The following is a 144,179-nucleotide window of genomic DNA, read 5'->3' on the forward strand; positions in this document are numbered from 1 at the left end:
GCAGAGGGGATAGGATTGATCCTTGTGGCACTCCAAATTGTAGAGGTGCAGGTTTGGACATTATAGGACCTAGGGATACTCTCTGTGTTCTGTCAGTCAGGAATGATCTGAACCACTGGAGGACTGATCCACTGATGCCACAGTACTCCTGCAGTCTGTTAAGCAGGATTTCATGGTCAACTGTATCAAAAGCCGCTGAGAGATCCAACAGGATTAGGATGGAGCATTCCCCTCTGTCCCTTGCCATGAGCAGGTCGTTGCAGACTTGGATGAGGGCTGTTTCACAGCTGTGGTGTTTCTTAAAGCCAGATTGTAGAGGGTCCAGGATGTTGTTTACTGACAGCCTGGTTTCAAGTTGCCGATAGACAGCCTTTTCAATAACTTTACCTAAGAAGGGGAGGTTGGAGACAGGTCTGTAGCTGCTCATAGCATCTGGATCCATGGAAGGTTTTTTAAGAAGGGGCTTGATGATTCCTTCTTTTAGAGAGGTAGGAAACCTCCCTGCTTGCAGAGAGCAATTTACTATTTTGTGAAATGCTGGACCAAGCAGGTCAGGGCATTTCAGCATATGTTTAGTTGGTCCAGGGTCCAGGTCGCAGGTTGTCTGGCGGAGGATGTCTGAGATCTCTTCCTCACTAATCCTTTTGAAGTCAGTCCAGGGTGTTAGGTTGTTTTTGCCACTATTTCCAGGAGTTGAATAAGTCTTAGGTGCTGTGGACTGAATGAGACACCGAATAGAGGATACTTTGTCAGCAAAGTAGCAAGCAAATTTTTCGCATAGCTCCTTTGAGGGAGTTATAGTAGGTTTTAGACAGGATGGGTTACATAGTCTATCAACTGTGCGAAATAGTTGGGCTGGCCTGTTGGCGGCCTTTGCGATCTCCTGTGATAGGTAGGAGGATTTTTTCTTGGTGATCGCATCTTGGTAGCTTTCCAGGTGAGAGACAAGGGTGTGTTTATCTTTTGAATTCTGAGTTTTTTGCCACTTCCTTTCTAGTCTGCACGCTTCTTTCTTTAGGTCCTTTAGTGAGCTGTCAAACCACCGTGCATGGTGAAGTGGTGTAGACCGTTTAATGCGAACTGGAGCAAGGGTGTCATAGGCAGATGACACTGCATGGTTGTACATCAGGACCATGGAGTCTGGGTCTGCGCAATGATTGGTTAATGCGTCGAAGTTGATTTAGATCTGGACTTTGACTGGTCCATCCTAACACATAGATATGTTTTGTTTCAAACCATTCCATTGTTGCCCTGGCTTTATGTTTAGGGTCATTGTCCTGCTGGAAGGTCAACATCCGCCCTAGTCTCAAGTCTTTTGCAGTCTCCAAAAGGTTTTCTTCCAAGTTTGCCCTGTATTTGGCTCCATCCATCTTCCCATCAACTCTGACCAGCTTCCCTGTCCCTGCTGAAGAGATGCACCCTCGAGCATGATGCTGCCACCACCATATTTGACAGTGGGGATGGTGTGTTCAGAGTGAAGTGCAGTGTTAGTTTTCCGCCACACATAGTGTTTTGCATTTTGGCTAAAAAGTTCCATTTTGGTCTCTTCTGACGAGAGCACCTTCTTCCACATGGTTGCTGTGTCCCCCACATGGCTTGTGGCAAACTGCAAACGGGACTTCTTATGCTTTCTGTTAACAATGCCTTTCTTCTTGCCACTCTTCCATAAAGGCCAACTTTGTACAGTGCATTACTAATAGTTGTCCTATGGACAGAGTCTCCCACCTGAGCTGTAGATCTTTGCAGCTCGTACAGAGTCACCATAGGACTCTTGACTGCATTTCTGATCAGCGCTCTCCTTGTTCGGCCTGTGAGTTTAGGTGGATGGTTTTGTCTTGGTAGCTTTACAGTTGTGCCATACTCCTTCCATTTCTGAATGATCGCTTGAACAGTGCTCCGTGGGATGTTGAAGGCTTTGGAAATCTTTTTGTAGCCTAAGCCTGCTTTAAATTTCTCAATAACTTGATCCCTGACCTGTCTGGTGTGTTCTTTGGACTTCACGGTGTTGTTGCTCCCAATATTCTCTTAGACAACCTCTGAGGCCCTCACAGAGCAGCTGTATTTGTACTGACATTAGATTACACACAGGTGCACTCTATTTAGTCATTAGCACTCATCAGGCAATGTCTATAGGCAACTCAGATCAAAGGGGGCCGAATAATTACGCACACACCACTTTGCAGTTATTTATTTGTAAACAAAATTTTGGAATCATGTATGATGTTCGTTCCACTTCTCACGTGTACATCACTTTGTGTTGGTCCTTCATGTGGAATTCCAATAAAATTGATTCATGTTTTTGGCAGTAATATGACAAAATGTGGAAAACTTCAAGGGGGCCGAATACTTTTGCAACCCACTGTAGGTCAGCCCACATTATCCAAAAAGGTATAGCAAGGGTGAGATACTTACCATTGTGTTCTCATGCACTATCCCCTTTACAAAGGAAAAGTGCATATGGATTACAATTTAATTTAATGTATTCTTAACAGCTGTGCAGCTGTGACCTTACCTGCGAAGTAGCATGGAGACACTAGTGCACGAATGCAGGTGTGGCCATATACGTGCAGTATGCCCGCACTTGTGCATGAAGAGGAGTGTGGCCTGGATCTTCAATCCAACAAGCTCTAATCGGATTCCTTTGGTGGGGGGGGGGGGGGGTCTGGAGGAGGCAATGGAGGTCTGAAGGATGGCGTGGGAAGCCTTTACAAGATCCAGAGGCTTCCATCTTCTTAGGTAAGTACTCTTTAACCTGTCTGATCACTTATTATTACTCCACAAAAGTCAGCTGGCAGTGTTTGTGGACCCCCCATTTATGTAGTATGATTGTCATCTCATATTCATGGGTACCTTGAGTTCTGTTTTAGCAGGAAACTCAGTCTGCCTGCTGACATCTTTATAAAGCAACGTGAGTGAATGGTTCGGCAGGGAATAGAAACTGGGCTGACCTAAAAGCCAAAGTGAAGAAACCTCTCCATATACAGTAAGAAGCTAATACAGAATCCAACATCTATCTAAAAATGAAATCTATTTATATGTCAATAGAACTAATGATAATAATAATGTTATTTTTACTTGAATCTCACATGAAAGAACAATGATGTCATATTTTTCAAATTGCCATCACGGATGCAATTTAAAAATTTATTGGCGCGTTACCCTTTTTTATGTGCAGCAAAGTCAAAAGGGGTAATTTCAGTAGCAGGTTTTCTTGTTATTTAAATATCCCTTAGACCTCAATAACAATGAAGCACAATTATCAAAAGCAGTAATGCTCAACAACCAACCACATATCAGTTTTTACTTGTAAGCCCAATTTAATATGCATGCAATGAATTGTGATTGGCTGTCATGTGTTACAAGCCATAGGATTTGCACAATGATGTAAATAAGCCTATAGGTGACTAAAACATAAAAATTATTGAAATAACCCTAGCATAAGTATATAACAATTGATTCTGAGTCTTTGTAGGGTCAAGGTTCAATAATGAATTTCATTACCCAGTGACATAGATATAGACAGTAATTTATATCAGACTGACAAAAATTAGTTTCTTTTTTATCAAGTGACATATATTTGTGCTGTATTCAAAGTTATACTACATAAAAAAAATAGCCAAAGTATACACTGTTATCTTGAAAAAATCATTAACAAAAACTTGGAAGATGAACAGCAAGTGATATATAATAATAATAATATGTCTACTCCTCATGGGAATGATTGAGAAGACTCTATTGCTCCCGTATAATTGTAAATCGCTCATAAGTTCATCTACAAGCTCTAAAGTATTGCAATAGCACATGTTTAGAAGCAGATCTTTGCAAGAATTAGACAGGTAAAATCCATTAGGCACTTGGAGACCTTCCTTGCATCTCTACATCTGTGAACTGTGGCATTTCTGAGCTCTCTGTATTGGGGGTAATAGGAGAGATGACATGCTTAATACGCAAGAGCATAGTAAACAATAGAACCAGGAGGACAGCAAGTAGACCTAGGAATAAGCCCACATACAAGTAGAGGTTGGAATATTTATCCGCTGTTGTAGCTGTTGTTTCTGTGGCCACTGTTGGAAGCTGCTGAACATAGATAGTTCTGTTTCCACGAAACTTGAAGTAGGCTTCAGTCATTGCTTGAGATACTAATGTGTAGCTTCAACTGATGTTGCTAAACCCGTCAGTGAAGGTATTTAAACAAACAAGAAGCATGGGCCTGCTGGCTGGTACAAGCCAATATGTGTTTGTTCCTCAAATGCAGAATACCTTCAGCCATAACTACTAACCCTGTGCCATTAGTTCAAAAATGTCTGCATTTCAAAGTGTAAACCACTGGCTATTAGCATTACATTACAGTAGAGTAGAGTGGGTTTGTAAAATGTATCAAATGGTTCATCACATTTTAGCAAAATAGAAAATTCAGTTCTAATTAATAAAGTTTAGCTGGGATTTGGAGAGCAAAGTTGACGTTTCGGTCTTTCAGGAGCCAATCCCAGAGACTTTTCTCTTCATCATCCGGTTCACTGGTGCAGTAGTTCTGTAATGAGAAAAAAATGTAGAGTATTAACATAAAAAGATGGTTGAGGTTCTGGATCCAACAGTAAAGTCATAGTAAAAAAAAATTGTCTAACCTTATGCCAATTTTTCCTGATTTTTTGCACAACGGACAATAGTTTCCATGTATTTGAAACATGGGTACATGTGAGTGATTAAACCAGCTTTTCTCAACCTTTTTACCCTGGAAGTAGCAGTAGGGTATTGTACCGTGTTAGCCATCAGTAAAAGCAAGAAGTTTTAAATCAGGATGATACCATTTATTTGCTAACTAAAAAGAATAAGAATAAGCAAGCTTTTGGCCATGCAGCCTTCGTCGGGCTTAAATCCTGTTTGTTTGCAGGCTGGTGGTACAGACAGGTTTGTACACGCAACATCAAAAGGGTAAACATAGATTTTATTTTTTTCAAGCATAAATACATGTCATTAAGATGCCTTAAGTGAAACAGAACATCTAAATGGGGTGGGAGGTTGTTAGCTGAGATAAGAATCCTTGATTATACCATGCTCACAGACCTGGGAGTTGGACAGACACAGAGGTATCATAAATTCTGAGTTCACAAGTTTAGCTATATAGGCTGAGAAAGAGTTTAAATATCATCAGCCTCATACCAATATAAAAAGTTTTTGTCCTTATTCAAGCCCTTGTCCACTGCTATGAACCAATTTATACATTTTGTTTCTGCTACTAATCGATCATTTGCCGTTTTGAAGCCACCCTTCAGGGCAGTGACACGAAGATCATACATGCTGTGTCCATTGGAACGAAAGTGTGTAGCAACTGGGAGTCCAGATTTGGTATCGTTAATAGTGTTCCTGTGTCTATTTATACATATGCGCAGAGTTTTTCCAGTTTCTCCCACGTACATAACATTGGAGCATTTAGCACACATGATCAGATATACCAGATTGGTGGAACCACGGGAAAATGTGCCTTGTACTCTGTACTCCTGTTGTGAACCTGGTATTGTTAACCTGCCAGTGGAGTAAATGTGTCTGCAGGTCCCACACCTTTTTTTGTCGGCAGGGTGATGTTCCGTTTTGTTGAGGCCTATTCAAAGCACTCCTGACAATCATCTGTTTTAGATTGTGTGGTTGCCGATATGACAAGAGGGGAGGTTTAGGGAATATCTTTCTCAGTCTGTGATCCTTGTGTAAAATGGGATGAAGTTCCTTAGCAATCCTCCTTAAGATTTCCAGGTGTGGGATGTAGGTGACAACCAAAGGGACACGCTCCTCTTTCTGGTTTTGCTTATACTTCAGAAGTTCAGTCCTGTGGATGATGTTGGCTTTCCTGATTTGGGCCTCAGCCATAGGAGGACTGTAACCTTGTTTAATGAAAGTGTTCTTAAGGTGATCCAGGTGCTTGTCTCTGTCCATCCTGTCAGAACAAATCCGGTTGTACCTTATAGCTTGGCTGTAAATTATAGAGTTCTTAATGTGCTTGGGATGAAAACTGTCATATCTTAGGTATGTGGGGTGGTCTGTAGGTTTGCGATACACAGAGGTTTGTAGGTTGTTACCCCTGATGTATATGGTGGTGTCCAGAAAGTGAATCTCTGTGTGAGAGTAGGTAAGTTTCAATTTGATTGTAGGATGGAAGGCATTGAAGTTCCTGTAGAATTGAAGATCATCCTCACTTGCGGACCAGATGATTAAAATATCATCAATGAAGCGGAAGTAGGCCATGGGTTTTATGCGACATGCATTGAGGTATTCCTCTTTGATTTTGGCCATGAAGAGATTTGCATACTGTGGTGCAAATCGTTAAACCATTGCCACGGCTATCTGCTGTAAATAGAGGTCCTGTCCAAAAGTGAAATAATTATGAGTGAGAATAAATTTGATCAGTCCAGCAATAGGCTTTAAGGTATGCCCTGACCATGAAGATATTTACCACGGGCCGCAATACCATCATCATGGGGGATGTTCGTGTACAGGGATTCCACGTCCATCATGGCCAGTATAGTTCCCTCAGGTACTGGGCCGATGGCTGTCAGTTTGTTGAGGAGGTGGGTGGTATCTTGTATGTAGCTGGGTATTTTACAGACAAGAGGTTTCAAGATGTTTTCCAGCCACCCTGAGATGTTCTCTGTAAGAGTTCCGCTCCCTGAGATTATGGGTCTGCCTGGGTTTCCCTCTTTGTGGATGTTGGGAAGCATGTAAAAGCAGACTGTTCTAGGCTCTTCAGGGATAAGGGTCCTTACATGTTGTCTGATGTTTGCAGGCAATCTGTTAACCATCCTATTGAGTGCTATCCTGTAGCCTTTTGGGGGTCCCCTTGTAATTTGGCATAGTGAGTGGTGTTGGATAATTGTCTTTGTGCCTCCTGGATGTAGTCACTGGTGTTCATTATGACTATGGCACCACCTTTATCCGCTGGTTTAATAATAATGTCCTTATTCTCCTTAAGGGATCTGATGGCCTGTCGCTCCTGTGGGGTTACGTTCTAGGCCAGTGTCTTTCTTTAATTCAGGATCCTGTCAGAGATTCTGCATCTGAATTTGTTGATGTATTTGTTCAGGGCCGGGTTTTTTCCTTCTTTGGGGGTCCGTCTTTTTTTCTTCTTTTTAGATCTGGTGCGTTTTGGCCCATTATCCATTGTATCACAGGCACCCTTATCATGGTAGTGTTCCTTGAGTTGCAGCTTTCTGAAAAATTCCTCCATATCTCCACAGAGTGCAATCCTGTCTATGGGTCTCGCAGTGCAGAATGACAGGCCTTTGGAGAGTACTGACATTTCAGATTCAGTAGCCTGATAAGAGGAAAGATTCATTACACCTGTGGGATGCTCTTTTTCTGCTGCTGCTTTTTCTGCTGCTTTTTCTGATATGGAGGATTTTTCAGAAAGCTACCATTATAAGGAGGCCTGTGATACTATGGATAATGGACCAAAACGCACCAGATCTAAAAAGAAGAAAAAAAGATGGACCCCCAAAGAAGGAAAAAACCTGGCCCTGGACAAATACATCAACAAATTCAGACGCAGAATCTCCGACAGAATCCAAATTACAGGGGGACCCCACAAAAGGCTACAGGATGGCACACAATAGGATGGTTAACAGATTGCCTGCAAACATCAGACAACATGTAAGGATTCTTATCCCTGAAGAGCCTAGAACAGCCTGCTTTTACATGCTTCCCAACATCCACAAAGAGAGAAACCCAGGCAGGCCCATAATCTCAGGGAGCGGAACTTTTACAGAGACCATCTCAGGGTGGCTGGAAAACACCTTGAAACCTCTTGTCTGTAATAGACCCAGCTACATACAGGATACCAGCCACCTCCTGAACAAACTGACAGCCATTGGCCCAGTACCTGAGGGAACCATACTGGCCACGATGGAAGTGGAGTCCCTGTACACGAACATCCCCCATGATGATGGTATTGCGGCCTGTCGTAAATATCTTCATGGTCAGGGCATACCGGTAAAGCCTATTGCTGGACTGATCAAATTCATTCTCACTCATAATTATTTCACTTTTGGATTTACAGCAGATAGCCGTGGCAATAGGTTCACGATTTGCACCACAGTATGCAAATCTCTTCATGGCCAAAATCAAAGAGGAATACCTCAATGCATGTCGCATAAAACCCATGGCCTACTTCCGCTTCATTTATGATATTTTAATCAACTGGTCTGCAAGTGAGGATGATCTTCTCCAGTTCCACAGGAACTTCAATGCCTTCCATCCTACAATCAAATTGAAACTTAGCTACTCTCACACAGAGATTCACTTTCTGGACACCACCATATACATCAGGGGTAACAACCTACAAACCTCTGTGTATCGCAAACCTACAGACCGTCCCACATACCTAAGATATGACAGTTTTCATTCTAAGCACATTAAGAACTCTATAATTTACAGCCAAGCTATAAGGTACAACCGGATTTGTTTTGACAGGATGGACAGAGACAAGCACCTGGATCACCTTAAAGAGGAGCTGTTAGGTATAAGGTCTCAGAGAAAATAAACACATATATCAGTAGCTAAAGATTGGCTGTACTTACATTACATATGCATTTCACTGTCCACGTTTGTACTTCACAGAATTTGTATATAGTATATGCAGAGATAGATGCTCCTGACAGCTCATGGCAGGCTCCATGTTTTTCTGTCAAATGTGTCGTCATGTCCTGCCTGCTTCCTGATCACAGATAAGCTCGTACTTGAACAACACAGTGTGCAGTGAATATTAATGAGCCATGTGGCTAGGAACAATAGCTGACTCCTGCAGTGTACTCTGCCCGAGATTTATCAGTGCTACGCGATTACAAGCTGCTGTAACATCTCATTAGCAGCCGAGGGGAGAGCCCCAGAATGCTTTGCAGTATGGTATGCGGCTTGCGTCTTCTTAAGAATAACAGACTTGCTGATAAGCACACATCAAAGGTAACTGAGATTTTTATCTTCACTAATTGCTTTTGGGCTTCCTTCTAAACTGTTTAACACAGGAGAATAGAGGTTTAAATTAGCTTCTGCAGCCTGACAGTTACTCTTTAAGAACACTTTCATTAAACAAGGTTACAGTCCTCCTATGGCTGAGGCCCAAATCAGGAAAGCCAACATCATCCACAGGACTGAACTCCTGAAATATAAGCAAAACCAGAAAGAGAAGCGTGTCCCTTTGGTTGTCACCTACATCCCACACCTGGAAATCTTAAGGAGGATTGCTAAGGAACTTCATCCCATTTTACACAAGGATCACAGACTGAGAAAGATATACCCCAAACCTCCCCTCGTGTCATATCAGCACCCACACAATCTAAAACAGATGATTGTCAGGAGTTTTTTGAATAGACCTCAACAAAACGGAACATCACCCTGCTGACAAAAAAAGGTGTGGGACCTGCAGACACATGTACTCCACTGACAGGTTAACGATACCAGGTTCACAACAGGAGTACAGAGTACAAGGCACATTTTCCCGTGGTTCCACCAATCTGATATATCTGATCATGTGTGCTAAATGCCCCAATGTTATGTACGTGGGAGAAATTGGACAAACTCTGCACAAACGTATGAATGGACACAGGCACACTATTAACGATACCAAATCTGGACTCCCAGTTGCTACACACTTTCGTTCCAATGGACACAGCATGTATGATCTTCATGTCACTGCCCTGAAGGGTGGCTTCAAAACGTCAAATGATCGATTAATAGCAGAAACAAAATGTATAAATTGGTTCAAAGCAGTGGACAAGGGCTTGAATAAGGACAATAACTTTTTATATTGGTATGAGGCTGATGATATTTAAACTCTTTCTCAGCCTATATAGCTAAACTTGTGAACTCAGAATTAACGATACCTCTGTGTCTGTCCAACTCCCAGGTCTGTGAGCATGGTGTAAACAAGTATTCTTATCTCAGCTAACAACCTCCCACCCCATTTAGATGTTCTGTTTCACTTAAAGAGAACCCGAGGTGGGTTTGAAGAATGTTATCTGCATACAGAGGCTGGATCTGCCTATACAGCCCAGCCTCTGTTGCTATCCCAAACCCCCCTAAGGTCCCCCTGCACTCTGCAGTTCCTCATAAATCACAGCCACGCTGCTGACAAACAGCTTGTCAGAGCTGGCTGTGTTTATCTCTATAGTGTCAGTCTGCTGCTCTCCCCGCCTCCTGCAGAACTCCAATCCCAGCCTGCATCCCTTCCCTCCCTGCTGATTGGAGGGAAGGGACGGGGGCAGGGACCGGAGCTATGCAGGAGGCGGGGGAGCAGCTGAGACTGACACTACAGATGTAAACACAGCCTCACAGCATGGCTGTGATTTATGAGGGATTGCAGAGTGCAGGGGGACCTTAGTGGGGTTTGGGATAGCAACAGAGGCTGGGCTGTATAGGCAGATCCAGCCTCTGTATGCAGATAACATTCTTTAAACACACCTCGGGTTCTCTTTAAGGCATCTTACTGACATGTATTTATGCTTGCAAAAAAAATCTATGTTTTCCCTTTTGATGTTGCATGCATAAACCTGTCTGTACCACCAGCCTGCAAACAAACAGGATTTAAGCCCGACGAAGGCTGCATGGCCAAAAGCTTGCTTATTCTTATTCTTTGTAGTTAGCCAATAAATGGTATTATCCTGATTTAAAACTTCTTGCTTTTTACCCTGGAGTAACCCTGCAAATAATTTTGGAATCTCAAGGAACCCCTGCAAATATTTTTTGGATCTCAAGGAACCCCTGAATTTATTTTGCAAGAGGAATGGACATTAAAACTAGGTGTGGCCGTTTATTTCACTACCCCCTCTTACAATGCCCCTTATTATACTGTTTCCTAATTCCAGTGTTTTTGTTTTTTTTATTAATGTGTTCATTATTATTCTAACCCCAATTTAGTGCTTCTTTATTCAGTATCCCTTAATTCTGTATGTGTTATCATACTTCCATGATGGGGAAAATGCCAAGGAACCCCTGCAGAGTACTCAAGGAACCCTGGTTGAGAAGGCCTGGATTAAACAAAAGATGTACACCGTGATTACAACCATCAAGGCTGAGTGCCATGATCGTCTGAACTCTCATTTGCACCCATGCCGTGTTCCCACAGTAGTAAGATGGATTGGGGGATACTTGTTCATCAGGTTGCGTTGCCGTGGGTTCCCAATCTATCTACTGTTAAGTATGTACCTAAAGTAATGGTAAAATTGCTGTGTTGCCTGTACGTGGCAAATTTATGGATATTTTGTGAATTTGTCCCAAAGTCAAGAAAGCAGCCATTACTAGGAGATCCCCTTCTCCATAAATTATTTTTATTTTTTATTGTAGAGAATGTAACCAAACCAACACAAAATAGGTGTGGACACCTCAAAATCTTGCAGTAGGAGTGACTTGTGCACGTGCGCACATCGCTCCTGGCAGCGGGCGCCAGTGCACACATTGAATTTTTACTGGCCAATCACTGACCAATTTTACCACCTCCATGTAGCATGATGGACAACCGATCCTGAATACTATGAACAGATTGTTTAGGTAAGTGCTCATACTACATGGAAGTGCTAAAATGTGCCATACATTGCCAATCAAAGTTGCATGTGTGTACAAGGCTTTACTGTGGCATCAGTCAATCAGACCACTGAGCTTCAGCCTGGCCTGTTATAGCTGTCCATCATTTAGTAGCAGGTGTGCTGAGTTATCCCTTCGCATAACTTTTGTTATGAGAATTAGATAAAGCCTATAAATCGCAGTGTGATTTAAAAAAAGAATCTGTACAATATCTACTTATTTTTATGCATATGAGGACTAGTTTTTATCAATTAACTAATCAAAATCTTAATTTGTTTGTATTATCAGTCCTTGTTTCCCTGAAAATAAGACACTGGCCTCAATTCACTAAGCTTATCTCCTGTCTTTAATAACATTTCTATAGGTATCACCATGGTGATGAGGCAGGAAGTATTCAGGAAACGTTACCTCAGGAAAACCTAAAGTTAACCTTTAGTGTATATAGCCAGATTCCCCCTCTGCTCCCTGCTAAATAAGCCCATGTGGCTGTCAGACTTGCGGATGCCCCATGCAGCAGACCTGCTCTCCCTCGCCCGCCTGCCCGCTTTACAACTTCCACTGCTTCCGGTCCTAGCCCCCTCCTGCAGAAAGTCTGAATCCCCCTAAAAGAAGCCTTAAGCGGCAGACCTGTTCTCCCCCACACACCCCTGGCCGTTTGCAGGCTCACTTTACCTCCCACTGCTACTGCTCCTGGCCCCTTTCTGCAGAAAATCCACATCCTCCTGTTTATCTGAAGCATAATTCACACCGCAGATTAGCGGTGACATGTTGTAAAGGCAGCTAATGTATCCAATAAGAGCTTTGCTCTATACAGGAAGTGATCTCGTTTACTTCCTGTATAGGGCAGCGCTCCTATTGGATACATTCACTACCTTTACCACATGTGACTGCTAATCTGCGGTATGTAAATTATGCCGGAAATAAACAGGAGGATGTGGATTTTCTGCAGGAAGGGGCCAGGAGCAGTAGCAGCTGGGAGGTAAAGTAAGCCTGCAAGCCGGCGGCCCCCTTGGGAAGGGGAGAACAGGTCTGACGCGTAGGGCTTCTTTTAGGGGGATCTGCAGGAGGGCCAGGTCTTATATTTCGAGCATACTCAAAATACAGTGTATTTTGGGGGGATTTCTTAGATTTGGGGAAACACTGTATTTATTCTATCCCTCCACTGTTTAGCACATAACCAACACACAACTCTGAGAAATAGAAAAGTATGAGGTAGATAAGAAGTTTAAGAAAAAATTGGCTTCATAACTGCTGCAATGTTCTAGAACTGGAGAACAAGTTGAGAAGGTTGTTTAAATCAATTGAAACATTCCTCAGTCACACTTACGAGGAAAGACCTGTAAGAGAGGATGCAATTAATGTGTATCCATGGCGCCACTGAGAAAACTTTACAGGCATCATGTTCGGTATTAGGTCTCGTGTAGAACACAAGGTCATGCTCTTTGGTTTGGAGATGAGTGACATTCTCCATGTCTGCTTGAAGGCCAGCAAAATGGAATAAGATATGTAACTAGCCGTGTTCCAATCCTATAGTCTAATTGGATGAAATTTTCCCGCATAGAAATCTCATGGGCATCATTATTAATCAATGTAATTGCAGTGCCCTGATCCCACTGTGGTGCTTCCTCATGATGCAATTTTAACTTCAATACAAGAGCACGCCATGCTGCACTTTGCCTGTGTTTGCATTTTGGTTCATGTCTAAGTGAATGCAAGAAAATTGCATAGCAATTGCAGTACTATTAATTATGATTTTCCTATGCTGCAGAAAGACCCTCCCCTTATCTTAGGAAAATTACAAGCACAATTACACCATGGATAAATGGCAAATTGTGATCAGATCTCAGCTTGTTTGCTATAGTGATCTCAATATACAGTAGAAAAGGCCCTTGAATGTACTGTAATGTTTCCTTAACATCTAATGGCAACACAGTGAATTGTGTGTGGTTATACTGTATTAGACACGTTGCTGAAATATCAAGTATTAAACACAACCAAATGTCTCTGTTTTCCACAGATGTAATAAATACTGTTTGGCACAGAGGTCATAGATACTCCTTTTTACCTTAAAAAAAAATTATGGTATAATGAATTGGTTGTGTAGTAGCAAAGAAAATATTCTCTTATTTTTATTTTCAGTTATATAGTTTTTTTTAATAACACTGCATCATTCTCTAATATTTGCAGTTTACGCGCTACTCAGCATTCTAAATGATTTTACAGAGCAGGCTATTGAACTTTTGAACTGTTCTCTGTAGGAAAAAAAACAATACAGTTAGAGGCACTCAAGATAATAAGCTTCAGAAGACAGAGCTCTCTGCAACTTTGAAAGTCGTGGAACTCAATGGCTGTTTTGCATAGATAACTGGAGTTTCTTAATTTTTCCTGTAGTGGAAAAAATATTAGACTTATGTCTCTGCTCCTAATATTTTATTTCTTAGCTGTACTACACAACCAATTCATTATATCATAATTTTTTTTTTCGCTTCAATTTCTCTTTAAAGTGAACCAGTATCCATCTTTTCATGAAGTGAGACTCTGACCCGAGTTATATATTTTACTCGCCACTCCCAAGTACTAAGCTGCTTTTATTGGTCAACTGTTACCATCTCTAGTCATAGGGTATTGGTGACACAAATGGTGGGCCCTAGTCAGGTGGCATATGACCAATGGTAGCAGCTTAGCAGGACTCTGAAGTCAGAGCAATTTTTTGGGTACCTGGAGTCAGAGTAAGTGGTTTCAGAATAGCTATATCTATAGCCCTGCAAGGGCTGTGGAATCGAGTTGGGGATTCGGAACAATTTTGGATAACTGGAGTTGGAGTCAGTGGTTTCATAAACTGAAGAGACTGAGTTGGAGTCAGATGATTTTTGTACCGACTCCACAGCCCTATGCGAATAACTTTAAGTGCTTCTTTCCAGCTTACCTAGCCCTTCAGTAAAACCGTACATCAAACCCATTCTATTGGTAAGATGTAAGAGACATGTCCTAGACATCATGTTGTGCATGAAGTTCTGAGACATGATAGGAGAGAAACCTAGATGGTTAGTAGTTTCTCTGCTATTTTGACACTTAAAGGACTACTACATGAAAATGTACCCCAAAGTCAAGCCAGATAATGGCAGCATTCCTAACTACAAATTGCAGAAAATAGAAGTTCCTTCCCCACTTGGTTTTCTTTAATTAAAAAGCATTAACTTCTCTGCAGTAACTGACAGGTCATACTATTTGCTGCTCTCATTTTGCCACATATCTTAATCCCACTCCTTTAGACCCACCTTTTACTTCACCTGATCATGCACTGGATCATGCACTGCAATCTGCACAGATAATTGTGTGGACAGGAGAACTGCTAGATCTTCTACTACCTGGGAGAGTTGGCATAACAATCACCTACTGTGGCTCTGGGAAGCAGTGTCTGGAAGAACAGGTGTGGCAGTTTGGTAAATATTAAGTATGACTGCCTACCATGAACTGTTAATCCTACACACATCATACACACATCATACATGTGACGGCTCAAACAACCATTTCTGATGGTTTCAACTAACAGTGTGATGTTTGTACAGATGTCCACCATCAACAGAACTTGCTATCGTACAACACAACAACAATCAACAACAGCAGAATTATTGAATGATTGCTTTGGCCTGGCATGCAGGGGGAATCTCCAACTTCTTATCTTCATCCTCTCTTCACAAGGGCTGTTCAAGGCGTAAGTATATGTACGCGGCCGCTGAGCTGGGTGTAGGGTGAGCTGAATGATGGGTCAACCCGCTGGCACTTAAATCCCCCTGTGGTGTAAAATACTATTCCTGGTCACCCTTGGTTGTCACAACTCAGAGGGAGTTCTAATTCAGGGTCCAGCAATCGCCAGAAGACCGAATTACCCTGAAGCATATGTGCAGTATAACATTACTGCTATGGGGCACCTAGTTTCTGCGCTCAACACCAAAACCACCTGCTTTGAGTGCAAGCCGCTCGGCTAAACCAAGCATGCTTGAACAGTCACAGACTACATGCAGGCTGTCAGCCAAAATTATCATTAGTGATCATTTGCAAAGAGTTTGTATGTTCTCTCCGTGTCTGCACGGGTTTCCTCCCTCATTCCAAAAACATACAGATAAGTCAGTTGGCTCCCCCTAAAATTGGCCCTAGACTACAGTACTTACAATACATAATATAGACATATGGCAATGGTAGGGATTAGATTGTGAGCTCCTTTGAGCGACAGTTAGTGACAAGATATATATATATATATATATATATATATATATATATATATATACACTGTACAGCGCTGCGTAATATGTCGGCGCTATATAAATACTAAATAATAATAATAATAATAATTTTTGCTGCATATGATCTATTGTCTGCACAGGGGTTTAGTCTTTCTTTCCATCAGACTACAGGTTTAGAATGTGGTTATGCATGCAACTTATGCAAGCACCTTAGCTATCGGTTTGGAGTTGAGTTGGCCTTTCCCCAGCGTATAGGTACTATGAACGCAGTCAACTGAAAAAACAGCGACGGTATCACAGTGAAGGTCAGCCTGAGGCTGATGAATGCTACCGAGTCAAACGCTGCTGTGAGACATAAGCAATCCTTTTATGCTGGAGGATGCATGGCCTTGCTACGCCTTGTTTGTAATATAGAATTCTGCATACAATAAATGTGAAAGTCACACTTTAATAACGTTATCCATTAGTCTACGTCTTGAGAAGAAAATCAAAATGCCTGATTCTGTTTTACAGCCGGCGGTGCGCTCCTCCAAGTGCTTAATCGGTTCCTGGTTTCCGTATCGCTCCCGGTGTTCTTGGTTTTAGAAAAGCGGTGTTTGTTCCATGCTCTCATTTAATATTCTTCACAGAATAACTTTGAGTCACTGGGGTATTGTGAGCAAATCAATGACTCTGAGCACGTTGGCGCTCGGATTCAGGGCTGGAAGTGTGTGATTAGAGGGCAGAGTTTACAGGCAATACACAGAGAATCTCATCAAATGCTAAGAGCTCTTTGAAGCTTTGTTTCTCAGCTATTGAGTCCTTATGAAGTTAGAACTCCGAAGATGAGCAACAAACACAAAAAAGAATAAAAAAATTATGTGTATATATATATATATATATATATATATATATATATATATATATATATATATATAAACAGACCCACACACAACGCAGTAAGAAAAAATGCATGTTCAAAGTATACCAGAACAGAATATAACAATAGACATAAGCTGTCAATGTGTTTAGATATAGTAAAACAGGGTTCCATATGCTAGGTTTGAAATCGGGAAGATGAAGTGTGGGAGTGCCTTAAAATATGTATTTATCTCATTCAGTCACGGTGATAGAAGCAGTATTTATAAAGAATGCCTGTTGTATGGTGATAATGTCACATCAGTTCTCATTCCAGTGATAATAATTCAAGACACGACTTGGTTTTGAGGCAACCAGGATTGATGTCATGAGTCCCTCCATTTTTCTGGAGCAATAACATTAAAATAAATCAGATTTTACGGCGACACAGTTTGTCCTCACGTAACCTGAAATCTTTTCTATTCATGCTTGTCTTTTCAGGAAGCATGCAATAGAGTGAGAAACCTAGCACAATAATAATAATTAGATTAAAAGTTATAATACAATAAAAAAAGAAAGATTAAAAAAGGTAAAATAAGTTTTACATATGTAAATGGAAAAACAGTTTCCTCAATGTTCTAATTTAAAGAAATAGCAATAACATTAGTTGTAGCGCTTCACATATAGCTAAGGCTGCAAGAAAAAATATGAGGTTGCTCCACCCCCACCGATAAAACAAATTAGATTAGTATTTCTCTGCGCCTGTTTCTAAGTGATTAAATTACACTGTTGAAAATTGATATTTTTATTAAAATAAATGAAAATCAATAAAAACCAATAAAAAATCAGTATAAAAATAGATATACACTATTCTCTTGATGATCTTCAATCTCTGCATCCACAGTGCACTTTGTGACAATCATGCATCAAACATTCATACACCTACAATCAAATCTAACACCTGACAAAAGCCAGCACCATAGTTAAGGGCTCTGCCTTTGACATGGGAGACCAGGGTTCAAATCCTGGCTAGGTCAAGTACCTATTCAGTAAGGAGTTCAAGGCAAGACACCCTAACACTGCAGGGTGGCCTCTTGAGTGCGTCCCAGTGGCTGCAGCTCTTGAGCGCTTTGAGTCCGACAGGAGAAAAGCGCTATACAAATTTTCGGATTATTATCTAGAGCTGCTCGTATATGTCCAAATGTCAGTTCATCAAGGGTGCATTTATGCATCAAGCTCAATGTCCATCAATACAGCGCTGCGGTGACAGAAATACTGTGACTAATACAGTCCATACTGTATATCGGTCAAAAAATAGCTCAATATCTGGTTCAAAAATAGATATGTTGATAAACATCTATTGCGGGGACTTACTACTCAAGAGCAGTGTATCTATCCATATTCGGGTTCTGCATGCATTCATATAAATGTATAATCCGCGGTAAGTTTGTCCATTTGTACTATTTGTGTTAACTCCGCGGTGGGTACATCTGTTGCACTCATGTGTCCCGCCAAGACAGGGAGAATAAGGGGTTTCCAGGTAAGATGTTAGCTGCGGCTTACAAACAGACTCCTAGGTCCCGGCCGTTAACGCTTGAGAGTCTGGAGCCGCTGCGAGTCCAGGATCGCCGTTCTGGAAGGCGGAAGTCCTTCGGTGACGTTACCACATTTACAGGACCAATCAGAGCCGACTAGTTTCGACAGGCACGCCTGTCTTCTTCAGGGCATCTCCCGATTGGTCCCTGGACTCATTCATTTATCTCTGTAGCTCCACCCCCCTTCTCCGTCTTGATCCACGCATACAGATGACTGTGCTGTGCATTTCGCCGGGAGAGAATGTTTAGAATTTCTCCCATTCTTCAATAGATGTAATTCTTATCCCTTCTTAGAAGGCAAATAGCTCAACTTAATTGTTTAGCCCTTTCGGTGCTAAACTGTTTAAAAGGTAGTTGTCCATAGGACAACTATTAGACGTGCGCTGTAAAAAGCCAAAGAAAACGCCAGCTGAAATAAGAACACTTCAAAGGGTGAATCACACACCTCAGGCAGGGTGCGGAAAAGACCCCCCAAAATTTCCTACGTTATTGGTCGGGAACCCGCTTGCCCTTCCTCCAACCCCGCAATGCCTGCCGTACCAGGAATAATATCGTGAAGTCCCCCCAACCCATCAGTTTACACAGAAAAGCTAATGCGGCCAGCCGTTTATCAATGACAGCAGGGGACACCCCCTAATCAAACCACCAACACAACAGAGCTAACATCGCTTCCCTGTGCACCGCAGCCAAATCTGACACACCCAGCTTACCTTGCCAGTCAGACCAATGACTCCATACATTGCTGTAAGCCTGCCAAGTGGAATCAGCTAACGACCTCTTTATCCAGGGCCAAAGTATGTCTAGATGATGTCCCATACGTAATCCAGGCACTCCTCCCCTTTCGCCATGGCTCCCGGCACCAGCTCCCTGAACCAATCCCACTGAAAGCGAGATAACGCGTCAGCGATGTCATTGCTTTTACCTGGGATATGTGCCGCTCTGAAATTAATATTCAGCTTAAGGCAGTCTAGCACAAAGCGGCGTAGCAGTCTAATGACCGGAAGGGAAGCTGAGTTAATGGCGGTAACTGCAGCCATGTTATCCGACCTAAACAAGACTGTCTTATTCCGAAAAGATTCACCCCATAGGACCACTGCCACCCAAATTGGAAACAATTCTAAAAAACTAAGATTGCGTATGATATCTGACTCGAACCATGCATTAGGTCACGCAGCCGCCCACCAACGGCCTGCGAAGTATGCCCCAAAACCGACCGACCCCGCCGCGTCAGTGAATAATTCAAGGGAGTCGTTAGATTGCATCGGTGCTAGCCAGTAAGCTAGTCCATTAAATTGCTGCAAAAATTCTGCCCAAACCGCAAGCTCATCCTTGTGCTCACGTGTGATGCAGACGTAATGATGCGACTCCTTGATACAGCACATCGCCAACGAAAGACGATGTGAGAAAATTCTGCCCGTTGGGAGAACTTTGCAAGCAAAATTCAGCTTGCCTAGCAATGATTGCAATTGCAAAAGCTGAACTTTCCTGGCTTTTTTGAATTTCTTAACCGATGACAAAAGCTCAAGCAGTTTGTCATCAGGTTGCCGGCACACCTGCCTGACAGAATCTATTTCAATCCCCAAGAATTTCATCACTGACCGTGGGCCTTCGTTTTTTTACGCTGCCACAGGAACCCCAAATTCTGCAAAGACTTGCACCATTGTTTTCAATGTGAGCTCACAAATCCTAGAACCCGCCGGACCAACACAGAAGAAGTCATCCAAATAGTGGGTAATGGACTCCACTCCTGAGCGTGTTCTCACCACCCACTCCAAGAAGGAACTGAACTTCTCAAAGTACGCACACAAAATTGAACAACCCATTAGGAGACACCTGTCTCAGTAATAATTCCCCTCAAAGTAGCACCCTAACAGATGCATACTGTCAGCGTGGGCTGGTAGTAGACGGAACGCCGATTCAATATCGGTCTTGGCCATCAACGCACCAGCCCCCGCCTTCAGAACCATGTCCAGAGCCGAGTCAAATGATGCGTAATGGACCGAAGCCAGGTCCCTCCCAATACCGTCATTTACTGAGCCCCCTTTCGGATAAGACAGATGGTGAATCAGCCGAAACTTATCCACCTCCTTCTTTGGAACCACCCCGAGTGGCGAAACAATCAAACCGCTAATATGTGGCTCCCGAAAGGGGCCCGCCATCCTGCCCAATGCCATTTCTTTGTTTAACTTCTCCCGTACTACACCGACGTGCTCACGAACCGACTTTAAATTTTTCACACTTAGTGTCCTAAAAACAGCAGAGGAGGGTATCGAAAAACCGTCTGTAAAACCCACCCTCAAAAACTCGGCTACGTCCCGCTTCCTATATCGGTTGAGCCATGGGCCCATCACCTCTCCCCTCACTGGCGTCATCCCTCTTTCCAAAGTTATCTCCCGCCCTTTTAAACGTGGGACCTCCTTTTCCCCGCTTGAAGCATTTGGATGCCGGATGAGGGCCGGAACAACCGGAGCACTCGTGACGAAATTTGCAGTTGCTCCCCCACTTACACTGGGACTCATTAAAGGCCCAACACAGACCCTTCCTCCCACCGCTCGGGGCCACCGCAGTTGCGAAGGCGACGCCACCAGGAAACGACGAGTGTCCCGTTGGATTGGAGTAGACACCTCCCTTTGTGTTCATGACTCTGAGCCATATGCCAATATCCCTATGGCTCCAGTCGAGATCCGGTTGGACCGACATCCGCTGACGAAATTGCTCATCGTAATGGAGCCAAGCCAAGCCGCCGTAAGTCCTATGGGCCTCCCAAATAGAGTCCAAATAGCAAAACAAAGCTGAGCATTTGTCTGGAAACTTCATTCCAATGATGCTCCCCAAAATCGTAAAGGCTTGCAGCCAATTCCCAAACGTGCATGGTATTAACCGAAATTGCCTCCTATCCTCATCCTCCTCCTTCCGGTGCTCTTTACCCCTGATCCACCTCTCAATGTTACAACGCTCCAATGGGAGTAACGTGAAAATATCCATGTACTCCTTATGCCAGATCTTCTCCCTCACCTCCTGCTTCAAATGCGCCCCTAAAGGACCCTCATAACAAATGTACGAATGGCCCTTAGCTAGCAAAATCAGAGATTGGGACAGGTTTATCTGCCCCTTTTTCCTTTTCCCCCCGACGCCGGGCTCGCCACTTCCATAGCCGACTTAGCAGCAACTGAAACTGCCATGGTCGACCTATCCCCGCCGTCCAGCTGTAAGCCCTCGCCTCCCGCCGCCCGTGCATCGTGGGCACTGGGCAGACCAAGCACGTTCCAGCCCACTCCCGCCAGATTGTTGCCCTAAACTGTCAATCAACGACCGAACCCCATCCACAAAACCCTGCAAAGACCCCCATCCCTTTGAGTGTTGAAATGTGAAGGGTGCACTGCAGCAAGTGTCTGAATCTCACCTGAAGGATGCGCAGTCGTATCAGTTCTGCCATCCGGATCTGAAGTCCCGAAATCTCCGCTTGTGCCCGGCAGCGTCGATCCATGCTGCCCGGGACCCGACATCAGCACAGAGGGGGTGTCCGACCTCCTGGCTGGCGGTCCCGAAGCCGGCGTCTGTGGAGGCACAACATGATGGGGAGAGGGATAACCCCACCACATTTGCCCGTCCCGAACAGACCCGGGAATGCTCCCCGGCCCGTCCATCGGCCAGCTGCCTGCACCCCTGCTCACTGGGGGAAAACCAAAACCTGGGTAACCCAACCACCCCGGGAAGCCTAGCGGCATGGGCCCAGGCCACCAACCCCCACCCGCAGGCATGCTCTGCCAACCCTGGAATGCCCCTGCTGCCTGCCAAGGACCACCGGGATCGCTGCTCTGGTTCCCGCTAGCTGCACTAACTTGCGGCAGGTTCGAATGGGGGGTGCCATCCCCACCCAACCAGGCCCTGTCTCCCCCGTCATCATCCAAGTTCCTGCCGGCCCAGTCCCCTGGGAATATTCCCTGCACTGATCCACCAGCTGTGTGATCCTGCCCAGCTGCTCAAAAACCTGCTGGCTCTGACCCTCCGGTGGCCTGAACCTCCTGAGGTCTCTGCCCATCCACCCTCCCGGGTTGTGGAAGCGCAACATGGCCGCCAGAGCCGCTAGCCCCGCCCCTCCCCCACCTGGGGTGCTGCAGACACACTTGCCTGCTTCTTACCTCCACTGGCCCCCTTCCCCTTGGACGCTGCCTTTTTTGGTTGAGAGGCAGGCGGTGGGGACAGCCGCGTGGTCGCACGCCGCGTGCGTTGCGGCCGTGAACTCACCGTGGCGTCCGCCGAAGTGCCCGCCTGCGGAGTGGCTGCCATGACATCCTGCAGCCACCCGTCGCTTCTCCGACCTGCTTCCTCCCGGATGCGGCGAATCATCGCTGTCAGCTCCGCGTCCTCCATTCTGCATCCCTAGCCTCCCGCTCAGCTGGGTCTATGGGGCGAGCAGCCGACAGTGAACGGACGTTCCCTCTGGCTGCCAAGAGGTAACTGCTGCTACCTCACAGGATGGGGAAGGGAGGAAGAAGAGGGGTCCCCACCACTACTATCCGCCCACCAATCCAGGCCCTCTCTACATATTTTTAAAGGGGTAAACCACCGCCCCCTGATGACAAATTCTTTAACCCCTTCCTGCAGCAAGTTCGTAGAACTCGCACAGGGGTCATGGTGCTGAGGTGATGAGGACGCCACGCACTGCTTACCCTAAAAAACTGGCAGCTGTAATTGCAGCAAAAGGTGGTTCTACATAGTATTGACTCAGGGGCCTGAATAATTACGCGCACCTCACTTTGCAGTTATTGATTTGTAAAAAATGTTTGGAATAATGTATGATTTTCGTTCCACTTCTCACGTGTACACTACTTTGTATTGGTCTTTCACGTGGCATTCCAATAAAATTGATTCATGTTTGTGGCAGTAATGTGACAAAATGTGGAAAACTTCAAGGGGGCTGAATACTTTTGCAAGCCACTGTAAGTCAGCAGATATTGGGAAGAAGAAGCAATATTGAGATTTTCTCATGAGGGTTGCCTCTAAGTAAAAGTATTGTCAGCTTACATTAATATACACTCCAGCCAACAGTCCTTCAGCAAGGATTAAAATCTCATTCTAAGGATAAATTTGAGTGTGCCTAGAAGGAACTATTCTGAAGAGCATTGAGAAAATGTATCATAAGAGCACTGAGAACATGTATCCAGGAGATGCTTCAGTTAAATTCCATTATTAATTTGAAGGTTTCATACAGCAACAGTGGAAACGTTTAAAGTGAGAAGTAAAGAGATATTAATTGGAGAATGCTCACCTTATAAATTTGTGGATTCAAGCAGAGCCTGACTGTAAATGTTAAGTAATTCCACTGACTTTTACTATAAAGTATTACATTGGAAAGAAGCCTCATTCTCGACTTTGCGAAAAACAGTCTCATATTATGTTCTCATTAGTTTATACGTAAGGTCTGGAATGAAGGTTATTGTTTAGGGTAGACGATCAGGGAGGAATTTACATTTAAAGTGAAACTGAAGTGAAAATAAACTTATGAGGTGATGAAGTGTATGTGTAGTACGGATGATAAATAGAACATTATTAGTTTAGAAAAGAGCCTCATATTTTTATTTTCAGTTTTATAACTTTATTTTTAAGATTGGCTGTCACTACTGTCACTGCTGCTATTTACAGTAGAATCTACACCCTGCTTTGTTTGAAAAGGATACAGAACTATTGACCCTTTGAACCTTCCTGTAGTAAAATTTCATGAGAATACTTGGGCCATATGCAGTTCACTTTTTCTGTCTGTCAAAATTATTTTGAGTATTTGTTTGTTTGTTGGTGGTGTAAAAGGTATTTTATGTACAAGTTGTGAAAATATCATCTAGGAGAAAACTTAGGAAAAAGGGAATTGAATAAGGGTCCTTGCATTGGTCCTTATGCAATTCATTTTTTCTCCTGACTTTTCACCTAGGTGATAATTTCACACATTTGTCATAAAATGCATATTAACTACTTCAGCCTTCAGTCGTTTTCACTTTATGCTTCCGAATAATGTTCACCTCCCATTCATTAGCCTATAACTTTATCACTACTTATCACAATGAACTGATCTATGTCTCGTTTTTTCCGCCACCAATTGGGCTTTCTTTGGGGGGGTACATTTTGCTAAGAGCCACTTTACTGTAAATGCATTTTAACAGGAAGAATAAGGAAAAAACTGAAAAAAATCATTATTTCTCAGTTTTCGGCCATTATAGTTTTAAAATAATACATGCCTCCACAATTAAAACTCACGTATTGTATGTGCCCATTTCTCCCGGTTATTACACCATTTAAATTATATCCCTATCACAATGTATGGCGACAATATTTTACTTGGAAATAAAAGTGCATTTTTTCCGTTTTGCATCCATCACTATTTACAAGCTCATAATTAAAAAAATATATAAATATTTCATGTTTACATAGATATTTAAAAAGTTTAGATCCTTAGGTAAATATTTCTGTGTTTTTGTTTTTTTTAATTGTAATGATTTTTTTTTTATTACTAAACATTTTATGTGGGTATTTTGGGGAGGGTGGGATGCAAATCAATTTTTTTAGGACATATTGGTCTATTTTTTAATTTTATTTTTTTTTTGCATTTTCCTGCAGTTAGCTTTTTGGCCACAAGATGGCAGCCATGCGTTTGTTTACAATGACGTCACTCTAAGCATAACACGGACGCTTAGAGTGACGTCAGGGGAAATAGGAACAGAAAAACCTCAGCTTCCGTGCGAAGCTGACGGTTTTTCTCGGGGGGAGAGCAATCAGTGATCAGGCTCCATAGCCCGCTTCACTGATTGCCTGGCTAGCGAACCGCGGGCCGGAAGCGCACGTGCACGTGCAAACGGCCGCGGGGGTGCGCAGCAGCGCACATGGCCTCCTGGGCGTAGCTAGTACGTCCAGGAGGCCAAAGTAGTTAAACCACCAGCAAGAAAGAAAGTAGGACAACTGAAGCAAGAGTTATATGGAGGCTGCCATAATTATTTCCTTTTAAGTAATACCAGTTCCCTGGCTGTCCTGCTGATCCTCTGCCTCTAATACTTTTAGCCATAGACCCTGAACAAGCATATGCAGATCACTTGTTTCTGACATTATTAGCTAAGATTAGCTGCATGCTGGTTTCAGGTCTTATTCAGACACTACTACAACCAGGTGGACCAGTAGTGCTGCCAGGAAACTGGTATTGTTTAAAAGGAAATAAATATGGCAGCATCCATATCCCTCTTACTTCAGTTGCCCATTAACCACTTCCCGACCGCCGTATATACAATTGGCGGCCGGGAAGTGGACGCCGCAAGGACCGAAGTATTGACAATTGGCGGCGGTCCTTGTATGGGCATGGGCGGAGCGATCGCGTCATCCGTGACGCGATCCTCCGCCTCCGCCTGGCGCCGTTCACCCGCCACAACATCCCGCCGGCCATACGGAAGCGCCGGCGGGATGTTAACCCGACGATCGCCGCATACAAAGTGTATAATACACTTTGTAATGTTTACAAAGTGTATTATACAGGCTGCCTCCTGCCCTGGTGGTCCCAATGTCCGAGGGACCACCAGGGCAGGCTGCAGCCACCCTAGTCTGCACCAAGCACACTGATTTTCCCCCCCCCCTGCCCCAGATCGCCCACAGCACCCATCAGACCCCCCCCTGCCCACCCCCCAGACCCCTGTTTGCACCCAATCACCCCCCTACTCACCCATCAATCACTCCCTGTCACTATCTGTCAACGCTATTTTTTTTTATCCCCCCCCCTGCCCCCCGCTCCCTCCTGATCACCCCCCCACCCCTCAGATTCTCCCCAGACCCCCCCCCCCCAGACCCCCCCCCCCATGTACTGTATGCATCTATCCCCCCTGATCACCTGTCAATCACCTGTCCATCACCTGTCAATCACCCGTCAATCACCCGTCAATCACCCCCTGTCACTGCCACCCATCAATCAGCCCCTAACCTGCCCCTTGCGGGCAATCTGATCACCCCCCCCACACCAATAGATCGCCCGCAGATCCGACATCAGATCACCTCCCAAATCCATTGTTTACATCTATTCTCTCCTCTAAACACCCACTAATTACCCATCAATTACCCATCAATCACCCCCTATCACCACCTGTCACTTTTACCTATCAGATCAGACCCTAATCTGCCCCTTGCGGGCACCCAATCACCCGCCCACACGCTCAGATTGCCCTCTGACCCCCCCTTATCAATTCACCAGTGCATTAATTACATCTGTTCTTCCCTGTAATAACCCACTGATCACCTGTCAATCACCTGCCAATCACCTATCACCCATCAATCACCCCCTGTCACTGCCACCCAACAATCAGCCCCTAACCTGCCCCTTGCGGGCAAACTGATCACCCACCCACGCCAATAGATCGCCCGCAGATCCGACATCAGATCACCACCCAAGCGCAGTGTTTCCATCTATTCTCTCCTCTAAACACCCACTAATTACCCATCAATCACCCATCAATCACCCCCTATCACCACCTGTCACTGTTACCCATCAGATCAGACCCTAATCTGCCCCTTGCGGGCACCCAATCGCCCGCCTACACGCTCAGATTGCCCTCAGACCCCCCTTATCAATTCGCCAGTGCAATATTTACATCTGTTCTCCCCTGTAATAACCCACTGATTACCTGTCAATCACCTATCAATCACCCATCAATCACCCCCTGTCACTGCCACCCATCAATCACCCCCTGTCACTGCCGCCCATCAATCACCCGCTGTCACTGCCACCCATCAATCAGCCCCTAACCTGCCTCTTGCGGGCAATCTGATCACCCACCCACACCAATAGATCGCCCGCAGATCCGACGTCCGATCACCTTCCAAGTGCAGTGTTTACATCTGTTCTCTACCCTAAACACCCACTAATTACCCATCAATCACCCCCTGTCACTGCTACCTATCAGATTAGACCCCTATCTGCCCCTAGGGCACTCAATCACCCGCCCACACCCTCAGAATGCCCTCAGACCCCAGCCCTGATCACCTCGCCAGTGCATTGCTTGCATCTATTCCCCCCTCTAATCACACCTTGAGACACCCATCAATCACCTCCTGTCACCCCCTAGCACACCTACCCATCAGATCAGGCCCCAATTTGCCCCGTGTGGGCTCCTGATCACTCGGCCAAACCCTCAGATCCCCCTCAGACCCCCTTCCGATCACCTCCCCACTGCATTGATTGCATCTATTTTCCCCTCTAACCACCCCCTGAGACACCCATCAATCACCTCCTGTCACCCCCCTAGCACTCCTATCCATCAGATCAGGCCCAATACAACCTATCATCTAAAAGGCCACCCTGCTTATGACCGGTTCCACAAAATTTGCCTCCTCATAGACCACCTGTCATCAAAATTTGCAGATGCTTATACCCCTGAACAGTCATTTTGAGACATTTGGTTTCCAGACTACTCACGGTTTTGGGCCTGTAAAATGCCAGGGCGGTATAGGAACCCCACAAGTGACCCCATTTTAGAAAAAAAGACACCCCAAGGTATTCTGTTAGGTGTATGACGAGTTCATAGAAGATTTTATTTTTTGTCAAAAGTTAGCGGAAATTGATTTTTATTGGTTTTTTTTCACAAAGTGTCATTTTTCACTAACTTGTGACAAAAAATAAAATCTTCTATGAACTTGCCATACACCTAACGGAATACCTTGGGGTGTCTTCTTTCTAAAATGGGGTCACTTGTGGGGTTCCTATACTGCCCTTGCATTTTAGGGGCCCTAAACCGCGAGGAGTAGTCTCGAAAACAAATGCCTCAAAATGACCTGTGAATAGGACGTTGGGCCCCTTAGCGCACCTAGGCTGCAAAAAAGTGTCACACATGTGGTACCGCCGTACTCAGGAAAAGTAGTATAATGTGTTTTGGGGTGTATTTTTACACATACCCATGCTGGGTGGGAGAAATTTCTATGTAAATGGACAATTGTGTGTAAAAAAATCAAACAATTGTCATTTACAGAGATATTTCTCCCACTTAGCATGGGTATGTGTAAAAATACACCCCAAAACGCATTATACTACTTCTCCTGAGTACGGCGGTACCACATGTGTGGCACTTTTTTTTACACCCTAAGTACGCTAAGGGGCCCAAAGTCCAATGAGTACCTTTAGGATTTCGCAGGTCATTTTGCGACATTTGGTTTCAAGACTACTCCTCACGGTTTAGGGCCCCTAAAATGCCAGGGCAGTATAGGAAGCCCACAAATGACCCCATTCTAGAAAGAAGACACCCAAAGGTATTCCGTATGGAGTATGGTGAGTTTATAGAAGATTAAATTTTTTGTCACAAGTTAGCGGAAAATGACACTTTGTGAAAAAAAACAATTAAAATCAATTTCCGCTAACTTGTGACAAAAAAATAAAAACTTCTATGAACTCACCATACTTCTAACGGAATACCTTGGGGTGTCTTCTTTCTAAAATGGGGTCATTAGTGGGGTTCCTATACTGCCCTGGCATTTTAGGGGCCCTAAACCGTGAGGAGTAGTCTTGAAACAAAAATGACTTGTGAAATCCTAAAGGTACTCATTGGACTTTGGGCCCCTTAGTGCAGTTAGGGTGCAAAAAAGTGCCACACATGTGGTATCGCCGTACTCGGGAGAAGTAGTATAATGTGTTTTGGGGTGTATTTTTACACATACCCATGCTGGGTGGGAGAAATACTGTAAATGACAATCTTTTGATTTTTTTACACACAATTGTCCATTTACAGAGGTATTTCTCCCCCCCAGCATGGGTATGTGTAAAAATACACCCCAAAACACATTGTACTACTTCTCCCGAGTATGGCGATACCACATGTGTGGCACTTTTTTGCACCCTAACTGCGCTAAAGGGCCCAAAGTCCAATGAGTACCTTTAGGATTTCACAGGTAATTTTGAGAAATTTCGTTTCAAGACTACTCCTCACGGTTTAGGGCCCCTAAAATGCCAGGGCAGTATAGGAACCCCACAAATGACCCCATTTTAGAAAGAAGACACCCCAAGGTATTCCGTTAGTAGTATGGCGAGTTCATAGAAGATTTTATTTTTTGTCACAAGTTAGCGGAAATTGATTTTAATTGTGTTTTTTCACAAAGTGTCATTTTCCGCTAACTTTTGACAAAGATAAAATCTTCTATGAACTCACCATACTCCTAACGGAATACCTTGGGGTGTCTTCTTTCTAAAATGGGGTCATTTGTAGGGTTCCTATACTGCCCTGGCATTTTAGGGGCCCTAAACCGTGAGAAGTAGTCTTGAAACGAAATTTCTCAAAATGACCTGTGAAATCCTAAAGGTACTCATTGGACTTTGGGCCCTTTAGCGCAGTTAGGGTGCAAAAAAGTGCCACACATGTGGTATCGCCGTACTCAGGAGAAGTAGTATAATGTGTTTTGTGGTGTATTTTTACACATACCCATGCTGAGTGGGAGAAAGATCTCTGTAAATGGACAATTGTGTGTAAAAAAATTAACAAATTGTCATTTACAGAGATATTTCTCCCACCCAGCATGGGTATGTGTAAAAATACACCCCAAAACACATTATACTACTTCTCCTGAGTACGGCAATACCACATGTGTGGCACTTTTTTGCAGCCTAACTGCGCTAAGGGGTCCAAAGTCCAATGAGCACCTTTAGGCTTTACAGGGGTGCTTACAATTTAGCACCCCCCAAAATGTCAGGACAGTAAACACACCCCACAAATGACCCCATTTTGGAAAGTAGACCCTTCAAGGTATTCAGAGAGGGGCATGGTGAGTCCGTGGCAGATTTCCTTTTTTTTTTGTTGCAAGTTAGAAGAAATGGAAACTTTTTTTTTTTTCTCACAAAGTGTCATTTTCCGCTTACTTGTGACAAAAAATAATATCTTCTATGAACTCACTATGCCTCTCAGTGAATACTTTGGGATGTCTTCTTTCCAAAATGGGGTCATTTGGGGGGTATTTATACTATCCTGGAATTCTAGCCCCTCATGAAACATGACAGGGGGTCAGAAAAGTCATAGATGCTTGAAAATGAGAAAATTCACTTTTTGCACCATAGTTTGTAAACGCTATAACTTTTACCCAAACCAATAAATATACACTGAATGGGTTTTTTTTTATCAAAAACATGTTTGTCCACATTTTTCGCGCTGCATGTATACAGAAATTTTACTTTATTTGAAAAATGTCAGCACAGAAAGTTAAAAAAATCATTGTTTTGCCAAAATTCATGTCTTTTTTGATGAATATAATAAAAAGTAAAAATCGCAGGAGCAATCAAATAGCACAAAAAGAAAGCTTTATTAGTGACAAGAAAAGGAGCCAAAATTCATTTAGGTGGTAGGTTGTATGAGCGAGCAATAAACCGTGAAAGCTGCAGTGGTCTGAATGGAAAAAAAGTGGCCGGTCCTTAAGGGGTAGAAAGCCCTAGGTCCTCAAGTGGTTAAAATAATTTTGACAGTGCTTTTTTCACTAACATTTGTGTATTTTTTTAATTGTAAAATGCTGAAAAGTTATTTTAAAGAGAAGATGAAAATTATACCAAAGGAGATAACTCAGTAGAGAGATATAATTGCATATTGGCCCCGATCTCATTGTTTCTCAGCTGTTTTGGCTTCTGTTCACTGTTCAAGAAACTGGACTGAATTCGACAAGCTGTTTTGCGGTTTTACTCTTGCTTTACTGGACTGGAGAACAAGAAGGGTCTTCTGATAATTTCTTAGTAGGGATAATACCATATGTTAATACCATATGTTCATACGTTTATCTCATAATGCCACATGTCACTTCAGGTACACTTTCAATCTAATACCCCGATATCTCTTTCTGAGATTGAACAAAATGTATTGTGATCATCTCTGTAAGTAACTCCGTTGTGCCTAGAGATGGCAATCAAGTGATGTGTCCCTCTGTTTTCCTCTAAAGGTGAGTACACTCGCACTACAAGAGGAAACGACTCGGTCTTTTAGCTGACAGTGGCACGTGTGTACGCGCTGTCGGCGGACTGATACGTTAGTTTGTGAACGATCTGCTCAGCGGATCATTCAGAAACAGCCTTATCAGCCCGCCGACAGTGTGTACACACGTTACTGTCGACTAAAAGACCGCCCAGCGGGAGGGGCCAGCGGACCCGTAGTTTCCTCTTGTAGTGCGTGTGTACGCACCTTAAGGGCCCTTTTACACTACGTCCATTGTGTTGTACAATAATTCTACATGCCAGCTCACTGCCCATATATTTTTATAAATTTTTCCATAATAACAACATAACATAGCTGTCCCTCAACATAAGGAACAATGACAATTAGGGTCCCCGAGACACAGCTGGGGTCAAATAAGAGAACATATAATCAAAAAGCAATATCCAACTGTGCACAATTTCAAAATAAAACAGCAGATAACCAATCAAAGACCTTTGAATAACTCTTCATAACCTCCCCTCTATCCCCATCCCCTCCCCTCCCCTCCATGTCATCTCTTGTCAACCCACATAGCTAGCCCCTAAAGGTGTGTACACACGCTCTACGGCCACCAACGACGGGTCCGTCAGACCCTCCCGCTGGGCCGACTTTCAGCAGACTGTAGTGCGTGTGTACGCACTGTCGGCAGACTGATAAGGCTCATGAACAGCCTTATCAGTCCGCTGACAGTGCGTACACACGCACTACAGTCTGCTGAAAGTCCGCCCAGCAGGAGGGTCTGACGGACCAGTCGTTGGCGGCCGTAGTGCGTGTGTACGCACCTTAAAGGGACACTTAAGTCAAACAAAAAAAATGAGTTTTACTCACCTGGGGCTTCCAATAGCCCCCTGCAGCTGTCCGGTACCCTCGCCGTCTCCCTCCGATCCTCCTGGCCCCGCCGGCAGCCACTTCCTGCTTCGGTGACAGGAGCTGACAGGCTGGGGACGCGAGTGATTCTTCGCGTTCCTGGCCACAATAGCACCATCTATGCTGCTATAGCATATATCATATACTATATAGCAGCATAGAGGGTGCTAATGTGTCTGATGGAAGCACAGCTGCAAGAAAATATCTGATAAGCTGCAGTCCGATATGTTCAGAGGGACCCTGCCCGGGAACGGTGGGGTGGAGGATGATCTGTGAAACCTCTGGATTATTCAGAGGCTTTCATCTACTGTGGTAAGGTTTTTTTTGTTTTTTTTTAATTACAGGTTCATTCTAACAAGCTCAGATTCTTTGGTGAATTATTATTTAAAATATCTAATGTCACTTTAAAAAAAAAAAAAAAGGCAACATTACCTCATGGCACAACATAAATCTTTAGGTTTTGACTCCTTGATCCCAGAGGTGGGCTCATCAGATCCTGATGACTGCACATCAGTGTAATGGCCCATACTCGCGGGCTAAAATTGTCGCCGCAACATGCGGCGCACGCGTGTTGCGGTGACAGGTCGCCCGTGAGTATGCGGTGTTGCACGGGCGCGCACCCCGAACTGTCGCCCGTCGCTGATGTCGCCAGGCGATTGGCGCGGTCAATCGCCTGGTGACAGCCGCCGCTGCAACTCCGCCGCAACTGTCGCTAGTCCGCGTGAGTACGCGGACTAGCGACAGCAACATAATTGCAAATAGACGGCGCTTCCGGCGGGGGGAGGGACAACAGCGACAGCTTCCGCCGCATCAGTTGCCAGGTCCCTCCGCCGTGTGTATGCGGAGGGACCTGGCGACGAACTGTCGCCGGCATGTCGCGCACACGCTCCCGTGTGCTAGCGACATGCCAAAAAGTTGCCCATGAGTATGGGCCATAAGAATGTAGCCAACCCAACAAGCTGCTCAGTAGAAGTGGCTGTGCGTCAGTGAAGGGCAGGCTGACTTCAGAAGTGGTAGAGTCTACATTGTGGCTTTTTGGCAGAAACAGACACAGGCAATAACACAGTATTAAAAAAATGTCATTAAAAAACTCATTTGGTTGTCTCACTCACATTACCCTTCTGTCAGCCCTGGTGTAATAGTATTAATACATACTGTATGTGTCTGTATAATCAGCACTTTCTGCTTCAGTCTTACTCCTGTCTGTGGTAGGAGCAATGTTTAAGGCCCATACACAAGACAAGACAAATAACATTTATATTTTGCTTTTCTCCTGATGGACTCAAAGCACCAGAGCTGCAGCCACTACGTGCATTCAGTAGCAGTGTTACAGCATCTAGCCAAATTTCTCCTTACTGAATACACTATCCAGCCACTGCTATAGCTACACATGCTCAATCAATGTCTGCCATTGATGGGGGTAGAGCAGCATGGGAGTGACATGGCGTGAAGGGCAGGGCAAGTGGGCGAGAACAATGCTATCAACCATTGCTCAGCCGAAGTGAAGTCGGGGGGGGGGGGGGGGGTTGGGAGCATCAGGGGCTGCCGTACACGTGCTGGATTCTAGTTATCGGCGGAGTTTCTTCTGACATTTGTACGGGGCTTTAGGCCCTGTTCACATCTAAAATAGCAAAACTCAAGCTTTTTTTTTCAGAGCGATCGCGGTCAGTGCTTTACAAGCAATGTACCGCGATCGCTCCAGAATCACCCCAAAAATGCTGCAGGTAACGTGTTTGCAATCGCAAAACGCCCGTGATTGGCACCAATAGCGGCAGTGGGAACACTGCCATAGGGTAGAATAGCACTAGCGCTCTTAAAAAGCACTAGCACTTTGGCGATTGGCGGGAATCGCCCGCTAATCGCCCTAGTGTGAATGGGCCAGAAAACCTGATATAAATAACACAGATCAGGGATCTGTAAATAATGCTAACACACATGCTAAGGGGCAATAGGAAGTGTATACTAATTAAATGAGACTTTGTAGAGGTCTTCTTTCAAGAGCTTGGGGTCTGATATATAAAAAAAAAAAATCAAAGGCAAAATCAATTAGATGGCACCATCTGACAATGAGTGGCCTGCTAATTCCACACCTCTCTGAGCACAGTTTGCTTGTTTATTAAGATAAAATCTACAATGGAATCTGTTAAGCTACTTGATTATTTTTCTTCCCACGTTAAAACCATGATAAAAACAATGCATAAAATGTGTGTATGCATGACTAGCATGCTTAAATGATGACTGCATAATAATATATATCAGAGGTTGTGTTTGTCATTTAGATAAAGCTAAGCATACAGTATTTAGAAGCGGTGCATAATTGATATCTAACTGATATTGAGGAATTACTGTCTTGCCACAATGTCCTGCTGGATATTAGATGAGCTCTCAGTACAATGCTATGTCCCCTCACTCTCCTGTCACTGTAGGAACAAAAGTAGCAGTTGCCCAGAGTAGCCAAGCGTCAGTTGCCCACGTCGCCTTTGTGGCCTTTCCAAAAATCCGGCCCTGGCTGTGAGGTAAAGCCAGGATATGGACTGGCAGCTCTTGACAAGTATTACCCCTTCTTGTTTTTATAAATAAAATGCATGTTTTTTCCTTATTATAACAATATAAATATTATAAATACTGTATATACTCGCGTATAAGCCTAATTTTTCACCATAAAAATGTGCTGAAAAGTTACCCTATCGGCTTATATGTGAGTCAGTGGAGCAAAACAAATGGTGGAGCAGGTTTTATTACTGGCAGAGGAGCGTAAGGATTGTGCACTGGTGATCCTGCTCTTTCCAGCTTGCGCCCAGCTATGTCCGTGCCCTCCATCTCCTGAAACACTGGCGTGAAGATTGTGCTGCTCAAGAGTATCTGTGTCCCCTGGCTTGAGGAGTGGAGCGTGCAAGCAACGTGTCAGCGGTGGAATGATCGTAGATTCTTCCTGTGGTAATCGCTGTCTCATATCTGACGCCATCTAGTGACTTCTTGAGACCCAGCTGTATGATCCTGGGGCACATCTGGCTTTTGGGGAGGGGAGCTGACTTGTACTGGGGGAACATCTGGCTACTGTGGTGTGTGCTATATTGGGGAGGGGGCTTATACATGAGTCAATCACTTTTTCCTGGTTTCTGAAGGAAAAGTGGGTACCTTGGCTTATACACGGGTCTGCTTATATGCGAGTATATACGGTATGCAAAGCTCATAGCAGGTGGTATCAAGCAGCCATTAATTATGTGCAACATCCCAGCCAAAACCACATCCAAACTCTATAACTAAAAAAAATAGTACAGTGGATAATAATGCAATAAGGTTCTGAGTAAAGTAATTTATACAGTTATAACACTATAACACTAAAAGTTTTTTTTTTAAATGTTGTAACTATAAAGATCACTTGGTGTCTAGTGGAGTAGAGTCTACTGAATGAGGAAATTAATCCCTGGTACCTTAAGAGAAATTATGATTTGCTTACAAAAAAGTCAAGTTCCTGATGAGGAGAGCCATATTCACATTGACTTCCATCTTACTTGTGTTGTAGGACACATCCACTTCATCAGAAACCGTGTTACCTGCGCCCTCTTCATCAGAAGCTAGCACTTTACACAGCACTTTCTTGGATTATTATCTGCCACACTATTCCCTGTTATAATATCAAGTGGGTGGATTTTTTTTAAAGGTGATGCTATACATACATTTTGGTTGCATAATATCATCTGCTATGCTTTATATGTTTTGAATGATTTTTAATTTTACAACATGATTGTGATTGTACTGTAATAAAAGTGACTGCATTGTATACAGAGCAGCTCGTGGTAGCTGTTTTGTCTCTCTTTTGGATTATAGTTAATGTTATGAGATTTTCTTCAGTAAGTTAAAGCGAAAATGTAGATAGAAAATAAACACATTGTTTCACTTACCTGGGGCTTCCCCAAGCCCCCAGCAGCCGTCCTGTCCCACGCCGCTTCTCGACGAGCCTCTGTTCTCCCGCCGCCAGCTACTTTCGGTTTCGCCGCCGGGCCCTTGCGCCTGCATGGCTCTGGCCACGCGTATCCTTTCTTCACGTTCCCCGCTATTGCAGAGGGGAACGCGAAGAAAGGATACGCTTGGCAGGGCTGTGCTGGCCTCAACTTACAAGTCTAGGTACGGGATGGAGCAGCAGTGGGAGAACGGAGGCTCGGGCAGGACCGGCGTGGGACAGGACAGCTGCTGGGGGCTTGGGGAAGCCCAAGGTAAGTGAAACAATGTGTTTATTTTCTATCTACAGTTCCGTTTAAGGAGTGGTGAGGTAAACAATCTGCATGTTAGATTGAACTATCCAAATGAAAAAAAAAAACAAATTTGGTGCCTATTTACCCAGATACAATGAAAAGACAAGTTTTTGTGGGGCGAGTCTCTCAGTGTTGTAAATTGGGAAATTGCATATATTTATTTCACGGTTTATAGTTAATTTTCCACACTTTTAAGTTAAACCTTTGTTTGAAAAGTGCATCTTTTCCCATTACACAAGATTTTTTTTGGGTGGTGTGATACATACAACATGGAGTTCCTCACATTTATTTAATTAAATATTTCGAAAAGTCAACAGTGTTTGATCACTTACAATTTTGACAGACCCTGCTTTGCAGCGTATTTTATACATACTCCTTAATATGAACCCTTGCACATGCATAGAAAAATACAGTGGTCAGCCAAAACACCAACACCACCTGGCTAATAGGTCATCCATTATAGTAGTGTAAAACCTCTGAGCTGATTCCTGAAGACTTCAGAAGATGCCATGTGCTATCTGGGAAGACTTTTGCGCCAGATGTTTTAAAAGGTTCTCAGCACCTATTCACTAAAATACCTCAAATGAGCCTCCTCCTAAAGGAGGTTTGTTAATGGTGTGAGGTGTGGGGGGGGGGGGGGAGGCTACAAGCATTGTATTACCTTTGGAAGGCTGCTTCTTAGCCTCCCATCTGTATGCGATTCTTCAACATGTCTGTCCCTGCCACACATCAGTGTGCCTGTGGTGATATTGTGCGGCCCCTGCAGACACAAAGCATGCCAGGAGATGTAATCCATTAGTGTATCCATATCTGCAGCCTGGGAGATCTACCAGCATGCATTGCGGTGGCTAGCGCCATGTGGTATCACAGTTGCCTGGCAACTGCAACAGGGACAGACAAGATGAAGGACCACAGTTATCAAATGTTGGCAATAAGTGTTTTGCCAATATATATATATTATAATTTATTTATTTTCTTGCACAGAGAGAGGCAAACAAAATGCATTTCATTTCAATTTATATAGAATACCTAAAATTCACAAAACCTTTTTAAAAATTCAGAAATATAAATAGAAAGCTTCTATATTTGACCACAATAGCCTTATAACAGGGTAACGTTTTAAGATTTGTATAATGGACCCAATATAATTTTTGCAACTCCGATAGAGTGATTCGTTCACTGTTAGGTATTATGTACCATCTGTTAACATTTTTCAGTTGCATGTTTTTATTATTATTACACATAGGGTTTCAAGAAGCCAGATGTTATCACATAACTTTGTCTATTTCTTTTTTGCAAATTTGTATATTACAATTTTAGTTGGGGCTTTTTTGAATATCTTTGAAAAACTTTTGGAAAGGAGTTTCGTTGGTCTTGTCTTTTGTATATAAATTTAACACATCCTATTTTATTGTACAGTTTATCCTTATTACTCTTATTACCAGATGGCTAGCGTACTGCATATTTATGGGATGGGCCTCTTCTCATTAATTAATTCATATATTCTTGTTTCAAGTTCGATATTGTTATGTTTGAACCAATTTTCTTAACTGTTCATGTGTGAAGTAAGACCCCGGTCACACTTACGATCGCAGCATTAGTGAATTGATTTTTTTTATTTTGTGTTCTAAGTTTTATATGCATGCCCAATTTAGTTAGATTTGGTTTATTCACAGAATGAGAGTAATCAGCTATTATTTTTTTATCTCACTTATATGCCAGGGAAAAGCTACATTTCTATTAAAGGATAAAGTTTTGACCTGGACTAATAGAAAGCTAATATAAAGTCACTGACATTTAAGTTCTTTCCCACTTGAATAGCATACCAATGCTATTCAAAGAAAGAGACAGATTCCAGCACTCCAAGACCTTAAAAACATTATTAAAGCGAGGTGGAGATATTACAATGGAGAAAAAAAATGCTGCTGCTGTCGACATCTGTTTTACGTGTTCCCCCACCTCCTGAGGAAAGCAAGGCACACCCCTTCCTGTTCTAACCCACCTATATACCTGGAGGGACAAACTTCTTATCGGCAGGTAATGACATCACACATTCTTAACCCCCATGGTGGGCAACTAACCACAACCCCCCCCCCTTCCCCCGGGTGGGCACCTAACCTTACCCTCCCTGGTACCTAACCCCCCCTCCCCAGTGGACAATTAGCCTAAACCTTGAGTGTCAGGTATAGACCCCATCACTTAAAGGATTCCAACACATTCAGTACAGTACATCCACTGTGTCCTGTAAAAGGAATTTCACAGATATCAAACAAGGTCTCAATTAGGATTTGTCTTTTTTTAATCAGGTCCCCCCTTAAGTTCTCATATGTTGAGAAGTCACCAGGCAGTCTATTAGTTTCAGCCACATATATTGTTTGCAGACACGGTCCACATGTAATTTAAGCCAAATTAGGGCGTGTCTTTCCTGTTCTGAAATATTGGGCTGATGTATGGGATAAAGACATGTTCTTATGCTATTCAAAACCTCCTTTTGTAAAATATCTATGGCACTCCCAGAGGCCACCGGAGGGGTGAAGGTAGATCTGCACAAGCGAGTGTGTCCGCCACCTACCCAGGCCTCCCACTCTTCCACGTCCACCCCATTTTCATGGAGAAAATTCCACAGGATAGCAGTGTCTCTTCATTCTGTGGATCTAGCCCTGAGTATGGGTTGAAGAGAAACCGTAACTAAGGATTGAACTTCATTCCAATCAATAACTGTGGGAGCCTTGTTGCATTGTGGGAAATAACAGCTGTTTCCAACTGCAAAAAAAAATATATAAAATAATCTCACTCCACAGACATCCCCTGCCATGCCATGTGATAAATGTCAGAATGTAAATCAGGGAGAGGAAAGATTTTACAATGGGCAACCACTGACTAATTCATGTATAAATAGTTACTGTAAAAATTAAGCACTTTTTATCATTATATTATTTTCACTTGAGTTCCTCTTTAAAACCCAATACACCCTCTTTACTTGTATTAAAGTTCATCTTTGAGGACCATCAATTTACTTTCAAGGAGTCCATATTATTTTTGATCGTGAGCTAGCACTATCGCCATTTTACATTTAGCACAGACATCCCCAACTTTTTCAGTCAAGGGCCGGGTCAACGTACTTCAGATTGCCGGGGGTCGGAACATACATAAAATGTTGAAAAACATTACATTGAATCTAGGTATTGATTCCCCCAATCATGCCTGCAAGAGCACTCCCAACAGCAGCCATTCAGTCATGCGGCGCCAAAAAGCGTCTTTGTGCACTAGAAGAAGCCTACCCCAGTGACAACCTGCCATCCATTTGGACAGCAGTGTCACCTGATGCAGAATTGGATTGGAAGCCAGCAAATTACTGCTTGCTGGCTTCTACAGTATGTGGATGGCTGGTGCCAACCGGCATTTAAAAGGTACAGTGGGCCGTATCTATAAGTTATAGATTTTGTGTTTGTGGGGCCAGTGCAAAAGCCTTGTCAGGCCGCATTTGGCCACCGGGCCTTAGTTTTAGGACCACTGGTTTAGCATATTCTTTTTTTTTTAAGTTTCTTTTTATTTCAGTTTTATAAACATACATTCATATTTAACAGTCCCCTACATGTTATCTGCTATACAAAAAATAGATTCAGCATCTATAAGAGAATCTCTGCGCCCTATTGTTGGTATGTAACTCAGTTTATTTACATATTGCTAATTATTGCTCAAAATTATGTTTCCAATAATGCAGCATTCCCCTCCCCCCACCCCCTCCTCCAAGTGCTAGTCAAGAGACACTATACCCATCAGGCTCATATTTGCCTTATATAATACATTTGGTTATTGGGAGCTATGCATAATATTTTGCGTTTTTCCACATATAGAGGATACCTGTTAGACCATGTCAGCCCTTAGATTGCTATTTCACTGTGAAGACAGTGTGTCATGACTCTTAATCCAAGCACCCCAGACCTTCTGGAATTTAGCGGCACATCCCCTGGCTATGTATGCCGCTTTATATAAATGTGAAGATGAGTTGATTAGATTTTTCCAGGATGAAATTGTTGGGGAATCTTGTTGTTTCCATTGTAATAGAATACATTTCCTATAATACAATAATAATAGACCTATTAATGCTCTCTGTGCTCGAGTTGGAGCTAGGACTGTCACCTCACCAAGGAGACAATATAATGGTTGGTTTAGCATGTTCAATATGTTAATCCTGCAAAATGTTCACAAAATCAGGTTCAACGCTATTGCACATGCTATTAATGTACTAATTAAGCATTGACCATTTTAGATTTGGCCTGTTTTGATTGTTACAGCTCTTCTGTATGTCCAGGTCAATATTTGCTTGTAAAAACCCAGGCTACACATAAACAGTATAGTGTTTTAATAAAGTGGCTACACAACCCTCATAACAATAATATGAATGGATTGTTATGTAGGTTCATCACCATTAACATACCTGTGTCATATCTGTGTTATTGTGCAGTTTACATTGGACAGTCAGAAATGTTGCTGAACTTTAAGTTTCTACCATTGTTGTCTTTGACATCCTAGCAATCATAGCTGATTTCAGCATAGCCAACCATCTGAGGATAGATTATACTGCAGTTATTAGGCTTTTATTATTGCTTAAGCTTCTGGGAGATTACTATGACTCACTGATGTTGGATAGTGCTTTGTGTCTCTCTAATTGCCAACTTTATTAATTAAGGCTTTTTTTTTATCCCATGCCATGAATAGAAATGCATCCGCTTGGTGGATCACTCAAATCCGGTTTTATCAGCTGAACAACAGACTGTACACACGCCCGATTTGAAATCCAAACAACGGGTCGTTTGCGCAAATCCGACGTGTGTATGCACCTTTATGCTCATCTGCTTTGTCAGTCACTCTGTTGGCTGCCTATCACACAATGGATAGAGTTCAAGATCCTAAACCTGACCTGCAAAGCACTTTACAATCCAGCATCTTCTTACTTAACTACTGTTATCTACAGATACTATCCTACATCAAACCTCCATTTTTCTACCTTATTCTCCTGTCCTCCTCTCTTGTATTATTGGTCACAAGTATAATTGATCTAGTATAATTCGTCACAAAGTGGTTCAGTCCCCAAACACACACATTCAGCACCATTTCAGCACTGAACAGCAGGACGGAGTGGGGTTTCATTTACCTCCAGTACTGTACTTCCTCCTTCTAGCTTGAAAACACAACCAGTCCTGCTGTTCTGTGCTTAAAGTGTTTTAAAACACATACAAATAAGAAGTATGCTTCTTCCTGAGTAAAATGAGCCATAAATTACGTCTCTCCTATGTAACTGGCACTTACAGTAAGTAATAGAAATCTGCAATTACTGACAGGTTTTGGGCTAGTCCATTTCTCCATAGGGGATTCTCAGCATGTCCTTTATTCTTTATAAAGACACTCCCTGAAAAAGATTTATACAAAGATGCTGACCAGCCTCCCTGCTCACCGTACACTTTTTTGGCAGTTGGACGGAGCAACTGCCATTCACTAAGTGCATTTTGAAAATAAAGAAATCCCGGTGAACTCCCTATGAAGAGATGGGCTAGTCCAAAACCTGTCGGTTCTGTCAGATTTCTACTACCTACTGTGCGTGACAGCAACATAGGAGAAAAGTAATTTATGGCTCATTTTAATCTGGAAGAAATGTACTTCTTAATTGTATATGTTTACATAATTTTTAAATTTTAAGATTTTCATGACAGAGGTCCTTTATATGGTGCTCAGTGTACCTGCTCAGGTCCCGAACCATGTGGTGCTAAATTCGAACACCAACAATACTTTCTATTCACTTCTTCTCATAGTCACATAAAATACTTATTTTAAATGTCTTCCCTTCTCTAGAACTTCCTTCCACAATTTGTTCATCATTCTCCCACATTTATCATCTTTAGACACAACCTGAAAACTCACCACTACAGGCAAAGCATACAATATCACCTAGGCCACTCTCAGTGGTCATCACCCGCCATACTACCACCTAGTACATAGCTTCTCCTTGCCAATTGTTCTACCCCTCAACCCCTTAGACTGTAAGGTTAAATAGGCAGGGGTATCTTTTCCTTTATGTGTTATTACTGTTATGTAACAAGGGTACATATTTTTTACCTCCATGTCCAATGCATTAGCTGACCTGTTCAATTTTGTATTTTATCAGTATCCTATTGTTTTGTAATTGTCTTTAGTTTGTTTTATCTGCTGTACTGTGCCACAGAAGATGCTGGTGCTGTATAAATCTAAAATAATAATGATACTATAAAGCATGTTTATATTGCATATGTAATACATCAACCACATACTATATTGCAATTAGGGATGCTCATTCGGATTTCACGGAATTGAACTTTCCGCAAATTTCAAAAAGGAAATCAGGATTCCGCAAAATTCCGATTTACCGAAACGCTGTAATTTTTGCCCCATTACAGAACTTGGAATTGGACCAATCAGAGAACACAGAATTTTTCTGCTAAATTTTAATTCAAGACCAATCACAAGACTGATACTAAATTTTTCTGATTTCCGTTTTTCCAATTTCCATTTTTTCCCCCAATTTGTTTGCATTCTCTGATGCAAAACAATGACTAATAAAATACCACTCGAAAATCAGAAAATTGGAAATCGGAAAATTGGAAATCGGAAATAAGCATTTCCAACCATCCCTAATTGCAATAGTGCTATAGCAGCATATATCACTGTAGTTATACTCTGTATCTTTGAAACATGTGAACTAAACGATGCTTACAATGAACTATAAAAAGACAACTCAATCTTTTTCTTATGGAGCTATTTGCCCACTTTGCTGCTACGTGCTGCAGTTCCTTTGCCCTGTATAAAAATCTCAAGAGGAAGCAAGACAGTTGGCAGCCACAGGAAACACTGGAGCAGCAGACCTCATTTTGTCATGTGACCTTGATGAGAAGTCTCCGTCACACTCTAGTCCTAGATTATGTATCTGGGGACAGGGGCTCAGCTGACACATTTAAAGTCAAGATAGCAAAATGAATATAAAAAATAAGTGAACAAACACCACTTGGGATGAAACTTGGAAAGGGTAATTAACAACTGGCAGATACTTCTTAGCAGGGTTAGGTGAGCAATTTACTTATTGCAGATAAAAACACACTTGACAGTTTTCCTACGCGTTTTCTGCACAGAAAATCTGAGAACTCGTGTTAATCAATGGGCTAGTACACACTGAATGTGTTTTCCGCGTGCAGAAAAAAAAATGACATTCTGCATCATGAGTCTGTACATTTTGTCAGTTTTCTATATCAATTACATTAGCTGCTGTGAAAAAACGTGCACGTTTTCCTGCTCATGACTCAAACTTCATGACAACAATTCTAAATAACTCCTCACTCCTCTGTGTAGCTGACTCCTGTCACATGTTCGGAAGCCGCAAGATTATAGGCTGCACGGGGGCTACACAGAGGAGTGAGGAGGAGCTGTTAGCTGCCTAGACAAGGTAAAGAATGTATCTCCGCTGTGGCTGTTTTGCAAGAGCTGGGGTGGGTAAAGAGAGTAAGGGCAGCACACCATGTTTTTTTAAATTTGCCCACACAGGTTCGGTGGGGGTAGGGGGGGGCCGGCCTGTTAAACCTCACTGTGGGGCCCAGCCTATTTAAGTTATGCCCCTGCCTAGGAACGCAACATCATCAATTCAATGTATTAAAACATCCCTACATACTTTAAAGAGTCCCTGAAGAGAGAAAATTGCCCAATTTGGGTACTTACCTCGAAAGGGAAGCCTCTGGATCCTGACTATAGATAACTGCAATGACTCAATCTTGCTTTCACATCCTAATTAGCACCTGTACAAAGCGGGAGTGATGTCACAGCCAATACACATGAAGCACAACCAACCAAGTGCATCACCTTATAGGTACTGTGTATCAAAAGGCCTTCTTTATTCAATAAATAGGTTTGTACACCAAACAGACATAAAACCAATTCAAATCCCCCGTAAGCAGATGGAGCTCAGCCACACTGTGCAGGTGCAGATGGCTCCCACCTGCAAACTAATATGGAGCCAAACGGGCTCGGCTTTTTCTGCCAAGCTCGAGTGGCGGCGCCGTACTACCATGCAGTCCTGAGCCATTTTTCGCCTGCACAGTACGGGAGCATGGCAGTGAACTTTGGGGATTCAGAGGCTTCCCTCTCCTGAGGTAAGTATCTACATTTCTGGCCTAAAGACCTAAATCAATGGTACTCCCCAAGATTCTGTTTGTTCTACAAAGCCTGCCGATAAAGCTTCCATCAGACTGGTTCCAGTCTTGGGTAAAGATGTTTCAGGACTTTTGATGGAAGGGCAAAAAGGCTAGAGCCTTGTATAGTAGACTAACTGTCCCTAAAGAGGGGGGGGGGTTGATTACCTGACATCTACAGATATTATCAATGCATTTATTTAGTTAGAATTCTCAACTACAGGGCTCCGAGGTCAACCAGAGACTGGGTCAAAATGGAGCTTGTAAGCCTCGATACAACCTAAGTGCTATCTGGGCCCTGCGACTATGCAATCTATAGCAAATCAAAATGAACATCCACTTATTAAACCTACACTGCAAGTCTTATCCTCCCTATACAAAAAATGTGCCCCAAGTAATGGCCCTGCACCGCTAGTGTCAATCAAAAATATACAGAACTTTCCCCCAACAAAGGTTGGTTCATCCAAAAGTACTCATTTATCACAAAACTTAAGTTATGTTCCTGGCACAGTGTATGATGATGACATGTGATTTTAAAATAAAAGTGTGTTTTTGCTACACTACGCACCTTTTCACCTTGAACTGTAAATATAATTAAAAAAATGAATTGTAAATAGGAGAGGAAAAGGTTAATAGGGGAATAACTGGTCATTAACGTATTTTTCAGAATGTAAGACACACTTTTTCTCCCCCAAAACTGTCTTATAGTAAATATACGACGTACACGTACACGTGCTCATCTTCTCGTGTTCTATACAGCTGTCACTATAGAGCTCTGGGTCCTCAGTTCCTTGTGGCTTCCGTACTTCCTGATGAGTGGTTCCCTGGCACTTGCGCTGCAGTTATGCATAACCCAGCACACATATGCCACTGGGGTCACACAGTAACATGGAACCACTCATCAGGAAGTATGGAAGCCACGAGGAACAGAGGACCCAGTGCTATATAGCGGTGGCAGCAGGCAGCTGCAGTGTATATCAGCATCTGCAGAAGAGGAGAAGAGGATCCATGTACAGCGACTGGAGAGAGGAGAGGAAAGCACCAGCAAGATCAGGTGAGAAGTGGTAGTTCAGTGTAGTGTGGTGAAGCTTTAGCTGGTTGGACTGCAGGGATCAGTGTAGTGTAGTGTAGTGCCGTATAGTGTAATGTAACTGGTGGGGGCAGCAGGGATTAGTGTAAGTAATCTTAGATAGCTTAGATAGAGTAGGTGAGGTCACACCTGCCTCTGCATTTCTTCCTGCTGCTACTCTCTCTGGAGGGGGGAGGGGAGATTAGCGTCTAATCCTAATAGGGCTTCCCTGGTTAGTGCATTTAGAGATGGGGTTGTGGTAATAAGCACAGGTGCGTGTTAAAGTTAGTTCTGTGCTCATCAGTGTAGTGTGCATATAGCTGCATCCTCATGGCAAAACTGGTGGAGGTAGCTAAACTGTAGTGCAGGCACAAGGGGTCTAAATGTAGCTGTAACTCCTCTCTTTGGCATATTATCCCCACAGTGTGGCTGACATTGAGTGGCTTTGGCTATTGGCTGCTTTTCCACAGCAGAGAATTGAAAGAGTCAATTGGTTATCATGGGTGATTTCAACAACCCCGCAGTGTAAAACAGCATCCTACTTTTTAATTAGAAAAGTACCAATATCCATATAAGCTAGCCTAACTGATCTTCTGAAAATCTTCATTGCACTGTCTTTCTTCTTTTTAGCTGTGGGCATTGAATTGTGCAAGATATAATGATGGTATACTGTATATTTTCAAGATAAATGCACTTCTGCTCTTAAAACTAAAATTACATCTTATATTTCTCTTTGTTCTTCTGAGCAGTAATGGCTGTCTGTGTCCTTATCACCAAATTACTCTTCTTATTGCTTTGCTATCTGAGTTCTGCACTCAGCACCCTATCATTTGCTAGGTTAAGTTCTGAAGCATTATTCCCTTAGATCAGAGTTGGTTTACCTATTCGGGATAAAATTCTACATCTTTAACCCCATGTTTCCCATTTCATGGCATCTGACTACAGGACATCAATTGAAGCAAAGATCCTACTAGATTTTCTCAAGTGATATAGAATAGATGATACTCTGTCAATGCCAATATGTACAGAACAAGCTGTTACTTTATGCTCATGTAGTAAATAAGCTACAATACGAGCCTTGAAGAAAGTGCCTCTAAAATGCTTCCCACGTCTATGCAGCGCCGGATCATCCCTAAGGAAGCTTAGACAGTTGCCTGGTGTCTGGAGAGACATTAGGGACCTAGTTGATGCTAGTCTCCCTTTAAACCCTACCAAAAAATCAAGGGTGGGCCCAACGTTGTTACTTTCCTGGGGCCCCATTTTACCTTAACCTGTATCTGCTGCTATATGAGTGCTATGTATTGTGTGGGGGGAGAGACCTAGAGGGGGGCTTTGCCTCACAGCAAATAGACTATTCATTCTAATGTAATCCTACTTAGAATTAGCCTGTGTTCCACTTATTTTCTCACAGTAAAGGTTAAAAATCCAGGGCTCTGCATGGCAGTTTTTCTGAAAATAGTAGCATAACTCTGACTGATAACTAATTGATGGTTATAAAACCCTGTGTGACTGAGAAAAACACATCTGAGTGCAGAGGACAGATAACAAGTTCAATAGTTCAAGATTTACCTGTATGATGAGAGCTAAATAACATAAAAAATTATCCGCATACACGTGACACAGTCAGATTATCAGTATTTCATATCTTGTATCACGGTTTCAGGAATAAAAATGAATGGAATGTTATTGTAAAGTGTATTGGAGGGCTTCCACGTGCTTTGATGTTGACAATATTGAACGTAAAGAATGTCCCAGAATAATGATGAGTAATTTGCAGCGCAGCACATGATGTATGAATATCACATCTCTGTGCATCATCTTTAGGATTACTGAAGATGTTTTTTAATTCTGTGCACATCATGACTAACAGTATCAAAAATGTATGGGTGCCTTTTCCTGGATTTTGGAAACCCTAAACTGATGAAATTGTTATAGAAATTGATACTAAACTACTGAAATAGATACTCCAGTTTACCATGGTTTGTTAAAACTGCAATAGTGTATATTTACATCAGAACAAGATAAGAATGTGGCACAATGTTATGCTTGGTACACACCATGCAATTTCCTGTCAGATACATATTCTCTGACAGGTCTGATCAGGTTTCCAATCTTTTTCCAAACGATTTTCCGATCACTTCTGTACAAAATCGATCGGAAACCTGATTGGACCTGTCAGAAATTATCAATTCAACCCCTCGATCTGAAGTGAAATTGCATGGTGTGTATCAGGGTTTAAGGTGACCTTACATCAGACAATGGCCATCAGATAGATCCCTCTGTAATCAACTCTGATCCGAGATGGATCTATTACCTGCCCACACAGTGTAGAAAGATTTCCAATAGATTTCAGCATAAAATCTATTGCATAGGTGCCCAATAGGTCAATCACGATCTACCGGCAGATCGCGACCGTATGGCCATGTCCCATTACATTTTGTGGCCGGCAGCTGTATAATGTGGCTGCTTTGCCCCGTCTCATCAAATTCTGCTGCCGGCTGCTGGCCAATAGGAAGCAGGGGAGAAGAAAGGCAGCTGAGAGGCCAGGGGTGGTTATGCCATGACGCGGCGTCATGGCTGGGGGTGGCGCCGGGCACAACACATACACGCACACACCACTCACTCACGCTGCCCGCCGGAGCTCTCCTGCCCTGCAACTAAAAAAGAGGAGACCAGAAACCGCTGCTGGAGCTTGGAGGGAGGTAAGTGATTATTAAGCAGACCTATCCCTATCTCTAGCTACCTATACTGAAGGGACCTATCTATACCCAGCTACCTATACTGAAGGGACCTATACCCAGCTACATATACTGAAGGGACCTATATCCAGCTACATATACTGAAGGGACCTATACCAAGCTACCTATACTGAAGGCACATATACCTTGCTACCTATACTGAAGGTACATATACCTTGCTACCTATACTGAAGGAACCTATACCTAGCGAAAGCACCTATACCTATCTACCTATAGTGAAGAGACCTATACCTAGATAAGGCACCTATACCTATCTACCTATAGTGAAGAGACCTATACCTAGATAAGGCACCTATACCTAGCTACCTATACTGGAGGCGCCTATACTTAGCTACCTGTAGTGGAGGCACTTGTACCTGGGAGCTGTTCATGGGGGGGGGGGGGGGGATTCTTCAACACCTGAAATGTTGGTAGATCTCCTGGACTCTGCAAATTGTAAAGTAGCTCGCAAGCCGAAAAAGTGTGGGCACCCCTGATCTATTGGAAATTGTTGTAGCACACCGCCTCTGTCTGTCGGGCCACCCCCCTCCATGTAATGTGACACATTTCCCCTGGGCCCATGTCATACTGCCACGAATCCACGTCTTCTCCTGTGTCCGACACTTTTTTGAGCTGCCGCCATGAGCGCCTGTACCACATGACACTGCTGCATGTAGTAAAAATCAGTAACCCTTTGCACACTCGCATGCAAATGTTCATACAAATGCATTCACAGATTCACTCATCATGTGCATTGTGGGCATGGATACATTACGTTAGCTCCCTTGTGCGATTGGTAAGATGCACTATCTGTCCCAGGAGAGGACATCAGGATGTGTGCTCCTAATCCCTAGATAGGTTTGATGCAATGAATGGTTGCATGTCTGCACTATGCATGTTACAGGGCCAGAGTGTGGACACCTACGTTTACCTGGGTACCTCTGCGCAGTGTAGGTGACTAAGCAAGATAATGCATTCCTTTGTGAACTAAGACCCCGGCTTTTAACTTAGCTGTAGGGATAACAGTAGTGCCTGGATAAGTGAATCTGTGAATGCATTTGTTTGAACATTTGCATGCGAGTGTGCAAAGGGTTACTGATTTTTTGCTATTTTTCTGGCCACACCCCCTTTAGCACTTCCCTTTCCTTAAATTATCTATTTAAATGTCCTAACTAGAGGCAATGTACCTGGATTTATGTGTTTTTTTGTTTGTGTGTTTGCATGTAGTGACGTCAGTACAGTGGGTGGTGTCACTACAGAAGTTTGCGGTGACAATTCAAAAATACCCCGGACACAGGAGAGGGGAGGAGTCACAATGGAGTGACAGCTGAGGCTGCAACACTCACCTCGGACCAGAAGGTACACATACACTTGGGAGGACACTGGCCAGCAACCCATCTGGTCCAAAATCAGGAAAACTAATGTTGCTGTCACCAAGCACCTATTCAAGCCCTTTTGTCTAAAAATTTTTCCAGCTTGCTGATTGATCATTTTAGCCGTAAATTGATCGCAGCAGTCGATTGGGTTGTCATGTTGTGGCATTGATCTCTGCCAGATTCAAACATTACGATCGAATTGGCTGGCTATTGATGCTGAAAATAGAGTTACGTATGGGCCCCCTTACAGTGTATACAATTAGCGCCTTTTTCTCAACAAGTGTGAGACTCACTATACGCTTATCATTGGCATTCAGTGCTTAGAACGGGAGTTTTGGAATGGTATTTCATTAGTAACGTTACGGCTCTGCAATATAAAACTGTCTGCCCGTGCCTGGGATAGTCCCTAGTGATTACTGCAGCCTCATTATCCCCGGAATGCAGACCCTTCCCAGGTGTTCCTCTTTGTGTTCTGGAAAACGGATTGTAACAAACAATAATCTGGCATTATCTTAGCAGAGCACAGCTGCTTGTCTGAAGTTTAGAATGAACTTTCTTATAAAAAGCCACCGCCTGGGGATGTATAGAAAGAATTGCTGAATTCTGTGAAGCTTCCTTTATTTTATGACTTCCACTATATTTTTATGGACAGTCTTCTTGTACACAATCTCATGATTATAAGTGAAAATATTAGCTTTGAAGTCTGGGGCCCTTATTCAATTCACTTTTTCTGCTAAGTATTCCTCTAGGAGATAATCTTTCATCTTATGTTTAAAATAACTTTTCAGCACTCTGCAAATAAAGAAGTGCCAAAAAGTAGGTGAAAAAAATACTGTCAAAATGATTCAGCATATTTTCTTGCTCGCTGGTGGTTGAAAGGGCAAATTATTGACAAGCTGTGGAAATATCACCTAGGAGAAAATTTAGAATAAAAAGTGAATTGCAAATGGGCCCAGGGGCTATTTGCAATTCGCTTTTCCTTCTGAGTTTTCTCAGGGCAACGTGCGTGGATACATTGTGCTCCCAGCCATGACGTCGCGGCCGCACTGCCTCTCTCCTCCCCGCTTCCCTATTGGCTAGCAGCAGGATTTGATGGAAGCTGCCAGCCACAAAATTTTAAGTGATGCGGCCATAAGGCCGCAATCTAACAAATAGGCGATCGCGATCTACCGGTAGATCACGATCGACCTATTGGGCACCCCGGCCCTATTTAATTCAAATGTCCTGCCAGCAGCATCTTCAGGTCTCCTTGAAAGGCTACGAAAGTACTTGGGTCTCCAAGTACTTTCAAAGACGAGCAGCTCTGTACTGTACAAGTGCGAATGCAGACTCATACTTGCGCAATATGAAGCCACTCGTCTTTGGAAGTACTCGGAGATCCAAAGCTTTCTTTAACACTAAAGCTGGATGCTGGAATGGGGGTCTCGGCAGTGAAATGAGGGGATACAGAGAGGACCAAGGTTTTAAGGGATCTAGAGCATTCCCTCCTAGGGATCTATGTAACCCCAACCCCGTTGGTTAATACTTTAGGATAGTTTTAAAGGTTACCACCTACATGAATTTTAATATTATATAACACAAATACTGTATTTTACACACGTTTTGTAGTATACTATAATAACAGCATATAGATGATAAAGAGAATGGTTAATTAGTACTACCACCACCACCACCACTACTACGACTACAAATAGCACTACTACTATTACTACACTTACAGGATGGTAGTATTATTATCATTTATATCATCTTGAAGTCAGTTATGTTGCATTTATTTTCATAAGTGCCATTTTCTCTGTTCTAGTGGTTATTAATGGCTTCTCACCTAGAAACCTATTGCGTGATATATGAAAATTCCTTCTCATTTGTTTTGCAGAGTTCAGTATTATTAAATCCATACTCCTACGCAGTACTTTCAACAGAAATGATTGATTTAAAAGCTTTCTTCCATTATTCCAATTTCACCTATTAGCAATAGGTTGGAAGATGTGAGATGAAGTTATTCTCTTCATAGACTCTGATTTACTGATGTGTTAAATTGGCTGGCTGGGCTATCAGCACCCGGGAATGCAGTGAGGATACATCTTGCAGCTTTATTAAACCTCAACATGGTGCAGATGATTTGCACACTCACACCCAATACAGCACCATGTACATGCTACGTCTTATGTTGGTAATCATGCACCCCTATAGGCAGAAGATCATATGCCTACTCTTACATAACGTTGTTTAATGAGAACCGGTACAGATTGATTTTTTTTTTCCAATTTTGTTGTAGGTTTGATTTTAGATTTAGTTTTTGATTTATTTTAGGCTAACAAAAGTATCATGTCAATAAGTTGAGTAAATGAAATACCCATAAAAAGTTACTTATAAACAAGTAGCTATAGCAAATGCATACATGAAAAAACAGCTCACCTGTTCCTGCAAAATCCTGGCGGCAATAATTACTATTCCCTCTCCAGGCCGCCATGGACTCGGAGGGAAGACATTATTCAGCTGCCAGGTATTTATATTGGCTGAATTATGCTGTCTTTAAAGTAATTTGGGCTCTGTCTTTTGACGGCACCCAAATTACTGCCCTAGTTCTGCTATAGCCATAATTCATATTACAGCCTATGGTGGCGCAAGGTGCACCCATATTTCTCTGAGCTGGTTGGCGATGAATTTGAAGCATTTGCAAATAAATCTACTATACACAATCTATTATTTATATTTAGTAATTTGTAATTTAATACTTTACATTTACAATGACACTTTTAGTAAGGTAAGAATGCAAACATTTAAAAAAGCTTGGTAACAATGTTAATCCATGATGTTACCGCCAATGCTTGGTATGCATGTGTAGAGCTGCTCAAAGAAACTCAGACAAGTTTAGCTGTGTGTGCTGATGTGTAAAGTGCATGTTCACAATCTACCCAGACCTGCTTACTGATACTAAAATAAAGCTTAATGCGAACTGAGCACCAGGGCATTATTTTTAATGTTTTTTTCTTGCCATTGGAGAGGGTGGGGTGAGTGGCACTTATCTACTTGGTGCTGCTCCTCTGGCCCATGGGCCCCTACAGGATCTGCCCTCTTCTCCAAGGACCGACCAAAGCTGCAGAATTTTAAATTTTCCGGCAGTATCATGAGCGCACGCCCACCACAATGCATGCCAGGAGACATGGACTACATCTCCCAGCATGCATTGTGGCAGGCACACAACGCTGCCAGGAAGTTGAATATTCAGCACAGCTGTGGTCAGTCCATGGAGAAGATGGTGGATCCTAAATGGGATGGGGACCAAAGGAACAGTAGGTAAGTAATGAAGTAATGCCAGTCAGCCCAGCCCCCACCCCAAAACGGCAATCCCCATTAACCTCCCTGGCGTTCTGATAATGCGCAGCCGCACGGCTGCACATGGTTTTTTACACTTATTTTTTCTTTTAATCATGTAGCTAGCCTAGCGCTAGCTACATGATACCCCCTTCCCAGTGGTATCCCACCCACCCTTCCGATTGCCGCCGGCGATTATGGCCTTCAGGAGATCCCGTTCTGAACGGGATCTCCGCCAGGGCTTCCCCCGTCGCCATAGCGACGGCTGGAATGACGTCATCGACGCCAACGGCGTCGTGACGTCATAGGGAGTCCCGATCCACCTCTCAGCGCTGCCTGGCACTGATTGGCCAGGCAGCGCACGGGGTCTGGGGGGCGCGCTCGTTATGCGGCAGATTGCGGCGCATCGGTGGTGAGTGGCAGCGATCGTCTACAACACGCAGCAAGCAGAGTGCTTGCTGCGTGTTTTGAAAAAAAAATTATTAAAATCCGCCCACCAGGGCCTGAGCGGCACCCTCTGGCGTCTCTGGACGAGCTCAGCTCGTCCAGAACGCTCAGGAGGTTAAGAACCTCCCTTATGGGGAGGTTCAGTAAAAAAAAAAATTCAGTTGCCTTTAAAACGATATTGAATGCAAACATAAAAAATGCCACCAAGTAGAAAACATGAACAGAAAGTCAAATTACTAATAGTTAAACTGCTCTTCACTATTATAATATAAATTCTCTAATTGTCACAAAATCATTTATACCTATTTAATCATTTTAATGAATGCATAAAAATCCACCACTCATACCATCACACACTCATACAATTTCATGAATTGGAGTCCCTGTATACATTTTCAAAAACCGTGTTTGCAAATATCCAGTAACAAGTCGTAAAAATATATTGCACAAAAATAAAGTAGCCCTGAAAATGTACAAAAAACCCTCCAAAATAGCATCTTGCAAATGAATAGCCTCCACTGTGTATACGAATTCTGCCCAGTTAAAGTACATATATTGTATTCTTCTGTTACCGCTTACCATTCCAAAACAGTACTTCACCAGCCCACACACTGTATGTTGGGGAGGGCCTGCCAATCCTGTGTATGCAGCAGGTGGTATCAGTTGGTTTCCCTCTCCCTCATCTCCACTGTGTGATTGCTGAAAATCCTCAGCATATGTCTAATGTTACTCCACGCCTCTAACGCTCACAAGGGCAGATTCCTCTCCCTTTTGTATCTTGCAAGTTGTTGTAAATTTTTGTTAATCGCCATTATACCACTGTTCGTATTTTTATGTTCACATGTTTTTTTGTTTTTACTCTTTACAACACCAGAGAAGATGATGGCGCTATATAATTTAATAATAAGTTGTAAGTGCTGCGGCTTCTCAAAGAGCGGTCTGCAAATGTTCTGATTAGAGCATTGCAATCCACTGGTATTTGCATAGACAACTTTGGCCTGTATCCTTTATACATTCCAGTAAATTTTACAATCAAATGCCAATTAATGTAGCAAATCCAAAACTCTAGCTATGTGTGGATCCAGCAGACATTTATGAGTAGTCTGCTAAGTGTAACCATTCATACTATTATCATTTCAGTTGTGTATTAAAAGTAAGAGTGGAAAAATATGTCTGAACTCATGAACTCTTTATAGTTATAATTATAATTGCCAAACCGTATTACAGAAACGTTGTCAACATATTCCTGTTCCTATAGTGTTTGCTTGAAAATGTCCAGAATGGATTATTTTACTGTTTTTAGCTTATTGATCACCCACGATATGATACAGCTCAGGAACGGATGACCGAGCACAGCTCTGATTGCCGAGGAGAACGTATTCATTGAAATGTACGGTCAAGCAATTATTCTGCAGGAAGGACAGAACCTGCTCTGTCTATTGTGCAAGTGTGAGTTCATCTATAGCAAATCAGGTTCGGTTATTTACCTTATAATACTTCAATTGATACTCTTATTTAGTTTAAATATAATCTGTGACTGTAAAACATAAAAAAAAATTATATTTTTTTTTCTCAGGAGAGGGAAGCCTCTAGATCCTAATGAGGCTCCCCCCTCGGGCTTCGGCAGAAATAGCCAAGCTGGATCGGGGTCACTCTACTGATGGCTCACACCTGAACAGTAGAGCACACCTGGTCAGGCTCGACCATTTCCACTGGAGCCCGAGAGGAAAGCCCCTAGTGCGCCTGCGTGCAGCGCCGGGAGGATGAGGGACGGCTCTTTAGGATCCAGAGGCTTTACCCTTCCAAGGTAAGTACCCCCACGTCACGGTTAAAAAAAGGAAAATGTGCCTGTTAAAAATGTCTTTGCCAGTCATTAGCTTCAGCACTGAAACTGTCATCACACTGCAATGCAATACAAGGAAAAGCGGACATTAGGAGTTAGTTAATTGGAAACTAAGTAATCCTCCAGGAATAGGAAACATTACAACCACACCTATACAATTAAGGCCAACTTGACATCCCTTTAGTTTTGCAGCAAATAGTTAACGGCAGACCAAAAAGCAAACCGAAAGTCCAATGTATTCTAACTACGATTAAGACAAATCCGGTGAGATATCTGTTCTGAGAGATTACTTAAAGACGGTGCTCAACACAATGGTGGTATAGACTACCTACTACTACAAGGACTCTGAGGGATGGCTCCAATTCATGGGTGAGATCATACCCTATAGATTGACGCTTATAAAGCCTAAAGATCAATCTTATGTGGAGTATTACTAGGTCAGACTAGTGGCCTGGTCTCTGGTTTGTTGCCTTCTCATGGAAACATTGGAAGGGTTGGCTGCAATTCAGTTTCATTCAATTCTTATCACTAACTAATATAAATATAGGAGGGTATTAAGCAATTGGGCCTGCCCCTACTCCACTGCTACTAGGATTGACTGGACACGATTGGGAGAAACATCCCCCTCACCCACTGCTGTTCAATATATTGATTTACATGCGGCTGGGTGCACACAACATCCACCGGCTGTTTGCATTTGGATTGAACTATTCAATGCTATCTGTCTGTGATGCATAACTTTTGGAACATTCTGACATATAATCTTGCTAGAATTCCAGGGTAGTGGCTCGTTCTAAGCGTTTGTCTTGCCTATTTTATCTTGCTTGCTGTTTTCCTATGCATGATATTCTTGTACATGATGTTGGTCACCATATTAAACTGTTTTCTATTTTGGCATATTACTGTTTTTGGTTTAAATGTACTGTATTCCTTTTTTGATGAGATTTAATGGAAAAATGGAAGAATCTATGTCAATCTATCCACTTACTTAGTATCCATGTGTCTTAACCACTTAAGTACCAGTGGTCTCTGCCCCCTTAAGGATTAGAGACAGCTGATACAAGAACGAGCAAATCCCGACGAATCGCAGAGCATACCCGCCGCCATCATTGCCACACACCAGGATCCTCAGGACATAGACTCTGCCATATCTATGACGGCAGAGTCATGTGAGCCAGTCAGGAGCCGCTTTCATTGGCTCCTGACCATGTCTAGCAATGTAAGCCAATGGGAGTGGCTTACATTGATAGACATGGCCAGGAGCCAATGAAATCTGCTCCTGACCGGCTCACATGGCTCTGCCGTCATAGAGACAGGCAGAGCCTGTGAGCTGCGGCGAGAAATGTCGGGTTTGAGCAGCACGATCGGCGGGGAGCGACGGAAATGGCGAATGCGTGCTGCGGACGGTGATTGAAATCTACGCCCTGCCAGCCAGGAGCCCACCAAAACAGGGTGTATATTTCAATCATCGCGGTCTGAAAGTAGTTAAGCAGGAGATTTTTCCATAATATTATTATTGATAGTATATAATCCTGAGTCGTTCCACATATTTTGAAAGTATTACTTGAAATGGTGTTACCAGGTAATTGAAGTGTATTCGTCTAGCAGTGGAAAAATGTCCTGCGCAAGAAGCATACAGCAATTTTACTGGTATTTCCAAGGTATGTAGCACGTTGTGCAATTAGCCTGACACTTGTTACCTAGGTAATGTTTACATTTTCAGGGTAATGCACCCTATGCCACTTGTGCATTGCATGATACAATGTAGGCATTACCTAGGCAATACATGTCCCGCTAATTAAACAACGTAAGTGTCGCTAGTAGCTGTAAAATTGCCTTGTGCTTTCTGTGCAGGATAATTTAATGCTGCATAGTGAATACATTCCATGATCCCATATTTCCCCAATACACTTCCAGGATAGATGCTATGATGATAAACAAGAAATCTAATTCCTCAGGCTAGCACTTTTGTATCAAAGGCTTGGCCTTGGCCTGACAAGCGATCCTACCCATAATGCTTGATGAAGGTTTGGAAAGCTCAACCAGGTGGCAGCTTTACAGATCTGGTTGCAGATCACTTCACCTGCCAAAACCCAAGTCACCACAACCACAGAAGCTAAGTGTGCTGTAAATGTTAAGAAATCAGGAACCTGTCTGATGATTGGATCTAACCAGCCAAGGTTTAATTAGAGACCATAGAACCCACTTCCTTGCCTCCAAATACAGTGTCACAAATAGGAAACTTGACGCTCTGAAAGATATACAGTACTTCTTCCCATATATTCTAAAACTCATATGTTAGCATGCAAAAATTAGCAAAGTCGTTATATATGATTTTTGACTTCAGGCACAAAGGATGGGGGAATAACATCCTGTGACCTGTGAAACTTAGAGGATACCTTCAGCAAGACAGCAGGGTGTGTGTGGATCAGCATTTGTATCTTGAAAGCATGCCTAGATAAAGCTTAGGTTCCACTAATCCTCTTGACTTTTATGATAGCAACCAGGAGAACAGTTATTAACGTAAGTAGTTTTAGATAGCAGTATTTTAGCAGCTGAAAGCGAAACTCGTAAGTGTTTGTAGGACTAAAGTCAGGTCCCAGGGAGAGCAGAATGGTTTGACTACAGCCTGCTTTCTAGCAATGGAAGGAATCTAATCACTAATGGGTCCAAATGAAAACGGCACAGTTGATAGATTGATAAGCTGCAGGCCTTTCTTGACTCCATCATGAAGAAATTCTAGTTTTAGAAATGAGTATTTCAACCAAGAAAAGAATGCCATACAATACCTCAAGTGAATTTTCCTCCTGACTACACTGGGGCTAAAGAGAGTACTCACTTTATCTTTTGATCACTAAATCCAGGCACCCAGGTTTTACTATGTTTTGAGATCTGCTCCTGAGGACGGCTAACGCCGAAACCGGTCAGGCTGTGGAGACTGGGCAACACTCTATAACTAATCTAATCCATATAAGCACTGGATGTGCATTATATGCTGTTTTAAAGTAAAAGGTCCCTTGTAATAAGGGCCCTTGATGTGAGTATCCTTTGTGTTTTTTTATTTGGATTTTTAATAAATTTGAATGCATTTTAGTATGAACTAACAGTGAATTGATGTGTACATTTGGTGATGGTCGCCTGTCTGTCGGAGCACGGAGTGACTGCAGCTATCACCATTTGATGTTTGGATATTCAGCGCTGAGGATATTAGTGCATATACCTGTTGACCAGAGTGGATTTTGGTGACCTTGGCAGCTATTGGCAGACCTACAGCCAGTGGGTAAGGAGGACAGTGCTGTATGGTTTGAAAAGAATAGTGTGAAAGTAGCCTTAGCCTGAGGGGCCTTTCACACTGGTGCAGTGCAGCATATTTACCGCAGCCCACTGCAGTCCATGGGGCATTTCATACCGACGCAGTGCGACACGTTGCGGCGGGATACGATGCAATGCGGAGGTAGTGATGTTTTCGCGGCATTCCTGTGGCCAGGGAAAACCTACATTACCATGCGGCTCTGCGGCAACATGCTTCAGATTGCTAGTCATGTAAGTCTGTGGCGACGTGTGTTTGTTAAAATGCCTGCTGTAAATTTTAGCGTATATTTTACCCATTTAGCATCACTTCCTGCTTGGCCGGCTGGCAGACGGCGATTACCACGTATTAAGACGGTAATCCCTGGGTTTGGTAATCCCCTGGGCCACACTGCTACCGCCAATGCGCAGTGTGAAACCGGCCTGAGGCTACATTCTCACTGTGCCAAAAATGGCACATTTACTGCAATGGAACACAACAGTAAATGACAGATCCATTGTTATATATAGGATCTGTTCATACATGCCCGTTTGCAATGGATCCACTGTGTCTGTTGCAGCAAGCAGAACACGCACTTGTACCATGCACAATAATACCTGGACATCGGACAGAAGTCGGACATGTCATAATAGCAATATTATATATGACATGTCTGATGCAACGGACACACTAGAAACACTAGAAGTTACATGACGTGCACATTCCAGTGCATCCGCTGTTAACATGCACGGCACGGATCCGACATATTGGGATCGGACACTTGAGTTTTTTTACACTACATCAGTTGTTGTCATTTATAACTGAATGGACAACTGATGTGTAATATCCATGTTTCTTTAGGGCTCAGTTCACATCATGCGCGTTTGCAAGATCTACTCCAGCTAAAAAAGTAAGCAATTAAAATCTTACAGAACCGACAGGTTTTGAACTATTCTATCTCCTCACGGGGTGTAATGAATGTGGAATCGTCTCCGTGGTCAGCGCACCAGACGTGCGCTGACGCGGCGGATTTCCTCCACAAGCGTATAAGTGAGGACACCCAGGCTAGGTGCTATGCACCCGCAGAGGGCAATTCCCACCGGCAGATGGCGCTGTTGAGTGCAGGCGAACACAGCCGCTGCACAGCCACAGATGCCAAATGGGAATTGTACAGATCCAGGACAAGGTACAATCAGGCAGGGCTGGATAGCCCACAGGGAACAGAGCAAAGGGACAGAACCAATGTGTGCCCACCAAACTAGTCGCCACCCAGCAACGGCGAACACACAACGGCGGAAACGAAGTAGGAAACGCAATCGCAAGAATGGCGATTGCCAATAGCGACACAAGACTGGGCAGGACAGAGCACCAGGGTAGCAAAGGCACAGCAAATCATACAAAGAGAAAGATAAGGAAAATAACAAATGCTAGCTGAATGCGAACACCGCACTCATTCGCAACAGTGCACGCGTTCGTGCACGGTCTCCGCGTGTTACGCACAACAGAGACAAGCACGCCTAACTAACCAAAGACAGACAAACACGAAACAGAGAACACGAGCGCTTGCTTAACGGTTACCTCACCGAGACTACAGCAAGCGTTCGTATCAGACAAGACAGACAAACGTGAAACAGGAACTAGGCAGAAAGGATCCACCGCTCTTCCGTCAGAGCAAGTGTGATCCAAGCAGAAACACAGATCAGAAAGATCCACAGCCGCTACCGCTAGCGGTTAGTGCGATCCAGGAAGACAGATCAGAAGGATCCACAGCACCAGCTCCAGAGACTAGTGCGATCCAGGAAGACAGATCAGAAGGATCCACAGCACTAGCTCAAGGCAAGTGCGATCCAGGTAGACAGAACAAAAGGATCCACAGCACCAGCTCCAGAGACTAGTGCGATCCAGGAAGACAGATCAGAAGGATTCACAGCACTAGCTCAAGGCGAGTGCGATCCAGATAGACAGAACAGAAGGATCCACAGCACCAGCTCCAGAGACTAGTGCGATCCAGGAAGACAGATCAGAAGGATCCACAGCACTAGCTCAAGGCGAGTGCGATCCAGGTAGACAGAACAGAAAAATCCACAGCACCAGCGCAAGGCGAGTGCGATCCAGGGAAGACAGATCAGAAGGGGCTACCAGTAACAACCGCTGTTCCGGTTAGCACCCAGACACACAGAACGACTTCCTATCGGCCACCGCTGGGACAGGACAGTCGCAACAGACAAACAAACAGATAAGCAATCCTAACGGCACTAAAGAAACTGCCTAGTGCAGTCCCCAGAATTACTCTAAGATAACTTCAACAAGAAGTAGCATGGCTGACACTCTCTAGGAGTGTTTACTACAAACCCTGAAGGAATGACCAGCCAAGGACTGTGGTTAATCCCAACCTTTATACTGCCAGTCATCACAGGAGGCAGGTAGGGGATTTGCATAACGAATGTATGCAAATTCCTCAGCAGCAAGCTGCAATACTGACAAAAAGTCTCTCTTAAAGAGACCTGCAGAATGCAGACCTGAACAGTGGTCAAAAAGCTGCCTGTCTGCACAGGCAGCTGAGCAGATTCTCACAGGGGGATTCTCAGAATTTTCTTTGTTTTCAAAAGCATTTCCCAAATGACAGTTTTAACTGCCAAAATAGTAACATACCAGCCAACCTCCCTACTCACTTATTTTGTCAGTTAGACTTAGCAACTGCCATTCAGGAAATGCTTTTGAAAACAAAGAAAACCCTGAGAATCCCCCATGTGGAGATCAACTAGTCCAAAAGCTGTCGGTTCTGACAGATTTTAACTGCTTACTTTTTATGCTGGAGTAGTCCTTTAACTGAAAGCTTTCTCAAAAGGCACTGCTATGGGAAGTTAAAAAGCATACGTTTTTCAGCGTATAGTATAAGAAGCCTGTGTTTCAGTAAAGGGATTTGACTACTTGAATGAATATCCTCAAAATATGAATGGTTACTGGAACATGAGGATGATAACACACATCCTAACAAAGCAGTCAGCCAGAATCTGCCACCTCATTTAGTTGTGTTACTCAGCAGCAATAGAAGACCACCATAACCAAAAACTGTCATAAGAATATTCAGTCCAAATGACCTTTAAGAAATTGTTCAGTGCTGGTTTACGTAGCATAATGATTCACATTATTTACATGTAAGTTAGAAAAAGCTCATTAGTTATTTAATCTTTTTCAGTGACATCATACACATATTCCTATGGCAGTTCAGGTGTTCAGCACCAAGTATGTGGAAAGCCAAGTCATTCGTTTGCCAAGTTGTGAAGCCACAGGAGCAAAACTGTTATCTTCAGCCCAGTTATCTTCAGACACTGTTGACCCTTCCACTGATGGAAGAGGGGTTACCCAGTAGTGGGATCTAAGTGACCACAGGTCTTTGCCCACACCCCCTTGAGGGGAGTGCAGGATTTTGCTGCCTAGTGCCCACCAGGTCACTACTGGGATAATCTGAGCTATTGGTTGGGAAAACAGTGACGCTAGTATATGAGAAGGAGAAAACGTAGTCAGACAGTTAGCCAGAGGTCCGGGGCAGGCAGCGCTCAACGTAGTTAAGTCACAAGCCAGGGTCGGGGCAGGCGGCAATCAATGGAGTCAGGCCACAAGCCAGGGGTTGGGCAGGCGGCAATCAACGGAGTCAGGCCACAAGCCAGGGGTCGGGCAGGCGGCAATCAATAAAGGTCGGGGTCACAAGCCAAGGGTCAAAACGGGAATCAATCAGAATAATAACAGGAAGCAGTAGAGTCACCACAGGGCTTACGTCAAGCTGTCAGAATGAGCAGCACTGTCACTGAGGGCAGTGCTACTTAAAGGGAAGGTTCAGGGAGGGTGGGTTAAAAATAAAAATCAAATTCCACTTACCTGGGGCTTCCTCCAGCCCGTGGCAGGCAGGAGGTGCCCTCGCCGCCGCTCCGCAGGCTCCCGGTGGTCTCCGGTGGCGCGCCCGACCTGGCCAGGCCGGCTGCCAGGTCGGGCTCTTCTGCGCTCCAAGGCCCGGAACTTCTGCGTCCCACGCCGGCGCTCTGACGTCATCGGACGTCCTCCGTGCTCTACTGCGCATGCGCAGTAGTTCTGCGCATGCGCAGTAGAGCCCGGAGGACGTCCGATGACGTCAGAGCGCCGGCGTGGGACGCAGAAGTTCCGGGCCTTGGAGCGCAGAGGAGCCCGACCTGGCAGCCGGCCTGGCCAGGTCGGGCGCGCCACCGGAGACCACCGGGAGCCTGCGGAGCGGCGGCGAGGGCACCTCCTGCCTGCCACGGGCTGGAGGAAGCCCCAGGTAAGTGGAATTTGATTTTTATTTTTAACCCACCCTCCCTGAACCTTCCCTTTAAATACTGTGGGAATCAGAATGCCGGAAATTCGCACAAATTTTTCACGCATGCGTGAGTGCGACCCTTTCGTTGCATGCGCTGGTGCGACCTTTTCGCCGCATGTGCTGGTGCGACTTTTTCGGCTCATGTGCTGGTGCGAGCTTTGAAAGTCAAAGTCACATTTACTGCAATGGAACACAACAGTAAATGACAGATCCATTGTTATATATAGGATCTGTTCATACATGCCCGTTTGCAATGGATCCACTGTGTCTGTTGCAGCAAGCAGAACACGCACTTGTACCATGCACAATAATACCTGGACATCGGACAGAAGTCGGACATGTCATAATAGCAATATTATATATGACATGTCTGATGCAACGGACACACTAGAAACACTAGAAGTTACATGACGTGCACATTCCAGTGCATCCGCTGTTAACATGCACGGCACGGATCCGACATATTGGGATCGGACACTTGAGTTTTTTTACACTACATCAGTTGTTGTCATTTATAACTGAATGGACAACTGATGTGTAATATCCATGTTTCTTTAGGGCTCAGTTCACATCATGCGCGTTTGCAAGATCTACTCCAGCTAAAAAAGTAAGCAATTAAAATCTTACAGAACCGACAGGTTTTGAACTATTCTATCTCCTCACGGGGTGTAATGAATGTGGAATCGTCTCCGTGGTCAGCGCACCAGACGTGCGCTGACGCGGCGGATTTCCTCCACAAGCGTATAAGTGAGGACACCCAGGCTAGGTGCTATGCACCCGCAGAGGGCAATTCCCACCGGCAGATGGCGCTGTTGAGTGCAGGCGAACACAGCCGCTGCACAGCCACAGATGCCAAATGGGAATTGTACAGATCCAGGACAAGGTACAATCAGGCAGGGCTGGATAGCCCACAGGGAACAGAGCAAAGGGACAGAACCAATGTGTGCCCACCAAACTAGTCGCCACCCAGCAACGGCGAACACACAACGGCGGAAACGAAGTAGGAAACGCAATCGCAAGAATGGCGATTGCCAATAGCGACACAAGACTGGGCAGGACAGAGCACCAGGGTAGCAAAGGCACAGCAAATCATACAAAGAGAAAGATAAGGAAAATAACAAATGCTAGCTGAATGCGAACACCGCACTCATTCGCAACAGTGCACGCGTTCGTGCACGGTCTCCGCGTGTTACGCACAACAGAGACAAGCACGCCTAACTAACCAAAGACAGACAAACACGAAACAGAGAACACGAGCGCTTGCTTAACGGTTACCTCACCGAGACTACAGCAAGCGTTCGTATCAGACAAGACAGACAAACGTGAAACAGGAACTAGGCAGAAAGGATCCACCGCTCTTCCGTCAGAGCAAGTGTGATCCAAGCAGAAACACAGATCAGAAAGATCCACAGCCGCTACCGCTAGCGGTTAGTGCGATCCAGGAAGACAGATCAGAAGGATCCACAGCACCAGCTCCAGAGACTAGTGCGATCCAGGAAGACAGATCAGAAGGATCCACAGCACTAGCTCAAGGCAAGTGCGATCCAGGTAGACAGAACAAAAGGATCCACAGCACCAGCTCCAGAGACTAGTGCGATCCAGGAAGACAGATCAGAAGGATTCACAGCACTAGCTCAAGGCGAGTGCGATCCAGATAGACAGAACAGAAGGATCCACAGCACCAGCTCCAGAGACTAGTGCGATCCAGGAAGACAGATCAGAAGGATCCACAGCACTAGCTCAAGGCGAGTGCGATCCAGGTAGACAGAACAGAAAAATCCACAGCACCAGCGCAAGGCGAGTGCGATCCAGGGAAGACAGATCAGAAGGGGCTACCAGTAACAACCGCTGTTCCGGTTAGCACCCAGACACACAGAACGACTTCCTATCGGCCACCGCTGGGACAGGACAGTCGCAACAGACAAACAAACAGATAAGCAATCCTAACGGCACTAAAGAAACTGCCTAGTGCAGTCCCCAGAATTACTCTAAGATAACTTCAACAAGAAGTAGCATGGCTGACACTCTCTAGGAGTGTTTACTACAAACCCTGAAGGAATGACCAGCCAAGGACTGTGGTTAATCCCAACCTTTATACTGCCAGTCATCACAGGAGGCAGGTAGGGGATTTGCATAACGAATGTATGCAAATTCCTCAGCAGCAAGCTGCAATACTGACAAAAAGTCTCTCTTAAAGAGACCTGCAGAATGCAGACCTGAACAGTGGTCAAAAAGCTGCCTGTCTGCACAGGCAGCTGAGCAGATTCTCACAGGGGGATTCTCAGAATTTTCTTTGTTTTCAAAAGCATTTCCCAAATGACAGTTTTAACTGCCAAAATAGTAACATACCAGCCAACCTCCCTACTCACTTATTTTGTCAGTTAGACTTAGCAACTGCCATTCAGGAAATGCTTTTGAAAACAAAGAAAACCCTGAGAATCCCCCATGAGGAGATCAACTAGTCCAAAAGCTGTCGGTTCTGACAGATTTTAACTGCTTACTTTTTATGCTGGAGTAGTCCTTTAACTGAAAGCTTTCTCAAAAGGCACTGCTATGGGAAGTTAAAAAGCATACGTTTTTCAGCGTATAGTATAAGAAGCCTGTGTTTCAGTAAAGGGATTTGACTACTTGAATGAATATCCTCAAAATATGAATGGTTACTGGAACATGAGGATGATAACACACATCCTAACAAAGCAGTCAGCCAGAATCTGCCACCTCATTTAGTTGTGTTACTCAGCAGCAATAGAAGACCACCATAACCAAAAACTGTCATAAGAATATTCAGTCCAAATGACCTTTAAGAAATTGTTCAGTGCTGGTTTACGTAGCATAATGATTCACATTATTTACATGTAAGTTAGAAAAAGCTCATTAGTTATTTAATCTTTTTCAGTGACATCATACACATATTCCTATGGCAGTTCAGGTGTTCAGCACCAAGTATGTGGAAAGCCAAGTCATTCGTTTGCCAAGTTGTGAAGCCACAGGAGCAAAACTGTTATCTTCAGCCCAGTTATCTTCAGACACTGTTGACCCTTCCACTGATGGAAGAGGGGTTACCCAGTAGTGGGATCTAAGTGACCACAGGTCTTTGCCCACACCCCCTTGAGGGGAGTGCAGGATTTTGCTGCCTAGTGCCCACCAGGTCACTACTGGGATAATCTGAGCTATTGGTTGGGAAAACAGTGACGCTAGTATATGAGAAGGAGAAAACGTAGTCAGACAGTTAGCCAGAGGTCCGGGGCAGGCAGCGCTCAACGTAGTTAGGTCACAAGCCAGGGTCGGGGCAGGCGGCAATCAATGGAGTCAGGCCACAAGCCAGGGGTTGGGCAGGCGGCAATCAACGGAGTCAGGCCACAAGCCAGGGGTCGGGCAGGCGGCAATCAATAAAGGTCGGGGTCACAAGCCAAGGGTCAAAACGGGAATCAATCAGAATAATAACAGGAAGTAGTAGAGTCACCACAGGGCTTACGTCAAGCTGTCAGAATGAGCAGCACTGTCACTGAGGGCAGTGCTACTTAAAGGGAAGGTTCAGGGAGGGTGGGTTAAAAATAAAAATCAAATTCCACTTACCTGGGGCTTCCTCCAGCCCGTGGCAGGCAGGAGGTGCCCTCGCCGCCGCTCCGCAGGCTCCCGGTGGTCTCCGGTGGTGCGCCCGACCTAGCCAGGCCGGCTGCCAGGTCGGGCTCTTCTGCGCTCCAAGGCCCGGAACTTCTGCGTCCCACGCCGGCGCTCTGACGTCATCGGACGTCCTCCGTGCTCTACTGCGCATGCGCAGTAGTTCTGCGCATGCGCAGTAGAGCCCGGAGGACGTCCGATGACGTCAGAGCGCCGGCGTGGGACGCAGAAGTTCTGGGCCTTGGAGCGCAGAGGAGCCCGACCTGGCAGCCGGCCTGGCCAGGTCGGGCGCGCCACCGGAGACCACCGGGAGCCTGCGGAGCGGCGGCGAGGGCACCTCCTGCCTGCCACGGGCTGGAGGAAGCCCCAGGTAAGTGGAATTTGATTTTTATTTTTAACCCACCCTCCCTGAACCTTCCCTTTAAATACTGTGGGAATCAGAATGCCGGAAATTCGCACAAATTTTTCACGCATGCGTGAGTGCGACCCTTTCGTTGCATGCGCTGGTGCGACCTTTTCGCCGCATGTGCTGGTGCGACTTTTTCGGCTCATGTGCTGGTGCGAGCTTTTCAGCGCATGCGCTGGTGCGTTCTGTATGGCTCCATGCATACTGGCTCTACATACTCTGGCACTCTTATTGGCCTGAGTAAGCGGGCTTAGACCCGTGAAACGCGTTGCCTGTGCAAAAATAACATTCTCTTTTTTCCTATGAGAAAGTCCTTATTGAGGTAGCCACCTCATTTATCGTTTTTAAGTCAGTTTTATAAACCGCTGGGCGCTTCTTTACCCTCATTATGTTTAACACTGGATTCAACTTTATCCCAATCAGTAGCTGATACCCTCTTTCCCAGAAGAAATCTTTCCCTTCAAATAGATACAGAGAGTATGTAGAGCCAGTATGCATGGAGCGCTTCAGTGCACTCTTATTGGCCTGAGGAAGCGGGCTTAGACCCGTGAAACGTGTTGCCTGTGCAAAAATAACATTCTCTTTTTTCCTATAAGAAAGTCCTTATTGAGGTAAAGCCACCTCATTTTTACTGTTGTTTTCAACTTAGTTTTATAAACCTCCGGGCGCTTCTTTACCCTCATTGTGCTTAGTCACCCCCCCACACACACACACATCTGCTCCCCCCACCACCACCACCACGATTTAAGCCATTATTGTCTTTTAAAGAAGAAGCGACCGTCACCAGTCCCAGTCTGGGACACCCTGAGTGGAGACAGGTTCATTATCTCCACCTGCTTCCTGTGGACGGTTGCCCCCAGCAACCCACCTTTGTGAGTAGCTCTTTTATCATCATATTGTTTTCAGTGTTACTGACATACTACACCATTTGGGCTCCTGATTATTTTATGTCTCTTCTTTCCAGGGTGTCCCGACACCCAATCCACTGAATCCAGAGTTAAGTTTCTTCTTCTTCTCAATTTTACAAGGAGTTGACGCTTATCTAAGACTGCCACATATTTACAGTATATGTTTTATCCATCAATTGTTATAAAGGGGTAAACACTCCACTCCCTTAGAACCTAAGCCCACTAACGCAGTTGTGTGCAGTTGTGTCCTCTTTTCAGCATCTGTAAGATTGATGTGTTGCTAAAAAGCCGACACAACTGCCCACAACTGCGTTAGTGGGCTCAAGCCCTTATAGATGACTAGGAAGTGCTCTCCTCTTAGAAAGTAGAGAATGCCTTTAGCTTGAGTGTTTGGGTTATACACTGTCTGCCACTTTTAGCACAGATTGCCAGTGGAAATGCAATGGCTGTCTGTTGCTCTCTGCTGTTTGGAATGTTCCCAGGCATCTGCAGCAAAGTTCAGCCTAGCCGTTTCTGTAAAGCTGGGGTTTCCTCTAGATTCAGACCCCCAAGCAATGCAATGCACCTCTGACACTGGAGATACAGGATTTTTGGATTTTTGGATCTTATGGAATGGGGAGGCTCCAGCTTTGCAGCTGTGACTAGGCTTCAGTTCAGTGCATGCAAAAAGGGCAGAAAGTTGATTGCCAGGTGAAACCACTAGTAGAATATTAGCAAAATTGTTGATATTCTACTGTTGGGCACTGATTATACCGCTAGTAAAATATCAGTAAGTTTATCAAAATTGTATTATCGGTTTACCTATCCTTCCTCTCACACTAACCCTCACCCCTAACTACTACTAACATACCCCTAGCTACTCCCAGTGCAGTTTCTAGGCTAAAATGCACCCAGGGCGAGGTTGTAAAAATTGCGCCCCCCCCCCCCCGAAGCAAGGTATGGGTGCCCGCAGTGTAGGTTAGCCAGGTCTAGTTGCACTCAGTATAGATTCCCCCAGAATAGGTACCCCAGTATAGGTAGCCAGCTATAGGTCCCCCCAGTATAGGTAGCCAGGCATAGGTGAGCCAGTATAGTTGCCTCCGGTATAGGTTAGCCAGGTAGGTGCCTCCAGTATAGGTAGCCAGTATAGTTGCCCACAGTATAGGTTAGATAGGCAGGCGTCCCCGGTATAAGTTAGATAGGTGCCCCCAGTACAGGTTAGCTAGGTGGGTGCCTCTAATATAGGTAGCCAGAATAATTGCCCCCCGCATAGGTTAGATAGGTAGATGCCCCCAGTATAGGTTAGTTAGGTAGGTGCCTCCAATATAGGTAGCCAGTATAGTTGTCACCTGTATAGACTAGCTAGGTAGGTAGGTGCCCCCAATACAGGTTAGATAAGTTAATGCTCCCGCTATAGGTTAGATAGGAAGGTGCCCCCCAGTATAGGTTAGGAAGGTGCCCCCCAGTATAGGTTAGATAGGTAGCTGCCCCCCAGTATAGGATAGGTAGGTGCCCCCAGTATAGGTTAGATTAGGTAGCTGTCCCCTCAGTATAGGTTAGATTAGGTAGCTGCCACCCAGTATAGGTTAGATTAGGTAGCTGCCACCCAGTATAGGTTAGATTAGGTAGCTGCCACCCAGTATAGGTTAGATTAGGTAGGTGCCCCCCAGTATAGGTTAGATTAGGTAGGTGCCCCCCAGGATAGGTTAGATAGGTAGCTGCCCCCAGTATAGGTTAGATAGGTAGCTGCTCCCCAGTATAGGTTAGGTAGGTAGCTGCTCCCCAGTATAGGTTAGGTAGGTAGCTGCTCTCCAGTATAGGTTAGGTAGGTGCCCCCCATGATGGAGGGGGGAGCCGCAGCCGCGGGGAGGGCAGCCCGACCTCTCCCTCCCTCTCCCCGGGCCGCCCTCCATGCGATCCCCCCTCGGACGGAGTGCAGAGTAATGCGCAGGGAAGCGCTATAGAAAGCTACTCACCTCGCTGGCTCCAAGCGCTGCTCTCTCGCCGCCAGTCTCATCTCTCCATACACGCTGATACACACACACGCTGCTTCCTGTTTAGCAGCGTGTGTGTGTATCAGCGTGTAGGCAGAGAGAGGAGACTGGCGGCGAGAGAGCAGCGCTTGGAGCCAGCGAGGTGAGTAGCTTTCTATAGCGCTTCCCTGCGCATTACTCTGCACTCCGTCCGAGGGGGGATCGCATGGAGGGCGGCCCGGGGAGAGGGAGGGAGAGGTCGGGCTGCCCTCCCCGCGGCTGCGGCTCCCCCCTCCATCACAGCGCCCCCCTCCCAGCAGCGCCCCGGGCGGCGGCACGCCCCGCACGGCCGTAGAAACGGCCATGGCTACTCCTAACACTAACCCTCTTCTACCAACTCTAATATCTAAATCCCATGCACCTGATAACTTACCCCTACTGCAATATTTGTCCACCCACTGTACGGTAATTTTACCAGTTATAGCGCCAGGGGAGTTGTGTGCACTACGCAATTAGCGCAATGCATGTTACAGGCGTAATGTGCATACAGTGTGCTACCATAGCAATGCCCAGATTAATAGTGTAATGCATGCTACTCTCCTGGTGTTTGTACCAGTAACATTCCCAGTTGTTTGTGCATTAAGCCCCTGGTCACTGCACTCAATGAAATTATGAGGATGGCGGAGCTACTTATTACAGCTCAAGACAGAGTGGATACATTTATACACAATGGTCTGTATGGCTAGATTATAGAATAGGCATCTCATTGTAGAATGCAGTTGTGAGTGTGGAGAGGTAAGACAGTTTGGCCCTAAAATCAATACATCCTATGTTATCTTTAAGCTCTTGTCCTTGAGAATTAATGTTATCTCACCATTAATTCCGTTACAATTTTCAGACCAAGCAGCATGCGTTTGACTGCAGTTTTTCATGGTTATACCACCATTTGACCTTTTTAGTGTCCCCTAGAATCTCCCTCTTCCTCTGTCCTTTCCTACACTTTTCTTTCTTTCCTTCTCTTTTGTTTCTTTAGTTCTTTAAATCAAAAAAAAAAAAATACTCTGTATCCTTAATGAGTAAACAATAAAATTGTGCTTTGGATATGTTTATTATTTTATAACACCATCCTTTAGGTGTCTGTATTAAGTAGGAAGGTGAGGTATCTTTGACACCCTATAGGAAAAAAAGATTCAGTAAAAGGGAGCCCAGATAACGTAGTGTGTTAGAGGTAAATGAGTAGAAATAATAGACTAAAGAGGCTACTCACAAAATTAGGTTGCAATAGGGGCAACCAGCCACTCAAAGCAGGTGGAGACAATAAACCCACCTCCACTTGGGGTGTCCAAACTGGACTGGATGTGGTCACGCTCCTTGGTAGAAAGGACTGACTGGTACCCACAAGGTGTTAGCCATGTGAGGCCAGAGAGGAACCCCTCCAACCTTGGTGAGGGGCCCAGATGTGAATAAAACTGAGTTAAAAGCAATAATAAAAATGAAAAAGTTGGCTTACCTCAATGACAACAGTCTCGTAAGAATTTACTTAACACAGGAAACACATTTCATGGGTAACAGCCCGCTTCCTCAGGCCAATGAAAGTGCCAAACAAGGAACAGCCAGGAGCATTAGGCGCCTCTGCTCCTGACTGTTCCTTGTCTGGCACTTTTATTGGCCTGAGGAAGTAGGCTGTGACTCATGAAATGCATTGCCAGTGCTAAATAAATGTGTTTTTGTCTTATGAGACTGTCATCATTGAGGTAAGCCACCTCACCTTTGTTGGTTGTAGCTCAGTTTTATTCACATCTGGTCCCCTCTTTCTCCCCATTCTGTATTAAATATGTATACTGCTACACACTTGTTTTGTAACTCATTACCACACTATGTTCAATTATCATGTCCTTGTATATTTTTTTTACGGAGACAATAAAACTTTGGTTATTATAAAAAAGGATTTGTATTAAATCGATGTCCCATCATTCAAACAAGCTGTACATCTTAGTGTGTGCGCATTAATATGCCATCACCTGCAAATCAAGTGATCTTGTATAAGTTGCTTGGGAGGTACTAGCGCTCTTGTTATGCATGCCCTGTAGAATTGCTTGCTGTCAGATTTAGCTGATGATTGAGCACCTGGGATCTCTATTGGAGCATACTGCTTTACCATGCTATTAAAGAATATTCAGTGACACCAGTAGCTGCCATGAAAGACATTAGGCCGTCTTAGACTGTAGACTGCACACCTGGATGTTAACCTACATAAATCAGAATATTTTCTAGAACAGATCCATTACTGCTGTAGCCAGGATTGTCATTTAAAACACTGTATAAAAATTAACCCTTCAGTTGCACTATACTACTTTCATCACCTGCTGTATGTTGCAAATTTCATTTATGACTTTTCACCCATCTACAAAGTTTGCATGCGAGAAGAGATTTCCCACAACCACTGTGTGGTTTATCATCCTAAATAATGCCTATAAATAGAATATCCATGGGGATGCATAGATGGGCTAAAGTTAACAAATGCCGGATGTTTGTACATTACTAGTAATGTATCTCGTTCTTACAGAGGATCTGTAGTGAAAATAATGCAATGAATAAAAAATGCTTCTATTTTACAATATTATTATAAATTATTTACACAGTGTTACCCATTGTGAAATCCTCACTCCGCTTTACAGTCTAACATTTATCACAGTTTACTGAGAGTACTATGCACAGGGGGACACACTTCTTGTTCAGCAGTTGGAAACAGCTGTTATTTCCCACAATGCAATGAGGTTCACAGACAAGAAACTGTGAGGGCCATGGCCCAGACATCACACTGTGGGAGGGGATTCATTCACCACAATATCAGGCATACAGACCCCCCCCCCCCCCCCCGCCCCCCTTGATGATCTATTTAAAGAGATATTGAAGAGATAAAGAAATTTATATCATGAATTGGTTGTGTAATAGGGGTAATTACTAGAACATTGGTAGCAAAACAAATATTCTCACATTTTTATTTTCAGTTATACAGCTTTTTTTTTTTTTTTTATAACATTGCATCATTTTCTAATACTTGCAGTTTACACATTACGTTTTTGCAGAACAGGCAGTGAACTTTTGACCTGTTCTGAACTTGTTTCTGCAAAAGAAAAACACAATACAGCTGAGATAACCTAATCAGAAGTCAGAGCTCTCCATGACTTTCAAAGCTGCAGAGCTCAATGGCTATTTGCATAGATAACAACTGGAGTTTCTTAAATCTTCCTGTACTGGAAACAATAATAGACGTATGTCTCTGCTACTAATGCTTTATTTCTTAGCTGTACTACACAACCAATTCATTATATCATAATTTTTTTTCCCGCTTCAGTGTCTCTTTAAGGAAAGGTAAAGATTTCTTGTGGGAAAGGGTGCAGGGCTGCCCTTTGAAGGTTTGAACACACTAGCTTCCGTGTGTTTGCTTTTCATACACTCTTATAACTGGGAGTGGTCTGCCCATGCTCAGTTCACGAAGACTAGGCGCTCGATTCACAAAGCGGTGCTAACCCAGTTAGAGACTTTAGGCGTGATAACCATTGCACCACACTGGTGAAAAGCCAGTTTAGGCGTGATAAGTTTAGGCATGCTAAGTTTAGGCATGCTAAGTTTAGATAAGTTTAGATCGCGCGCAAAGTCCCGCACGCAAATCAGTGCCATTAAACTCTATGCGAAGTGCACCAGACTTTGCTAGCGCAAAACTTTTGATCAGCTGTGCACTGCGGTGCTAACCCAGTTGGTGCTTAAACTTATCACACCTAAACTTATCACACCTAAACTTATCATGCCTAAACTTATCACACCTAAACTTATCATGCCTAAACTGAGTTTAGGCGTGATAAAGGGCTTTTCACCAGCGTGCTAACTGTTAGCACCGCTTTGTGAATCAGGCCCTATAACTGCACTTCCCCAGCTATGGGAGCATGATGGAAGAGGTGTGCGGCCTGGAACAGTGCATGTTAAGTGCCCGCACCCCAGTTGGACTGTACAGACTTCACAGGAGCACAGACTGCAGTTGAGTCTCTTTATGGCACTCTTCGCCAGGCCCCAAACAGCAGCCCCGCCTCTTCCGCCATGATGCCCTGAAGGTGGCCCTGAAAGGAGGTATCAGCTACTGAGTTCAATCCTAGGTTAAAGTTCTGCGTACGTATTGTTCCCGGCAGTGTTCAATTCTGTTCCCCCTTCGAGTCGTAGCAACTGGGAGGGAGATGTAATTCAGTGTTGGGAGATTAGTGGAACCCTGAATTACCCTTATGCACCCCGAGCACTATAGCGTTACTGCTATAGTGGCACCTAGTTTCGGCGCTCGGCACTGAGCGCTGAAACCATCTGCTTTGAAAGTTCCTTCTTAAGCTATGTATGTACACATGCAAGATTAAACTCAGCTGAGGCAGCAGATAAAGCGTGCCTTGGGTGAGAATCTAGTGTGTGTACAGAAGCTTACCAACATCCCCTAAAGATTTAGCATGCCAGACCTATATTGATGTCTAATGCCCCAGTGACCCCCGAGCGCATAATTCTCCCACTCACCCCACCTGCCGAAAGCTGCTCTGGCATGCGCCATATGTTGTCTCGCCTGCTCTCTTCATAGTAACAGATGTGTTGCTAGCCTCCAGGCTAGTGTTGTATACAGCCTTGGCCCCAAGCCATTGGCAGAAGGATTGAGGCCTGATCCTTACCGAGCGACAATCCGCACATATGTGTATGGGGCTTTACGGTGCATTCCACTAGACCCGGGAATGTTGCATGTCAGATCTCTTCTGCACTGGTTGTGTCACATCACAAAGCTTTGAATAGGCCAGATTCGTGGGTTTTGTATTGCCTCTTCCTGTTTTCCTATAGTAAAACATGTGTGTTCCATATGTATTACACAACTGCCAATGCACCTTACGGAATCTGCGCTTTCTGTATTAACAAGCTCAGAGATCTACAAGAGTTCATTACCAGGCACACAAGCTACGTATTAGCAAGCAAACAACAGCACTGCAGAGCACATTGGAGGCTTGCTGCTACTCTTGACAGTGAGAAAGGAGCTGTAAGGAATAATCACCTTTGGGTAGCATCTTTCCCTTACCATATGGTGTTATTCAGTCTTTAACCCCAGCGTTTGCCAGCATGAAATTATACGTCAGTTTAAACCTAACTTATTAGTACATGTATAATGTGTTTAATTGCAACATTTTTTCAAGGTATGTTGCAGCAGCATAATATAGTTATATGCACATTTTCCTAAAAGTAACACTCTCTTTGTCAAACAGTGTAAATGATGATTCTAGAAGCTAATGAAACAGACTGCAAAGCATACCTCTCAGTTATAAAGCCCAGCCTTGGAGTGTGTTCACAGAAGATATGAACTTGTTCAGGAGAAGTGTGGTGATGAGCAGTGACACAGGATGGCATCATTTTTATAGGGAATAATAGACAGGTGAACCAAACGCATAGCAATGCAGCATCCTGGCTGTTTTTCAGTGCACAGCAGCTCAATGTGTGGCTGTCAGTGGACATTATGAAAAATCGTTTTTTTCTTTGCTCCTGTGTATTGCTTCAGTGGGAAAAGCTGCAAGACGGAATGTGAAAGAGTCCTTAAGGAGCCTACAGACATGAGATGACAGTTGCCAAGCAGTTTGCTACGGTATGAGTTCAGCTATAACCTGCTAGTGCCCAGGGGATGTAATGGCCACAAGTGTGATTTCTGCTGCGAGAGGTTCGTTGTGGAGCTGACCTCCAGCTACAATACAGACAAAAGTGCTGGCTGTTAAGATGTCATCCTATGTGTGCTTGGAATTGGCACCAGGGGTGAAAACAAAGAAAGGTGTGCATCCCTTAGGGTTACAGGCTGGGTTTAAGAACGGAAGGTTAGTGTTGGGGTTAAAGCGGAATCTTCTAATGTTAGGCAATAAAGCTTAAAGCTAGGCATTAGAAATGTGTAACCATCAGGGGAAAGGTTAGGGTTAGGTATAAGGAAGTGGTTAAGATCAGGGGGATTATTAGGGTTGGTATTCAGAAGTGAGTTAACATGGAGAGATTAAGGTTAGGCTTTAGGATGGCTAAAATTTACCAGGGGGATCAGTTACCCTAAGATAATTAACAGGGGAAAAGTTGCAATAACTGTTGAAATATGAATGGCATTTCCAAACAACCCATATATCAGAAAAATCACTTTGCTGACACTCATTGCCGGTGCTCCAACAATTTGTCCTAAATTGTCGAAATGTCCTACGCTAATGACAGGATGATGGAAACTCCATCGAGGAGACCTACAAATCGAAATAACCTACTATGGAAATAGGCTGATTGTATATGTGTTTCACTGTATGTTATTGCTAATAAAGTAATAATGGAAATAAGTTTGAACGTTGGAGCACCGGCACCCAAAGTGTTCGCCCCGTATCTGTACATATCTTACATTTATCCTGTCTAACCCCTGTTGTCTGGATTGGTCTCATGCTTGTAGTATCTATGCAGACAGCTCTGGCTGAGTATCAAAAAGAAAAAATTGATTGGCTAAGTTGGAGATCGTTGCCTAATCATCACTGAAAAAAAAACGGCACGCTTATGTGATTCCACTCTTACCTCCTCACTACCTCACTGCTCAGCACTATAGCAGCAGCATTTGGCCCGTGGATGTGAATCTCTCATCTCAGACACGCTGTGCCTGCACATCTCGCCTCCCTAGCCTACACAGAGTTGCAACAGATTTTTTAGCTGCCTTTCAGATGATACCTGCAGCCCCCAGTATATCTAGTATGGTGCAAAGTGCAATTAGGACCTAACCTATGGCATCTTTAAATGGTCTCACTATAGTCATCTGAGTAAGTTCTCTTTGGTAGCTGCGACCTATTGCCTATCATCGCTGTTCCTTGCAGCGTCCCATTTTAGAAAACATTAAATAGACGTGGTATGTTGTTTTCTTCCTCAATTTGTGATCCGAAAGCTTATTCAAGTGAATGAACGCCAGTTTCAAAGTAATCACCATAATAATGTATGACATTAACATTTACGTAGTACAAAACACACCTAACAGCAGTGAATTAACAAAAAGAGAGAAATTGAGCATTTCACAACAGATCAGTGTATATTTACCTGGATACATTGACCTGCAGAGGCTGTAGAATGTGACAGCATCCTCCCAGTTGTGCAGTCATTATGTCCAATGTCATGACTCAAGCGAACTTTTCCTTGGAAAAAGCACAGAGATGTTTTGGACAGAAAAAAAATATGATGTCCTGTTTTCTTGTAGAAGCCACCTCCCTATGATGCCCGGCTTCCTCCTTGTTTGCTAAGTGTTTGTAGCTTTCCAGAGGTGCTTGCTTCCAGCGCACTGGAGACAAGTATTGCCTGAGACTCTTGTTTGCACAACTGAATGCTGAAGAGGAGAGTGCTTTGAATAAGTTGACTTGCTCTGTGCTCCTAGGAAAGAAATCTGCTAGCAATAGCTCCACCTCATTAGGAGAATGGGATGCTGAGGAGCATTGAGAGAACACAGAGGAGGAGGAGGAGGCAGTGGTGGAGGAGGAGAGGAGAAATATAGATGATCCTGCAAATAAGACATGATAGTAAAATGATTTGCCTTATGTGTTTTCTAGCCATTTTTTTCTTTCTTTTTCAGCAATATCTTTGCAGAGACACTTCAGCAGAATTTAAGACTATCCCTGAAACTAGAGAAACCAAGTACAGCTTCCTAGACAAAGAAGGTCAATGCAATTTTTTTACTAAATTAATGGATGTCAAAGCACAGCAGTTTTGGAATTGCTCTGTAGAGCCATGGTGATATATTTTGATTTGTGACATATATATGGAGTGGGTGTTTATGGCACACACAGGAAATAAACAGATAACCACTTTTGCGGTGACTAAAATATATTGAAGACTGGGCCCTAGTGAGTGGATAATATTTCTAGAAAGAATAGTGCAAGTACATATCAAACTCAAGACATGCAATGCATTTGAAACCTAAATAGTGAAAATAAATACAACAAAAACTAGAGCAGCAATATAAACAGGTACATACAAGCAAATATACAGTACTCAATCCAGAAGCAGAACAAAGTCAAGGAAGCCAGGACAAACCAGCATCAGATAGCTAACATAATGCACACACACAGCAGGCAGAGGAAGGTCACTGACATGCAAAGGATCAATAGCTAAACAGGTCAGGAACAGCCAGCTGCAAATAATACACTGACCAGATTTTAGCAGCACTCACGGAAGGATATTCTTGTGGTTGCGGAGTAGAAGTCCAAATCTTAAGAAAGACATTGACAGGTTGTTTTATTGTGTTTGCTCAATGGCAGCCTATTAAGTGTACCAGAGTTTAAATATATGAACTGTTGACTTTTTTTCTATCTCTCCCCTGCCAGAAAAACTTTTATGGCTGTAATTTGCTTATTAGTGAGGATTACTATATTCCCCACAAGGTACTGACCACACAGAAGCTGCCACTTGCATGCCTGAAAATTTACTTTCAGACTGCAAAATAAAAAACTAAAACAGCCTGGTTATTAAGATGTTTTGCACTGTACATGCACCTTTATCTCACCATGTCACGTCCCCTCGGGTACATTTTAAACCTTATTGGGGAAAAAATATGTTACAATGAACGCATTCACATATGGGCACAAATAAGCTGCAAGATTGATTTTGTCATTGCTTGGCAACTATATGACACAATACGTACACATGAAGTATACTGAAGTATACAGTATGGTTTCCCAGAGGAACCAATGAGAATCCTGGTTGTCCTAAGTAACTTCTCTACTTTTGCTTTATTTCTCTATATGCCCAGTCTTGATAAATCAGCTCTGTGTATGGAGCTTGCAAATGACTGCACAGAATGCTTTATTAACCCCTTTTCCATCAAAGAAGGCAGATCCTTTTGGTCTCCACTTCTGGATCAGCTCATTTGGGCACTAGGATTTACAGGTATCTGATAGATGCCAATGTAATGTATTGGAAAAACAGCAAGGCATCTTCTACATGGGATTCTGCATTGAGCACTTTTACCGGCAGCTCAGCATCCCAACTGAAGGCCACCAAGTGCCTTCTGGATGCAATTTAATGCAGCCAAGTAAAAGTGTTGGCAAGCTTACACATGACAGCATTGTTTTAAGCTTTCACACGAAGGTGAGCAGCAAAGGCAGGGATGAAAGTGCTCAAACTGCATCATGTCATTTCTGTATGCATTGGCAATCATGCTCACCTATACTGGGGGTGGCTATTTATACTGAGTGGACTCCTTGGCTACCTATACCGGGGGTGGCTACCTAAACTAGGGGGACATCTTGGCTACCGATACTAGGGGTGACTACCTATACTGGGGAGACACCTTGGCTACCGATACTGGGGGTGATTACCTATACTGGGGGGACAACTTGGATAATGATACTAGGGGTGACTACATATACTGGGGTGACACCTTGGCTACCGATACTGGGGGTGATTACCTATACTGGGGGGACAACTTGGATAATGATACTAGAGGTGACTACATATACTGGGGTGACACCTTGGCTACCGATACTGGGGGTGATTACCTATACTGGGGGGACAACTTGGATAATGATACTAGGGGTGACTACATATACTGGGGAGACACCTTGGCTACCAATACTGGGTGTGATTACCTATACTGGGGGGACAACTTGGATAATGATACTAGGGGTGACTACATATACTAGGGTGACACCTTGGCTACCGATACTGGGGGTGATTACCTATACTGGGGGGACAACTTGGATAATGATACTAGGGGTGACTACATATACTGGGGAGACACCTTGGCTACTGATACTGGGGGTGATTACCTATACTGGGAGGACAACTTGGATAATGATACTAGGGGTGACTACATATACTGGGGGGACACCTTGGTTACTGATACCGGGGGTAACTACCTATACCTGGGGGGGCACCTTGGCTACCAATACTGGGGGTGACTACCTATACTGGGGGGCACCTTGGCTACATACATGGGGGGTGGCTACCTATATTATGGGGGTGCACCTTGGCTATCTACTTATTCTGGAGAGTTACCTATTTTTTTTACTACCTATTATTATAGGAGAAGGGTGTGACTGGGGAAAGGGCCACAAATGATGTGCTGCTTGTGGCCACAAAAACCTTAGTAGCACCCCTGCACCATCTACAAATGGAATTACAATTTGTTAAAAAACAAAAAAAAACAAAGGAAGTGGTTAAGATATACCACAGTTTTATATTATGTTTAAAATTAGTTTTGTCTCAGCTCATTGATACAGTCTGTTCCTTGTCTCAGAGAACTAAATATATATATATTGAGCTTTTTTCATCTATCCCCTGCTCTCAGAAGCCAAGTTCTCCACCAGGAATGTGTTTTATGGTCATATTTCCTTATCAGTGCGGGAGGTTATAATCCATCTGGGTCCTGACTTATAGAGAAACTTTCAGTTGCATAGCTGAATATTAACTCTTTCAGGCGGAGAAAGAATAAAAGGAACATGGCATAGGTATTTGTATGCTGGGCACTGTACATACACATTTCTATTTCATCATGTCACATGTCATCTAAGGTTCCCTTTAAATTCATAGAAAAGAAAAAAGAAAGGGCTGTTCCCAAACAGTGGTCACCTGGCAGTAGCGCCTGCACCCACTAACTTAAAAAGGAACTCCAGTGAAAATAATGTAGTAAAAAAAGTGCTTCATTTTTTACCATAATTATGTATAAATGATTTAGTCAGTGTTTGCTCATTGTAAAATCTTTCCTCTCCCCAATTTACATTCTGACATTTATTACATGGTGACATTTTTACTGTGGGCAGGTTATGTAGCTGCTCCTAGCTGTTTTGGCTGTTAGAGACAGCTGTAAACAGCTAATTCCTGTCTGTGAGCATTGTTACATTGTGTCAGTTTGCCCAGAGTACCGCGGTCCCAGAGCTTCTTGTGGGAGGGGTTTCAGCACAAAATCAGTCATACAGCGCCCCCGATGGTCTGTTTGTGAAAATTATTATATTTCTCATGTAAAAGGGGGTATCAGCTACTGATTGGGATAAAGTTCAATTCTAGGTTGGAGTTTCTCTTTAAGATTGTTTCTTTCAGCCATCCAAAATGGAATCAAAAGCAGATATTTTTCCATAGCCTAACTAGATATTCAAAGTAGATGCAGCCTAGGGCAAAAATTTCACCAGAACATTTGTCACTCGAAATTCAAAATTAGATGTGCTTCTTATCAATGTTACCCAATCACTGCAGCTAAAAAAGGTTAACGGGGGATAGATGAAAAAAAAAATCTCCCTAGTAATTTAATCCTACAGATCATTGCAATTCATTGTACATGCTTGACATATAGCCTGCCATTTGCAGGTTGCTGCTCAGACTGAGTCATATTGTCTGTGACCATCACAAAACAAAGGATAAAAGTGCAGATTTCCTAATTATAGGTAAGATTGTTGATATTTACACAAGAATAGCGACACACAACATAAAGCATAATAAAACTCAACAATAAACTGCAGTTCTGTATCAAAGCAGTAGCTTAGTGGCAGTCAAACAATAAGCTTTGCTCCCATGGTGCGTCTGAATGTCTGCAAGTCTTTTTCTATTATTGTGTCTCTCCTCTTCCTCTGTAGCCTGTAGCAGGTGCAGCGTAAGTGGATCAATCATGTCTGCGGCAGCAGCGATACAGATGAGAAAGCTGGGCTTTCTAAATGCAGTCCCAAGCTGATGATAATATATTGTGAATTGTCCCTCAATTACCTGTTTATCTCTCTTCTCAGATCTTTGTGCATCCCACCTGCAATCCCTAAGCCCAGAGACATAATTTCCTGCCGTGCATGTATGAATACGGATAATTGGGGAATTCAGTCTTAGTTTCATGCTGTCTGTTGACGTTGGCAATTTATTTATCATTTCTCAGCCATCTGTTTCCTAATACTTCATTATAGCTTTAACTGTTTTGGTGACAAAACTGACTTGGTGTAGCACAATGCATTGTAATATCCACCTACTCTAGCCTGTAATGAGAGACATATTACCTTAGCCTGTGCAGTGATGCAGGTGTTTGGCTAGTAACAGTCAGACTCCCTCTGAATACCAAATGAAGTATAGCGGGCTAGTGGGCTTGTAAGGAAATTAAAACATTCCCCTGGAATCAGCCCATAAAATAGAAGACTTTATAGTATGGAATGGAGTAGGGTAACGCTTCATCATTGCTCTTTTGTTTTTCACTATTTCCCTCTTCTTAATGAAACACTGCCACTGAAACCACAGCCCTTTATCACAACCTCTCTCTCTCGGAGTTTCATAAATTAAAGGACTCCCGAGTGTGATGATTTGCTCAGCTGCCTGTGCAGGCAGGCAGCTTTTTGACCATTGTGTAGGTTTGCATGCTGCAGGACTCTGGAAAGAAGAGCTTCTGTCAGTTTTGCAGCTTGTGCTTGCAGAGGAATCTGCATACGTTGTCATGCAAATTGCCTGGCCACATTCATTGAAGGCGTGTACTATAAGCACTATGTCTTTCCCACAATGCTTCGCTGGTCATAAGGAGTCTTCCTGTGAAACACTCTGGAGAGTGTCAGCCATGCTCTTGGTTTGAAGATCAGCTTAGAGTAATTCCTGGGAACTGTGCTAGGCAGATTCCCTAGTGCAGTTAGCATTGTTTATCTGTTTGTTTGTTCTGCTGCTGTTGTCCTGTCCCAGCGGTGGTCGCCAGGAAATGGTTCTGATCTCTGTTCTTGGAGTATAGCTGGTGCAGCGGTTGCTACCAGCTATCTCTTCTGTTCTGTCTCCTGGGATCGCGCTAGCCACTTTTCGCTAGCGCTGTGGATCCTTCTGTTCTGTCTCCTGGGATCGCGCTAGCCACTTTTCGCTAGCGCTGTGGATCCTTCTGTTCTGTCTCCTGGGATCGCGCTAGCCACTTTTCGCTAGCGCTGTGGATCCTTCTGTTCTGTCTCCTGGTATCGCGCTAGCCACTTTTCGCTAGTGCTGTGGATCCTTCTGTTCTGCTACTCTGTACCTGGATCACACTCGCTTCTCGCTAGTGCTGTGGATCCTATCTCTCGCTTAGCCCTGTTTTCATGTGTCTGTCTTGTCTGCTACGTACGCTTGCTGGAGGCTCGGTGAGGTAACCGTTAAGCAAGCGTTCGCGTCCTCTGTTTCATGTTTGTCTGTCGATGGTTAGTTAGGCGTGCTTGTCTCTATTGTGCTTATCACGTGGAGACCGCGCATAACCGCGTGCACTGTTGCGAATGAGTGCGGTGTTCGCGGTTAGTTAGCGTTTGTTATTTTCCGTATCTCCTCATTGTATGATTTGCTGTGCCTTTGCTACTCTCGTGCTCCGCCTTGCTGTAGCCTTGTGTCACGTCTGGCGATCGCACCTCTCGCGATCGCGTTCCTGCTTCGTATCTGCTGTGGTGTGTGCACAGTCGCGGGTTGGCGACTAGTTTTATGCACACACACACAATCTGTCCCTGTGCTCACTCTCAATCGCTTCTCTTGCGATTACGGTTCTTCCCTTCGTACAATTCCTGTCTGGTGTGTGTGGTAGGGCAGAGGAGCTGTTCCTCTGCACTCCACAGCTCCACCTGCCGACAGGAATTTCCCTCTGCAGGTGCATTGCACCCACTGCTGGGTTCCTGCAAATTTATACACTTGTGGAGGAAATCCGCCGTGTCAGCGCACGTCTGGTGCGCTGACCACGGAGACGATTCCACAATCGTTACACCGAGGTGAAAATGTAAATCTCTCTTTACTTACGTTAGGCTTCTTCCAGCCTCTAGAAGTCTTTTAGGTCCCTCGCTTCGGTGCTCCCCAGTGTTCCACTGGCCACCCTTAAGGCTTGCCAACCCATCGACAGGTCAGTGTAGTCTGCTCAGGCGCAGTACACACCCGATGATGTGGACCATTCGTGCGCAAGTGCTCATGAGTGCCCGAGCATGTGCAGAAGCAGCAACAAGCCTTACTGCCGGCCAGCGGACCCCAGGGAGCACCAAAACTGTGGAGAGGGACCCAGACTTCTATGGGCTGGAAGAAGCCCCTGGTAAGTAAAGATAGATTTAAATGTTAACCTTGTGTGTCCTTTAAGAACCAGACTAACCCCAGCCATTGGCACTTTACCCTCATTGACCTGAAAAAGCGGAAAAGCCCCGTGAAACATGTTGTCCTGAGTCCTTTTGGGGTTTTTTTGCAAATAAATTGAAACATCTGGTGTGTGTTTTCAGGAGGAGGTAAGTAAGCATTACCTCTCCTTTTATACTGTTTTTAATTGTTTTATACCTTTTTGGGCACTCCCATCCAGTAGTTTATATTTTATAACACCTCTGTTAGTAGGTCATTATTTATACGGTAGTTTTTGTTGTTTTACTACAAATATCAAAAATATTAAATGCAACTATTCAAATCCCGAAGTTCCAGGGAACCATTCCTGAGCAGAAGCTGATTTTCCTCCATAGGCATGAGCTGGTGGCTGCATCCTTTGCAACCCGACTAGCGAGTTCAATTTATTTATTTATATATATTACTTGGTGTATCGACATAAAACACTACTGGCTCGTGGTCTTGTCTTTTTTGGGGGTTTATATTTGGTTTAGGGTAGTCATTGAAGATCATCTGGCTCCTCTCTCAAGTTGATATATTAAGGTTCTCCATGGCTGGAGAACAAATGAGAACTTAAAGGGAACCTGAAGTGAGTAAAATTATTTAAAGTAAACACATGACGTAGCGGCAAATGAATATTACATACTTACCTCACCGTCCGTTCCTCTCAGAAGCTCACCATTTTCTTCTTACAGTGATCCCTTCCAGTTCTGAGAATATTTTGTCAGAACTTAAATATACCAGTTGCTGTCAGTTATATATCAGCAGCTGTCAGTTACAACTGAATGTGGAAGGTAATGTCCATGTTTCCCTATGGCTCAAGTGGGTGATATTACAGTTTAATAGTGTGCTGACCAGGAAGCTGCTATGGGGTAATGGCCATTTTTGAAATGGAGGACACAGAAATCCATTGATCACCGTGTACAAATGGGACGCAGGAGAGGAGAAAGAGATTGAGTAGTAGACTACACAGGAGGTATGTATGACCTGTGTATGGTTATTTTTACTTTTTATTTTCAGTTATTTTCAGTTCAGGTTCTCTTTAAAGAACTCCAGTAAAAATAATGTAATAAAAAATGTGCTTCATTTTTACAATAATTATGTATAAATGATTTAGTCAGTGTTTGCTCATTGTAAAATATTTTAAATCCCTGATTTATATTCTGACATTTATCACATGGTGGCATTTTTACTGCTGGCAAGTGATGTAGCTCCTGCTTGCTGTTTTGGCAGTTGGAAACAACTGTAAACAGCTATTTCCCACAATGCAACAGGGTTCACAGACAGGAAACTGCCAAGAGTACATACTCATAATTTCTTTGTGGGAGGGGTTTCACCACAATATCAGCCGTACAGCGCCCCCTGGTGGTCTGTTTGTGAAAAGGAATAGAATTCTCATGTAAAAAGGGGGTATCAGCGGCTGATTGGGATAAAGTTCAATTATTTTTTGTAGTTTCTATTTAAAGTATACCTGACCCAAGTGACAGCTACCTAAGGTAAGCACAGAGGTTTAATTATGTTGGTTCCACATACATCTGTGTGCATTGTCCATTCCTCTCCAGTCTCCGTAATAACTCCTCAAAAAAATTGACTTTTGGCTAGTGTAAAATTTTCTGAGAGGAAAGGGCAGGCGATGTGGTGAAAAAGGGGAAGTGGGAGGGTGATAGAAAGGAACACCGTAGCAAGCCTGCCTTTTCCTGTCATATTTTTCATTTAGGGGGTTACAGAGACCAGGGAGAACAAGGAGGGAAACAGACAATGCACATAGGTATATGGATCCAGCATGAACATACCTCTGTGCTTAACTTAAGCTAAATTACTTACAGTACGTATATTGAATGTTGTCCGAAAGGCATTGGGACATGAGTTCTGCAGGTTAGCAATACATACTGTTGCTATAGAGGAATACTGATTAAGTGTCATGAAATGGAGCAGGCGAGGAGAGGGAAGAACATTGCCCTCGACAGATCAATGACCGAGGTTTTAAAAGGGCACTGAGGTTATTGTGCGCAAGCTAGATCCCCCACTGGTGTTTGAAGTTTTAGGTAGATTTACCTAAGGTCAAGTATACTTTAAATAAGCCATCAACCCAAGCTTTGGTGTATTAGAAATGTATTTTGCTATTTGGGGGCAAAAACTTGCTTGGATCATAAAAAACCATAGTGAGGATTAATGAAAAGTTACATTCACATTCACATTATTGTAATCCCATCCATGCATGTATATGCAGTGGTAATGGATGCAATATAACCTGGATATACTGAAAAAAAGCAATTGTTCAACCATTATTTCTTTAACCTTTTATCAGAGAGTTGATAACTTTTTTTTTAACTAATCACAGACAGGTTTTTGGGAGCACATACGTTTTTATCTGTTCTGTTCGCCACTGTTCTTCGTTGATCAAGAATCTTAGTAAATAAGGCCTTTCTATCTGTCCTGATTGAATTAGCAGTCGGAGAGCATTTTTTGGCACATCCTAGTAGACTGCAATGACAATTCTCCATTTGACTTGGTAACATTAGGTGTATTGTAAAATATGGGATGGTGTTTCTTTCTCACACTCACAGCATTCACTTCACTTTTAAAGAGGCACTACAGCGAAAAACTGTAAAATTTAAAATATGTGCAAACATATACAAATAAAAAGTACCCTTTTTCCAGAGTAAAATGGGCCATAAATTACTTTTCTCCCATGTTTCTGTCACTTACAGTAGGTAGTAGAAATCTGACAGAAGTGACATAAGGTTTTGGACTAGTCCATCTCTTTATAGGGGATTTTCAGGGATATATTTATTTTCGAAAGCACTTAGTGAATGGCAGTTGCTCTGTCCAACTGCCAAAAAACTGTGTCGGGAGCAGGGAATCTGGCCAGCATCATTGTTTAAATCCTCTTTTGGGAATATCTTTATAAAGAATAAAAGCCTTGCGGAGAATCCCCTATGAAGAGATGGACTAGTCCAAAACCTGTCACTTCTGTCAGATTTCTACTGCCTACTGTAAGTGACAGCAACATAGGAGAAAAGTAATTTATAGCTCATTTTAGTCATTACTACTCGCTGTAGTGCCCCTTTAACTTGTTTTAGAAGCCATGCAATTAATTGCACTAAGCCAGTGCTGGGATTTCCTCTTATATTAGCTTGGAACTGTTAGAAAATTAAGAAAACATCTAAGGGCATCTAAGGGCTGAGACGCACTGCAGAGAGCTCTTTGATTTTTCAGCTCTGCATTTGTGATTTTTTTTAAATGCTTTATCAAGTTCCATTAAAATTGCGGTAAAATTGAGGCAAAATTGCAGAGATTGCGATTTTAAAAAAAATAATCATGATCGCTGTGATTTTGACCCAGTTTTACTGTGGTTTGTAAGTCAGTGGGGGGGGGGGGGGGGCTAGAAAAAAAAGCACAAATGCAGCGCTGACGGATCAAAAAGCTGCAGTGTGCATCAGCCCTTAATGTTTGTGTGAAAGATGCAGTGCAGTGAGAGTTGTCTTTCCAGCTGTTCAGTTTCTAAGTCACATTTAGCACTGGCTAATGGCTATGGGATGTTTAGCAATCATGGGGGCTCCATAACAAGATTGGGTAGGCTCAGAGCTATACTTAACTTTTCCACCTTAGAAATATATCTCGCCTCCTGCAGTGCATCTCCCTCTAGCAGAATAAATCAGCAATAGTGCCCTTCCTTGTGTTCACATGCATACAATATACAGTGCATGCAGCGCCTGGACCTATAGTAGTATAACTAGAGCTCTCCAAAATATGCACTGATACATAACCTGCATGAAAGCTATCTATGCCCGCAGCGTAGATCCAAAATATACTGTTAGAAATACTAATACCTTTCCTTCAGGTTCTTGTCACTTGTCACCTCTCCTTCTGGTTCTTGTCACTTGTCACATCTCCTTCAGGTTCTTGTTCTTCCCTGGTTCTTGCAATTCAACACAAATTGTCTGCTAAGGGCTTTTTTTTTTGTCTGGGTGATTTAGTATTAAATACATGATTCATATGAAGATCATGGATCAAGTCATTTGTCCATAGTTAAAATGCTTAAAATGTATTCACAATAAACAACAATATAGACAAAACATCAAAAAATCAGCACATAATAACACACAGCCCCTGTTAGCTCACTCCAATCTTTTTCTTCTTGTGTTTCTTTAACAAAGAATTTATCCAATGACAGTTGCTTTTGCCTGCTTTTGAGGATTTCATGGAAATGTGACACTCCAGATTAAGTACAATCCTGCATCATCAAAGAGAGAACTATTGGCTCAGTTTGTGATAGCGTGAATAGTATACATGCTGTGTTTGTATATCAAGATGTTGCTTGCTGATCAAGTAAAAATTGAATAGATATTTTTGCTTGTTTAGCAAAGCACTTGCAAACCAAGATGCTTGCAATCCAAGATTTTACTGTATTGCTTACCAGTAACCATAATTATTTTTCAATTAAAATTAGTAGATTTGAATGAATATGTTTGCATTTCCCAAATACAGTCAAATTAATTTCAGAAATATATACACATTTAATAGCTCTCCTCCACATTTTCAACACAGTTATTTAAAATGGGTGGAGGCACCCAATGTATAAAAGATAGGCTAATAAGCTGTTGATCTTGTAAAGTGCTGCGGAATATGTTGGCACTATATAAATAAAAAATAATAATAATAATTATAATAATCTTGAAAAAATAACTTTTATTTGAGGTCATGAAATTTACAACACGTTTCACAGGTGCTTTCCAGCTTCCTCAGATCAGTTTAAAACAGGTGCCTGAACTGTTATGGCTGTGTATCATGCATGAGTGCCTCTGTGTAAAGGATTTGCAACCCACCTTTGTGAGTATATACATCCTCAGCATTTTGCTTTTCTGAATCTTACACGATTCTGAACCATTCATGTTTCTGGACTCCTTTTGTCTTTTAGATGAGCCTGGAATTGTTACAGTCACAGGAACCATTGACATAAGCTATGAACATTGTTAGTAGAGTACTTAGACATGTCACATCAAACTCAAAGTGACAGGTGCCCCGCCCCTTTTTCACACCCTTTCCCCGCCCCTTTTTCACACCCTTTCCCCGCCTCTTTGTCACACTCTTGCCCCAGCCCACACAGTGAAACACCGCCCCACCATATATTAAGCATGACTGACAGGCAAACCACAAGCAGGCAAATGCCTTCTACAGGCGCGGAGCTAGGGGGGGTCGGGGTAGGACAAGTGCCCCGGGGCGCCTGGTCCCCAAGGGCGCCCTCCGCCTGGCTGAGCTGCGGGGTTTTTTTTTATTTGTTTTTTTTTTTTGGCGGGTGAGGGGAGCAGCGCAGAGAAGAGGGAGAGCTGTGCGGACGGTGGGGAAGGGGGGCCATATCCCCCCTCCTTCCCTCACCTTAGGTGCTCTCTCCCTCCCTCGCTGTCCCCTCCAATGTCCGGGTGGCTCTTGGCTGGCAGCGGCGGGCGGAACTCACCTCCGTCTCGCTCCAGCGCCGGGCGGAAGTTCGGGTGTGCAGCCGCTGCTCTGGTCTGGACCAGACCAGAGTAGTGGCAGATCCATCCGGCGCTGCGACGAGACGGAGGTAAGTTCCGCCCGCCGCTGCCAGCCACCCGGACATTGGAGGGGACAGCGAGGAAGGGAGAGCAGCTCTTCTCTGCGCTGCTCCCCTCCTGCTGGGGAGGGGGACACCTGACCTGGCTACCTACTCTGGGCACATATACCCCTGCCTACATATACTGGACTTATACCCCTGGCTACCTACTCTGGGCACATATACCCCTGGCTACCTACTCTGGGCACATATACCCCTGGCTACCTACTCTGGGCACATATACCCCTGGCTACCTACTCTGGGCACATATACCCCTGGCTACCTACTCTGGGCACATATACCCCTGGCTACCTACTCTGGGCATATATACCCCTGGCTACCTACTCTGGGCACATATACCCCTGGCTACCTACTCTGGGCACATATACCCCTGCCTACATATACTGGGCACATATACCCCTGGCTACCTACTCTGGGCACATATACCCCTGGCTACCTACTCTGGGCACATATACCCCTGGCTACCTACTCTTGGCACATATACCCCTGCCTACATATACTGGGCATATACCCCTGGCTACCTACTCTGGGCACATATACCCCTGGCTGCCTACTCTGGGCACATATACCCCTGGCTACCTACTCTGGGCGCATATACCCCTGGCTACCTACTCTGGGCACATATACCCCTGGCTACCTACTCTGGGCACATATACCCCTGGCTACCTACTCTGGGCACATATACCCCTGGCTACCTACTCTGGTCATATATACCCCTGGCTACCTACTCTGGGCACATATACCCCTGGCTACCTACTCTGGGCACATATACCCCTGGCTACCTACTCTGGGCACATATACCCCTGCCTACATATACTGGGCACATATACCCCTAACTACATATACTGGGTACATATACCCCTGGCTACATATACTGGGCATATATCCCTGGCTACATATACTGGGCATATATACCCCTGGCTACATATACTGGGCACATATACCTCTGGCTACATATACTGGGGACACATACCCCTGCCTACATATACTGGGCACATATACCCCTGGCTACCTGTTCTGTGGACATCTCTACCCCTGGCTACCTGTTCTGGGGACATCTATACTGCTGGCCACCTATTCTGGGGACACCTATAGACCTGGGGCTACCTATTTTTGGGGAAGCACTGCTGTCAGATTGAGTGTATTTTGGGGAACTGCTGCCAGGTGAGAGGTGTCTACCATATTAAGGGGGCATTCTGCCTATTTATGTGAAATGCTGTCTATTTATGTGCCTCATGACTGCTGAATTTGTCTTGTTGGGGGCCTCATGGTTACTGAATTTGTCTTGTTGGGGGCCTCATGATTTGTTGGGGGCCTCAAGATCGCTGAATTTGTCTTGTTAGGGACCTCATGATTGCTGAATTTGTCTTGTTAGGGGCCTCATGATTGCTGAATTTGTCTTGTTGGGGGCCTCAGGATTGCTAAATTTGTTTTGTTGGGGGCCTCATGATTGCTGAGTTGGTCATGTTGAGGGCCTCATGTTTACTCATGATTGCGGAATTTGTCTTGATGGGGGGGCTCATGATTGCTGAATTTGTCTTGGAACATGCTGGAAGGTACATACTGAGGGAGGGTGGGTGAGCGTGAGCCTGCTAACCTCCATGTACATTTGAAGGGGCGTGACCAAATGTGGAGCACCCATAACCACGCCCACATTTGGTCACGACCCTTCACCTTAGGGGGCGCATTAATAGTCTTTGTCCCCGGGCGCTGAAAACCCTAGCTACGACTCTGGCCTTCTACCAAAGAAATTTTGAGAAAGCATTAAAAGGTTTATGTGTTTATTGAATATAAGACTTAATAGTAATTGTGGTCATAGCATACAATTGTAAAATATAATTTTCAACACTTTTTCACACCCTTTCCCCACCCCTTTTTCACACTCTTGCCCCGCCCCTCTTTCACACTCTTGCCCCAGCCCCCTTGTTCACACTCTTGTCCCGCCCCAATGACTAATGCCCCCTTTACAGAGATCTCCACCTCCATGTTACCCCAAAGCGTGTTATTTGACATTATTTGATCTGTAGTTTTATTATGTTCGTATTAACACCTTAGCACCCCACCTTGGATAGTTTTCATGAGACATGAACTGTTAATTAATAAAATAAGACACGGTAAAAGGTTTATGTGTTTATTGAATATAAGGCTTAATAGTAATTGTGGTCATAGCATACGATTGTAAAATATAATTTTCAACATTTTTTTATACACACCACTCAAAATATTCTTTATATACATTGAACAAAATATAATTTTATTTCCGTACATGTTTTATAAATGCGTTGTTCAAATTTAAAAGATAACTTCTAGTATTCGTTATACACAATAAGCAAAATATGCAAAGCAACATTTTATCCCAGTACATATATCGCTCAAAGTATCTAATTTCTGTACTTGAGCAGGTCTGCCAGGATGGTCTAAGGTTCTAATCCACGGGTGGCGTTTTCGTTGAATACGGTTACGTATCTGACACGGGTTCGACTCCAGCCCCCGGGCATTCCTTTTAATTTAAGTCCGTTCATCAAAAGAATTAGAGCGTTAGCCATTGGCCTCAATTCACTAAGATCATGCTGGAGATAATAAGGCAAGAGAAAACTTACCTCCACCAGTGAGAGAGTTATCTTAACTCTTCATTCCTTAAGTTACCTCCTCTGTAGTTAATTTACCTCCTCTGTAGTTAATTTACCTCCTCTGTAGTTAATTTACCTCCTCTGTAGTTATTTTCACATGCAGTTAATTAACAGGCTGTCTTTAACTCTGGAGTTATTTTAAGGATTGAAGAGTTAACTTAAAGACAGAAGAGTTAACTTTAGGCTTGCCTGAGGTAAAATGTTTCCTGAATACTACATGCCTTATCACCATGGTAACAACTCTAGAAGAGTTATTAAAGACAGGAGATAATCTTAGTGAATTGAGGCCATTGTGTTTGCAGCATTGGAAGTACTCTTTTTTTAGGTAACAAAATCCCCTGTGCTAGTCCTGGTGATGGAATAAGCATCCTGCGACTGACAGGTGTATGAGGCGTTGCGGGTGATTCGCCGTGCAGCTGTTTTTTGAGGCTGTCGAGCATGTCTCTTGTCCTTGTGTTACCAACCACGGTAGAGGGGACATTTAATTCAGCCATAGCATCCATAAATATTTTCCAACCAGGAGGTGTTTTACTTGCGGCCATAGCATGACTCTGGGTCGCACTGCGGACTAGATCCACCATGTTTGATCCAGGTACAGTTTGGCCTTTGTAAACAAATTCACCCCTCGCATTCCACATGGCCAAATCATCTGATTGTAACAGTTTGTTTAACAATAGCTCGGCATTTTTCTTAAAGCGGTCATTAACAAGATTAAGAATTTCAACAATATCTTTGTCTCTGTTATCATAAATATTTGTCATTTGCTTCTGATCAGATGTGGGCGGCATTATCAATGTTAAAGAAGCTGCTTCTTTACCATCCTGTCTGGCAAATACCAAGTACCTCTGTAGCACAGCTGTGTATCTCTTAATTTTTTCATCATCAGGTATGTCATTCCTGCGCAAAATTTCACTAATTTCTGCATCTAAACGTTGCGTAACAGACTGGCGAATGTCGGTGGTGTTTGGAGAAGGTCTCTTTGTTTTATCTAGCTCTTGTTTGGACACCAAGAACATTTTCTCAGCATGGTCCATCACTAACCACCAACGCTGTTAGCAATCAGCCCTGTTATTAAGGGAATTGCAAAGCCGAGGAGCGGTCCTATAAACCCACCAGACTGGTTCACAAGACGTTTCTTGGTTTTAATGGGGAATGTTTTATCGCTCAACTTCTTTATAGCGCGGCGCCACTTTTTAAGTATATTTTTTTGACGCTCTTTCAGGGGTATCTTTCCTTTTAAAATGTTGAGCGCGATTTCACCAATAGCTGAAATCAAATCGTTACTGGCATTACGTAAAATTGATTTTCGGACCGCTGGTTTTGCTTTCACCAGAACTTTTAAAATGGTCCAGTTTCTGCGTAATCTGTTAGACATCTTACAGCTGTGTATGCCCGGCCAAGAATGACAAGGATGATGGAAAAATTACTTTTTAGAGCTCTGCTTTTTGTACAAATATACAGCCGGTAGGTCCGGAGGGAACAGACCAGATCTTAAGCGGAGTTCCTCCGGAGTATCCGACCGTAAATCTACCAATAAGTAGCCGTAAGGCGGGTGTGTGGCATCTTCAAAAGCCTCTAAAAAGAAACGTATTTTACCAGGGTACATTTGTCTAGCAAGCGTGGTGATTTGTAATTTATCACGCAGGTTTTTAAAAAGAACCATATATTTAGTGTTCAGATTTATGGTCCTGCTTTTTTTACCCTGGCAAAAAACATTTTGGACAAGATACATTATGCTCAGGTTTCTGTGGTGAACATACTTGGTAAATGCCTGCTGTATTTCAAGGTTTTCACAAGCCGCTTCCATGAGATCATCAACAACTGCCAAATTTACCTTGTCAGGTGGGAACAGCTCCTCATCTGTAAAAGTAGGCGGTAACCCTTCAACAAATTTGATGTGTAAAAACAAACGAGAGAGGTCATCATACAGTTTTTGCCAACATGCATAAAACCAAACAACATTTTCAGGTTTGTGCGACATAAGTGTGTCGGAGTGTAATAAGAGCTGTTTTACAAAATAACTCTTTCCAGATTTGGAGGGGCTGGCCAAAATGCATGAGAAAGGGTGTTGAATCCGTGGGTCCATAACTATGTGTTTCAGTAGCCAAAAGGCAGTGTGGTATAGTCATTTACCAGTTGTCTTTTTGTGTAAACGCACTTCTGTGTTTTGCGTAGAGACCTTGTCTCTATGCGCCAAAGCTTCTTATTTCTGACAATACCAGGCTGTTCTATGCCTATTCTTTTCTGCGTCTTAGAGTCTGAATTGCCCGGGTAATCCAACACAAGATCTTTCAAGCTGTCAAAATTAATAACCTGTGCGTTAGCCACATTGAGCGTTATACCCTTAACTTTCAAGACCGTTTTCCCTGTATTTAATTTGTAGCCGTAGGTCTTGGGGCCCGCAGAGACAAACTCTGTAATGTATGTATCATCATCCACTTCGCTAGTCAATTCCCCAAGAAAATCACCCAACGGAGGGTTCCACTCACCCTCTTTACTTACAAAAATGACAGAATCTGTGTCGTGGTAAAGAACACGTTCTTGCAATCTGTCCAGTAATTGATACAGTTCCAATCTGGCATAAGCTGTGGTAAAACAGGCTATAAAGATGTTAGTGTTTTTGTTGGCGGTATAGCGGTCTTTGGTATATTTCCAATTGGCCACAGCTGTCTCATCAGTGATAAAATTTACCTCAGACAGCTCATGGCACGGTAAAAATGCCAGCTTGAAAAGTTCCTCAGGATCTGAAACGATGCTGGTGCGCGGCAGGTTTGACCTTTGACCGAATTTACCCCACAAAGAATTCAGGAAAAGTTTGGATATCTGTCTTTTAGCGGGGTTCACCGCTATTTCATCAGCTCGTAGGCAAACACCCTCTTTTTCATAAAACGAGTCAATGTATTGCTTTTTGTCAGCATCGTTTTTACACCAGCTGGGATAACCAGAAGCCTCTTGCTTATCCCTGAGGTGTAGTTTTATGTATGGGGCAAACAGCTCATCTGTGGTGTTTGGGAAGTGCCAGATCTCATAAACAGTTGCAATCCTATAACCCTTCTCTACAGCTAAAATGAGCTCTACAGTGCACCACGTACCTGTCAGGGAACGTTGTTCGTCTGTGTGGTTGCAGATGTCTGGTTGGGAATTCAAAGCACAAGTGTAGCAAAGTGGGGAACATGAGTTTTTTGTTGAGTTTTACAGGTAGAACTGGAAAAAATAAGTCTCTAGGTGGGTACACCTTCACCTTAGCAATGCCAAAGTATTTTTTGATATAACCAAAGTTGTCAAAAATAATTTCTGGATGCCCCACAGGGTATTTTTTAGTCTTGTTGACAAAAGGGTAGAGACTGGTGAAGTCATAATAATGAATATTTTCACCATCCTGAATTTTGTGATAAAGTTTGATGGCGTTTGTTCTCCCACCATAAAGAGCATCACGGGGGTCCAGAGGAGCTGGGAACTCCATTTTAAGGAGAAAATCTTTGACCCTGTCATCTTTTTCAACCATTTCATTCCACTCATGCTCCCACATTATACGAAGTGTAAAACCACATTTCAAGAGGTAACTTTTCTTCACCAAGAATGCATTGTATAGCTGTCCGTATGTAGACTTAGTAACTTCGTTACTATCACCCTCATTATAGCACACAGGGCAACCATGATAAAAACAGCCCTGAAATTCAAAAGCGGTGTGTGTACCATCAACAAAAGCGTAACCATCCAAAAAGTACTGCCCTACCTGCTTTTCACCACCTCTTAGAGCGTGTTTTATAGAGATGCCCTCTGAATGTTGAACATACATAAGCCATTGTATAGCCGGTGTGGAATAACGTTTCTGTGTTTTATGATAGTTATCAGCAGGCAGAATGGCTATTGTGTCGGTTGGTAGAAATTTAAATCTGTACATAGCCATGCAGACAGAGGCCAACGTGATGAGTTGAAAGGGGTCAATGCATTTAGTCACTATAACGTGCTCCTTCTTACGTTGGCAATATTGTCTCACTTCTTTTCTAGTCATTTGCATAACCCGCTCTCTGTAACACTCACAAGCTTTTCTCAAAATCTCCACATCCTGTTTGCAATAAGTTTTTAACTGGTCCTGAAAATTAAACGTATCATGCTTGTGCTCTTCATACCAGGCCAAGACTTCTTTTTTCTCACCAGCCATCATGTATTCCACACCATAAAACTCTATGTCGGGCATGGGGCCTACATAGCTCTGGTTTGTTTCTGTGTTAAAAAAATGTGGAAAATGGCCTTTAGACCCTGAAAAGCCCAACAACTTTTGCAAAACTGTACACAACCGTGATTAAACTTGTGGGTATAGACTGAACAACATCTCTCACAAAAGTAAGTAGTACCAATAAAGGCTTTCACGTTCTTAATACCATAATAATGGTTTTCATGGTGTAAAACAAACACAGTCTTCTCTTTAGGGGTTTGGTCAGTATGATAATACTGCCACTTTCCTGTCAATTAGGTCGGATTTCACCACAATCCTGCAGGATGGCGTTGTAGTTGTTGTTGTGCCCAAGGATATTACAGCTGGTTCGGCATTAGTTGTTACAACCCTAAAAGGGTCTGGAACTAAAATGAAAAAAAAAAATAATAATTAATAAAATAAATATAAATAGGTCATTATACGCAAACCATAAGGCTATTTACTGTGAGATATACATATTTAAAACACATTTAGCTATTTTAAAAAATCGTAGCACGCGCTTACTGTTTATTTCTCTCTCTGGCGCATGATTGGCAGATTCATGAAAACTCTCAAGCACACTCTCTTCATCGAACACTATAGTAGAAAGAAAACAAACATTTTTTTTTTGATAATTGTAGGTGGCTATTCGAAATTAAAAACAACACTGTACTACCAAAAAGAGCATTCATATGTAAACTTACACATCTGCGAATCTGGGATGTCATCATAATAACCGTTCCATGAGCTGTCAGGAAAGTATTGCGCCATCTATAAATATAAAAATGGACACTCAGCCCTACAGTGTTAAACAAATGACAGAAAAGTACATTTTTTATGACTTTGAATGCATGCAGGAGACCGGCACACACATACCCAATTACATTTATGCAACAATGTTATACGGTCCAACATCCTGGGAATTCAGTGGTAAAAACTGCACACGCGATTTTGTACTGTTTTTCACCAGCGGTAAATTTACCGGCTATACCTTCATAGCGCATAATGCCGGTAGGTATGATACCTATTTTGTTGTTCAGGAACTGATCAGAGAAAAGCTGGAAATGCGTATTGTGAATCAAGGGGGACGTCTGCTGTGTGTGACCCTGGTGGGTTTAAAAATGAGATTCATAGATTCTTTAAATTTCATATCTATGAAACTCAGTAAAATGCCCGCCGCCATGGGCTTTTCAGGGTCTAAAGGCCATTTTCCACATTTTTTTAACACAGAAACAAACCAGAGCTATGTAGGCCCCATGCCCGACATAGAGTTTTATGGTGTGGAATACATGATGGCTGGTGAGAAAAAAGAAGTCTTGGCCTGGTATGAAGAGCACAAGCATGATACGTTTAATTTTCAGGACCAGTTAAAAACTTATTGCAAACAGGATGTGGAGATTTTGAGAAAAGCTTGTGAGTGTTACAGAGAGCGGGTTATGCAAATGACTAGAAAAGAAGTGAGACAATATTGCCAACGTAAGAAGGAGCACGTTATAGTGACTAAATGCATTGACCCCTTTCAACTCATCACGTTGGCCTCTGTCTGCATGGCTATGTACAGATTTAAATTTCTACCAACCGACACAATAGCCATTCTGCCTGCTGATAACTATCATAAAACACAGAAACGTTATTCCACACCGGCTATACAATGGCTTATGTATGTTCAACATTCAGAGGGCATCTCTATAAAACACGCTCTAAGAGGTGGTGAAAAGCAGGTAGGGCAGTACTTTTTGGATGGTTACGCTTTTGTTGATGGTACACACACCGCTTTTGAATTTCAGGGCTGTTTTTATCATGGTTGCCCTGTGTGCTATAATGAGGGTGATAGTAACGAAGTTACTAAGTCTACATACGGACAGCTGTACAATGCATTCTTGGTGAAGAAAAGTTACCTCTTGAAATGTGGTTTTACACTTCGTATAATGTGGGAGCATGAGTGGAATGAAATGGTTGAAAAAGATGACAGGGTCAAAGATTTTCTCCTTAAAATGGAGTTCCCAGCTCCTCTGGACCCCCGTGATGCTCTTTATGGTGGGAGAACAAACGCCATCAAACTTTATCACAAAATTCAGGATGGTGAAAATATTCATTATTATGACTTCACCAGTCTCTACCCTTTTGTCAACAAGACTAAAAAATACCCTGTGGGGCATCCAGAAATTATTTTTGACAACTTTGGTTATATCAAAAAATACTTTGGCATTGCTAAGGTGAAGGTGTACCCACCTAGAGATTTATTTTTTCCAGTTCTACCTGTAAAACTCAACAAAAAACTCATGTTCCCCACTTTGCTACACTTGTGCTTTGAATTCCCAACCAGACATCTGCAACCACACAGACGAACAACGTTCCCTGACAGGTACGTGGTGCACTGTAGAGCTCATTTTAGCTGTAGAGAAGGGTTATAGGATTGCAACTGTTTATGAGATCTGGCACTTCCCAAACACCACAGATGAGCTGTTTGCCCCATACATAAAACTACACCTCAGGGATAAGCAAGAGGCTTCTGGTTATCCCAGCTGGTGTAAAAACGATGCTGACAAAAAGCAATACATTGACTCGTTTTATGAAAAAGAGGGTGTTTGCCTACGAGCTGATGAAATAGCGGTGAACCCCGCTAAAAGACAGATATCCAAACTTTTCCTGAATTCTTTGTGGGGTAAATTCGGTCAAAGGTCAAACCTGCCGCGCACCAGCATCGTTTCAGATCCTGATGAACTTTTCAAGCTGGCATTTTTACCGTGCCATGAGCTGTCTGAGGTAAATTTTATCACTGATGAGACAGCTGTGGCCAATTGGAAATATACCAAAGACCGCTATACCGCCAACAAAAACACTAACATCTTTATAGCCTGTTTTACCACAGCTTATGCCAGATTGGAACTGTATCAATTACTGGACAGACTGCAAGAACGTGTTCTTTACCACGACACAAATTCTGTCATTTTTGTAAGTAAAGAGGGTGAGTGGAACCCTCCGTTGGGTGATTTTCTTGGGGAATTGACTAGCGAAGTGGATGATGATACATACATTACAGAGTTTGTCTCTGCGGGCCCCAAGACCTACGGCTACAAATTAAATACAGGGAAAACGGTCTTGAAAGTTAAGGGTATAACGCTCAATGTGGCTAACGCACAGGTTATTAATTTTGACAGCTTGAAAGATCTTGTGTTGGATTACCCGGGCAATTCAGACTCTAAGACGCAGAAAAGAATAGGCATAGAACAGCCTGGTATTGTCAGAAATAAGAAGCTTTGGCGCATAGAGACAAGGCCTCTACGCAAAACACAGAAGTGCGTTTACACAAAAAGACAACTGGTAAATGACTATACCACACTGCCTTTTGGCTACTGAAACACATAGTTATGGACCCACGGATTCAACACCCTTTCTCATGCATTTTGGCCGGCCCCTCCAATTCTGGAAAGAGTTATTTTGTAAAACAGCTCTTATTACACTCCGACACACTTATGTCGCACAAACCTGAAAATGTTGTTTGGTTTTATGCATGTTGGCAAAAACTGTATGATGACCTCTCTCGTTTGTTTTTACACATCAAATTTGTTGAAGGGTTACCGCCTACTTTTACAGATGAGGAGCTGTTCCCACCTGACAAGGTAAATTTGGCAGTTGTTGATGATCTCATGGAAGCGGCTTGTGAAAACCTTGAAATACAGCAGGCATTTACCAAGTATGTTCACCACAGAAACCTGAGCATAATGTATCTTGTCCAAAATGTTTTTTGCCAGGGTAAAAAAAGCAGGACCATAAATCTGAATACTAAATATATGGTTCTTTTTAAAAACCCGCGTGATAAATTACAAATCACCACGCTTGCTAGACAAATGTACCCTGGTAAAATACGTTTCTTTTTAGAGGCTTTTGAAGATGCCACACACCCGCCTTACGGCTACTTATTGGTAGATTTACGGTCGGATACTCCGGAGGAACTCCGCTTAAGATCTGGTCTGTTCCCTCCGGACCTACCGGCTGTATATTTGTACAAAAAGCAGAGCTCTAAAAAGTAATTTTTCCATCATCCTTGTCATTCTTGGCCGGGCATACACAGCTGTAAGATGTCTAACAGATTACGCAGAAACTGGACCATTTTAAAAGTTCTGGTGAAAGCAAAACCAGCGGTCCGAAAATCAATTTTACGTAATGCCAGTAACGATTTGATTTCAGCTATTGGTGAAATCGCGCTCAACATTTTAAAAGGAAAGATACCCCTGAAAGAGCGTCAAAAAAATATACTTAAAAAGTGGCGCCGCGCTATAAAGAAGTTGAGCGATAAAACATTCCCCATTAAAACCAAGAAACGTCTTGTGAACCAGTCTGGTGGGTTTATAGGACCGCTCCTCGGCTTTGCAATTCCCTTAACCACTTGCCGACCGCACACTCATAACGTGCGTCGGCAAAGTGGCAGCTGCAGGACCAGCGACGCAGTACTGCGTCGCCAGCTGCAGCCTAATTAATCAGGAAGCAGCCGCTCGTACGAGCGGCTGCTTCCTGTCAAATCACGGCGGGGGGCTCCGTGAATAGCCTGCGGGCCGCCGATGGCGGCTCGCAGGCTAGATGTAAACACAAGCGGAAATAATCCGCTTTGTTTACATTTGTACGGCGCTGCTGCGCAGCAGCGCCGTAAGGCAGATCGGCGATCCCCGGCCAATCAGCGGCCGGGGATCGCCGCCATGTGACAGGAGACAGCCTGTCACTGGCTGCACAGGACGGATAGCGTCCTGTGCAGCCCAGCTTACCAAAGGGGGCCAGGTAGGAGAGGGAGGGGGAGCATTTCGCCGCGGAGGGGGGCTTTGAGGTGCCCCCCCCGCCAGCCACTCGCAGGCAGCAGAGATCAGACCCCCCCAGCACATCATCCCCATAGGGGGGAAAAAAGGGGGGCAATCTGATCTCCCTGCCTGCACCCTGATCTGTGCTGGGGGCTGCAGAGCCCACCCAGCACAGATCAATCAAACTAGCGCTGGTCCTTAAGGGGGGGTAAAGGGTGGGTCCTCAAGTGGTTAATAACAGGGCTGATTGCTAACAGCGTTGGTGGTTAGTGATGGACCATGCTGAGAAAATGTTCTTGGTGTCCAAACAAGAGCTAGATAAAATAAAGAGACCTTCTCCAAACACCACCGACATTCGCCAGTCTGTTACGCAACGTTTAGATGCAGAAATTAGTGAAATTTTGCGCAGGAATGACATACCTGATGATGAAAAAATTAAGAGATACACAGCTGTGCTACAGAGGTACTTGGTATTTGCCAGACAGGATGGTAAAGAAGCAGCTTCTTTAACATTGATAATGCCGCCCACATCTGATCAGAAGCAAATGACAAATATTTATGATAACAGAGACAAAGATATTTGTACCTGGATCAAACATGGTGGAGTCATGCTATGGCCGCAAGTAAAACACCTCCTGGTTGGAAAATATTTATGGATGCTATGGCTGAATTAAATGTCCCCTCTACCGTGGTTGGTAACACAAGGACAAGAGACATGCTCGACAGCCTCAAAAAACAGCTGCATGGCGAATCACCCGCAACGCCTCATACACCTGTCAGTCGCAGGATGCTTATTCCATCACCAGGACTAACACAGGGGATTTTGTTACCTAAAAAAAGAGTACTTCCAATGCTGCAAACACAATGGCTAACGCTCTAATTCTTTTGATGAACGGACTTAAATTAAAAGGAATGCCCGGGGGGGCTGGAGTCGAACCCGTGTCAGATACGTAACCGTATTCAACGAAAACGCCACCCGTGGATTAGAACCTTAGACCATCCTGGCAGACCTGCTCAAGTACAGAAATTAGATACTTTGAGCGATATATGTACTGGGATAAAATGTTGCTTTGCATATTTTGCTTATTGTGTATAACGAATACTAGAAGTTATCTTTTAAATTTGAACAACGCATTTATAAAACATGTACGGAAATAAAATTATATTTTGTTCAATGTATATAAAGAATATTTTGAGTGGTGTGTATAAAAAAATGTTGAAAATTATATTTTACAATCGTATGCTATGACCACAATTACTATTAAGCCTTATATTCAATAAACACTTAAACCTTTTACTGTGTCTTATTTTATTAATTAACAGTTCATGTCTCATGAAAACTATCCAAGGTGGGGTGCTAAGGTGTTAATATGAACATAATAAAACTACAGATCAAATAATGTCAAATAACACGCTTTGGGGTAACATGGAGGTGGAGATCTCTGTAAAGGGGGCATTAGTCATTGGGGCGGGACAAGAGTGTGAAAAAGGGGTGGGGAAAGGGTGTGAAAAAGTGTTGAAAATTATATTTTACAATTGTATGCTATGACCACAATTACTATTAAGTCTTATATTCAATAAACACATAAACCTTTTAATGCTTTCTCAAAATTTCTTTGGTAGAAGGCATTTGCCTGCTTGTGGTTTGCCTGTCAGTCATGCTTAATATATGGTGGGGCGGTGGGGCGGTGTTTCACTGTGTGGGCTGGGGCAAGAGTGTGACAAAGGGGCGGGGAAAGGGTGTGAAAAATGGGCGGGGAGAGGGTGTGAAAAAGGGGCGGGGCACCTGTCACTTTGAGTTTGATGTGACAAGTCTAAGTACTCTACTATTGTTATGTTCACAAATGGGAAAGTGATCTAGGTACTAGATTAGATGCAGGTAACTGGGATTCGATTGAGAAAGGGATACCGGTACTCAAAATCTCCATTAATTTAGTTGTGATTGAATTCTCATATAAACTACTTTTTTAGATGGTATTGGATTCCTTCCAGACTTTCTCACATATTCAGCATGAGGATCCGATCTTTGTCTTCAAAATTGTGGTATGAAAGGTGATATATTACATATTTTTTGTCTTGCATTCACCTAACTAGCCGTTGGATTCGGTTGTATGGCTTATGGCATACGACTTTTGGTAGGTCTATCAAATTAATCTCATCCATGTTTCAACAAAACCCATTGAGGAATTTTCAATTTTATTATGATAGCTAGACACCAAACTATCGCTAAAAAAAATTGAATGAAATTACGAAAATAATTAACTATTTTATGGTTTCTGAAAGAATGGCTGGTACATAAAATCCCCGTTTGAGAGTCTGTTTATAAGTACTCTTAACATAGAGAAACCTAATCATCTAGAGATTAGACTATCGGGGTGGACACCTCAAGTTGGGCGCAGACGGGAATCTTCCGTACTCATTGAAAGTGGTTGTCATCTGTTGCAACCTGAAAAAACCTAATCTCCATTCTATAGGTGTTTTTAACAGTTTGCACTATTGGCTCTTGTTCTTTTTTCCCTTTGTCTTTTTCTGGTATCATGGAAGTTTTGGGACATCCCACCAAGTCAGTATATTAGAGGTTCCCTTGCATATTTTTAAGAAAGTCTGGAAGCCTTGGATTCATTTCTGATGCTCAAGATGGGGGTTGAGTCCTGGACTTGGAGGGAGAGGGGAAACTGGGACCTTTTTGATTGAGTCAATGACTTCAGTTCACTGAAACACATTTGTTAAAAAAATAAAGTGATGGCATGCGAGAAAAAGATCAGTAACTTACTGAAAAACTGAATGAACAGGGAGCTATACCTACATTTTACCTAACATACTTTATACCTGTCCCTGCTAGCCCAGAAAAAGGACACCGCCGTTTATTTTACCCCACCCCAATTTCTTTCTACCATTTTGAATTACTTACTGCCACCTCCATTTCTTAATGTAACCAATCAGCTAAATGCATTCTCTATATTAGTACTGTAATATTTGACCAATGAATTGTGTCCTTGCTGCTGCCATGCTTGGGTTTTACCCAGTAAGTTCAAAGATGTACTGAGACTCCGTCATTGTTCTCCACCATTACTTTTGTCCCCATCTATGACTTATTAACCTGTTGATCCATGCTGCATATGTGTGCATTACCTTTGCTAATCCTTCTGCTTCCCCATTTGATGATTTCTCTTGAGTGCTGCGCCAAGTTCTGAAGACCTTCAAGTTAAGATATCTTCAGTAATATTTGGGTGTAGGCTGAGGGGCTATTTCACATGTCCAATGGCCAATTCCTGTAATGTCTACACCAGGCCACTACTAACACCTACAAGCATGCTGTAGTTGCAGGACTTGCATCCAAATAACACAGTTCCACTGGAGAGGTCCCAAATTGAGGCTCAGCGACTCTCCATCTGCACACAAAAGAAACAGTTTCACACACTGCAGATTGCTGGGGAAGCAGGTCCAAAGGAAGGCGAGCCAGACATAGGTGATTGCTGGTGTTGTGTCTCATCATGCTGCCCTAAGGATTACACTGCCCTGCTTGTGCAGTATGATCCTTTGCTGCAACATTTTCTATTAGATTATATTTCTGATATTTAAAGTGTACCTGAGATGGAGGGATTAAAAAATGTATACATACCTGGGGCTTCCTCCAGCCCTCTTCAGGCTGATCGATCCCTTGCCGTCTTTCCAGGCCACCTTATCCTCCGCAATGTGACCCCCTAAATCCGCCAGTTGGCACCAGTCAGCAAGGCACAGTCTATCCTCATGTGCTCTCATGCCGCCCACCAGACGCAAAACACTATCGGTGACAAGAGCTTGATGGGTGTGCAGGCACAGTACTCCCCAACTGTAAGACTAACCGGGGCAGCTAGTGGAGAATCCAGGCAACCAGGGAGGACAACGGGGGATCAATAAGCCTGGAGGGAGCCCCAGGTATGTATACATTTTTTTAATCCCTCATCCCAGGTTTCCTTTAAGGCCTGATATCTCTGCAGTCAAACCTTTCTGCACACACCACTGGGGATGGCCCTAGCTTGGCGAATTAGCAGAGAAGCATGTGTTCAGTTTGACCAGCTGATAGATTGGAGGTTCTGATTTGCTGTGATCACTTCCTCGTTTAACAAATGATTATGACCAGCAAATCCGAGCCTTAAAAATGTATCAGCTTATTAAACTGATCACATGCTTCTCTGTGAGTTCTCTTAGGCCAGGGGTGCCCAATAGGTCAATCGCGATCTACCTGTAGACCGCGTCCGCCTATTTGGTAGATCGCGGACGCTTCATGTTAAATTTTGCGGCCGGGAGCTATCAGATTCTGCTGCCGGCCGCTAGCCAATCGGAAGAGGCAGAGAAGGAGAGAGGCGGTGCAGCTGGAGAGGAGGACGCCACGACGTCATAGCTGCGCCCGCCATTCAGCCACCCATCTGCACACTAGCCAGCGCGGCCAAAGGAGGGGAGACCAGGAGGAGCCCAAGACACCGCCGCTGGAACTGGAGGGAGGTAAATGGTCCCTACACCTAATTGCACTATACCTGGCTATTTATCCTGAATGCACCCACACCTAACTACACTATACTGGGTAACTATACTGAAGGCACCTACACCTAACTACACTATACCTGGCTAACTATACTGAAGGCACCTACACCTAACTACACAATACCTGGCTAACTATACTGAAGACACCTACACCTAACTACACTATACCTGGCTAACTATACTGAAGGCACCTACACCTAGCTATCTGTACTGAAGGCACCTATACCTAACTACACTATACCTGGCTACCTATACTGAAAGCACCTACACCTAATTACACTATACCTGGCTAACTATACTGAAGCCACCTACACCTAACTACTCTATACATGGCTAACTATACTGAAGGCACCCACACCTAACTACACTATACCTGGCTAACTATACTGAAGCCACCTACACCTAACTACTCTATACCTGGCTAACTATACTGAAGCCACCTACACCTAACTACTCTATACCTGGCTAACTATACTGAAGGCACCCACACCTAACTACACTATACCTGGCTAACTATACTGAAGCCACCTACACCTAACTACTCTATACCTGGCTAACTATACTGAAGGCCCCTACACCTAACTACACTATACCTGGCTAACTATACTGAAGCCACCCACACCTAACTACACTATACCTGGCTAACTATACTAAAGGCTCCTACACCTAACTACACCATACCTGGCTAACTATACTGAAGGCACCTACACCTAACTACACAATACCTGGCTACCTATACTGAAGACACCTACACCTAACTACACTATACCTGGCTAACTATACTGAAGGCACCTACACCTAGCTATCTGTACTGAAGGCACCTATACCTAACTATACTATACCTGGCTAACTATACTGAAGGCACCTACACCTAGCTATCTACTGAAGGCACCTATACCTAATTATACTATACCTGGCTACCTATACTGAAGGCAGATATACCTAGCTATCTATACTTCAGGCACCTATACCTATCTATCTATACTGAAGGCACCTATACCTTGCTACCTAAATGTTGGTAGATCTCCTGGACTCGGCAAATTTTAAAGTAGCTCGCGAGCCGAAAAAGTGTGGGCACCCCTGTCTTAGGCAGTGCTATCCCTACACACCACATTTTAAGGGTAGGGAGGGAACTACCTCTATGACAAATTGTAGCCCCCCAGTCCCGCTAGTTCCCAAGAGAGGGTATAGAAAGCTATGTCTTGAACCAGCAGCGCTGGGGGCTGTAATTCGGCACAGAGGTAGCTTAGGGGGTCCCCTCCCTTTCCTCAAAATGTGATGTGTGTAGGAGGCCTAGAGTCTAACCAATTAATGGTGACTCTTTTAAAGATCACACTGATCATACATGTGATGAGCTGCGGCTCAGCGATATAGGGCAGCTTTTGGGCAGCTCAATCAAACATTGCACCAGCATCTAAATTACTCAGCTAAACTAAAGCATAAACATAATCTATCCTATAGCCAAGTGCTGACTAAACAAGAACCACAATATCAAAGTGAGCTTGAGGGTTAACAGAACTCCATATGGAAGCTACTTCCTGATGCCTGACCCTACCCACTACCCAGCCCACAACATTTACCCTTACCTGGCACTTAACCTAAACTTACTCCCATAATGTATGGTATATAATGTACCTTCCTGATAATTAAACCTAATCTTCTCTCAATATATATCTATTCCACATGCCTAACCCAAACTCTAAACACACCAGAATATAGCACACAAGTGCCGCCGGCGTGTACACCACTAATGGAAGAGCGTTGGATTCCGAAGACCTGTGGGTACCACGCAGTGGGCAACACAAGATAGGTAATGTATAAATGCACAAACGGGGGATACATTTATACACTGGGGAACAGCTCTGAGGGTTTTCACATCCATCGCTCATCCCGATATCCATTGCCATTACCGCTGATCGACCACGACAGCCCGACATCTTGCAGCATGGATACATGCAATCAATTTCAGTCTGAAATTGGTTACATTGTCGATCGGGCATGCTCTTGTCAGCCCTGATTGTCTTCCAATTAGCTAATAATTATCAAATCGGATGGTCGATTAGCCGCCAAGTTGAGAGATGTTTGGGCACCTTAACTTTTTGCTTTAACGTAAACCCCTTCCTGATGTCTGATTCCCCACCCCCCCATTCTTAATGTTGCTGCACACTCCTCTCCTCTCCCTCGTTGTGCGTGTGCCCAATGGGCACTCATTTGCTAGTGTATCACAATTTGCTACACCATGCTTTAGCGGCAGATAAGAGATTTCAGTTCTTACATCAGAGTTGAGCTCCTCTGAGAGCAGATCGTGCCTGAATTAATTAGATAGCTAGTCATTCCCATGAAGAGGGTGAGGAATATTTAGCATCCTGTCATTCTGTACGTTTTAGCAGGTTTAATGTATCTTTGATGTGCTTATTATAATTTTCAGCAACATAACAATCATTATCCTTTGAGGTATGTTTTCCCTTTAATAGAACACTTAATGGAGTGTAGCATATCAAGGCATTGTCTTTTTTTTCCTCATCAGAAATGCGGAAAACAGATTTTTATCACTTGTTATGCGGAGAACAAAGGGACTGTTAAGCTGCCACCATGTGCTCTTATCAAATGATTGTGAGTCTTGGGTTCTTCAGAGCAGATGATAATTGTATGAGTGTCTGCTAAAGTATATTATTATTATTTCAAGAAATGGGAGATGTCAGTTACAAGATCTGGAAAACATTTTCTGTACATATATTAAAGTGATAATTCAAAGAAGATATTAGAGATCCATTTTTCTTTGTTCTTTATTTTGAAGGATACAGAACTTGTGTTTGGCTTCTCAGAATAATGACCAAAATACTGAGCTCTGTAAAGAAAAAATAAACTTTTTGGTTGGTGTTTGGTGTGCGATTTAAAATATGTGGCTGCAGTTTGCATAGCGGGTGGCCCTGGCGCCCACTATTTTATCGGGTGCCTTTCTCAACAGGATGCTGGTGGCCGTGGTAGGGTTAGGCACCAATGCGGGGGGATGGGGGGTGTTAGAGAGAGGCTATACTTGGGGAGGCGGTGAAGGTTAGGCACTACAAGGGGGCTTAAGGTTACGCACCACCAGGGAAGTCTTGGGGCTAGGCACTACCAGGGGGCTTAAGGTTAGGCACCACCAGGGAAGTCTTGGGGCTAGGCACTGCCAGGGGTGGGGTCTTAGGGTTAGGCACCACCAGGGAGGTCTTGGGGCTAGGCACTACCAGGGGGCTTACGGTTAGGCACCACCAGGGAAGTCTTGGGGCTAGGCACTGCCAGGGGTTAGGTTAGGCACCACCAGGGAGGTCTTGGGGCTAGGCACTACCAGGGGGCTTAAGGTTAGGCACCACCAGGGAAGTCTTGGGGCTAGGCACTGCCAGGGGTGGGGTCTTAGGGTTAGGCACCACCAGGGAGGTCTTGGGGCTAGGCACTACCAGGGGGCTTACGGTTAGGCACCACCAGGGAAGTCTTGGGGCTAGGCACTGCCAGGGGTGGGGGGGGGGCTTAAGGTTAGGCACCACCAGGGAGGTCTTGGGGCTAGGCACTGCCAGGGGTGGGGGGGTCTTAGGGTTAGACACCACCAGGGAGGTCTTGGGTTTAGGCACTGCCAGGGATGTGGGAGTCTTAAGGTTAGGCATTGGTAGAGGAAGGGTTCTGTGTGAGAGTAGGGTTAGGTTAGGTCATAGTAAAATATTGGTAAATGTTTCTAATATTTTGCTATAGGGTTTACTATATGAATTAAGTAGTAGGATATCGGTAATTTTACCTATGCTCTACTATCAGCTATTTAATGCTGCCTTTTCAACAGGTGCCTTTTGTAAATGTAGCCCCCCCCCCCCCCCCCATCACAACCATCACCACTTGCATAAGCTAGTTGCACCTATTTCTAGAAATGAACAATGTCTGAATAATAAAGTCATAATTAATGCTGGTGGCCTTTGTGTTTGTCTGTAAAAGGCCTTAGAATTAGCTCACAGTGAGTGTCTGTGAGGTAAAGCCAGCTCAGGCACATCCCTCTGCTGGCAGCATAAGCAATTGTGTTCAACCTGCTCACCCTTGTATAGGACAATGGGAAGTTAGGCATGCTCAAGTCAAATGTTGAGGGTGATTGACCACCCCTGATCTACACGTCCATAAACAACACGACAAGGATGGCACTTCCTCAGATTTCATATACTTTATTTATGCAGACAGAAAGTCAACATTTTGGGATGCACAGGTCCCTTCTTCAGGGCAAGCAGGTCTGTCAAGACATTGATTTTTTGCGTGTTGCCACGCCTAAGGACACCCAGGCTCCTATTTTATAGCTTGTGAGGACCTTTAATGCTATACTGTATATGCTGTCATAGATAGCATCATTAACAGCCAACTCAGGGACTCCTAACACCAACAGTGTACACTGATAGTACATAATTAGCTGTGTTGAGTATGTCAGTAATTTTCTTTTTGTATATATATATATATATATATATATATATATATATATATATATATATATATATATATATTCTTTATTTGTCAAAGATAACAAGAATTAACCAGAAAACAACAGATCAGTTGTTATCTATGCAAAAGAGCTTCTCTGAGCTCTCTGACCCAACTTGGGTCGGAGACTGTCCTATTTTCTGAAGCACTTATCCATCAACGAAACAGTGAAAAACAGCTTCAGAAAAAAGGCTTTACTGCAGGGGAGTTCAAAGGGTGCGTCCGCGCGGATTGATTCCCGCCCATCCCCGCGGGCATGCCTTATCAGCCGCTCGATTCCCTGCTAATGTCCGCCCACAAGGATCGATCGGGGAATCTATCCGGCGGGTCATCGGACCTGTCGGATATTATCAATCAAGCCATCAGCGGCTCGATTGATAAGTAAAAACAAACTGTGTATGTTTAGCATTAGGTACATGTGAGCAACAAATTCTCAACTAGGGATGAGTGGGAGGAGGCATCCCCCAAAAAAGTTATAACACAGATTTTGGGAATAATTAATATTACCTCAATTAATAGGTAGTATATAAATGAACACAATTTGTAACGATTGTGGAATCGTCTCCGTGGTCAGCGCACCAGACGTGTGCTGACGCGGCGGATTTCCTCCACAAGCGTATTATTGCGGACACCCAGGCTAGGTGCTATGCACCTGCAGAGGGCAATTCCCACCGGCAGATGGCGCTGTGGAGTGCAGGCGAACACAGCCGCTGCACAGCCACAGATGCCATAATGGGAATTGTACCGATCCGGGACAAGGTACAATCAGGCAGGGCTGGATAGCCCACAGGGAACAGAGCAAAGGGACAGAACCAATGTGTGCCCACCAAATTAGTCGCCACCCAGCGACGGCGAACACACAACGGCGGAAACGAAGTAGGAAACACAATCGCAAGAATGGCGATTGCCAATAGCGACACAAGACTGAGCAGGACAGAGCACAAGGGTAGCAAAGGCACAGCAAATCATACAAAGAGAAAGATAAAGAAAATAACAAACGCTAGCTGAACGCGAACACCGCACTCATTCGCAACAGTGCACGCGTTCGTGCGCGGTCTCCGCGTGTTACGCACAACAGAGATAAGCACGCCTAACTAACCAAAGACAGACAAACACGAAACAGAGAACGCGAGCGCTTGCTTAACGGTTACCTTACCGAGCCTCCAGCAAGCGCAGCAGACAAGACAGACACACAAAAACAGGGACAAGCGACAGAAGGATCCCCAGCGCTAGCGAAAAGTGGCTAGCGCGATCCCAGAAGACAGAACAGAAGGATCCCCAGCGCTAACGAAAAGTAGCTAGCGCGATCCCAGGAGACAGAGTAGCAGAACAGAAGGATCCCCAGCGCTAGCGAAAAGTGGCTAGCGCGATCCCAGAAGACAGAACAGAAGGATCCACAGCACTAGCGCAAAGAGACTAGTGCGATCCAGAGAAGATAATAACAGAACAGAAGGGCCTACCAGTAGCAACCGCTGCTCTGGTTAGCACCCCACAGACAGACAGAACAGGCAATACAAATAATACAATCCTAACTAGACTAGGGAATCTGCCTAGCGCAGTCCCACGAATAACTCTAAACTAATCTTCAACGAGAAGTAGCATGGCTGACACTCACTAGGAGTGTATACTACATAGCAACGGCTGACACTCCAGCAGTGTCCATCAGGAACAGACCATGGAAGGGAAATGTCCAGCAAAGCATTCTGGGAGCAGAATGCTTTTATAGTGCCAGTCATCAAAAGAAGGCAGGTAAGGGATTTGCATGACTAATGTATGCAAATTCCTCAGCAACACAAGCTGCAGAACTGACAGAAGGTCTCTCTTAAAGAGACCTGCAGAATGCAGACGTGAACAGTGGTCAAAACGCTGCCTGTCTGCACAGGCAGCTGAGCAGATTCTCACACAATTTTATTTTAGAACACCGAGGACTTGGTCTAAGACAGTGATTTGCAAACTTGGCTCTCCAGCTGTTAAGGAACTACAAGTCCCACAATGCATTGCAGGAGTCTGACAGCCACAGTCATGATTCACAACAGTCATGATTCACAAAGGCAAATGCATTGTGGGACGTGTAGTTCCTTAACAGCTGGAGAGCCAAGTTTGCAGATCACTGGTCTAAGACACTGTGTCCCTGACCTGAAGAAGCAGTTTTTTTTTCACCACGAGAAAAAGTGAATTGCATATGGGCCGTTGTCTCTTTAAGTGTCCAATAAAATTGTGTTTTTTGCTACCCTACTGCTCAGTTTAGGTAGGATCTATTATTTCAACATCTTCAACAGTTTTCCCTTAGATAGGGGCTCCCAGTACATATGTTCTTACCACAGTTGGGCGCACAGTGAGCCGAATGACGGTTCTCCCTGCTACCGTTTAAATTCCAGGCGTTAAATACAATTTCCCCTACAAGTCACAGCAACTCCGAGGGAGAATTAGCTTGGGGTCCAGCTATCGCCAACATCCGAATTACAATTAAAATCCTGCTGTGCTGGCATAGACGCAATAACATTACATCTGTGGCAGCACCCAGGGCAGGTGCTATGTGGCAGGGAGCTCACGACTTCTTTCAGCCTCTATGCCCCAATCTAATATCACACTCATAACCTATAAGTCAAGCCCCCATGTGAATGGGAGACTATCACTGCAAACAACCAAATGTTCCCCAAGCCAATCACCATGCCTGGAATGAATGGACATGGCCCTGTTCAGGGGCCATATCCATTAATAATAACAAAAGTGAAAGAAAATGTAAAAAAATAAAAAGAAAAAAATAAACACTTACTGGTAACCTATGATAGTGTTTGCAGCACCATCTAGTGGTGAAAATGTAAATTCACAGTAAGTTCAATACCTGGCTGGATGCTTTACCTTCAGGAGAACCTATCCGTGCCCTCCGTTTCATTCCGCATTGTTTTGTTTTTTTTAATTTACAGCCCCTGGTCGGTCCCGAACCCATCCCTCAGATCATTTGCATTTGCCCCAATTAAGATCGCCACCAGTTGTGCATACCTGCGCAGTTCACATAGCCACGAGTGCAGAGCTCTAAGTCCTCCTCCAACCCAGTCCTCGCTCCTGTGTGGTCACGTGGTGCACTTGGATACGGGGGTGGGTGACGGAAGGGAGGTGTGCTGACTGGAGTTCGCAGCTTGGCCGCATGGATACTAAGCCATGTCACTGCCTGTACTTTGGAATAAAGAAAGACTGTTTTTAACAATCATCGGTATTGAAGGATGGATCATTCTGGATATCATGACCCAGGGAGACAGATAAGCCTGTGGCTGATATGCACGTTACAAGAAGCGCTCGGGTGAGAGCAACCACAAAAGGGGAGAGCAGTTGTCAGTAGTCTTCCTTCCTGGTGGCGCCACATCCTGGGAATGGGGGAGTGCTGTTTGTGTTTAGCACAGTGTGCGTTTTAGCAGTATGTGCGATTTTTATTTTGTTGTTAGGGTATCCTGCTATGCACTTTGTCTTTGAAGGCTTGAAGGATTGAGAGCGCAGTCTGTTTTTGGAATTGATTTAAACTTAAGAGATAGTGGCTGTAATCTAACTGCGAACCCCTATCTGTTTCTGTTGAATTTGCATTCACTTGCCATTGGAGCACAGTTTCTGCATAAGATTTGTAGTATACAAAGAAACATTAGCACAGTATCTTCAGTTGGACCCTGTAACTTTCCTAACCATATCAAGGCCAAGTTCAGTCCCTTTGTAGATGTATGACCTCCACAAATGTGTTTCTGTTTGGAAAACGTTTGAAGTTTACAGTATTATCTATTTTTAGTCCCATTTTAATGATTTTTCTTTCAAAATAAGAAAAGTATAAACTCCAGTAACAAAAAGAATATGGAGGTACTGTGAAAGAAGGTTTTCCCATCAATAACTTTTCAAACATTTGCAGAGTAGTCCTTTCCAGGGATGTTCGGATACCCCTTTTTATTATTCGAGTTAGGTCGAATTCGAATAGTAAATTATTCGAGTTCGGTCGAATATTCGAGTCGAATATTTTTTACTATTCGATTCGACCTCGGAATTCGAGCTCACTATTTGAGTCGGTATTCAAGCTCATTATTCGAGCTGACTATTCGAATTGGCCTTAAATAGCTTCCAACACTTGTTTTGGGGGTGAATGATGCAAGAAACATCTTTTTTTCCAAGTAACAACAGCAAGTGATTATGTGGGGATGTTCCTTTAAAAAAAAAGGTAGAAAGAGAAGTTGTGTCCAAAATTCTGTTCAGTACTGTATATACTTCTTCTTTATCTTCTATATCTTCTCTTCTTCTTCTTTTTATTCTTCTTCTTCTTCTTCTTCTTCTATATCTTCTTCTTCTTCTTCTTCTCCTTCTATATCTTCTTCTTCTTCTTCTTCTCCTTCTATATCTTCTTCTTCTTCTTCTTCTCCTTCTATATCTTCTTCTTCTTCTTCTCCTTCTACTTCTATATCTTCTTCTTCTTCTTCTCCTTCTACTTCTATATCTTCTTCTTCTTCTTCTCCTTCTATATCTTCTTCTTCTTCTTCTTCTTCTTCTTCTCCGTCTATATCTTCTTCTTCTTCTCCTTCTATATCTTCTTCTTCTTCTTCATCTTCTTCTTCATCTTCTTCTTCTTCATCATCTTCTTCATCTTCTTCTTCTTCATCTTCTTCATCTTCTTCTTCTTCATCTTCTTCATCATCATCTTCTTCTTCATCTTCATCTTCTTCATCTTCTTCTTCTTCATCTTCTTCTTCTTCATCTTCATCTTCTTCTTCTATATCTTCTTTTTCTATATCTTCTTTTTCTATATCTTCTTCTTCTTTTTCTATATCTTCTTCTTATTATTATTTTTCTATTTCTTCTTCTTCTTCTTTTTCTATATCTTCTTCTTCTTCTTTTTCTATATCTTCTTCTTCTTCTATATCGTCTTCTTCTTCTTCACTTCTTTCTCTTCTATATTTTATTTTTTTAAAGAAATGCAGCTATTTTTGAGCGTAATAAATAGCTGGTGGCACATGGTGGAAGCGCCGTTATATGTGCTCCCTGGCAGTGGAAACACACAGACAGCAGGAGGTAAATTCAGCAGCAGCAGCAGGAGGAGGATGATTGTGTGGCAGCAGGCAGTCAATGAGGCAGGCAGCGAGACATAAAAGGCTGTGGTACCTAGCGGTGGTACCAGGCCATAAATACACAGCATGAGGTTCCAGACAGCGGTCGTGAAGCCCACGTCATGTCCAATACACAACTGGGACAACACAGTTTTCAACCCGGACACCTCTAATACAAATATCACAAAGTATTAAAAAGTATATATAGATATATATTTTTTTAAAGAAATGCAGCTATTTTTGAGCGTAATAAATAGCTGGTGGCGCATGGTGGAAGCGCCATTGTATGTGCTCCCTGGCAGTGGAAACACACAGACAGCAGGAGGTAAATTCAGCAGCAGCAGCAGCAGGAGGATGATTGTGTGGCAGCAGGCAGTCAATGAGGCAGGCAGCGAGACATAATAGGCTGTGGTACCTAGCGGTGGCACCAGCCCATAAATACACAACAGGAGGTCCCAGACAGCGGTCGTGCAGCCCACATCGTGTCCAATACACAACTGGGACAACACAGTTTTCAACCCGGACACCTCAGAAAAATTAAACCTTTTTTTTTTTTTATTTTATTTTTTTTTTTTTTTAAGGCAAATTAACCCATTTTGGTTCCTGGACGTAGTGTCTAAGTCCAGGACCCATGCGCGCTACCGCGCGCTGCCGCGGCCGATCGCGCGCGTGCACACGCACTCCCGGCCGCGGATTCGGTAGCCAGGGAATCAATGTATCGGGCTATGGTGCCCGATCATTGATTCCTCTCCCCCGCTGAAAAAGCGACAGCTTCTCTCAGAAGCTGCGCCTTTTCTGGCCATTCCCTTCCCGATGCGTCACTGTAAGCGTATGTTACGCTTAGAGTGACGTCATGTAAACAAACTCATGGCCGCCATCTTGTGGCCAAAAAGTAATACTACACCTGTAAAAAAAATATTTTTAAAATTAACACACATTTACATTATAAATCTATTGTTTACCTTCCACCCTACTACCCAAATAAAATGTTTACAATAAAAAAAAAAACATTACAATAATAAAAAAAAAAAAAAACATGTAAATAGTTACCTAAGGGTCTAAACTTTTTAAATATCAATGTAAAGATGAAATATTTCTATATATTTTTTATTTTAAACTTGTAAATAGTGATAGATGCAAAACGGAAAAAATGCACCTTTATTTCCAAATAAAATATTGTCGCCATACATTATGATAGGGACAGAATTTTAACAGTGTTTTAACCGGGACATATGGGCAAATACAATACATGAGTTTTAATTATGGAGGCATGTATTATTTTAAAACTATAATGGCTGAAAACTGAGAAATAATGAATTTTTTCCGTTTTTTCTTATTCTTCCTGTTAAAATGCATTTACAGTAAAGTGGCTCTTAGCAAAATGTACCCCCCAAAGAAAGCCTAATTGGTGGTGGAAAAAACAAGATATAGATCAGTGCATTGTGATAAGTAGTGATAAAGTTATAGGCTAATGAATGGGAGGTGAACATTTCTCACGTAAAAACGACGGAACCTGAATGGGTTAAACAGATAGCTATTGTTGGACGTAATAGCTGGTGGCAGAGTGGCAGCAGAAGGTAAATCTGTGTACCCTGGCAGTGGGAAACACAGACAGACAGCAGAAGGGCAGTACACAGCAGCCCACTGCAGGTGTAAAATGTGTGGCTACAGGCGACGTAATAGTCAAACTGAACCAGGCTGGCTTAGTGAGCAGGAGCCAGGAGGTGGTAAAGGGTGGTAAGGCATATTAACGATGGTTCCGGCAGCCAGTTCATGTCCCCCTCTCGCCGACAACAGGGGCCAGGAACTCGCCTTCCACCCACGCCTGGTTCATCTTGAGAAACGTCAGTCTGTCCACAGACTTGTGAGACAGACGTGAGCGTTTCTCGGTGACCACGCCACCAGCTGCACTGAAGCAGCGCTCGGACAGCACGCTGGAAGGGGGACAGGACAGCACTTCCAGGGCGTACTGCGCCAGCTCGCTCCAGATCTCCAGGCGCTTGACCCAATACTCCATGGGATCAACAGGGGCATCGCTGTCAAGCCCGCTGTAGGACCCCATGTAGTCAGCCATCATGCGGGTCAGGCGCTGGCTGTGACCGGAGGAGGATGCTGCTGCATGCACCTCCTCTCTAGTCACTGCTGGAGCCTCTACAGTCCTGTAGAGCTCGTTGCTGAGAGACAGCAGATCTGTGGGGCGCTTGCTGCTGGATGCAGGCACCTGCTGCTGCCTCTGTGCTGGCTGGACAGTGGGGGTGGAAGTCTGGGGGTAGGCTTCCTCCAAGCGCTCAACAAGGGCCTGCTGCAAGCTCCTTATTTGTTGCGCTGGGTCTCCTCCTGCAGGAGGCAGGAACTGGCTCAACTTCCCCTTGAGGCGCGGGTCCAACATCATGCTGATCCAGATGTCCTCCCTCTGCTTCATCTGGATCACCCTGGGGTCCCTGCGCAGGCACGTCAGCATGTGCACTGCCATTGGGAAGAGGCGGGCCACGTGTGCTGGCACATCGACGGCAGTGCTGTCCTCATCCTCCTCCTCTGCCGCATCCTCTCTCGACCCCCGCACCAACTCAGCTGCACTGTGCTGATCCCCCTCATCAGCAGCAAGGTCAGGGACCTCCACCAAGTCCTCCTCCTCCTCCTCCCCCTCAGAGGTGGACTGTGCAGCTGCATGCCGCTCCTGCTGGGCCAAGGCTGCCGCTCCCTGTTCCAGCAAAGCATCGAGGGCCCTGTTCAGCAGACAAACCAGGGGCACCCACTCGCACACCATAGCATGGTCCCTGCTCACCATGTTGGTGGTCTGCAGAAAGGGAGCCAGCACTAAGCACACCTGCTGCATCTGCCCCCAGTCGTCATCGGGGACGATGGACGGGATGTTGCTGGTCTTGTCCCTTTTCTGAGCGGCGGACACAGTGGCCAGGGCAAGGTACTGGTTGACAGCGTGCTTCTGTTCAACCAGACGCTCCAACATCGCCAGGGTGGAGTTCCAGCGAGTTGGAACGTCAAGGATCAGCCGATGGCGTGGCAGCTCCAGCTCCTTTTGCACGTCTTCCAGGCTCGCAGAGGCTGCAGGCGAGCGCCGGAAGTGACGCACAACATTCCTTGCCATTTCCAGCAGTTCGCCCATCCCCTGGTAGGTGCGCAAGAACTTCTGCACCACCAGGTTCAGCACGTGGGCAAGACAGGGGATGTGGGTCAGGTTTCCCCTGTCGATTGCGGCAACCAGATTGGCCCCATTGTCGGCCACCACCTCTCCGACTCTGAGGCCTCTGGGGGTCAGCCAAATCCTCTCCTGCTCCTGGAGTTTGGCCAACACATGGGTTGCCGTCAGTTTGGTCTTCCCAAGGCTGACCAACTGCAGCAGCGCTTGGCAGTGGCGTGGCTTCACGCTGCTGCTGAGGCGGGGGTTTGGCCAGGTGTGCCGGAGGATGGCAGAGGATCGGAGGAACCTGCTGCAGTTCCCCTGACCCTGCGGGGTGGCACCACCCACTGTGTTGCTGCTGCTGCTGTGCCCGCTGCTGCTCTCCCATCCTCACCCCCTTCCACCAAGCTGACCCAGTGGACAGTGAAGGACAGGTAGCGGCCTGTCCCGAAGCGGCTGCTCCAGGAGTCCATGGTGACGTGGACCCTTTCACCAACCGCGTGCTCCAGCCCTCGCTCCACATTGGCCATCACAAAGCGGTGCAGTGCAGGCATGACCTGGCAGGCGAAGAAGTGTCTGCTGGGGAGCTGCCAGTCTGGGGCTGCACAAGCAAGCAGCGCACGCATGTCGCTCCCCTCCTGCACGAGCGTGTACGGCAGGAGTTGTGAGCACATGGCCCGTGCCAGCAAGCCGTTCAGCTGCCGCACTCGACGGCTGCTGGGAGGCAGAGCCCTAACCACCCCCTGGAAGGACTCGCTCAAAAGGCTCTGGCGTCGCCTTTTGCTAGCACGGGAATCAGCGGAGACAGCAGAGGAGGCCACTGAGGACTGGTTGCCAGAACAGGCCTCAGTGTCAGCGGCAGGAGTTGCAGAGGGGAGAGGAGCAGTGCGTTTCCGCACTCCTGCTGGTGGTGCTGGAGGAGCAGGAGGGCGGGTGGCTGCTGTTGCTGCTGCTGCTGAAGCCTGTGTAGTGCTGGGTGTGATGCCACTGCCAGCACCAGATGTCTTCAGCCTCTTGAACTCCTCATGCTGGTGGTAATGTTTAGCAGCAAGATGGTTGATAAGAGAGCTGGTGCTGAACTTTAAGGGGTCTGCACCTCTGCTCAACTTCCGCTGACAGTGGTTGCAAGTGTCGTACTTGCTGTGAACTGTGGGCATGGTGAAAAATTGCCAGATTGGTGACGTGAAAACCCCCCTACGGACTGGAGCCGCTGCTGCCTGTCTCCCTGTGGTGTTTTGGGGGGGGGGGGGGGGGTTTGGGTGCGGCTGGTGGTGGTACTGGCAGATGCTGCTGCTGCTGCTGAGCCTGAGACACCAGCAGGCTGTGGGACCTACCTACTGCTGCCAATGCTTGCAATGATGCGCCTCCTTGCAAGGCCCACAAGCGCATCCTCCTCCTCCTCCTCAGAGCTGCTGCTGATGACATCCCCAGGTGCTGGTGGTGGCACCCAGTCTTTGTCCGTCACCCTGTCATCATCATCATCCTCCCCCTCCTGAAACATGTCCTGCTGGGATGATGACCCCCCAAACTCCTCTCCTGATGCATGGATGGGCTGCTTGACTGTCGCCACAGTCTTGCTGTCCAATCCCTCCTCCCCCAAAGTGCCCATCAGCATCTCCTCCTCAAAATCGCCAACAACAGCAGACAATTCACTCATGATGCCTGGGGTCAAAAGACTGCTGAATGACAGGTTGCCAACTGACGGTGAACTGGCCTCCTCCCCAGGCCCTGCTGGGCGGCTGCTGCGAACAGGGGTGGTGGTGGTGGTGAGGGTGGAGGCCTCGGATGCAGAGCTGATGGCAGGCTGCTCATCCTCCGTCATCAGTTGCATCACAGTGGCTGCATCCTTTTCCTTAATGGGACGTTTCCGACCCGGCTGGAGGAAAATAGGAGCAGGTACTACACGCTGCTGCTGCTGTGTCTCTGCTGCGTGAGTTGCAGATGCTCCTGCTGGGCGCCCAAGGCGTCCACGGCCAGTGGCTATAGGCGGAATGTTAGCCACTGACGCAGCTGCTGCGGAACTGTGCATGGTGGCGCGGCTTGCCACAATGCTGCTCCCTCTCCTCTTGATTCCCTTGCTGCCCTTCCCCTTGCCCAAACCACGCTGGCTGCCACTTCCAGACATCTTAGATGTTTTTGGCGTAAACAAAAAAGTTTTTTAAAAGGGCGGGTGAAAAAGTGGGGTACTTTAATGGAGTGGGTTGGTGGGTGAGGTGACACTAATCACTAAGTGATTAGATCGCTAAGTGATTACTAGTACAGTACAAATACAAAATACAATAATCAGTAATCAGTAAGTGTGAACAGTGAACAGTGAGTGTGTCCCCTAGTACACTAGTACAACCAGAAAATACAATAATCAGTAGTAATCAGATTCAGTAGAAGGAAATAGAGTGTGTGTACACTACAGACATTACACGCACACACACACGCAGGAGCTAGCCTATGAACAGTGACTGAGTGTCCCTAGTACAGTAAGTACAACTAGAAAATACAATAATCAGTAGTAATCAGATGATTCAGTAGAAGGGAATAGAGTGTGTACTGTGTACACTACAGACAGTGCACGCACACACACACGCAGGAGCTATGAACAGTGACAGTGAGTGTCCCTAGTACAGTATAACTACAAAATACAATAATCACTCAGTAGTAAAGGACAAGACAGGGTAGAATACACAGCACAAACACTGGTATAGATGAGAAATAAACTAACAGAGGACAGGAGGACAGCTGCCCACACAGGCAAGGCCCTGAGGCCGAAAGCTCTAAGCTTGCCTGCAGCAGCAGCTGTCTCTATGTAACACACAAGCTACTAACTAAAATACAATCTCTATCTAGCTAACAACAATATAGGAGTGTATAGCAGGTGTATGTGAGCAAAAACGCTAGGTGATTGACCACAATAGAGCACTTGCTAAGCCAAAGCACAAAGGAGCAGATCTCTCTCTGTACAAGTCAAGCAAGGACGGAAAAACCTAACATGGCGGCCGCTATTTATAGGATAGGGGCTGGCCAGGGTCCCCCTCTGTGATTGGCTACCGTCAGAGGGCCTGTGAGCCCTCTGATTGGCCCTAAGGACATCAATCTGGGCTATGACGCTATTCGAGCTCGGTATTCGAGCTCGAATAGCGCTGTTTGCTCGAATAGCGCGAATAGTGAGTGGGCTATTCGAGTTCACTCGAATAGCCCATTCGAATAGCTGCAGCTATTCGAGCTCGAATAGCTGAAAAAGAGCTCGAATATTCGAGCTACTCGAATATTCGAGCTCTGCTGAGCATCCCTGGTCCTTTCTAGCTTATACAAGCTTTCTACCACAACTAAGATGGCCGACGACCATCAGGAAGTAACCTTTTAATCCTCTTTTCTTACAAGAGGGCGCCGCCCCTTTGAAGCCCGACGGGCTACGCACTACCTATTACCCAAACGGATGACGTCAGCGCGTAATTGCGCGAGATTTTGCCCGCCCATCTGCCGCTTACTTCCTTATTTACAACTCCGGTGAACGTCCCTCGCATCTGGCGCCCGGATACTCGGCAGCTTCTGAGTAGGGTAAGCCCTCTGTTGCTCCACTACACCTCCCCTGGGCTAGCAAACCCCCCCCCCCCCCCTTACAATCCACACACATCCACTATTAGTGGATGAGCGCTAGTGGATGAGTGCCCTCCATGCCCCCACTGCACACATACATCCATTTAAAGTGGAATAGTGCAACCAAAATAGCTGCACATAGGCAAAAAGATACACTGACAGCGAGCGGGTTTTTGAGTGCAGACTGCACCTCGCATTATATACTTTTTTCCATAAACTGCACCTGTAGGTTAGAAGGAGCCTTTAAAGCCTCCCCTGAATATTACTAGTGGTGTCAAAATTATAGATAAATAATAGTCCCCATGCAAAACTATTGCTGATGGGCTGCCATACTGTAAGTGTCACTCTGCCCTGAGCCATCCATCAGATATATAGGGAATTAAGGGGAGTCCCTAAAACATATTCCCCTTCTCCCCCCCCCCCCCCCTCTTTTTAATACTACCCACTTATATCCTTATCCAGTGCACAAGTATACACCCCCAGTTTCTAATATCCACTCATACTCTTGTCCTGGACACAGTTACTAGGACATGGGGTATAAGAGATATAGGTCTCTTATCCCTGCTACTTTTATAGTGTTCATAAGATGTTGTATGTATTTAGATATGTACATGTGGTTTTAGGAGTGCTTTTGTACGTGGGTATAACTTATGTTTTATGTATTTTATATATCTTAAACTACATATCATGTTTTATATTTTATATTTATGGTTTTGTCAGAGGCGTAGCTAGGGCTTTCAGCGCCCGGGGACAAAGACTATTAATGCGCCCTCTAAGGGGAGAAGTATGCGTGCCCCACCAAAAAATGGGTGGAGCCAAATATATATGACCTTCGCAGTGGTGTAAAAGGTCTGCCAGGGAAGTTTAAGCTCTGCCATAGTGTTTCCACCCAAAATACATGTAATCTGACAGCATTTCACCAAAAATACATGTAATTAGGCAGAGGTTCCTCCAGAATACAGATAATATGACAATGGTTCCCCCAAAATAGACGTAATCTGGCAGCAGTGGTTACCCCAACATACATATAATCTGGCAGCTGTTCCCCAAAATAGGTACCCCTAGTATAGGTAACCAGGTCTATAGGTGTCCCCAGTGGCAGTAAACCAGGCCTATATGTGTCCCCAGAATAGGTAACCAGGTGTACATGTTCCCCCAGTATATAATTAGCCAGGTGTATATGTGCCCAGTATATGTAGCCAGAGGTATATGTGCCCAGTATATGTAGCCAGGGGTATATGTCCCCAGTATATGTAGCCAGGTGTATATGTGCCCAGTATATGTAGCCAGGAGTATTGTAATCCCCAAAATAGGTAGCCAGGGGTATATGTGCCCAGTATATGTAGCCAGTGGTATATGTGCCCAGTATATGTAGCCAGGGGTATTGTAATCCCCAAAATAGGTAGCCAGGGGTATATGTGCCCAGTATATGTAGCCAGGGGTATATGTGCCCAGTATATGTAGCCAGTGGTGTAGGTGTCCCCAGTATATGTAGCCAGGGGTATTGTAATCCCCCAAATAGGTAGCCAGGGGTATATTAATCACCAGAATAGGTAGCCAGGTGTCCCCCCCCCCCCAGCGGGAGCCCAGAGAAGAGGGAGAGCAGTGGGGAAGAGCGGATGCCCCCCCCCCTTACCTCACCTTGGGTTTCCCCTCGTTCTCGGTCCACCCTCCAAATATGAGCGGCAGGCCACAGAACACTTACTCTATTCCCAGAGGAGTATACTGATCTGTGCTCTACTACTCTGATCTAGACTAGACCAGAGTAGTGGAGCACAAAACTTTCCATGCACCATGTACAGGGTAAGTGTTCTGTCACCCGCCCCTCATATCTGGAGAGGGGAGCGAGAGAGAGGGGGAACCCCAAGGTTAGGGAAGTGGGGATGTCTGCCCTTCCCCACCGCTGCCTGTGCCCACTGCTCTCCCTCTTCTCTGCACTTCCGCTATAATTAAATAAATATATCTAAAAAAAATACCTCAGGTCACAGCTGGGCGCCCCTAGGGACCCAGCGCCCGGGGGCACATGACCTACCCTGCCCACCCCTAGCTACGCCCCTGGGTTTTGTTGTTGTTATTATGATATTTTTTATGAGGAGAAGAAAACTAACTGTATCTGAGCGCTGTGTTTTTTATAATCCTAAAGGCACTGTTACTGACCTGAGGAAGCGGTTTTTACCGTGAAACGTGTTGTCTTGTGCAAAATAAACAGAATTTCTAAAGTCTAAAAAATCCCGTTTGTATACTTCCCGAAAAAGGGACACCTAGAAGGTAGGATCACACCATATTCTTTTTGAATGTTATACCTACCATATAGAGTGATTATACTGTTGCATTCCACCGGGCGCCTCTTACTTTTTTCCTAAAGTTCTGTAACGATTGCGGAATCGTCTCCGTGGTCAGCGCACCAGACGTGCGCTGACGCGGCGGATTTCCTCCACAAGTGTATAATTGAGGACACCCAGTCTAGGTGCTATGCACCTGCAGAGGGAAACTCCTGTCGGCAGGTGGAGCTGTGGAGTGCAGAGGAACAGCTCCTCTGCCCTACCACACACGCCAGACAGGAATTGTACGAAGGGAAGAAACGCAATCGCAAGAGAAGCGATTGAGAGTGAGCACAGAGACAGATTGTGTGTGTGTGCATAAAATTAGTCGCCAACCCGCGACTGTGCACACACCACAGCAGATAAGAAGCAGGAACGCGATCGCGAGAGGTGCGATCGCCAGACGTGACACAAGGTTACAGCAAGGCGGAGCACGAGAGTAGCAAAGGCACAGCAAATAATACAATAAGGAGATACGTAAAATAACAAACGCTAGCTAACCGCGAACACCGCACTCATTCGCAACAGTGCACGCGGTTATGCGCGGTCTCCACGTGATAAGCACAATAGAGACAAGCACGCCTAACTAACCATTAACAGACAAACATGAAACAGAGGACGCGAGCGCTTGCTTAACGGTTACCTCACCGAGCCTCCAGCAAGCGCAGCAGACAAGACAGACACACGAAAACAGGGACAAGCGACAGAAGGATCCCCAGCGCTAGCGAAAAGTGGCTAGCGCGATCCCAGAAGACAGAACAGAAGGATCCCCAGCGCTAGCGAAAAGTAGCTAGCGCGATCCCAGGAGACAGAGTAGCAGAACAGAAGGATCCCCAGCGCTAGCGAAAAGTGGCTAGTGCGATCCCAGAAGACAGAACAGAAGGATCCCCAGCGCTAACGAAAAGTAGCTAGCGCGATCCCAGGAGACAGAACAGAAGGATCCCCAGCGCTAGCGAAAAGTGGCTAGCGCGATCCCAGAAGACAGAACAGAAGGATCCACAGCACTAGCGCAAAGAGACTAGTGCGATCCAGAGAAGATAATAACAGAACAGAAGGGCCTACCAGTAGCAACCGCTGCTCTGGTTAGCACCCCACAGACAGACAGAACAGGCAATACAAATAATACAATCCTAACTAGACTAGGGAATCTGCCTAGCGCAGTCCCACGAATAACTCTAAACTAATCTTCAACGAGAAGTAGCATGGCTGACACTCACTAGGAGTGTATACATAGCAACGGCTGACACTCCAGCAGTGTCCATCAGGAACAGACCATGGAAGGGAAATGTTCAGCAAAGCATTCTGGGAGCAGAATGCTTTTATAGTGCCAGTCATCAAAAGAAGGCAGGTAACGGATTTGCATGACTAATGTATGCAAATCCCTCAGCAACACAAGCTGCACAACTGACAGAAGGTCTCCTTTCCAGAGTCCTGCAGCAAGCAAACCTAAACAATGGTCAAAAGGCTGCCTGCCTGCGCAGGCAGCTGAGCGGATTCTCACAAGTTCCTTTCTATTTCAATATTCTAAGCAGATTTCAAGAGTGAATTTCTGACTTAGGTTGGGTGGAGATAAATTTAATTCTTCGCAGGTGCGTAACAATAGACCCTGCAAGGTATGCAGCTGTGTGTGTGTGTGTGTGTCTGGGGGGGCAGAAGCCGCAGGTGCCACCGATCCTGACCGCAATGCCATGTAGGGTTGTATTTTTTGTGCAAGTCCTTTTCATGTATGCCTCTACATGCTCCTCAACATTGTTGCATTGTTCCAGAATCTTTGGCATACTATACAGAATCTGCTGCATATTTCAGACACAGCTGTTTTTTTTTTTGTGTGATTGCATTATTTTTGTTCACGGTGCACTCAAACACTTACTGTAGTCACTACAAGCCCTCACAAACTGTTCAACTATTTAAAATGTATTATTTGTTTACATTTCTATATACTGTATTTCTTTGTAAAAATGTAAAAAGTGGTTTGCGGCTGTGGGGATGTAACAAAACACAAAAAGTAAAACTGGGTTCTATAACAGTACATTAGTTGGAAATTACTGTATTCCTTTGTGATGGCACAGGGATTATTGAACAGAACTGACACAAAATACTAAAGCTGGCCACTAACGGTCCAATTTCTAGCGAAAAATCGTTAGCGCGATCAGAAATTCTGATCGGACGAAAAATCGTTCACTACACCATCAACTAACCAATCATTGCTTCCTATCTATCACGACCACCAAGAAAATCCAAATTTTCGTTCGACGAAAATTCATTCGGGCGACATTTTTTTCACTCGTTCATAATCGATTGTGTCCACCAATGGAGATTATTTACAACCAATCCGATCAGAATTTCTGATCGCTCGAACGATTTTTCGCTAGAAATTGGACCGTTAGTGGCCAGCTTAACCACTTAACGACCGCCCCCAGCCGATGGGCGGCGGCAAAGTCCGGGCCCAAACGACCGCAATACGCCCATCGGCGGGGGCGGCTGCGGGAGTGGCTATGCGGCGATCGCGTCATTTGTGACGCGATCAGCCGCCGGGGACTGGTTCCGCCCACCACTCGCTGTAACCCGCCGGCCGTTCGGAAGCGCCGGCGGGTTACTAGCTGCCCGATCGCCGCACGGAAAGTGTATAATAGGCTTTGTAATGTATACAAAGCCTATTATACTGGCTGCCTCCTGCCCTGGTGGTCCCAGTGTCCGAGGGACCACCAGGGCAGGCTGCAGCCACTCTAGTCTGCACCCAAGCACACTGATTCCCCCCCCCTGCCCCCTGATCGCCCACAGCACCCCTCAGACCCCCCCCTGCCCACCCCCCAGACCACTGTTTGCACCCAATCACCCCCCTAATCACCCATCAATCACTCCCTGTCACTATCTGTCAACGCTATTTTTTTTTTAGTCCCTAATCTGCCCCCTACTCCCTCCTGATCACCCCCCCACCCCTCAGATTCTCCCCAGACCCCCCCCCCCGTGTACTGTATGCATCTATCCCCCCTGATCACCTGTCAATCACCTGTCAATCACCCGTCAATCACCCGTCAATCACCCCCTGTCACTGCCACCCATCAATCAGCCCCTAACCTGCCCCTTGCGGGCAATCTGATCACCCACCCACACCAATAGATCGCCCGCAGATCCGACATCAGATCACCTCCCAAATGCAGTGTTTACATCTCTTCTCTCCTCTAAACACCCACTAATTACCCATCAATCACCCATCAATCACCCCCCATCACCACCTGTCACTGTTACCCATCAGATTAGACCCTAATCTGCCCCTTGCGGGCACCCAATCACCCGCCCACACGCTCAGATTGCCCTCAGATCCCCCCTTATCAATTCGCCAGTGCAATATTTACATCTGTTATTCCCTGTAATAACCCACTGATCACCTGTCAATCACCCATCAATCACCCCCTGTCACTGCCACCCATCAATCACCCCCTGTCACTGCCACCCATCAATCAGCCCCTAACCTGCCCCTTGCGGGCAATCTGATCACCCACCCACACCAATAGATCGCCCGCAGATCCGACATCAGATCACCTCCCAAATGCAGTGTTTACATCTCTTCTCTCCTCTAAACACCCACTAATTACCCATCAATCACCCCCTATCACCACCTGTCACTGTTACCCATCAGATTAGACCCTAATCTGCCCCTTGCGGGCACCCAATCACCCGCCCACACGCTCAGATTGCCCTCAGACCCCCCCCCTTATCAATTCGCCAGTGCAATATTTACATCTGTTATTCCTTGTAATAACCCACTGATCACCTGTCAATCACCCATCAATCACCCCCTGTCACTGCCACCCATCAATCACCCCCTGGCACTGCCACCCATCAATCAGCCCCTAACCTGCCCCTTGCGGGCAATTTGATCACCCACCCACACCAATAGATCGCCCGCAGGTCCGACATCAGATCACCTCCCAAGTGCAGTGTTTACATCTCTTCTCTCCTCTAAACACCCACTAATCACCCATCAATCACCCCCTATCACCACCTGTCACTGTTACCCATCAGATTAGACCCTAATCTGCCCCTAGGGCACCCAATCACCCGCCCACACCTCAGAATGCCCTCAGACCCCAGCCCTGATCACCTCGCCAGTGCATTGCTTGCATCTATTTCCCCCCTCTAATCACAGCTTGAGACACCCATCAATCACCTCCTGTCACCCCCTAGCACACCTACCCATCAGATCAGGCCCTAATTTGCCCCGTGTGGGCTCCTGATCACTCGGCCAAACCCTCAGATCCCCCTCAGACCCCCTTCCGATCACCTCCCCAGTGCATTGATTGCATCTATTTTCCCCTCTAACCGCCCCCTGAGACACCCATCAATCACCTCCTGTCACCCCCCTAGCACTCCTATCCATCAGAACAGGCCCAATACATCCTGTCATCTAAGAGGCCACCCTGCTTATGACCGGTTCCACAAAATTTGCCCCCTCATAGACCACCTGTCATCAAAATTTGCAGATGCTTATACCCCTGAACAGTCATTTTGAGGCATTTGTTTTCTAGACTACTCCTCGCGGTTTAGGGCCCCTAAAATGCCAGGGCTGTATAGGAACCCCACAAGTGACCCCATTTTAGAAAGAAGACACCCCAAGGTATTCTGTTAGGTGTATGATGAGTTCATAGAAGATTTTATTTTTTTTCAAAAGTTAGCGGAAATTGGATTTTTATTGTTTTTTTCACAAAGTGTCATTTTTCACTAACTTGTGACAAAAAATAAAATCTTCTACGAACTCACCATACCCCTAACGGAATACCTTGGGGTGTCTTCTTTCTAAAATGGGGTCACTTGTGGGGTTCCTATACTGCCCTGGCATTTTAGGGGCCCTAAACCGTGAGAAGTAGTCTAGAAAACAAATGCCTCAAAATGACCTGTGAATAGGACGTTGGGCCCCTTAGCGCACCTAGGCTGCAAAAAAGTGTCACAAATGTGGTATCGCCGTACTCAGAAGAAGTAGTATAATGTGTTTTGGGGTGTATTTTTATACATACCCATGCTGGGTGGGAGAAATCTCTCTGTAAATGGACAATTGTGTGTAAAAAAAATCAAATAATTGTCATTTACAGAGATATTTCTCCCACCCAGCATGGGTATGTGTAAAAATACACCCCAAAACACATTATAATACTTCTCCCGAGTACGGCGATACCACATGAGTGGCACTTTTTTGCACCCTAACTGCGCTAAGGGGCCCAAAGTCCAATGAGTACCTTTAGGATTTCACAGGTCATTTTGCGACATTTGGTTTCAAGACTACTCCTCATGGTTTAGGGCCCCTAAAATGCCAGGGCAGTATAGGAATCCCACAAATGACCCCATTTTAGAAAGAAGACACCCCAAGGTATTCCGTTAGGAGTACGGTGAGTTCATAGAAAATTTTATTTTTTGTCACAAGTTAGCGGAAAATGACACTTTGTGAAAAAAAAAATTAAAATCAATTTCTGCTAACTTGTGACAAAAAAAAAATCTTCTATGAACTCACCATACTCCTAACGGAATACCTTGGGGTGTCTTCTTTCTAAAATGGGGTAATTTGTGGGGTCCCTATACTGTCCTGGCATTTTAGGGGCCCTAAACCGTGAGGAGTAGTCTTGAAACCAAATTTCTCAAAATGACCTGTGAAATCCTAAAGGTACTCATTGGACTTTGGGCCCCTTAGCGCAGTTAGGGTGCAAAAAAGTGCCACACATGTGGTATCGCCGTACTCAGGAGAAGTAGTATAATGTGTTTTGGGGTGTATTTTTCCACATACCCATGCTGAGTGGGAGAAATATCTCTATAAATAGACAATTGTGTGTAAAAAAAAATAAAAAATTGTCATTTACGGAGATATTTCTCCCACCCAGCATGGGTATGTGTAAAAATACACCCCAAAACACATTATACTACTTCTCCTGAGTACGGCAATACCACATGTGTGGCACTTTTTTGAAGCCTAACTGCGCTAAGGGGCCCAAAGTCCAATGAGCATCTTTAGGCTTTACAGGGGTGCTTACAATTAGGCACCCCCCAAAATGCCAGGACAGTGAACACACCCCACAAATGACCCCATTTTGGAAAGTAGACACTTCAAGGTATTCAGAGAGGAGCATAGTGAGTCCGTGGCAGATTTCATTTTTTTTTGTCGCAAGTTAGAAGAAATGGAAACTTTTTTTTTTTTCTTTTTTGTCAGAAAGTGTCATTTTCCGCTAACTTGTGACAAAAAATAAAATCTTCTATGAACGCACCATGCCTCTCACTGAATACTTTGGGATGTCTTCTTTCCAAAATGGGGTCATTTGGGGGGTATTTGTACTTTCCTGGAATTTTAGCCCCTCATGAAACCTGACAGGTGCGCAGAAAAGTCAGAGATGCTTGAAAATGGGAAAATTCACTTTTGGCACCATAGTTTGTAAACGCTATAACTTTTACCCAATCCAATAAATATACACTGAATGGTTTTTTTTTTATCAAAGACATGTAGCAGAATAACTTTCGCGCTCAAATGTATAGGAAATTTTACTTTATTTGAAAAATGTCAGCACAGAAAGTTAAAAAAAATCATTTTTTTGCCAAAATTCATGTTTTTTTTGCTGAATATAATAAAAAGTAAAAATCGCAGGAGCAATCAAATATCACCAAAAGAAAGCTGTATTAGTGACAAGAAAAGGAGGTAAAATTCATTTAGGTGGTAGGTTGTATGAGCGAGCAATAAACCGTGAAAGCTGCAGTGGTCTGAATGGAGAAAAAGGCTCTGGTCCTTAAGGGGCGAAAAGACTGTGGTCCTGAAGTGGTTAAGACTGCTGGCTGTCAGCTGCTCAAGAGTGTCTAGGAGATATCAGGAGTTCACAGTCCTAGCCAGCACACCAAGGGTATCCATAAAATCAAACATCTTTATCTACCTATGTTCAATAGTTGCGTTCCTGTGGAGTGTATGTTGTCTAGGAGAGGGTGCCTGTTCATCACTCATCACAAACGCTCTTCCCTGTGCCTGCAAGAAAGAGAAGAAGGTGACAATTTAGGCTGACCCATGCTGGATCGTCCAACTACATCTTCAATATGGTGCGGTTGTAATGGATGGTACTTATAAGACATGAAAGGCATATCTGGTCTCTTGAAAGGTGTGAAGCCCTTGTACAGCTTGGTTTTGCTGCAGCTGGTTGAGGAGACAAGCTCTCTTAGGGCCTGTTTCCACTACACGCAGATTTTTCTGATGCAGATTTTCCCATAGGCATTTATTAGTCAGCTTTTCTGCATCCATTCTGCATCCGATCTGTGTGTAGTGGAAACAGGCCCTCAGTGTTAGTTAGAAAGTTAAAGTTAGATACTTACCTCAGTAGTGGGAAATCTCTGGATAGACCTGAGGCTTTCCATGTCCTCCTCCACCCCACTGTTCCCAAGCAGGGTCTCTTTGAACCTACTGTATTTGTCAAGAGCTGCACATGTTCTCATAGCCATGATTCCCTCCATGTATGAGTGCATCTGTACTGTGCATGCACAAGTATGGCCACTCCTGTACAGTATAGCAGTAGGAGAACAGAGGCGCCAGCAGGATAAAAGTGGATAAAAACTTTAAAATTTGCTGGGAGGAAGTGGTGGACTTACCTCCATAAAGCAGACACGAAAGACTGTCTGAATAGTAGTCACATTTATTAATTAGTACCCCAAAACAGTGCAACGTGTTTCGCAGGCCCAGCCCGCTTCATCAGGCAATAAAAATGGGGACAAGACAGAATTTCAGCAATAGCAGGTGTAGCGCCTCAGGCGCTACACCTGCTATTGCTGAAATTCTGTCTTGTCCCCATTTTCATTGCCTGATGAAGCGGGCTGGGCCTGCGAAACACGTTGCACTGTTTTGGGGTACTAATTAATAAATGTGACTACTATTCAGACAGTCTTTCGTGTCTGCTTTATGGAGGTAAGTCCACCACTTCCTCCCAGCAAATTTTAAAGTTTTTATCCACTTTTATCCTGCTGGCGCCTCTGTTCTCCTACTGCTATACCGTGTCCACCCCTGGTGGAGGGGTGATCTACCCCCTTTCGCATCTACAGAGAGCGACTTCTTATCCCTGAGTGAGGACAGGTCTAATCTCCTCACCTGCCTATACAGTGGTTGCCTGTGTGGTAACCCATGTTTGTGAGTATAATTTTCTCACGATAACCTTTACTTCATTTATGCTTAACATACTACACTATATTGGGCTCTCGGTTTCTCTACACTTTAACTCCTGTACAGTAGCACCAAGGCACTTGTGGATGATCACAGTATGGCCACACTGTTACATAAAGAAGAGCACGACCACAAAACTGCTCATGCCCAGCAGCGGTGAGGTCAAGGAGAAGATGGCAAGCTAGCCTCTTACTGAGGTAAGTATCTATTTTTTTATTCTTTTCTTCTTATGGATTTTTTTTCAAAGCCCTACTCCTGTACTAAGATCTGATATCCTGTAGGTGCTGCACAATCAACTTTACACAGTAATATAAAACAGAGGTTTACCCCCTCTGAAACTCCAACCTAATTATCTTGTTTGCTCTGCACTTATGTAACTAGCTAGAGCAGGAGGCTCAGAAAGACTCTGGCTCAAAATGGCTGCTTTTTAAAGCAGACCAAAACCCAGAACTTCCTCTGAGCTCTAATATATAAGCAACAGCATAGTATTATTTAAAGAAAAACAATTGTTGTTACAGCTTACAGAACTCGTTCAATAAATCTGCAGTGTAGAATTAGACAGGCTGTTCTCTATAAACACACACAGGGTTGATTTCTCTGTTTTTTCCTGTATCCTGTGCAAGAGTTTAGGCTTGCTTTAAAGGCCCTGTTGCCACAAATATGGTTTCCTAAGTCCATGCACTGGCGTTAGGCGTAGGAGCAGGGGTCGCAGCAGTCGCACTGGCGACTGGGCCCGCGATTTCTTAGGGCCCATACCGGCCCCTGCTCCCTGCATTCTCCTCTGTCTCCAGGCCCTCCTTGAGAGCTGCTTAGCTCCACCTCCAAATCGCGGGTAGCTCGATTCTTTCAACGAGCCCTGCCCCTGCAAATCCCATTTGCTGGCAGGGCAAGAACAGAGGACATAGCATGGGAGAAGATGGAGATGGACCAGGAGCTACCTTCCCCCAGACAAACAGAGCGGGAGGTTTGAGAGGTGAGTGCTGTCTCCCTCTTTATTTCCCTGTCACTGCCTATCAGCCTTTACTGTATCCAGAGCCTGCAACAGGACTCACTCACCTTCCTCCACCACACCCCTAGTAAGTTCCCTGTCTTTCTATCCACTCCCCAGAATTCTCACTAGCCCCCCCTCAACCTCTCTCCCCCCAGACTCATAATAACCTCCCTCACTCCCCCCTCAATATTCTTCACCCTCCCTTTCCCAGACTCCTAGCTGCTCTCCCTTCCTACTCCCCCCCTGAGGGGGTCATAATAATAATAATAATAATCCCCCTGTCTCTCCTCACTTCCCCTCAATATTCTTCAATGTCCCCCAGACCCCTAATAATAGCTCCCCTCTCTCGCCTCACTCCCCCCTAAATATTCCTCACCCTCCCTTTCCCAGACCCCTAATAACCCCCCTGTCTCTCCTCACTTACCTCCCTAATAACCCCCCTCTCTCTCCTAACTCCCCCCAAATATTCCTCACCCTCCCTTTCCCAGACCCCTAATAATCCCACTCTCTCTTCTAACTACCCTCTCAATATTCCTTTACCCTCCCCCAGACCCAGTGCTACCGGCGTCACATGGTACACACGCCTGTTTGCAGAGGACACTGGCCTGCAGTGACTGCTATATTGGCCTGCAGGTGACAGCTATATTGCTGTCTGCTTCTACATCACTTGAAAGAATACATAGGGCACTGGCAGAGTAAGCATCCCCCCCCCGGAGAGGGGGCCCATGTCCAAATTCTGCATCGGGGCCCTGAGGTCTGTAGCTACGCCACTGAGTCCATGTGAGGAGACAGCTGCTGCTGACTGGAAGCTGTAGATGCCTGGGGTATTATGGGTTAGCCCACTGAAATTATCCAAAGTAGGTCATTTCGCGCATGCTCTTCCCCGCGCTGCACCAGACCTGGGTGCCACCATGAGAATAATATTATTATGTCTATGGCCGCACAACAGTGTAATTTGAGTGCCGGTGATCGCTGGACCCAAATTCCTTCTCCCTCCTAATTGCTACGACTCAGAGGGGAAATAATAATTAACGCCACCCGGAAATTAAGTGGCAGCATGGGGAGCCATCATTCAGCTCACCCTGCGCCAAAGTGACTAGGCAGCGATAATCCATGTACGCAAAATTACCTGTGAGCATTGCTGTTATTTGGTTCTGGCATTTGCAAATTGATTACCCGACATTTGGGAAAATCTTCTCCTTAACGTAACTTTAATTGCCACACAAAGATTGAAAAGAATCTCCTGTCAGCCACTGCATTATGTGTAAAGATTATATTACTGTTCTAGAATCTTCAGCGCAAATTGTTTTTCTGCTTAAGTTGTGACTCATTGAAATGGGTGATTCAGCCAGCACACCAGAGAGATCTTTTACAATTCTGTGGCTGATATCTTTTGAAGGACACAATATATTTAATGGATATAAATGATATAGTTCAGATTTTATTCCTATTTAATGCCTAATCCACTGGCACTTTTTTGGTCTTTCTTAACCTCCCTGGCGGTCTATTAAGATCGCCAGGGCGGCTGCGGGAGGGTTTTTTTTTAATTAAAAAAAAACTGTTTCATGCAGCCAACTGAAAGTTGGCTGCATGAAAGCCCACTAGAGGGCGCTCCGGAGGCGTTCTTCCGATCGCCTCCGGCGCCCAGAATAAACAAGGAAGGCCGCAATGAGCAGCCTTGCTTGTTTTGCTTACATCGTCGCCATAGCGACGAGCGGAGTGACGTCATGGACGTCAGCCGACGTCCTGACGTCAGCCGCCTCCGATCCAGCCCTTAGCGCTGGCCGGAACTTTTGTTCCGGCTGCGCAGGGCTCGGGCGGCTGGGGGGACCCTCTTTTGCCGCTGCTCGCGGCGGATCGCCGCAGAGCGGCGCCGATCAGGCAGCACACGCGGCTGGCAATGTACCGGCTGCGTGTGCTGCTTTTTATTTCGCCCAAATCGGCCCAGCAGGGCCTGAGCGGCGACCTCCGGCGGTGATGGACGTGTATAGTCGTCCATACCGCTGAGGAGGTTAAAGGACTTACGAGCCCAAAAGAGGAAAAAAATGTCTTTACCTTTGTGAATTTGTAACGCACGGAGGACGCCCTCCGTGCAGCTCCGCTGGGTCCCCGCTGCTTTTGTCCCCCCCGGCCGGACCCCGACCCCACAGCCCGGGTCGGGCGCTCCTTCCTCCACAAATATGGCCGCCGGAGAAGGCCGCGGCTGCGCAGTCCGCACCGCCGCGAGTGCGGCTGCGCAGCTCTAGGTCCTCCCTCCTCGATCCACGCTACGTAGCGTGGAACGGGGAGGGAGGCCCTAGAACTGCGCAGCCGCACTCGCGGCGGTGCGGACTGCGCAGCCGCGGCCTCCTCCGGCAGCCATATTTGTGGAGGAAGGAGCGCCCGACCCAGGCTGTGGGGTCGGGGTCCGGCCGGGGGGGACAGAAGCAGCGGGGACCCGGCGGAGCTGCACGGAGGGCGCGGATGGCGTCCTCCGTGCATTACAAATTCACAAAGGTAAAGACATTTTTTTCCTCTTTTGGGCTCGTAAGTCCTTTAAGGTGGCCATACATGGTACAATTTTTCATTTTTTTTTCGATTAGATAATTTAGTTCGATTATTCCGTTAGATTGAATATAAAGATTTTTCCAGCATGTCTGATCTGAGTTTTCTCGAAAAAACAGGATAATCGTTCAAAATTCTTGATTGAAAAAAAAAATGTCAACTTTCATTTGATTTGATCATTTAGATTGAATAAACAGGATAATCGAACGTTTTTATTGTACCATGTATGGCCACCATTATGCTGGACATGCTGGAAAAACCTTTATATTCAATCTAACGGAATAATCAAACTAAATTATCTAATCGAAAAAAAATGAAAAATTGTACCATGTATGGCCACCCTTAGAGGTAAGCAGCCTTGATACATTTACTTTTCTTTGGCGCTTCCATTGATTACTTTGTAACATTGGAGATAGATTGGTTACTGAGGAATGACACATACTGGTTGTGCAGCTCACCCTAGTATAGGCCATTATATATATATATTTACTATTTACTTGGTGATTTATGATTCATACCTCCGTTTGCTAACAGTGACAGGCTTTGTTTTTAATACTGTGGATACATCTTTCAATAAACATTGATCATTTTTTTGCATACTAGCAGTATGTGTTTGTGCATTTTGTTAGGGCTCTTTCACATTAGGGCAGATTTTGTGCGTTAACGCAAACGGCAGCCGTTTGCGTTAACCAAGGTAAGATGAAAGTCCATAGACTTTCATTTTACCTTTCACACCCGACGCTGCGTTTCGATGCGTTGCAGTTCCGACGCACCCGGGCGCAGTTTTTCATCCAACGCACCCGCGAGCCGGCGTTTTCCGTCGGGTTTAATTACCAGCTACCGCCGCTGATTGCGTCGCACCGCAGATACCCGACGGCACGCCGCAGGCAGACAACGCGTGCAGGAGAAAGGCTCCTGCATGCGTTGTCTAATGTGAAAGAGCCCTGAGTCATGGAATTATTTTAGTGTTGTTCGATTTAAGTATTTTTCTATGACCATGGGTTGTTCAAAATTGCTCTATCTTTTTGTATATTGTATAATCCAGTGGCACGTTACAGATTGCTCCTTTAACGGTTCTTCAGTTTATTCTGATGAGAGATTCTCAAAAAGAAAGATGAAATCACGTACACTAAAGTCTTCCAGTAATTTAGGCAAAATGCTGCCAATACTGTTTCCTGGTATGAAAATATCCAAAACTACAAGTAGCATTCATACCCAAACTGCATATTGATTTATGATGGAGAGCAGCTCATTGCCAGTCAGTGTCAGCACCAGGGGGGTGCTTTGGGGTGCTGAAGTACCCTATAAAATTCTCAGAGCACCCTATTAGCACCCCTCAGCGTGAACTGACTTTCACCGGCAGCAGCAGCCAGCGGCTCCGGCAGCGGCAAAGCAGGGCTACGGTAAAATGGCGTCCGAAGCCCTGCTCTGGAGACTTCGAGTCTGCCGTGCAGGGCTTCGGGTGCCATTTTCCTGTAGCCCTGCTCAGCGCGGGAGTTTCAGTTGCTTCCTGCAGAGGATCGTGGGAGCTGTGCGTCGGACGGAGGCCGGGACAGGAGGTTTGCTGCAGGTGAGTAAATGTTTTTTTTTTTTTATTACAGCCAGCCAGGTGTATGTTCTGGTCAAGTCTGCTACATGATTGAAGTGTTTTCTGGCCAGGTTTGCCTGCCACATGATTGCACGTATTTCTAGTCAAACCTGCCACATGATTGCATGCATTTTCTGGTCAAAACTGCTGACATGATTGCACGTATTTCTAGTCAAATCTGCTGACATGATTCCACGTATTTCTAGTCAAATCTGCTGACATGATTGCATGTATTTCTAGTCAAATCTGCTGACATGATTCCACGTATTTCTAGTCAAATCTGCTGACATGATTGCATGTATTTCTAGTCAAATCTGCTGACATGATTGCACGTATTTCTACTCAAATCTGCTGACATGATTGCACGTACCCTCTAGTCAAATCTGCTGACATGATTGCACTTATTTTCTGGTAAAATCTGCCGACATGATTGAACGTGTTTTCTGGTCAAATCTGCCACATGATTGAACTTGTTTTTTAGTCAAATCTGCCGACATGGTTGAACGTATTTTCTGGGCAAATCTGCTCACATTATGTGTATTTTCTTGAGAAAACCTGCAGAATTATGTGAATTTTCTGGGGAAAAGGTCACCAAAACTTGGGCCCACTGTCTTTGCGTTGCACTTTTAAAGGGAACCCGAGGTGAGAATAATATTGAGGCTGCCATATTTATCTCCTTTTAAGCAATACCAGTTGCCTGGCTGCCGTGCTGATCCTCTGCCTCTAATTCTTTCAACCATAGACCCTGAACAAGCATGCAGCAGGTCAGGGGTTTCTGACAATATTGTCAGAACTGACAAGATTAGCTGCATGCTTATTTCTGGTGTAATTCAGTTCACTACTGCAGCCAAATAGATCAGCAGGGCTGCCAGGCAACTAGTATTGTTTAAAAGGAAATAAATATGGCAGCCTCCATATCACTCTCACCTCGGGTTCACTTTAAATTACAGTTAGCTCCGCCCTCATTCAGTCATGGCCATGGCCATTTTTGCCACCGCAGGTTGTAGCCATGCCCATTTTTTGCCGTGCCGCACTTCGCGCGCCGTGGGTCATCAGCTACCCCAGAAATCAGCACGTGCATAGCACCCCCCCTCAAAAAAGTCCTGGAGTCGCCATTGTTGCCAGTAATACCCAGCAGGTGAAGTATACTGCACAGGGCACCGGCAGGGGCATAACAATAGACCCTGCAAGTGATGCCACCGCAGGGGGGCCAAGGAAGCCACAGGGGGCCCTGTGGGGGGAAAAGTTTGAGAGACTGACAACTAAGGGCATGCAAAGAAAAAACGTATTCTACTCTGGTACCATTGTTATGTTGACTGCATATGTCCACCACACAGATAAGGAATCATACACACTTTGGAATTTGTACACTGTCCCTGCTCCCTAGAGTTCGTAAGAAAACCTCTGTCTCACACTGCAACAGAGTTCTAATGACTTTATGTACAACATTACAAACAAAGCAGTCACACATTGAGAGAAAGTTGTAGACCTTCCCTCAGAAGAGATTCCTAGATTCTTATCATACACAGGCTAGTGACCTTATGGTGTCTGATTACTGGACAAAGTGGAATGAGTTAGATTGATGTCTGACTGTCGCTGCCTCATTGAGATCTTGTTGTCTCATACTGAGTCCAAGATCCTGTAATAGTATCAATCAGTGACATTCTGAATGTTTTGCCAAAGTTACAGTGAATACTATATCTTATGTTCTGCATGTTCTGCATGTCATTGTTGTTCCTCCATATAGCATGTGCTCTCATGTAGTAAAATAATACGGCTGTGTGTGTATGTATGTACTGGGAGCAGAGCTGCAACAAGGAACTTGTCAGCTGCAAGGGGCTGGAGGAAACCCCGAGTAAGTAGATCTGGGGGTAGCATAGATTGCCTGACATTTCCTTTAAGTCTAAGTGTTTTTATCTGCATGAGGAAAACACATTGGTCCTCAGTTTTCCTGTGTCGAAAGCGTGGGGGGTGGGGGGCCCCTTCCTAAGTTTCGTAGGGGGGCCCAGTGATGTCTAGTTACGCCCCTGGGCCCCGGGGGGGTAGATTCTACGATGGATAGCCTCCTCTTAGTCTCTTCCGTGGTCCTGCTGGCAGCTCCGGTAATCTGGCAACTTCGACTGAAGTGGCACATGCACACACCCCGCACATCGTCACGTCGGTCCCCGTAAGTGTCCTGCGCATGTGCAGTTCTCTAAAGACTGAACTGCGCATGCGCAAGATGCTTACAGCAACCACCGTGATGACGTGCTCGGTGCGTGCACGTGCAACTTCTGCTGAAGTCACTGGATTACCGGAGCTGCCAGCCGGACCACGGAAGGGTCCAAGAGGATGCCGGGGACTTTGCGGGCTATGGGGGGCTGGAGGAAGCCCCAGGTAAGTCCAGATTTTTAATTTATGCCTCTGCTCAGGGTCCCTTTAAGTCAGGGGTCTCAAACTCGCGGCCCGTGGGCCATTTGCGGCAATACAATATTTTGTGGCCCGCGCCGGCAAAAGCTTCCTTATAGTTCGCTTCAGTGCTCCCAAGTAATCCGCCGCATCCCCGCCGCTAAACGAGGGGTGCAGAGCCCCCAAATCGCCCGGGGGCAATCCGCCGGCATTTCCTGGAAGGGGCAGCGCTTTCAGCTTCAGCTCTGCCCCTCCTGACGTCAATCGCCGCACGGATCGCCGCCTCCCCCTCCCCTCTCTGTGAAGGAAGAGTGAGAGGGGCGGGCAGAGGCGGCGATGCGCCACAATTGACGTCAGGATGGGCAAAGCTGAAGCTGAAAACTCTGCCCCTTCCAGGAAATGCCGGCGGATTGCCCCTTGGGCGATTTGGGGGCCCTGCAGCCCTCGTTTTGCGGCGGGGACACGGCGGATTACTTGTAATGGGAGCACTGAAGCGAACTATAAGGTAAAATAGGAAAAATAGTTTGCTTCAGTGTGAATTTGATTTTAAAATAAAAATCAATGCAAGGGAAGGTAGGGGGGGTGCAGGAGCTGCTGATTGTGAAATCCCTTATGTGGCTCAGCCTCATCCTGACTTTGCCTCCTGCCGCCCCCAGGTAAATTGAGTTTGAGACCCCTGCTTTAAGTGAATAAGGATTTGTGCTTGTGATTTGGTAAAAAATCATAGAAATCTTTAAGCACTGAATGGATATTTAGGAGCCCTGTGCAGAGAGGAAAACCATTCTAGCTTCATCAATTGTCTTCTTACAGAATAATCTTCAATAGTGTTAATGAATAAAATAAAGCTCTGTCTTAGCATATCTGTGCTAATTATAGCTACAGATTCCACAAGAGACTTGAACAATGTTTAGAGCATTCCCTTTTGTAGAATATTTGCTGTCATCTTTTTTTCATTTTTGTCTTGGATGTATCTGCAGCAAGAGCAGGATGTTTCTGTGAACTCAATCCCTCAAGGCCAGAAAGGTCAAGATGAGAACTCAAGCTGAGTTCAAGGATGCTGCCAATAAATCCAGAGCAGTCCTGATGCCCTGTGGAGTCTGCTTGTAACAAATCCAGCATGCGAAATTACCACAGACAGATGCCACTGATCGAAGCTTTAACTCCTCGGGTGCAATGAGACCAAGAATGTCTTGACTGTAACATATAAAGTTTGACCCATTAGTTCTAATTAGTGATACAGATATTATTTTGTTTTGCTTTCAGTGCTATACCATGAGCTTTTGTTTAACCATTTCGGGACTGCCCCAATGCTATGTAGCTTTAACGCGGGAGGCTCCCGTGCACCTCCGCCGACACAGATCTCCGCTGTCTTTTGTCTATTTCCGTACATTGGTCAGGAGCCATTTTCATTTGCTCCTGATCACTGTGACTATGCGGGAGGTAAGTATGACATGTGTATGTTTATTTTGACTTTTAGATTTTAGTTCCGGTTTGCGTTAAAGGGGCCAGAGCCTGCTGTCCCCGATCAGGTAAAGCCTTCCTGAAGTGATTTGTGATATGATAATGAGCTAACTATATATACATATAGTACTTGCCCTAATAAGAAATTATCTGAAGTCCCTTCTGTTTTCTAGTACCGCAAGAGTTAACAAAAAAAAACAAAAAAAACCCTTGAGCTGTTGTATATGCAAAAACACTTCTCTGAGCTTGCCCAAAGCCTTTTCCTCCCAGTGCACTCTGGGAGACCAGGTGTTGTTTCTGCTATTTTCGGAACACGCAAAAAAAAAAAAAAGCAAGCATTAAAGAATGTAATTCAGGGTAAGGAAAGATTTTACAGTGGGCAAACACTGACTAAATAATTTCTAAAGTACTATTGTAAAAAAATAAGCTATTTCATTCATTAAGTTATATTCAGTAAAGTTCCTCTTTAACCCCCTTGGCGGTATGAAAAATACCGCCAGGGGGAAGCGCAACAGTTTTTAAAAAATTTTTTTTTTTTTTTACCATGTAGCGAGCCTACGGCGATCACCGATCAGGAAATCCCGTTCAAAGAACGGGATTTCCTGGAGGGCTTCCCCCGTCGCCATGGCGACGGGGCGGGATGACGTCACCGACGTCGGGACGTCATTGGGAGACCCGATCCACCCCTCGGCGCTGCCTGGCACTGATTGGCCAGGCAGCGCTCGGGGTCTGGGGGGGGGGGGCGCGCCGCACCAGATAGCGGCGATCGGGCGCGCGGCGCCGCCGATCGGGGTGCTGGCGCAGCTAGCAAAGTGCTAGCTGCGTCCAGCAAAAAAAAAATTAAGTAAATCGGCCCAGCAGGGCCTGAGCAGCACCCTCCGGCGGCTTACCCCGTGTCACACACGGGGTTACCGCCAAGGAGGTTAAGGGCTCTTTCACATCTACCAACGCGTGCAGGAGCCGTGCCCTGCACGCGTTAAATAGCCTGCGGCGTGTCGTCGGAATGCTGTGGTGCGACGCAATCAGCAGCGGTAGTAATTAACCAGATGGGAAAACGCTGGTTCCTGACGATTAAAAGCTCCCGGGTGCGTTGTACCGCAACGCATCTAAATGTAGCGTTGGGTGCCAAAGGTAAAATGAAAGTCTGTGGACTTTCATTTTACCTTGGTTAACGCAAAGTTTCGACTTTGCGTTAAAACGCAGCAAATGCGGTCTAGTGTGAAAGAGCCCTAAGGGGTTGATGCACTATGAGGCGTGTGCAAGCAGCACGTAGCAATATTCCTGCTACCACCGCCAGCAGTGGACCACGGGTTATGCTATTAGCGCTACCATGTGTCACAGCTGCACACTTCCATCCTCTGACTCTTGATCTGGAGCCAGTGGATGTCAGCAGAGAGTGTGCAACTGTTAGGGCTCGTTTCCACTATCGCGAATCTGCATGCGTCCAACGCATGCAGATCCGCACATGTAATACAAGTGGATGGGCCTGTTTCCACTGTAGCGTTGTTGAGGTGCGTTTTTTTCAGCGTGAAAAAAACGCACAAAAGAGCCAACGATTTCGCCTGCGTCGGGAATCCGTGCGAATCGCCGCTAATGTATTTCATAGTAAAAACGCATGCGTTTGTTACATGCGTTTTTACCCGCGATTTCGCGTGCGATTTCGCACCTTTTTCAATTTTATTTAGCCCTGGCAGTGTCATGGTTAATTTCGCATGGCACCCTGCCATGCGAAATCGCAGGCGAAATCGCGGGTAAAAACGCATGTGGAAACGCATCCGCATGCGTTTTTACAAGCGTCGGAATGCGGCCGAAATCGCGTCGCAACAGTGGGAACGAGCCCTTAGGCATGGAGGAGATCCGCAGGGCTGGAAGCAGGTAAATATCTCCCTGTACTATTCTGCATGGGGCAGAGAGAGGTGGAACAGGACCCCACACCCACCAGGCCCTCCACAAGTATGGGGTCGCGGGGTTAATTGTTATGCCCCTGTCTCCTGTGTATAACATTTTATGCTATAACTAAAGGGAGTAAGGAATGGATATGTGGAAAGGCTCAGTGGTTCACCAACAATTAACGTAATAACAGTAGGTGTTAGTTTATGTACCAGGATATTTTCCTTCACGTAGCTGATTCCTTCTCCAGTAATCCCATTAAAAGTCACTGCAGGAAGCTTTCTGTGCACCTCCTTCAGCTTAATGTGCCTTCTAGATTAGAATAAAAAGCTCTACTTACTTTCATAGAAATTACAAACATAATGCCCCAAATCTCTGGCTCTTTACAGATTTATGGGGTATTCCGGCTTTACAATAAAACTGACTACTGCACATCACACCTGGCATTCAGTCTATAACTATGTGTGTTTCACATTCATTCATTAACAGGTTTATATTTAGAAGTGTAAGCCTATGTACAGCCTGTGCTATTCATTACAGTATTAAAAGCTGCATTATTAAGAGCAATCTGCATATTAAGTTTATTCCGTTTCAGATATTGCTTCATGCAAGATGCGTTCTTCCTGAGTTCCAGTCTGCATGAACAGTATGGCAGCCTGCACACTTGACAAAATCCACAATTTGTTTAATTTGCTGAAGATTCCACAATTCCAGCATATACACAAATAAGAAAGGTGTTTTCAAAGTTTCTTAATAATAATAGAGCTGTTTTCCCTGTACCTTAACCCCTTTGCATCTAGACCTTGTTTCCCACTTACGGATCAGAGCAGTTTTGATGTTTTAACTATGTCCCTATTTAATCATC

The 144,179-nt window shown here is 44.6% G+C and overlaps 1 protein-coding gene across 3 annotated transcripts; it reads right to left on the minus strand.

Annotated features, from left to right (window-relative positions):
- Positions 1–2,747: 2,747 nt before the first annotated feature.
- On the minus strand, positions 2,748–77,254 carry SERTM2 (serine rich and transmembrane domain containing 2). Of its 3 annotated transcripts, none has more exons than XM_068249598.1 (2): positions 76,941–77,254; positions 2,748–4,531 (listed from the first exon to the last, which is right to left on the minus strand). In XM_068249598.1, the coding sequence occupies exon 2, from the start codon at positions 4,126–4,128 to the stop codon at positions 3,847–3,849; it is 282 nt and encodes a 93-aa protein (XP_068105699.1). In that variant the 5' UTR covers positions 4,129–4,531; positions 76,941–77,254; the 3' UTR covers positions 2,748–3,846. The 3 variants fall into 3 exon arrangements, with proteins under 3 accessions (XP_068105699.1, XP_068105700.1, XP_068105701.1); XM_068249599.1 differs by lacking the exon at positions 76,941–77,254 and adding an exon at positions 36,982–37,124; XM_068249600.1 differs by lacking the exon at positions 76,941–77,254 and adding an exon at positions 12,235–12,310.
- Positions 77,255–144,179: the final 66,925 nt, after the last annotated feature.

The sequence above is a fragment of the Hyperolius riggenbachi genome, chromosome 8 (assembly GCF_040937935.1).
Source record: "Hyperolius riggenbachi isolate aHypRig1 chromosome 8, aHypRig1.pri, whole genome shotgun sequence".
Taxonomy (NCBI): Eukaryota; Metazoa; Chordata; class Amphibia; order Anura; family Hyperoliidae; genus Hyperolius; species Hyperolius riggenbachi.

Excerpts from the sequence above, each read along its gene's own strand:
- SERTM2 (XM_068249598.1), bottom strand. The coding sequence starts at position 4,128 with ATGACTGAAGCCTACTTCAAGTTTCGTGGAAACAGAACTATCTATGTT.